This window comes from Falco cherrug, chromosome 1, assembly GCF_023634085.1.
Source record: "Falco cherrug isolate bFalChe1 chromosome 1, bFalChe1.pri, whole genome shotgun sequence".
NCBI lineage: Eukaryota > Metazoa > Chordata > Aves > Falconiformes > Falconidae > Falco > Falco cherrug.
In genome coordinates, this window is record NC_073697.1 from 65,643,567 (window position 1) to 65,787,745 (window position 144,179).

The following is a 144,179-nucleotide window of genomic DNA, read 5'->3' on the forward strand; positions in this document are numbered from 1 at the left end:
GCTGCATGAGTTTTGCTCTACGTTAGCCACAGTTTACAATAGCTTCTGCCAGGCAGGGTGCATGGTGTCCCCAACATCACTGCAAGACCAGTCGGGGTCGGTCAGCATCGCAAGGACAAGAAGTGGCTGAGGTGGGCAGTGGCAGGCATGCTGGGGGGCGCACAGCTCCCTGCAGGGGCAGGCCCAGCGCAGCACCATGCCATATGTAACCACCACAGAGTGTTTGAGGAAGAGGCTCCCGCCCACCCCAAAAGATCCTTTGCAACCACCACCCCCAACAGTGCCTGCTCAGAAGAGCAAGAGTTACACAAGCGAACCCTGGAGCGGTGTAACTGGTGCATTGGAGAGGCAGGACCTATAGGCCATGAGGGGCACCATGCCAGGGAGCCCTGCCCAAGGGGGTGACATCTTTCTTTTCTTCTCTGTCCTCCTTTCCTTCTTCTTCCTAGATTTGTTTCTCAATAAGAACCCACATTGCCAAGGCTTTTTTTATACAACTTCAAGTTGCCTTCATTATAAATAAAACATTTGATTGGTCATTTTATGTCATTTCACCTTAATTTAGCCCGAGGGGATTTTTAGAACTTTTGTTGCTGTCCTCCTGTCTCAGAGGTGGGATGTTGCAGGGCTGTTCGAGAGAAAAAGGTGTACAGGGGATGTGCAGGAATTGCTACCACAGGACACCCATCCCATAGGTGCAGGATACCCACCTTCCCTGGTTTCACTGTTCACTGGACCACTTGTTTGGGTTGTGTTTTGTTTTCCATGCAACTTCAACAAACACCAAGTTATTCCAGTAGTATATAACACTGCTGAAAGGTATTAATGGGATTCACCCACAGGAGTGTTGCTTGTGGTTTTAAGCTTTCTTGCCCATTCAAGTGTGAATTATAGTATAAAGTGCACTGAATGCATTGAAACCAACTATGGAGTACGGCCTTTTATTTCTCAAAAGAATTCTCTATGACTTCTTGGATATCTTAGAACAAAGTTGGAAATACTTGTCACTGGGGTAGAAGGTGGCAGCTTTTAGGTGAGAAAGAGATCCTTACATGGAAAAGAAAAGCAACAGCTGGTGACACTGTTAGGTGGAGTTACAATACACGGTGGATTACTGGGTTGCGTGTTGTTAGATCATCATGCAGAAGATGTGCTTTCCACGGACTCCAAGAGAAATTAGTCACTCTGTTTACTCTTAAGAATTTCATAAGGTGCTATCAAAAGGCACCAACTTATTTCCATCAGCACAACAGCAAGCCTGATGCCCACTTCTGAGAAATCTTCCCTTGCACGGGAGAAAAATTCCAGTGGGCAGAAGTTTTGTGGATGTGGTATTTAGCCGGTGTAACCCAACTGGACACCTTAGCGAGGAGGTAGGATGTCTTAGTAGTGAGGTTTCGTTCGTGCTCCTGGGTAGTGTACGTTCTGTTTAGCTGTAACTATGGAGCTTTCTACAGCATGTTTTATTTCTTAATTGAAGTATGGTTTGGGATAGTGCTATATGCTATGTAGTGTAGCTTACTACTTCTCTTATTCAGTGGAGCATTAACCTGCTTTACCTCAATATGTTTTTTCACTACTGTTAAAAGCAAGTTGTGCCACCAGCTTGAAATCTTACTCTGCTTTATGAAGTGCTAGGTCTGTTCCTAGAAGCGTTAATAATGTATGCATTTTGCAATTTCAATATTCAAATACTGAAGACACCTGGTATGCGAGAACCTATTTAATTTCATAAGGCAAAGCTAGATGAATAGGATTATCTGTTTCATAAGTGTACTAAACACAATGACATATAAATCTTACACCTGCAATGCTCTTCATGGAAAATGTCTGAGAACATGCTTTAGTTCCCACTTGGAAGCACTAGAATTGGCATTAAAAAGCATAGAATTCTTAAATTAAGAAGGATATTAACGGTTAGCTAATTGTCCTGTTCAATATCAAGATTGCCAACACTCATTTGGCAAAGCTGAGCACAGGGCATGGAAAACATCACAGAAAAAAATGTAAAAGATAGAATGAGAAAGCTCCCAATGTTGGATTTTTTCCTAGAAAACCAGAATCCAAATCCTTCCTCCAGCTTGAGAAGTGATATCAGACCTTATGATGACCATTGGGGCTGCAGAGAACCTCAGCCTGCAGGACAGCACATCTTGTGCACTTTGCTTGACCTAAAGAAATGTGCTAATGAATCATCAGCAAAACTTCTTTAGCCCCAGGACATTCATCAGAGACTTCACAGCCACACTCTCATCTGCTTTTGCTGAGGCACAGCAGGAGAGTGCTGGCAAGATCAGAGCTTAGGGAGTAGTGCTGCTGGGCCTGAGCTTAGCGCCTACATTGTTCCAGGCTTCCTTTTATTTAAGAACAGCAACTCTTTCTGAATTTGCTAGTATGAGGTGAGCATGTTACACATCTGCAATCTGAGTTGTTCTGGAGAGTTTCTCCAGTGTTTTTGGACAGCCTTTACCAGTGTGATAAGCGCAGTCATGATTCATGTCAAAAATAATTGTTGTACCCTGTGTAAATCTGGGACCTGTATCGCAGTTGTGGTGAGTGGGCACGTGTGGTTCTCCTTTGAGACAATGTGATGGCTTCCCCTTCCCCTGAGGCAATCGCTGCCTGGAAAAGCCCACCAAAGGAGATAAGGAAAGCGAACCATGCCAGAGAAGGCCCACCAAAGGAGACAAAGACCTTGAGATTTGAAAAAGCGCGCCAAAGGAGAGCCAGTAGGAGGAGAAGGCGTACCCTAACGGCCCAATGGGGAAAGAGCAGGACGAACATCCTGCGAGAAGAGATTGGTCAAGACCCGGGGATAAAAGACCCTGCTTCTAGGACTCAGGTGTGCGTGTGGTGGAACTAATTGAGTTCTCCATGCACCCAGCACTGTTTTTGCTTATTGTTTCTCAACCTAAATTGATTGAACCCAAAATAGAATTGTTTTAATTGTTATCCTTTATAACACCAGAAAGGTGCCTTGCCAGGGAAAACTGGAAGAAAACAATGTATGGGGAACTGAACAGGAGTTGGGGCAGCTGATGTGTAAGAGATTTCCCAGGATTTTTGTATTGCATAGCATGGCAGAATCATCCAAGCTAACTTTTCTCTGGAAGGCATTTTACATCATTCAAAAAAAGAGCCATCCCTTTACAGGGTACATGACCCTCCATCTGGCATACATGGTTTTTCTAGCATGCCTTCCTCTGAGAGTGACTTGCCTTCCTCACCCGATCTTACCATACAGGCTGGACTTTGTGTTTTGAGTCTGTCTGTAATTTAAATGCCACCTGATCAAAATGATCTTTCCCTGAAAACTTTTCAATCACATCTCTATTTAGGGGTCAGCAAGATGCATAAGCATGTGCCTTCCTAGGTTGGAGTAATCCTATTAGTCTCAATGGGCTTGCTCACACTCCAAACTGGAAGGTGCTTTGCTAAATTAAGACCTTTGTAATGAACATGGCATGAGGAAAATGCAGCTTTTGTTCCTTTTGTTTCCTTAGAAAACTCACGCTGATGCTAAAGTTTAATCAGGCAACTTTTCCAGGAAAATTATGAGACATTTTAATTAATAAACATACCTGGCAGTAAGGTGGCATTGCTTAGGAAAAGTAGGTGGTGTCAGCACTCCTTAAAAAGACAAAGTTTTAAGTATTCCAATCCAAATTAAAATGCTATTGGTAATTGCAGTTGATACACAAGAAAAAATAGAGAAGCAGTAAGAAGCTTAAAGGCTCAATTCCTACTGATGTCAATAGGAAAACTCTTGTCTGCTTCAGAGCAGTCTGCTCTTGCCCTCTTTTCTATACCTAGCAAAGGAAGTGAGCACGATGTCCTGAATGCTGCTGTTTGGGAAGTGCAATGTACACAGACTTTTTAAAGTCAAGACCTATGTTTTTTGTGAAAAGCACAGCAGGGTCGATGCTCTTTGGATTGTGCACAACACAGGTTTAGCTTCTTAAGCTCTTACCTGTCTCATACCAAAGTGTGTTTTTCTGGCCAATGTCACCAAACTGGAATCATGACAATGTAATCCTGCTCGGGTCTTCTGGGCTTTAACTATGATTGTTATAACCAGGTTGTTAGGGAACAAAAAGCAGACAAGGAATAACGGAAACATGCTCAGAATTCAGCTGGAGTTATGGGAAAAGCTGTGGAATGAAGTAACAAACACATCCTGCCCCTTCTATATACTTATTATAAAAGCAGATCGCCTCCCACAGAAAATGAGAGCGCTACCTTCTTTCCTGAGGGCAGCTGGTTCCTTCAGGAGTTGAAATAAGCTTGGGGCTTACTTCAGAAAGTGATAAGAGAAAACGCCCATTTGCGTGAAGGAAGAAAGCTGAGATCTTTGCTGAGAAATAGGAGAACTTAAAAAAACACAAATGGCAGCAGGAACAAAATACACTGCCAGGTCACAGGAGAATTATAGCTAAGGCCTTACCCCTGTTCTGCTGCTTGGAGGAACTGCCCCCGTTTTCTGGCTATGCTGGGAGGACTGCTGAGACCATGAGAGAGCTCAGCAAGTGGAGACAAGGATCAAGGGCTATTGTCCTATCAACCCACCACAAACAGATCTGCAACTCCAGGATTTGTGTGTGAGGGCTCTGAAGGGGAGCATGGCTGTGTCCTTGCTGCTGGCTGGCTACATGCCTCTATAACGTGCCAGAAGTTCCTGTTTCAGCCATATGCAGCAGTGATGGTGGTAGCAGTGTTTTTCGCAAAGGGAAGGGACAGAGATGCTGCTGGCTGTTGGATGCTTTGGAACTTGTCTGCAGGTAGCTAACTGGGATTGGAGTTCCTTAAAAACCTTGTCCTGTGTGTGGTTAATGTGTGAAATCTGGATTGCAGCTCCAAGATATCACGATCCAAGGCAGATGCTTTACAGCATTGCCTGTAAACTGCTGTTTACAAAAATACATCATGGAGCACTTTTTTCGGTACTTACGACTGACAAAGCATTGATTTATTATATCCCAAAGGACAGTCAGTCATCATCTCTTTAAAATCTTAGATCTGATTCAACAGACAATTTCTTATCTTGGGCTAAAACTTTCAGTGTTAATTAGAATATTAATTTAGTAAATAAAAGACAGAACTTTTTTAATGCTTTACATAAGGCATACGAAAACTTAATCTCAGAGTTATAAACAGTATTGCTGTTAAACAGACAGGAAACACTTCCAGCTGGAGTCTCTGAAATGTAAATGAGCCCATTTTATCTCTTGATCTTCACAAACCTCTCACCATGTTGCCACTACAGAAGAAGAGAAAAATAATTCTAGTATCGCTTCCAAAGAGACCATGTGTTTATTGAAACCAGCCCAGAGCTAGGTATGGGCACACTGTTTAGTGCAAATTGTAGCATTATTTTTAATACAGATTCACCACAAATGGTAGCTTGCAGGGGTCCAAGCTGCTAATTATATATGGGTGCTTCACAGTGGTGTTGATACTACTGCTAAATGTACACCTACCAAAGGCATCCAGTTTCATTGTATATGTAAGGAGAACACGGCTTTGTAGCGATGTTCTGGCAAATGTGGAGAGCAAACTGAGGAAACAGCTGAGTTTCCTCATGTCATGAGGTCTTGCAGATCCTTAGTAAGTATATACTGTTAGATCTCACAACATCCTTTAATTTACAGCTTACTCCTGTGCAGATCCCTTAGTTACGTCACAAGGTTGAAGAACAAGGTGGAATATGAGCCTTTGTGGGTAGATCAATGATAAGAAACAATCTATGAGATGGACTGTGCTATGCAGAGCTAAGAAACCAAAACTAGAAAGGTTGAATAATCCTGATGGTTTTACAGGGCAAGTGAGGAGTCTAGCCAAGGTGTGGAGCTATTTGTATTTCAAAGAGCTTAGAAGTGCAAGGAGCCAGTGAGGGGCCTGGAGAAGAAGTGATGTCTCAAGGAATGGTGGGAAGCTAGGGTTTTTTAAGAGAAGGAAGCACTAGTGGTTTTGCCCTTTTTCCAATAGACGGTAGAATCTCCTGTGGTTTGCAGGAGTTGCGGGACTCCTGTCTCACAAACCCTCTAGATATCTCCAATTTGGAAGCTAAATCGTCTTCCACCAGTATCACCTGCTGGATTTGAGACTGGGTGTTTGAATGGCAACTGAGTTGCAGCTTCACTGAGGAGGACTGTAGCTGCTCTCTGATAATCAAATTTGGTTTGCTTGACACATAATGGGATTATTGATTAGACACCCGCAGCTTGCCATTTCAAATCACATCTCCTCTTCATTTCCAAGGGATGATTGACATAGCCTAGCATGCTCAGCATCATTAAATGGAAACAGTTATTTATGGTGTTGCATCAGAATTTATCAGTAATTCCCAGATCTGACAGAAAAAAAAATCACTTTGTGTGCCAGGCATTTTTATCTTGCCATTAAAAAGTGTATCAAAAGCTTTAGATAAGAACTGAAGCTGAAATTTTTTCTTGTCTATATCCAGATAATCACATCTCCAAAACTGAAGCAAGGAGTGGCAGGACATGTGTTAAACAGAGTTTCTGATCCTTCAATAAATTCTGAAATGTTGTGGCTGCTCCAGATGTGCATCTCAAGTCAGAGTGTGCTTATACTGAACATCACCTTTCTGGAGTTCTCTTAGGCCTTACTTTCCCCTTACACCACTATATACCAGCAGCGCCAGCCACAGGCAGATTTCAGTGGCCAGATAACGTGTGCTATGTGAGTCTTCATTTAGGAATTTATAAGCCATTCCTTCCATTCACAGGCGGTGATATTTACCAGGAACAAGTTTAACATGCTTTTATTACCTCCTCCTTTTCTTGAGGAGAAAGGTGCACGGCACACAGAATTGTAAAGGAGAGGTTGTGAAGGAGCACTGTGCTCTTGCTACTGACCTAAAGCTGCTGGATTTTTTTACACTGAATCTCAAGCATTTCTCCTTCAAAATCTCCCTCTAATAATTTGAAAAAGCTGAACTGGAATCCTGCCAGACAGAATGATTTTACTTTAAAGTAGCTGTAAATAAAATGATACTGTTCACCCAGTTCTCTTGCAGGTGCTTATACCGTAATACCATAATCTGCCAATAGATCTAAGTAGCTATTCTGGGTAAAAGTGTATTTGATATTTTTTGTGAACAGCCTCCTCGACTCTGTGACAGTACTTCTATGTATGTGAGACACCCCCCCCCCCCCCACACACACACAGATTTGTCTGGAACACTTCTGTAATACAGAGTCCCATTCTAGACTTCATACTTCCAGAAGTGTTGTGAGATTGGAGGATATTTGAAGAAAACACACATGGTTAAATGGGCTGGAAAAATATGCATTATACAGAGAGACTCCAGGAGCTCTCTGTATTTGTCTTATCAAAGCAAAGATAAATGAGCAACTTCCTCATAGGCTATAATTACCTCTAAGGGAACAAAAACATTGATAATTGACAGCTTTGAGCTTGACCCTAGGAAGTAACAAAATCCAGGAGTTGCAAATTGAAACTTGGAGTGGAAATTAGATACAAAAGTTTAACCCTGTGGTTAACTAACCATTGCAGTAATGAAGGTGAAGTTATGTGATCAGTGATTTTAAAATAGATTGCAGGGGGTTGTTTTTTCCTTAAAATACAAGTTCATGTCTTTGGCTTGCATTCTCTCAAAGAAGAGGCCAAGACGTTTTAAGAGCTTAGCTATTCTTTTGGCAAACAGATGTTGTGCAGGTGATAATCCTGTTTGAAAAGCATCCTCCATCTTTAAGCTTCTAAAAGGGGTGAGGACTGCCCTTTCAAAAATCTGGTCTGAACTGTGGGATTTGAGACTCTGAAGGACTGAGGCCATGCAGTTGAAGAACAAATTAATTCCTCTCTCTTTCCATCTATCAGCATGGTAACTGGTCTAGAGCAAGCCAGATCCTAATTTTTTTAATTCCTCTGTCATTTCCCAGCTTGTATTCTGTCATGTCTGGAATTTCCACAGCAGTATTTGCATTATATCTGAGATTTAGGTATATAAAAATCCCACCTGCCCAAGCAGAATGCAACGTGAAGGCTAAATCCAGGCACACAGCACATCTGCAACACAACACCCCCAAAGCAATAGATACGTTTCCTTGTGTACTCCATGAGCTCAGTTGCAATTGCTTCCTACAGGATGATGTACTTCCACATACCTTCTGATGTACAGCAGCTGAAAGGAACTGGCAGGCATGCTTTTCCACTGTTAAGTTTCTTTTGACCTAAGTGTCCCTCCCCACGTTTGTTTGGGTTTTTTTAAATAACTCATTGGATAAAATGGGGTCCTCTCCGCCATTTGTCTGGGTTTATCAACATCTGTATGCCTACAGAAGGCTCAGCTAAATTAATATTTTGTATTTGGTCCCAAACCGTACCTGACTCTTTACACACCTTTTAAAAAAAACAGAGCTTTTCTTTATTTAACAGGCTTCCTACTTTCTGTATAGCTTAAATCTAAAGTGGGACCATGGATATGCAGTTGAATCAAGGCATTCTCCTGGCTAACCAACACAAATGACTTCTTTAGACTGGCCTGTTCTCCAGATGCTGCCTCAGGATCCAGGTCAAATGAGAATCAGAACTGATGTGGCTAGGCTTTCACTCACCATGCTCACTTGTGTTCCCCTCTATGAATCCAGAACCTCCATGTGATAATTACAATATCCTACCAATATTTATGTTAACTGTCAAATTTTAATCCCTTTGCATCCATTTTTAGCAAATACAGAGTGTGAGAAAATCTCCTGTACATACCTCAGGCTCAATTCTAAATCTTCTGTAATAAGAAACATCTGCATAATTTGTGACAAACTCTGAAAATTTTGTGACAAAGATAAAATAATTATTTTTGTTTAAAACAGAAATGCCCACCTCATCTAAAGAGTGATATGATTTAAAGTGGAAGCTCTGAAATCTCTGGAGGTAAATGGACTATGTTACTGAAATCAATTCCTAGTTTTATTTTTAGGGGAACAGGGAAGATTTCAGTCCCCTAAATAATGAATTATAGTTGGAAATAAATAATATATAATATATTATAATATATAATTGGAAATAAATGTTGCTGTCTTATGTAAGTGAGCTTGTCCTGACACAAAAATGATTTGATATCATCATCTGACTCCTTGAAGGAAAAAATAGTATTTTAAAAGCAGGGGAAAAAATATTTTGAAAACAGTTTGTTACAATTGAAATCCCCAATTTTACAGGCTTTTAGTTGTTGAAAATAATGGGAGGAAAATGTCTAGTTTGGAGTAAAGGTAGGTGGTGATGGAAAGAATCAAAGGAGAGATTTGCTACACCCCAACTGAAATGTTCATTCAGGTATCAAGTGGCCTTATCTGTAATTTTGGTAAGAGAGAGGTCTTACCTCTGTCATATTTGACAGAAGGTAGACTTTATTTTCTTCTTGCTAGAGGAATGCACCTGTACTATGAGATCTTTGCTGTGATGACAACACATGCATCTGCAGTTGTCTCCAAGCCCAGACCTTACTAGCCTTTTTAGTGGCCCCCAACCAGTCTAATTATCACAGCTCTACCGAATTTCTAGGCATGAAGTTTACCCAACTATGCCCTGTCCTGACATGTAGCTGGAGCCTTTCTTCGTGCTGCACAACTTGAATGCCAAGTGGAGTCTGCTGAAAAATCAATGTTTGTGTGTTAAATGAAGCATGTTTTCTTCCCCACCTGTGTCACTTTGCAATCTACATTGAATCTTGTCTGCCATTGTATTGGCCAGTCACCAAGTCTTAGATGTTCTTCCTCTGCAGTTCCTCGGGCAGTCCTCACCTCTTATACTGCCCTGAATAACATGGTATCATCATTGCAGATGAGAGGAGTTGTTGCTACATGAGCGAGAACTTGGCCCAGTGTCATTACACTGAGAACAACATAATAGCATAGCAAGCCAGAATCCATCAGAGTTGAACTGGCCATAAGGGCCCAGGCTGGGATCAGTAAATCGGATACCAAGCCTTCCTCTGAAAATGACAGACCTCAGGGGACCTTACGTGACTTCCCAGCCAAATAGAGGAAGTGATCCACAGGAGGGATTCAGAAAGTGCTTTGTGATGCATCACCATCCCTTGGCTTCCAGGAACAGCCTCAGCTCATCCCTTTCTGCTTATCCTGAGAAACAAGGTCACTGTATATTGTACAAAATGAAAGAAGCCCTTCTAAATGACTTCTGAATGGTTTAGGTTAAACCTAAATGCCTTTCCAGCTAGCCTGCTCTTGTAGTATAGCTTTCTCAATTGCTCCCAGCAGGGATCACAAAATATAAGTACAGGGTGTGCTCATCAATTTTTGCACATTTATAGTGAGCGTTTTTCCTTCCAGCATTTTTCATAATTTTTTAGTTAATTTAAATAACATGCAAGCCAAGGATGGGTAACATGTTAGTATTTTAAACTCTGAAACTCGTTTTGTGAGGATATCAAACAGGTTTGTGATGCTGCCTGTCAGAAGTAAAGTTTTCCTTCTGTCTATGGAGAGGTTGGGGGGGGGGGGGTGTTGCCTTTCATTGAGCTTTCTTAAAATGTAGGCTTCTGACCTTGATCTTGTTGGCCTCCTTTCTTTTCAAAGAGCTGTAGAACAGCTGTAACATGCAAAAACTATCTGCAAGAAACCTGACTGCCTTCCCAGCCAACCTTGGCAATGGGAGCCATTGAGTGAGACTAACTGTACCCTCATTGGAAGGGGTTCTGTTCAGTAGTACTTATGTGCAGCTTGGCGGGGCCACAGACGCTTGGTCATTTGGCTCCATCTTCTGGGAGAAGACAGAAGGAACAGAAGCTACTTGAGCTGGCATTTTACAACTCCTGTCACACATCATTTATTGGTCTTTTATTATCTTCATTAATGCTTCCATGCAAACTCACAATGGATACAAAATCAGTGGGAAACCTTTTGCTTTTCTGGAAGCTTTTTAAATGGGAGTAAGAAGTCAGCACACAAAAAAAAGTGCTCAAAATCAATAGCTTTTTTGTTTTCCAAGGCTAAGAAAGGACAGTTAGCGAATGTTTGACTTGCAATTTAACAGAGATAGAAAAAAGCAGAGCTCAGGTAAATGGCTTTTTGATTCCTGTACAGTTTTGCAGAATTAGCTGACTCTGGTTCAGGCAGCACACTATTTTTTCTCTGAGAGAATGAGAAAAAGGGATATGGCATTATTGCTATAGCAACCTTCAAGTGGGAGCTGTAGATGGTCAAAATGCATTCTTTGTTAGGGGTAGAGGTTTTGACTATCACAGTCTTTCCATGCGGCATCCAGAACTGTGGGCCAGCTAGCCAAGCTGCAGTCACGTTTACTTATTTGGGGGTTATTTTTAATCTTCTGTTCAGTCTTTGAGTTTCTCCACTGTTCCAAAACTAACAAAGCCTAAAAATCTCTTCAACCAGATCTTTTAAGACTTTGATCTTTGAAGACTTCTGCTGTGCTCCGGTTGCTTAGATCGCCTGGCATTCGTCCCTTCCTGGGGGCTGCAGCAGGATCCAGCGCAGCTTCCCTGCACTCTGCTCTGGCTTAGGCAGCTACACCACAGCCATTCACTGCATCTGTTGGTCGGCTGCTTGAGCTGCACTTGCTCCTGCTGCTTAAGACATTGCTGAAGGGTGCGTGTGGTGTCTGTTGGCTGGTAGCTGGCAGGCTGTGGCTCTTCTAGTGGGGGTTTGAGTGCTGGGTGACAACCGTGCAGGCCAGGAAATGGTGCCCTAAGGGTGAGCCTGAGGCAGCAGGGAGATGAGGTTTTGCCGAGCTGCTGAATCTCCAATGTGTGTGGCTTTTCTAAATGCATTTGGGAAGGCTCCTGGGGGCATGAGAGGGGACCTCAGGCCAGCATTGTCTCCAGCTTTGCAAAACACAGCCAGGCCTTTTGATGAATTTACCACAGACAGTCCAAGCAGTATTTATAACAGAATCGCCATGCGTGACCTCTGAAACAAGAATGCTCAGAGTAAGGAAAATGAGTTTAATTTCTAAAGCAGCCCAGCTGTGGGGTGGTGGAGCAGGGCAGTGGCCACTCCCCTGCACTTGTGTACATGCCCGGGATAGGTGCCCTTCAGGTGTTTTCAATTAGTGGGAAGCCAGGCAAGGCTCATTAATGAAAGCAACCTGTAGGCCCTGCTAGTGGCCAACACTGGGGGACAAACTTTCTCCCCCCCCTCAGTAGAGGCCTGTGTGGGGAACACAGGCAAAATGCTTCATCCCTGGAAGAGCAGCAGCATCTAGGTAAGGAAGAAATAAATGCACTGGAGGTGATTTTTGCTGTTCCTATTATGCTTTACTTCCTATGTGAAGCTTAATTAATACTTGACTTTTGAGACTGTGTGGATGGTGATTTGTTGCTGGCAATGAGCTTTTGGAGGAGGTATCTGCTGGTACCTGATCAGCTCCAACCTATGATGAAGCTGGTTTATGCTGAGTACAAGTACTATAGCTGCTTTCACCTCATAGTAGTAGCAACAGGAGTCCAGGGGAAGAGAACTGCTTTGTCTCCTCAGTACCAACTGTGCTGGTTATTGGAACGTTAAGGGGAGTTCACTTCAAAGTATACAGAAAAGAAATTAAGTGTTAAATCAGACCTTTGTTCTGATCAAAATTCAGTGATGCTTTACACCTTGCTTTTCTATGTAATTTCTGAGGGGTGACTAAATGGTTAATGTACTCTTAGAAAACTGGCTTGACACAGATTGCCTTAAATCATGGCTTGTATTCATGTATACAGTACCTACTTGTCAAGTAATATGCTTATAATGTTTCCTGTGTGTTTATTGAACCTTTAGGAACACATTTTAACAGGAGTCCAGACATAAAAGGGAATGCCCCTCTTCTTTTTCTTCTTTTGCTTCTGTGGAAAGCAGATTTTGTTTAAAATTTGTGGCTTTGACTTGAAAATTACTTTTTAATGTCTAAGATGAAGCTTGTTCATGAAATAGTGTGTACTTCAGTTATAAAAATCTGTAAATTTGTAACTCAAGCATGTTCTGAGTAACCTTTTAATTTAGAGTAAGTGAATTATCATACGGAGGAAAATGAGCTGCTCATACAGCTGCCTCAAACAGCACAGACATGCAGGTGGGGGCTCCTTAGCTCAGTCCTGTAATTTGAACTTCTGGGAGCTGTTCTGCTGGTTTGATTCTTTCTCCTGCTGCCTCAAAAGAAGACCCCTTTTCTACAGTCTTTGGGAAGGTAGGAATCTGCCATCCTGTGGAAGAGGGTTTTGGCCTCTGGTTTGTGGCAAGCCTAGAGGGTTAGGCTTGGAGAAGGCTTTGCAGGTCAGGTCCTGTGAGAAATAGAGCCGGAGGATGGGATGCTTAGAATAACAGGTACTGAGCTGCTAGGGATATTGGGCCTGTCTGGTGTTAAAGTTTTAGGTACAAGTGAAATTTTGGAGGGAAAACATGTATTTGCAGACTTCATGCTCATTCTACCTTAGTCAGCAGTTGATACAGGACTGTGCAGTTTGGGTTTTGTAGGTATAGTCTGAGGCTTTCAGATGAGATGTAAACATCAGAATGCCTCAGCAGGGCTGGACTTTTACCCTTTGCCCTGAAAGATGATTTGACACTCTGCACACTATAAGCTTTGGTCATCTCCATCAGGCCGTTTTTTAAATGAAACAAAACACAAAACCAAACAACAACAACAAAAAAAAGCCCAGAACTTTTTTCCTGAGCCTAGAATTTCAGCCTAGAATTATAAAATTGATGAGAATAAAGAGTGAAAGACCTCCAATCCCTGTACTTATTGCACCTGCTGCCTTCATGATTGCTTGTGCCACAGAAAGTTGAGGTGACTTGTGCTTATAAATAACAGTATTATCTAGAAAGATATGGGCAACTGGAAGTATATTTGCTATGTTCCCCTTTGAGTTTCCCCACTCTTCTCAAAATTAACTTAGACTTTTCTTCAGTGAGATCTTGAAGATTTCTCTCTGCAATTTATCCTGTCCTGCTGTTCTTAATGCTAATACCTTAGACATGTTGAATATTTGGCTTTACCACTGAGCTGTGACCATTAACCTGTTCAAAGCTGTTGCTCTGCAGGTAGCCACTGATACAGGGTGGTGAGGGAGGCTTGTTAGGGACAAGAAGAGCACATATGGGTCCTGCCTGTAGGCACCTGAGGGAGCTGGCACCTGATGGTGAGGGACAGTCACTTTACCCTGCTAGGGAGAAGCATGGAGGGGTATGCTTGGGGATGCAGAGAGTCTGGCTCTTCCCCAGAGGAACAGCAACCCCTAGGTAAGAGGGAGATATGCTTGAAAAAGGTTTTTGCTGTTCCCTTTTCTATTTTCCTTTAATCCCTGTGTGAAGCCTAAATAACACTCAGCTTTTGAGAATGAGCAGAAAATCACTGTTAGCAGTGAGCTCCCAGAGGAGAGGTCTGCTCATACCCAACTGGCTCCAAACTGTTGATGAAGCGGATTTGTCACAGGCCACTGGCAGGTGCAATAACTGTCTGCTTTCCCAATGCATTCTTTGACTAAGCCTAAACAAATTTCAGCTGGTATTCTGGAAACAAGGATGAAGACTGAAAGAATTCTTCCTAAAAAAAAGCCCCAGAGAACAATCCCTTGTTCTCACATACTGCTTGCTTTAGATAAACAGATCTGCAGAAAGGCAAGCAAGAGTTTTGTTTTCATAAATATCAGTATAAAGCAGAAAGGCATAGGCAACCTTAAATATAGCTGTTACTTCCTGCTATACTTAATTTATATGGACAGACATTAAATATGTAAATGCTCAAAGGAAACTGAACAGTGCTGCTATAGGTATGCAACGTTTGGATGAAACAAGCTGGCATGGGACATGCTTGCCCTGCAGTCCCATCTGGAAAGTGCCAGGATGCACACTACGATTTCTGAAATGTCTTATTGGTCTTTGGCCCACCCAGAGCGTGCCTGGCTGTACCTGTGTCATAAGATGTGTATTTTGCCCCAAGGTGGTTTAACTTCACCAGCACTCTGCACTGGGGACTTAATAAAGCCATTTGTGGTTCCCTGATCCCCGTTGGTTATGTAATGGTTTTCCTTCCAAAAGAAGGAAATGCAGGTGTGCAGGGGCATGGGACACTTGGACTAAAAGTATGCCCTGAAGACAAGGTACCCAGTGGGCTGTATGTGCCCTGTAAGTAGGCACAGCCAGCTGACGCATGTCCTGTAGTTCCTTTTTTTCTGCTGTTGAGTTGTTGTGTTCTCTTCTAATGCTGAAAGGCAGATCAGGAGAGAGTTGCCATAGATGGCTCTTGCCTTTTACTCTCATGTACTCCAAGCCTCTTGACAGCAGCAAAAAAGAGAAGACGAATTGGCAGTGGCAGTCAAATACAGAGCCTTGGTGTGAACTGAAGTGGATGAGACAGTAGCTGAGTTTTCTGCTATTGTTCCCATTGTACTGTGTGGACACATCAAATCAGGCAAAGCTCACCAGCAGTGAGCGCTTGACATACTTGGTCAGCTTCAGACAACCTTACAGTAATAGCTGTTATGTGCACCTATGTGCAGCATTTCAAATTCCTGGTTCAGACTCCTTATCCACATTGCAGTTGTGGTGAGATAAAAAAATTATTTTGCTTCGCTGCAGGTAGTTAAAAATAAAGTGTTAGGAAAATGGATAAAGATTCTGATCAGATATAGTAAGAAATTACTTGTTCTTCCAGATGGCATTTGGAAAGGAACAGAATGTCACAGGTTAGTATCTTAAATTGAATAAGAAAATAAACAGGAGTTATTTTACAGCTGCTTTAATATCTGATTTGTAAAGTATCTGTCAGTTAATAAGAAATAATAGTTGTTGTAATTAGAACTAAGTTATTGGTAATTATGGAACTCCAGAAGACTATTGAAGGAAGTGAGTAGAAATAACTTACCAACTGAACTCGGCATCAATGTTTATTAGCAGATGAATATTAATGAATTACCAATTAACTAGTTACTAGATAGAAATTATTTATAGCTGGAGCTGAAATATGAGTTTGTGAGTAAGAATGTCTTTGTGGCCAGTCCAGAAAGATCTGAGCAACAAGCTGTTATTAGTTCTGTTGGCTTCAGTGGGACTAGTAGCTGAGGTTTCTTGAGTGAGGTCCGTATGCACTCTGTGGTTTTTTGTTAACACGAGATGCAGGACTTTACTGGCTTCATTGAGTAATACAGTTTCCCTGAGAGCATAAAAATGACCTAACCAAATTAAACAGTAGGTCTGGCGGTGAGATGTGCCTGGGGTAGCCACAAGTAGAGGCGGTGTTGTGGCAGTTCCCTGAGATGTGGCTTCTAGCAACCTGGAACTAAGAGCCTGCTTGAAGCCAAAGTGAAATTCTCATCTAATGGTTTTTAGTGCATTGGCCTTCTATAAAAATATTTAATTTCTCTTTGATCATGTGTAGAATTTTGGTATTCACATAATCCTGTAATAATGACCCTTACATTCTTGGCTGTATGTTGCATGGTAAACTGTCACTGTTTCTTTGGTTTGAACCTACTACCTGATTATGTGGCTTGATGCCTTTTAGGCACTCTCTTATAACAAAAATGTCGATTAATCTCATATTCATTTTTACTACCATTTTTTATTTTAAACCTGTATTGTGTCTTCCCTCCTGTCTGATTGTATTCTAGGCTGAAAAGCTGTATGTGATCCAGTTGTTCCTTGTATTGAAGGCATATTGTACCTCTGCTTACCCTTCTTTCTAGTTCTACAGTGTGTTTTTTGGAGATCTGGAGAGAAGTCAAACCTGCAAGCAGTATTCAAAAGTCAGGGTCATTTTGAATTTGTACAGACATTTTCCATTTTGTTCTCTGCTACTTCTTGCCTAGTAATTTCTAGCATTTAGTCTGGCTCTCTGACTGCCACTGATTACTGATTGAGTGTTTTATTAGAACTCTCTCTCCCTTAATTCTGAAATCGCATTCCTGAGAAGTAATAGTTTGTTCAGACCCCACTGTTGTGAACATGAAGTTAGGATTGCTTTTTGTTAGATGCATCACTTAATATTTCTTCAACCTTAACTTCATCTGCCATTTTTATTGCCTGTTTATTCAGTGTCATGAAATCTTTCTGCAAGTCGTTGCCGTTAGCTTTTGGCTTTTTTTTATCCTGAACAGTTCAGACTCTTTCACCTCTGTGTTTGTGTGTTTCTTGAGGCAGTTTAGAAAACACGCAACAACTTATTGCCATGTGATACACCTTGTCTCCTGTCCTAAGACAAAACAGCACTCACTGGCATGAAATGGCTGTATCGCAAGGCAAGAAGGGTGCTGTCTGGTACAGGTCTTGGTTTGTTCTGCTGTGGATCAGGGCTAGTTAGCCTTTATGAAAGTATGGATAAATGGCTCCATGTCTCATAGATGGGATGGTAAAGAAAGTGGAGATGGGTTACTAGCAGACCAGGAACGTCTGCAAATTTTCTGATGAGGATTGTCATACCAGGCCGTGCACCTGGGAGTTTCTCCAGATGCTTATCTGGAAATTTGTGCTGAAATCTGTAATTGTATGTGGCTTCCTCAGCTGCCAGGGGTAGCGAGGCAGCTCTGTCTCCACCTTGGGGTCTCTTCTGCATCACCTCCAGCTCCTAACTGGAAAGAAGATGGTGAGAACCCATCCTTACAGGCTTTCCACCTCTTGGTGAAATGTGTGCTAGCTAGAAATTGCCTGTGTGTGGAGTTCTTGTTTTGGAGAATTTGTTGTGGTCAGTATAATGTCTAAGTACAGTGTAAGTCGGGGTGGGGAGGGAGGGTTGGAAAGGCACAAAAGCTTATGGAATAGTCACGGAGATGGGGATTTCTCCAGGGGATAGCTGGGGTGCCAATGTTTCCCTCAGAGAGTGGATATTGGATGTTTGCTTCTGCTTTGCTCTGTGCCACTGAATGGGTCAGGTTTGCTTCCTAGGCCAGATGTTTGTACCCGTTAAGTATCAAAGTTCATGTGTTAAGCAGCTGTTTAAAAAATGACAACAAAAAAACCCTGTTAGTGGACCTGTGACATAAGATTTTTCCCTTGCAAAAGCCACATAAGGTCTTTCTGAATATGCTTAACTATATGTCTATTTTATCCTCATTATACTTCATGCAGCTGATCCAATTTGGACACTGGGGTGCTGACTTTTAATTCTCTGGATTCACCCAAGAATATCTGTTTGGAATCATGTTTTCCACTGTCCACCTCTGTCAATAAGCAGTTTTAAAGGGCCATACTTTCACTTCAGGCTTCGTCTTATAGGTGAGAACAAACAAGAAGGTTAAGCTAGGAACACAATACTTAAATCGTGGTCCCAAAAGGAGCTGCTTGCTCTGGCTTTTGGTTGTGATCAAGTAATTTTTCTACCATCGGAATGAAGTTAGAGCCCATCTTTTGAGGAGTTTAGGAACAAATGACCTGTGCTCCAGGCAGTGATCACAGATGCAGGAACTCTATGGCTATCCAGCATCAAGAATGAGCTGATGTTTGGACTACAGCTCCTCAAACCTAGCTCAAATCAGGAAGCTGATTTTTCTAGATTAGAAGTGGTGATAAATGTATCTGAAATTGCATTGAGGAAAGACCCAGCCCAGGGAGAGATCATAGGATCCTGTAGGCCTCGTGCTGTCTCTGTTGTCCAGGGAAATAAATACACAGAGACGTCTTGAGCACTGTGACTTGAAAACTGCCCTTTCAGTTTAAGGGCTTCATACCCATGTCTACCAGACGCCAACCCCAACGACAGAGCTGTAAGCTTGACTGGAAGGCATCAGCCAGCTTTTCTGTTAAGAAAGAGTTTTGTAGCTGAGCTCATAGACTGCAACTCCTTCTGGTCACTGTTCCCTGCACTCCTGCACCATTCGCACATTTTACGTTCAAGCCTTTGCCTTGAGGGAGGAAGGGTGGGAAATAGCACAGGGCACAGAAAATCCTGAAAGCAGGTGTTTTACTAAAATGCAGTTGAATTAGTCTTAATTAGTCTTTTAATTCCAGTTTGCAAAAGTAAAACAAAAATTATTTGGCAAGACTCCTTTTCTCCACACATGTCCTCAACACCCACATTTTCTGTGTTTATTGTAAATAACACAAAGCAGGTGTAAAATTCATTGGCAAAAATTTGTATTAGTTCTGTTTCTCTGGGGCTGTATATCTTGAAGATACAGGCAGTTCTAACACTTAAGGAACTGGAGGAGTAAAAGAGATTGTACCTTTAGAGACACAGTCTTTCAAAGAAAGCAACATAATATGTTTTTTTTGAACCCACTGCGGCATTTTTAAAATAGCTGCATTTCATATCTAGGCTGATTTCTCTTGTTATGAATTACTGCAAAATGTTACTAGCATAATGTGGATAGATAGGTATTTGGGGGTCAGGAGAGGGGAATAACTGAAGCTTTAAATATATAATGGTAAATTCTGGACTGGTTGCTACTACTTGGGAAGTGTGTTTGGGACTCTAATACTAATTTATAGTAGTACCAAAAAAGGATGCTAACCGTTAGTAATTAATTATCAGGTGAAAGAATGGAGAATGAACTTATTATCGTGTACTGTTTAAATCCATAGTGTGCTTACATTTTTGACTGTCCCTCTGGTTCCCCAGCTCAAAAGGCATATAGGAGTAAAGTACAGACAGGCTTCTGTGCTGGTGCTCATCAGCCAGGACAGCAGGCAATAAGGGGTGTATGTCACAGATCTGTGAAATCTTGAGTGGGATATAGGAGGTAAATAAGGATTGTGTGTTCAGTTTTGTGTTGGAAAAGAAAGTACAGCTTGGAGGTAACTGGCAAAACTAGAAAGTGTCAGGTTGAAAACAGTGGCAGCTTTTCGTGTTTTTGCAGGTAATAAAAGTTTACATGAATTCTAGGGGCAATTTAATGAAAGATATGCCTCTCAAAGGATTTTAAAATGTACTAAAAAGAATAGTACCATCTCTGAATTGGGAGTATCTGAACAGCAACTTGTTGGTTGTCTGCAAAAATCCATCTGGGAGATAGTATGCCCTTACCTCAGACTTTATATAAAAGTATTTGATTTTGCCTGTTTCAGAGACAGGATGGATCTTTGACCTGGTTTGATGTAGCTGTTCTTACCAAAACACACGGGAAGGCTCCCAGAGCTGTCAAATCTATGCCTATATGATTATCTTAACTTATAAGTATGCTCCAGCAAATGCAACTTTTGTGCATCAGTATGTGAAGATCAAGCACAGAAGGGCTAAAAGAAGAGTAGTACGCTTACTGTTTTCTTGAGTGTGGAAAATCGGGAAGGGGTTTGTGCTCTGAGCAGAAAGCTATCCTGGTGATACGTTGTACACCTGAAAGCTATGTTTTTCACCCTTGTCACTGTGGGTTTTAAGGACTGAGTTTAAGTGTTAGCAAATATTACTCCACATCTGTAGATCTGAAAAAAGTAAACATGTCTTTTAAAAAGCAGCACAGTTCCATGCCAAAGCAAGTGACCTGCTGTGATGGTGCAGTCTGTCACTTTGTTTTTCTTCCTGAGGGTTTGTTGTTTTAAAATGGTTTGAATATGCATACCTATATTTAATACTTTCCACTCTAGAAAGCCATCAAGAAGACTTGCTGTCAAATTGTTGGAGTGATGGAAAGGGGATAGAAAGCATAGCATAAGAATATCACCTACTGTCTGGATGGGCTCAGTGCAGGTGGAGGTAGCAGCTAGAGGAAACTACTGTGCTTGATCCCAGGGCTCAGGCTTAGTTACTCATATGTGCAGGTCCCTGTAGAGCTGGATCCTGCAACATGCGCCTTGACCTGTTCCAGATGCTGAAAGGAACGGGGGAGATGTTATACCTGAACATGTGTAATAACACACAGTGCACTGATGTTGCTGGTGGGGTAAAGTGTGTAGCCTGACCTAAATGAAACCATGCCCTGGCTGAAGTGCTACTCTGCTACTCTAAGTAGTGCTACTTGGTCTATGCAGAGGTCCTCGCCCATGGGTAGCCTGTGTTCAGGACTGGGATTATTCAGGTTGGAGGGAGTTATCTTAATGAGGCATGCCCAAGCTCTTTGGAGTCAAAACCTATGTCCAGTGTTCTTCCAGGTTTGTATTAAAATTTACTGTTGCATATTAGATGAGATTCTTTTTGTGTGGTAGTGATCCTTAAAGCATATCTGAAAAATTTGGCCTTCCCTTTTCTGAGCTTGCAGCTCCATCTTGAGCAGCACTTGCTCAAGGAGGCCAGGTGTGGCTATAAGGATATAGCCATAAGGACTGTATAAATCATAAGGATTTCTTATGCACAATACGCCTCTTCTCCAACAGCTGTATAGCCAAGTGCTGTTATAAGAAAGCTTGTGTGTGCAAGCAATTACTGATTTCTGCCTTCAGTTTTGGAGGTGTGGCAGCATTTGTTATTCGGTATTTTCCTTGGGACTGTATGATGCAATCTAGTGCCCTTGTGTATCACAGTGGTGGGGATGGAATGAGAATTTAAACAGCATTTAAGGCTTTTACTGGTTACTTTATCTTGGCATCAAGCTTCAGTGCACCTCGCTCCAGCTGTGGATTACTTGTTTCCAAACTATTTCTTATGCTCTGGTGCAATGGAGATGCAGTCTTTTAGTTTTTAAAGTTAATTCAGAAGTTTATGAGAAGAAAATTGAGTAAATGAAAAAAGAAGGAAATAGGATGGTGACATTTTGAACCGATGATTAACTCTGCAGAAATACAGTGGACCAGCTGACATTTCTTACGGTGCTGTCTGGGAGACCTGCCAGTGTGGAATTATATTAGTCAATCTGGGAACTGACAAGATACGTAGTCTGGTGTTTGCAAGAGAGAAGAAGATTTACATTGCAGACAAAAACCTTTATCACCTAGTTGCAATGTGAATCAAAAGATGAATGGACATCCTTTCATAAAGACCAACTAGTTTTCTACCAGCTAACACAGGAAATATTACAATAAGCTTTACATAAGAGATGGTGCCGTTTTCTAGGAATCAAGCAGTTAACAGTAGCTGGTTTTAAGAATCTGATCCTGGAAGGATCACAAATGCTGAAGCAACAGAGGTGTTGGGTGTGCATGGAAAGTAAAGAAAATGATCCTCACCTAGTTAGATGGTGCTGTCACAGAAATGCTCATTTCTATAAATATAAAAATCCCAGAACCATAAAGTAAAAATGATGGGATCTGAAAATAATAGAACCTGGAGGGCCATCAAGCTTCTCGGCAATTTTTCAATGCATGCAGTAAGAGCAAAGTGGTCCAAAGACTGACCCACTGCAAGTGCTAAATGAGAGAAATCACTATGGAAAAATTGGTTCTTGGTGGGATCGTGCCCTTTCTAGGACAATAATCACTGTGTAGCTTCAAAACATGAACTGAAATTGCAGTAAGAGTGAAGGGAGGTGCAGATTAGCAGAGAGTGACCAAAATGTCTGAAATCTTGTATTTTCTGCACTTACTGTTCCAAAGCTTGGAACAAGTATGCTATTTCAAGTAATTTTTAATTTACCTTGTGAAAGTCTCATACTTTTTCCCAACGATGAACATATTGCTTTTTCAAATATGTATTTCGAATCTCTCAGCAGCCAGATAGCCTCTATAACAGCTTTTTCCATTTCTGCCTTATAGCGCCTTACCTCTCCCTGCAAAGCAAACTGCTTTGAAAGTACTGTGGAGAATGAGAAAGTTGCAAGTGATATCTGACAGCCTGCCAGCATTCAATACTCTGTAGGCAACAGGGTCCCTTGGGTTTGAGTGCTATGGGTTTCTGTAAAGTGGGTTTTCTGAAGAGATTCTCGCATTTGAAACTGAAAAAAAAAAAAAAAAAAAAAAACAAACCAAAAAACCCCGTAAAATGTAAGTTGGGGAAATGGGCAGGTTAGAATGAGTTGAATGGCAAATAACTATGGATGTGCAGACATGCAAATAGGCTGGAAAGTGGGTTTTGTTACCAGAGATGGTATGAACAGCTCTATTGTTTTCTCTCTTCTTTTGCTGCTTTTCATGGAATAGTCTGACTTTTCTCTTTGTATTCTGAGAATAGAAACATTTCAGGTTTTGGCTTTGAGAAATTAGTTTTTGATACTTCTTTCTGTGGATAAAATGGTGTTTATTTTCCTGTGAGAGTGTCTTTGATTTCATAAAGAAGAGTGATTTTTGTGCCTTGTTTGTTTGTTTCTTAGGAAAGAAAATAATAATAAAAGAAGGTTGAAATAGGTAGTTCATAATTCCTAGTGAGTCACTACTGCAGAACATTCAAGGTTGGGAAGGACTTCTGGGGTTTTGGATATCTCCATGACCTTTCTGGGCAATCTATTCCAGTGTTTGATCACCCTGACAGTAAAAGTGTTTTTCTTATGTTGAAATGGGATTTCCTATGTTTCTATTTGTGTCCATTGCATCTTATATTGTCACTGGCTACTACTGAGAAGAGTCTGGCTCTGTCCTATTTACCAGCCTCCCTGCCGATTCAATCCAGGTACACACATATAAGATCTCCCTTAAACTTTGCTCTCCATGTTAGGCAATCCCAGCTCTCTCAGCATATTTCAGGTGCTCCAATCCCTTAATCGTCTGTGGCCCTTTGCTGGATATGCTCCAGTATATCTATATCTGTCTACCTGTCTTGAAGGACATTAGGGGGAGGGGGGACGGGGGAGCTGGGGCAGGGCCTGGAATATTCGGTCTGTGAGAAGAATGACAAAAAATACAGACTTCTAGAGATAGTCTTTGTAGGTACTAAAACCAAGGTTGTCATACTTGGATGCCGAAACTGGAATTTGAAGGAATGAATCAGCAAATCACTGCCTTCTCTAAATCCCACTGCTCAGGTGGAAATTTGTTATGCCTTTTCAGTAATATTGTTCCTACATGGTACCTGATAAATTTCTCGAGGGAGAGAGAAGGGATGGGAAAAGAAGAAAAAAAAAAAAAAAAAAAAAAAACACCAAAAAAACCAAACTACATTTTGATGAATGTATTACCTTAATTATCAGCTATTGCAGTACTAAAGGAGTGGTACAGAGTCCTCTGATATTTTCAGAATATTAAAAGTTGGACTGCTAGATAATACTACTAGAGCTAAATAGCTGATAATATGTTCACTTGAGGAAAGAGAGATTACTCCCTGGGCACATGAGCTATAGTATTATTGAAACAGTGGAAGTGAAGATTGGATTCTGAAAAGTGTGCAGCTTCCAATGATTGCTGTAAACAACACCATTTTAAAAAAGGCAGCTTTTTGGACGATGGAAATGAGAGCTAAGCTTTATAGAAAATCTATTCCAGATGACTTCATTATTTGAAAAGAAAAAAAAAAGCTGGTAGTGATTTCACATTAAGTAAACAGTATAAGCAAAATATAAATATTTGGATAGCATTTGAACACAAGATTCCTTTGAATTTCTCCAAGAGCTGAAGGGAAGTTGGGACATCCTCTGAAGTAGGAGAGTAAATAGATGCCAGTGAACGCAGCAGTGGCAAGGCTGGCTCTCTGGTAGGAAGGCAGTCTGGGAGCTCCAGCTGAATGGAGAATACCATCGATCTTGGCCTGAGAAGAGCAACATGGCCTGTGGGATTTTCCTAGGTTTGCTTTGAGGCAAAGTGAAGAAAAGAGATGAAGTTGAATTTATGGCCCAAGGGAACCTTATCATTGAGGTGTGTGGTATGAAAGACTACTTGCGCATTTCCAGACTGTGAAAAATATTTACAGATCCCAGGGCTGGAGAAAACCCTGTGCTGTAACTGAGTGTGGGACTGCTGTTGTCATTGATGCTGAGATACTGTCACCTTAACAGCATGTTGAGTTGTGGGGGTTTTTTCCCCTTGAAGTACCCCAATAACCATGAACTTGGACTGTCTTGAAAACCCCTTTGTAAAACGTGCCCCAGATGTGGTGTGAGATTCCCCAAGTTATAAAGCTCCCTCTTTCAAAATGTACCTGCCCTTCCCTCTCCAAAGAGTTTGTTTGGTTTGAATCTTTTTTTTTTTTTTCTTCATAATACGTAGAATCAGCTGCTCACGCCTCTGATCCACAAGGTAAGCCGAGATGGTGTGTGGGTCCTTCCTCTAACACAGAAAAGTATATCCAGACTATTATTTGAGGGGGAAGAAACAGGTGGGGGAGGCTTAATTTCTCTTGAGCTGATTAGTTGGAGAGAAGCCAGCTGAAGTCTAGGAGGAGAAGGCTCTGCTGTAATGTTTGCAGACAGCTTGAAGACAGCATAAAGAGGATGTTTCTAGACCTGAGGAAAAGTACCAATATTTTGAGGATGGGCATGGGATTACTTGAGATGGGTTCAATAGGTCTTCAGCAAAGGGATTTGCTCTAATCTATTGCTTGGGGGAGGGGGGTGGGGGGAACAAACCAAAAAACATTGCACACATGAAAATCCAAGGGTAGAGCTCTCAATCTTTATGGTAAATCCTCCCCTTCTATAGAAGCTGCAGGTGCTTATGTTTCTTGAGTAATTTCAATCACTTGCAGGAAGGAGGGCAAAGAAACTAATGGTGAAAGCAGTTACTTATGTGATTCAGTCTTGTTTCTTTCCAGAAAATAAAGTGTTGTGCCTGAATAGAGGAAGAATCAAACAGCTGGAGAAAGAATCAAATGGTGGGAACGTCAGAGGTCCAAGACTTTTTTTTTTCTTGCCCACACACAGTATTCAACCTAAAAATTTTTAACATTAGGATTTTGTTGAGGCTTTTTGTTGTTGTTTTTTTTATTTAGAGTATTTCTGCGCCTCTCTGGAATTGTTCCTGCTTGTTCCCTTTATCGTACAGGCATGTCTGCCTAAATAAATTATTTTCTGAATGATTTTAGTCCTGTTTGTAAAAGCATTTCTTCTCACGGCTCTGGGCTATCTATAATACAGAGGTTTAGTAGTAATTTCACACTCAAAATTTTCATGTTCTTCATTTTTAGCCAGTCACTGGAAACTATTTTTGCTATCGATGTGGCACGGACAATTTAGTGCACAAAATATTTAAAATGTTTTGGATGTGTATTGCAATACGTTCCCCCCCACCCCCGAATTTTTGTCACAATCTTTAATGAAGTGGATTTTACATGTTTCAGGAAGGTTTTCTTTGAGCAAGGTGTTATGGTACATTGGTCATTGCTTGGGGTTTTTGACACCGAAATTTCTCTGTCCTATTACCTGAATTAGCCAAAGGCAGGCAGTTGTGGGGACAGCTAACAGGATCTCAGGCCAGGCCCGCTGAATGCAGCAGGCTACCTAGGGGGGCTTATGAATAACATAACTTGTTTTGTCGCAAATGTTGTGTACCTACAAGTCCTGCATATGAAGGTCATCACCTTGCTGTTCTCAGTGGACTTTGCTTTTGCCTCCTGTTGTTGGTGTATGCAGATAGTTTCACATCCTCTTACTCCTTCAAAACTAAGAGGTGTGTTTTCAACTCCCTTTGGTGAACTAATCACATTGGAGATTTGGCTTTAATGCTGTGTTTCTTTGACATTCTTCCAAGGAAAGTAACTTTCTGCCTTGTGAACTCATGTATGCGTACCAAATAATTTATTTCCTGGGAGTGTCATTTGCCATCTATGCTGGTCTAGGTATTAGGTAGTCATTTTGCAGCTATATGAAAGCTAAATCAAGGTCACCACAGCTGATTCATAGAGGGAATATTTCCCTTCTCTTTAGATACAGGCAGATGACTTCGGATTAGCTGGCAGGTCTTCATTTTGGTATTTTAGGAAGATATTGTTCAGGTCCAAAGTAGGGCAGCTGCATATTGTTACAGCTGGAATTAAAATGCAAACATTTATTAAAGTTAATGTTCCACTGAGAGCACAGAACATGGTAATTAGATGTCATAAACATGCTTACCTTAAATGAGAGTCAGGGCATAACAAACCCCAGCTTTTCCTTAAGTGTCTCCTGGATTCGGGTAACACTTACTGGATACAATTCTGTTATCCAGCCACCCAGAAGGGAATTCTGCAGAAGAGTGTAGGTATGGAAGGCAGGTGCTCCACAGGACTGTGGAGCATTTCCTGAAAATGTGTGAATGAATTAATTGCAAGTTTACCTAATGTTTTCCTCATGTGAAATTCTTTACAGATGGATGACAAAAAGCAAAATACTAAAGCTTACTAAGGAAGATGAGGGCAGTGGTGATGCTCAGGGTCATATTCATTCGGTGCTGAGAAAACGTATGTTCTGTGCTTAATGTTGTGTTTTGGAGTTGATTATAAGGTGACACATAATGAAGTTTTGAGTAGTGCTCTGCTTCTTCCTCATCTCTGACATTGTTTATGCCATGCTGGTACTAGACAGAGTGAGCTGCGGCGCTTTAAAGGGGACATCTCTTGCTGCTTTTGCACCCTGTTGCCTAGCAGCTCTGCCTTGGGAGAAAGGAAAGCATCCGCTGGAGCAGCACAGCTGACACCAGGGTGTTCTGCTGCGAAGCTGAGAGGGTGTCCAAATCTTGCTTGCTTGGCAGTAGAGGTCAGCAGAATGATTCCGTATGGATGAAATGTGGAGTTCCTAATTTATCTTCCACAAGCAGAATGTCTTCAGCTCCAAAGAGCAGGGCCTCTTTCTGACTTTTACCCCACCCAGTGGTAACAACTGGAGAAGGCAAAAACCCCTTTGTTGTTAGTAGTGCTGCTCCACAGGGTGTTAAACAATACTTTTTCTTAGCATCTGGAAAGCCTTTTGCTCTCAGTGAGTATGTTAAGTAATAGTTTGGGCCTCAATGAGAGGAGACCTCTAGCTGAAAATGGAATAATCTAACTTTCAACTGGGACATGGTGGTGCAATCAAAGTGCTGGACTTAAATGTATTTAAAACATTCAATAGTTTAGACTTTTTGTTGCCTCAGAAGGGCAAACCATGAACAATGTGTTACCACAGCAACAGGAGTCCAATGCTTTTTGGGATTCAGCTGACAATGTTTTGAATACTATTTTCAGCTAAGTGTGTGTAAAATAACTGTAATTTGTAAAAGCTGTAATAACTACTTTAAATGCATTTATACCTGAAAAGAATTTTTTATACATATGTATTCCTTTAAACTGATCCAAGGAGTTAAAGAAATTGTTTTAAAATGCTCATTACCAGCATATCTAGACTTTTAATGCTTAAAATGTATCAAAATAATCTTTTGGCAGTCTTCAGTTTTATTTATTTTTTGCCTAATATCATGCACTTAAAGTAATCTTCATTCATTTTTAACTACTGATAAAAAGCACGAAAGATGAGAACTGTTAAACATCTTTCATGAAAAGTACTTTTTAAACCTCACTTCAATCACATGTAAGAGAATAAGTTGTTCGCCATTTGCACAGTGCAGTTTGACACCCATATCCACTATGGAAGCAAAACTAGGTCAAGAATACATTTCTAATTGAACTATTTATTTAAATGGATTAGTTCACTGCAGAGCTGATAATCTCCCTCATGGTTTTGGCACCTACAGCCTGCTACAAATTATGTGAATGCCTTTTAAGCTGTAAAAAAAAAAATATCTCATGCTTGAGAGGGTAAAAAGCCTAATTTCTGATATTCTAATATTAAATAAACCTGGGTTTCCACAGTGTACTCCAGGCTTGCTTTATTTTAATTTCCATTTGGCTGAGCAAGGATAAAGTTCAATAATGTACTGTGTAGGCTTAAGGTCTGAGCACCTCTGAGTCCATGAAACAGAAGATGTAGGTGTGAATACCCAAAGGAGGTGATGGTGTGAGATAATTTTTCCTTGGCAAACCTTAAGCAGACCAGAATCTCTTGGGTTTGGAGTGTATTGCTGGGGGCATCTTTTCAGCCAGGCACTATACTGTCAAGGGATGGGGCAGAGAGATGCTGACTTTCCATGGGATGCACTGATGACTGGTGGTATAGGAAACTTTAGCACTTGCCTTCGCAGCAACTCTGCAGTTATCTTTATTTGAGAACATTATTAGAAGATAAGACCCTAAATTACTACACGTGGGTGGCTAAAAGCAGCTGCAGTCAGGGTAGGTGTTTCTATATAAGTATCTGGCCATTTCAACTTGGAAAGTTATGGTATTCTAGAGGTAGGTGGGTGCTTAAGTATGATTTTTCTCTTGCTGCTTCCATTAATCCACCTGTGGGCAAAACAACTAGTGTTTGGATACTGCAGGTGCAAAAATATCTCATTTGGCTATTAATGCTAGCCATACTGAAGCCTCACAGAGTCCAACAGATACTGAAGTCTTGTTGTTTGACTAATTTTGTAGCTGTGTTGAGCTGAAAGCAAAGTGCAGTTTGCTACAGGCTATTTTAAGGCTAGGTTGGGCTTACTAGAGTCACGTCATTGTTGCAGAGGACCAAAAGTACAGAAATTGCACAAGAAACTTCTTTAGGATATGGTTTGAAGAAAGTAATTAGTGGAGAGAATAAAAGACCATGTTTCCTTGCAAAGAAACATGTCTTCTAACAGAAGTGTTCCTTGAGAAAACCTGGCAGACAAGAATGTCTGTAGAAAGGGAATTAAAGCAAATTGATTTTATTTCTGTTCTTAGGATGACTGCATGGGATCCCTTTGGGTAAAGTATTGTCAGAACTCCACAGGATCTTATGATGTATGTCACTGCGAGGCACTAATGCACTTCTTCAAGGAGGCTGGTGTTTAAGCTGCAGGAGCAGCTCAGGCCTGAACAACCACATCTCATTCCTGAAATCTGACAAAATTAAGAACAGCATAAGACGTTACGAACACCAAGTGAATAAGAAGGGCAATATTTTCGTCTTAGCAGAAACAGGGCAAAAATTAGTGTTTTTTTCCTTTTGTGTGTCTTCCCGAAATTACTCGTTGCACCTCTGTCAATTAACTTGCTCGTAAGTTCGGAGGTAGAGCCCTTCCTTGGAATGAGTTTTGCTAAGCCTTGTTATGAATAATCAAGGGTGAGGTCTGTCTTGTATTGTTCCAGGTTGATATTGAAATAATTGCATTGATGTCGATAGATATGGAAATGGGATAGGTCAAAAGGCCCTCTTAAGTTCATAAATCCATGTTTACCCCAAAGGTAGCCCTTCTTAATGGTTACCATTTTCTTTCCTAACCCTTGTGCTGTCCTCTGACTTTTAAACAATCATCAAGAATAAAGCCAGAATAAATAGTATATTTTTAAGAAAGTCATCCTTCAAAAGGACAGGAGCTTTTCTTTTTTTTGTTTTTTTGAGGAAGAAAATGCCCAATTGAAACTTCAAAGGGATAACTGCAAAGAACTGATTGAGTTCCTAATGCTTGAAAACACATCAAAGACTCCTGAACTTATAATCCTCATATTTTATTCATGAGCTCTTTAGAAGGAATTGAATTGACATCAGTGAATTTATGAACAAGACACAAAGGAGGAGCTTTTCTAAAAAACCCCTATTTTAATGAGGTATGGGGAAACCTACTATAAGAAACTATCATAATCAATACCGATGCAGGGAGAGGAGCAGAGTGCCTGACTAGGTTAGGAAGTAGTTTAGCCTTTAACTGCTGAGTCTTTGTTTGCAATCCAGGCCTGATGAACAGCAACCCCTTGTCCCTGTCGTGAGTCAGCTGGCAATGCTTCGACGCACTTTTTTTCTACTGCAGGGACATCCACATCATAAAATGTCTGCTTTTTATGGGGCTTGACTCCTGTGCTGATTGAGGTTGGAGGCTGAGCTTTTCTTTCAGCCTAAAGAAGTGTGTCAATATATCCTTGATCCAGCACTGACATGATTTCTGACCCAAAATGTTTTTGGAATGGCAGATTGACCTTGGCTTGAGAGGTACCTCGCTACCAGTTTGTGTGAAGTTATGCAAGTCAGTGTTCAATTTGCAGAACAGAGGTATTCTTGTCAGCCTTGTGTAAGGCACCTTGAGATCTAATGAAGGGAAATGCTGTGCAAGAGATCTGATTTCTTCTTCTGAATGGGGTCTTTTTGTGTTCTGAATTTGTAGCTTGAAAGCTTAGACTATCTATAAGCTGAAGTCTTGCAGAAAGGAGGTTTTTGGACAGCATTATCAAAAGGACACCTAGATGAGCCTTCTGTCTAAGGCAGGATGAGCTATTTCTTTTCTCCATCAAGCATGTCTAATCTGTATAGATACTCTGTGAGAAAGGCTGGTCTTCCCAGTGCTTCTTAGCTCATGTAGGTATGCGGAAAAATCTAACTTAAAATGGACTGCAGTTTCCATAAGAAAACCCTACATACCCTATCCACTGTTCACCCAGATCATTCTTGGCCCTTCTAAAATCTGTTAGCAGAGGTAGATCAAATAACAGGAAAGGATTTGGGATTTTTAATCTTTTTTTCCTCCAGGTTTGGCTAACTAGCACCTTGGGCAATTTCACTGGAGGATCTGACTGCACTGTGTATGGTCTTTGTGTGGCTAATGTAGGGTATGGATCCTCCATGGTGTTCTGAAATATACCAGTTTCTTCTTTGTGTGCTCTGAAGGAACCCTGACCCCTACCTCTGCCCCTAAGCTTTCGGAAAAACAGTAGAGGATGACCCCACAGGCTTTGTCAGCTGAGGTGGTCAGCCAGGTTTGGCTGGTGCAAGCACTCCCCTGGAAGAAGCTGTCAGTGATCCCTGCTGTTTTTTTCCTCAGCAGCTTTTGTCAATGAGGGTGCTCTTAATCTTTGAAATGTCTTTTCCCACATTGTCTTTCTGGCAGAGAACCTTTAGATCCTTTTTTTCTTATTTCATGGACCAGATTTTTGCTTACCTTAAATATTATCCTTTTTCTATCCCCTGCCAGGTCCGTTGTCCTACAGCAACATTCTAAAAACATGGAACAAAGTAATCAATGTCTGCTTATTTCCATGTCCCCAAAGTAGACTGAAAATCAAGATGTAAAAGCAGGTCTTTTAATGGTTTGATCTTCTCTATTTGTTCTGCAGCACTGAGAAATTGAGATGTTAATGGGCAGGGCAGCAGTCCAGACAAGTGCATAGTGCAGAAGGTGCTTGCTGGAAGCACATATGATTTTATGCCTGCGTCTGTCACTTGTAGCTTAATGTCTAAGGAAAGACACTACAGTTTTCTGGGAGCATAGCAGATTTATTGAAAAGAGGTCTGGCATAATATCATTCCATAGATGCTAACCTCCCTTTTTTTTTTTTTATTTTTTTAATTCTTGCTCCTCTTTCATGGTCCAAGCTTAGCCATGGTCTTTACCCTTTGTCTTTAACATTTGGGCAATGCAGTGTTTCCAAAATCAGTATCTTTCAAAACTACTAGAACCTTTTAAGTTGGCTATCCTAGTTGTTTAGGAAATCTAGTATAATCTTAAATTGTTCATTTGTGTAATGAACTACAGTTCTTGCAGATCTTGGGAAGAGGATGAAAAGATAAAAATTGGAGCAGCTGATAATTGCTGAGAGTGCAGCACCTTCCTTCTCTGCACACAGCTCTGAATAGGAAAATGTTCAGTGAAATCTCTGTCACCTGTCTGGTTAAGGGGAGCTGTTACCATTATTCAGGATCACCAAGTAGAGTATTGTCTCATATTTTCTTATGAAAACAAATATGCTTATTCCATATTCATACAATACTTCAAGACAAATTATTTACTATCAAAACTTTTTTCATTGGTAGGGAATCTTGTTTTGCATTACCTTAGGTTATTAATAGGTTCTAACTAAATTTTGTTGGACCTTCTGATTTAAAGTCACAGTTGACTGAATTTGCATGTACATAGTTTTTTCAGAGGTCTTAATATCTGAAGGCTTAGTAAGGCCCCAGATCTCGCTGGAATGTTGTGCACTGTTCATTGGTTGCCTGATACCACCAGTGAAAGCTCTGCCTGTAGCTTTCTGACACTTTTGTAGCACTTCAGCCTCATTCCACGGAGCATGTTCTCACCATCGGGAAATAAACCTAGAAGGGTTTAGACGCTTGGGTTTTGCTGAAGAGCCCATATCCCTTCTTCATTGTCACTTTTTACCTCCACCAGCTGAGTCTGGTAAATGAACATATGGGACAAAAGCAGTGATAGATAGTCCTGTCCCTCCCAGCCTGCCTTGTGTCTCCTTTCTCCAGTACTACCTGTCTGTCTTCTCATCTCCTTTCAAAAGGAATCAATTAGCCGATGTTGGTAAGTACTGCATACTGAAAAATATAAACTTTGATATAAAAAGAGCTATATCTCCATGGTGACCCCTTCCCTGAAGGGGGCATGCCAGCTTGGTTGTCTGAAGTGTCCGTGGCTTGTTCTGGCATAGTTATATACAAACTTTATTGTCTTGGTGTCACCTTTCTTACAAGAAAATCATGCCTAATGAGATGAACTGTGTTCTTGAAGCAGTTTCCCATATCCAGTGTGTCATTCATCCCCCCCCAGTAAGGGTCTCCCTCAAAGCACTGCACATAGTGGGTTGTCTCCAGTAAGATGATAAACACTTTTTAGTGTGTAAAGTCCATGTTAGTTGGGAGCAAACAAAGCAAAAGCCAGGAGAAAAATTAGTTTAACATGTGTTGCATCCCATGTGTTTATTATGAAGCTATGGGGATGTGACTTCTGTGGGCTCCTGCAGACAGGGCTGGGAATATCCTAGAGCACACTGTGTAACTCGACTCGAAAGTGGTGATCTGTCTGGAAGGGTAGGTCCTTCCACATCTGCACTTTTCCCAAGTTACTTCAAGGCTATTCACATGGCATATTCCATTCCCTTGAAACACACCTTTTTGTTTACAATACATAGTTTAATTCATCCACAGCAGAACCCTGTATTGTCTTGCCTTGTGGTTTTAATGATTGCCTGTCTGAATGAATAGTGAAACACCTGAACAAGACTTCTAAAGTTATTTTGCCTTAGGAGCTTCTTCTACCCACTCTGACAGTTTGTAGGGTTTGATGAATGATTTCAGTGATAGCTGTAGAGGAAAAAACTTTTTGCTTCTGTAACAAAGTGGATTTCAAGAAAAGATCTGATCCAAAACACATGCAGCTCTTACCCTGGGGGGTTATGTGTAAAAATGAAACCCATGCAACCAACTATTTTCCCCAACAACTGTAAGCTTTTGATGTGGCAACCCTTTCAGAGCTATTGCCCAGGGTCAGCATAAGACTATTATATGGCTTTTAACGTAATGCTGTCTTTAATTCGAGAAATTGCTATTACATGGAAATGTTTCTAGAACATCTTAATAAATATTTGATAAAATCAATTGGCAGTCTCGCTTTGTGTGAAACTTCAATGGCAAGTTTCACTTTTGACTTCCTAGTAACGCGATTTTCTTTCTGTCACAAAACATTAGTACTTTTTTGCCTTGCTCAGAACAGATCCAGCTGGTGCCAGGTAGTGGAGTAAGTGCAATGTTATTCACTGGAGTCTGGTGCTAGACCTGTTTCATTGTAGGGATTTCATGGGAATGGAGTCTCTGAAATAGTGCTGGCTTGGTTCTTCCCTTTACCCTTAACCTTGCTTTCAATTGGAAGCAGTGATTTTCCATCAGCTGTGAAATCCCTTGTAAAATTTAAAGCTGCAGAACCGTGCAAGTAGTGAATCTACTTTTAGTGTAGCTTTTAAAAGAAGTACTGTTAAAGTAGCTAGCTAAGTGGGTTTAGTATATGACATTGATAGGCTTTTAATGCTGTATTTTAGAGCTTCAAAATGTCTGCTTATCTGTGAAGAAGTCTGTCCATGGCATTAATATTTATAGTCAAGGCCCTCAAAAACCTCTCTACTGCAAGTGATTCAGGATACAACTAGTGTTATTTCCTGTAGGTGCACTGTTGAATCCTTTGAAGCAGAAGGAAGTCAGTACTTCTACATGGCTAGATATCTAGAACTGGCAAATCAACTATAAAATTAAATCCACAATGATATCTACATTCAAAATAATAGTCACAATTGCACAAATTACTTTGACAGCCATGATACATCTGGCTGTAGCCGTTCCCTTTATTCCATACCAGATGCCTGCTTCCAAGAGGAAAGCACTGCAGAAGAACTTCAGGGGAGCAGAGAAATAGAAATTAATCCATTTGATAAGGTGGATGAAGGGAAGGAACATGAGGGTTACTTGGTACTCCGTAATTAAGTATTTGCAGTCACAGATAATAAGCGTTCTAGGTTTCTTTTGGTTTGAAACTGAATTTCCTCTGTGTGCTTTAGGAGGTACTGGCAGCTTAACACATCTGGTACTTGATACCAAGAAAGTGATGTATAGAGCATTGAATTAATGAAGTGCCTTAACAAATGGAAGCACATGGATTTTTTAAGTATTTTGCACAATGATTTTAAACTATTGGAGCAATCTGTGCTTTAACATCTCTCATGTTTCTATGGGATTAGGCGTTTGGCATGTCTAAAGCAATTTTGCAGTCAAATGTTGCAGGTGTTAATGTGAGAATGACCAAGTTTTGCTTGTGTGCTCAGCAGAAGCCTGAGCTCTGATCAAGATAAATTAGAGCGAGCTTGGTCAAGACTAGTACAACAAACTTTACAGCAGACTACCAATGTGCAGCTCAGGCCTGAGGCAGCCGGACTGTATTACAAAAAAAACCCCAAAGCAGCAAAAAGTAGCCATCAGCACAAACATTGGTTTTGATGCATTCATTTTGCTGTCAAATGTACTCATGTTGCAATGCAAGTGGCTTGTGCAGCTTTCTGTCATTTTGTTTCTTGCTGCCAGTTTATTGAGAGAGGAGGGACTAAGATATTTCCTTTTTGCCCAGGTGGTCCCAGGCCAATAACCTGAATTTCTGCTATTTCTGACTCTCATTTCTCTGGTTAGAGTGCTGTCTAGAAACATTTCTCTTTACTCCATGATAAAGGGTGGGAGGGAGAAAGAAAGACACCCCTCTTAAGGGAAGTCTTGGGTAGGAAGCCTCTTGAGAATTCCTGACACAGATCTTATCTAAGCAGCATCTGAAGTCTCTACCCATAAGCAGAACTTTTGTTGCTTTGTGACACTGATCCCTCCTCTTTTAAGCAAGGATTGACAAGAAAAGGTAATTGATAGCTGGGTGAGTTATTCTGCTTATGTGAAATAATTGCTTGTATGGAAAAGAGAAAGAAGGATGGGTTCAGTATATGAAGGGAGAGAGCAATAACCTTCAGAAAGATGCTAGTGGTAGATGAAATCCTAGCTGCTTTCTGCTGGGCTGTGAGTTTTGGAGGAGCCGAAGGATGAAGGTGGTCCCCTGAAGTCTTAAACCAGGGGAGTGTTAGTCCTGAGGACTGTGAAGAGGACTACGGATGCTCTGCATGGTAGACTGATGGCATTCAATAGAATAACTACAGCAAATCTAGGCTGCTGGCTTGCTTCTAGAAGGGCTTAAAGAGAGGTTTCTAGCACAGCAATTTGTCCTGTGACCCGACCGTGACACTGATACCAGTGTAAACTGTGAGTAACCATATATCAAAAGCGACTTCTATTATCCCCTTGTTCTGGAAATTCAGGAGAAAATATGATTTTATCTCAAGTTACATAAGAAAAATTGCAGAAGAGGAGACCTGGGAGTTTAGCCTGGGAAATTTTTCAGAGTCTGAGCGATGGATGTGGGGCCACCTGTGCTGATCAGAAGGCACGCTGTCTGGTGGGAAGCTGCATGGGACTGAGACAACAATACCTTCTTCTTAGCTGACACAGTGGCTTACTTTCTGCCAGCTTAATGCAGTGAAATGTTTCAGTGCAGGAGTGGAGGAAGGCCAGTGCAGGGCCGCAGTCTGTGATGGAAAAAATAGCAGGACTGTGGCAAAAAGTGATTAGATCAGCCCAGGTTAATTCTGTAAGCAGAGGCCTAACTTATTTTTATTTTATTGATTTATTTTTTTTTTAGATACTTTGGTTTTATGCTTGTACCCTCCCCAAACATTTCTCTCCTGCTCCTTGAGTCCTAGTGACTCACTGTCGTCTGTGCAGCACCACATGGCTCTGGCTGTGCTTCGCTTCTGGCGCTTTCCACTTCCTCAAAGTATGTATGCCTGGCAAAATATATGAGCTGAAGGTGCAAACTGTTTAGACATTGACAAGTAGGGTTAGCCAAAAAGAAGCATCCTTGAAACCATGATTTTCCTAAGTAGACAGCTTTGAACCTCCAAGGCTGAAGAGGTGGCATGTACAGGGGAGAGAAGTAGTATGAGAAAGAACAGAAGACTGAGATGATCTGCTGGTGGTGCCACATCAAAATAGGCAGACGGGAAATTACTGGCTGGATTGGAAGCCTCTTCAGCCAAGTGCACAGGACACTCTTTGAAGAGATGGTGCAGCACATGAACAGCTGTTCCTGCTTATGGCCCTGGGACGCATAGTTGAAGTTCCCATCTTTGTTCCTCCTTCATGTTCTCTGCCAAGCTTCAGTAATACAAATCCCTGTTCAAATGGGAAACTTGGTGGCTTATACTGTCCTGACTCAAATGAAGAAGAATCACATCTGTGGTGGTTTATAGCTCCAGGCAATTTGGATAGCAGTCCAAAGTAGATAAATCCTGGGCTTGGGGGAAAAAATAGGTGCATGGCTGCATTTCAGAGGTTACTTGTGTTGCCGTTAGAGCAGTTGTTAACTGATGGTAGTTTCTGGCTGTTTCTTTGCAGTTGTACATAACTCTGTGGAAAGTCACTGTAGTGGTGCAATCAGTCTTCATTGCGTGGTTTCCCCATGACTGACTAACAAAGGATGGAAGTTTGGCACACTTCTGTGAACAGTTATACTGCAGACTCATGTCTTTTGCTTGTACCTCTGGATACTTGTATGTGGCCTTAGTCAGGTTGATACTCTATTCCTCCTTCGATACTTAAAAGGATAAGTTGATAAGCTACCTGTGCTGGGAGATGATAGATGACTTGGATTGCCCATATTCTACAGCTATGAGCTGGGATGGCTGTTTGCCAAGTTGGGGCTGTAGGTCTTTGCTGACCAGCATGCAGAGACTTGGGTAATGACAGTCTGATCTGGGAGATGGTGAGCCCTTCCAGCTCCCTTTGACCGGAGTTTGTATTTGTAATGGATGATCATTCCTATCTACCTACTGCGGTTGTGGAAGTTACCATAGGGTTATAGGTAGCATGGCTACCTGAGCAGGAAGCTCAACCCCCATGATAGTCATCAATTCATTTGTCTTTGTGTTATCACTGAAATGATGCAGATCCTCTCAAGGTTTGGAAAGCTTTGCCTAGGTCCCTTCAACACAACATGTGTTAACAGCTTGTGCCAATGCATGTGTGTCTAATCTCAGTCTGTTGTTTTTTTTTTTTTAATTCTGCAACCTTTTTCAATGAACATTTGACTGTTGGTTTTGAGTTTACATGTTATGTACGTAACTTACACAAATTTCTTGCACTGTGCTTTTTCCTAAAGGATGATCAAGAATGGCTGTAGGAATGATAAAATATAATACATATACAAAATATGTACATAAGGGTACAAATTTAAACTATAGTCATCTGAACTAAGAGGCTGCATACTTGGCAAAAAAAACCACAAACCCACAATCGAAACACATGTACCTAGTTAAATATTGAAAAATCCATATTATTCTAATGTGAACTCTGCAATGGAGTTCATGGTCTTCAACTTCACTGAAGAAACATACACAGAAAATTAACTCTACCTTTTATTGTACTGTAATATTTCTTTGTTAAATTCCATTGGTGTAAGGCTTATTTCTGTACAAGTAAAGTAATAAAGGCATAAATGTTCTCACGAACCACTATCTCAGGTAAACATCATTTATTCCCTCAAAAGAGATGCTGTGGTTTACTTTAATGGAGCAACATCTGTTCTTTCAGAATTAAATGAGTTCCCTGAACAATAATTAATAAAAATATTGCCACTAAATGCAGCTGGCATATTGTTCATAATAATAATATAAACCCACACAACTGATGGAAACAAGAACACAGTAAATGCCCTTGTCTACTTCTCCCCCGCCTCCCCCAATGGGTCTCTTATGAAAGAGCATCACTAGATAGTGGAGTTGTTGGTCTGAATGCTTAAACACTGATAGTTCATTTTGCTGGAAAGAGTTGATGTGTTCCTGATAGCAATAACTGTAGATAAACTTCTGGTTGTTCTGAATGTGTGGTGCTATGGAGTTAATCGGAAAGCACCATACTAAGATGCTGCAGAGTCTAAGTACACAAAAAAGTCCTAACAAAAGCTTTCGATGTTGATCCCCAGCAGATTTCACTAGTCATGAAAGCATATTGCTAGCCTTCCGTGTATCAGCATGCATCAGTTCCTCATTCTTTAGAGTGATTTTGGAGAGTTGCAAATGAAAATGAAATTTCTGAAAGTATGACAGGAAGAGAATGGTGAGTGTATTCACTTGATTTATTATTTTTTCACTTGACTTATTATTTTTATTCCCTGAAAATATTAAGCCATATTGTACTCACGTGGGACATCAGCTAATAGGGTGTTCCTTAGTCTGGCGACCATTTCTGCTGTCACTTTGCTCCTGGTTATTCATTGCAAAGAGGTAGGTTTACCATCCCATGTGACAGCTAAACAGGGCAATGCTGGTGGTAGAATTAACAACGTTGTAGAAAAGGTGTGTTTTCTGTAATCAATTGAATAGTCTATCCATGTTATATAATGATGTTGGAATATGTTTTCCTTTGGCAAGTAGGGATAATTAAAAGTTGATCTTTATCCTTTCCATCATGTTTTGTTTTGGTTTTGGTTGTTGGTGGTGTGGTTTTGTTTTTTGGGTTTGGTTTTCTTTTTTTTTGGGGGGGGGGGGGGGCGGGGAGGAGCAGGCAGGGTTAGGGGTTTTTGTTTCTTTTCCCCTCTATGGGCTTATGCTACTAAAGAGAAAGGGAAGACTGGGTAGGTGACTTAATGTCCTTTTATTTCTAATTTGTCTGGCTGTAATTACTACTTTCTGTAACACCTTTGACCATTATGTTTACATGTCACGATCTAAGACTGAACTGCATCTGTATGCAGGTCAGTTTTGGAAAGAGCATGCCGTGATTTAGCTTTCCTAGAAGCATGCACCTTCATTGAAAGGGAAGCAAATGGTTAAATTCGGTGGTGATAGGAAGCTTTTATATTCCCTTATGGAGAAAAAACACTTTCAAACAGTTCAAGCTCCACAACTGCTAACAATGCAGACTACTAAAGGGATAGCAATCAGCCTACACACCAGACGCACAGATTGAATTCTTGCTGCTTGTCATGTAACCAGAGATAAAAGTATTTTCCAGTGACTCTGATAAAGTAAATGCTGTCATAATGATTCTGAGCAAGTCTTATCCAGATGTTGCAGACTTCTTGGTATGGTGTTTATTCATAAATCTTGTTAAAATATAATCATCAAAAACATGTCTCAATTATAACCATCAAAACTCTGTGACAATGTTCATGCAAATGCAATAATAATCCTAATGTGTTGATATCAAATTTGTGCAATGGCTTACAAGTGTATCTGAGCCTGCTGATTAGACCTCACCAATTAACACACAACTAACTTCTTCCAAGTGAAAGGGGAAATTAAGTTCCCATGTGCATGAAGGTTTGGATTATGCCCCTTTTGTATGCATGCATATGACTGCTGTGAATTCTACAGTACTTATTTTAATTTTTATATGTATTAACTTCTACATACACTCATAACTTACCTCTCTTAGACATCCTATACAATTTTTGTTACCTGATCATAGTGCATAGTACAGTTTCATTCAAGAGTCTGATTGTGTAGCTTATATAGAGAAGAATGTGAGGATGAAATGGAGTATGTATGAACAACTTGTAGGGCAAAACAGCTCGCATGAACTAGGATATCACCATGCTTTCAAACGCCTGTGCAGCCACAGCAGTCTGCTTTTTGTTTTCCTCTGGTAAGATGTATTTAAAGAAGCAAAATATACTTTAATACTGTTTTTTCCTCTAAATAATCTGCTGCCCTGCTATGGGAACACTACTCTTGTTACCACCGGAGGAGGGTGTTTCTAAGGTAATGATTGTGTTAGGATGTGATTATGCCATGACAGATGCAACTGTGAAGTTTTAAGACTATTTGTGAATGCCAAAAAGAAACAACTTTGCTTGAAAATTGTAACATCATGTGTCAAGTATAATTCATAAGAATTATCCCTGGGTTCTTTCTGCTTGAAATTTAGGTTCAACATTGTAGTTGGATGAGCTTTTTGGGGACTGAAGTGCTACAAGAAATTGTTGAGAGTATTGGCAAGTTAAGGCATGGCTGGCCAAATGCATCTTGGCAAGTTCAAGAGCATTCAAAGTAGGATGGAGGAAGGCTAAGTACACTTAGTTGTTGGACATGAAGCAGCTTGTTGCTCCCTAGTAACTTATTTCTGAGTCTGAGCCCATGGTGAGAGAAGTGAAGACACCTGCTAAAAACTTGTAGCAGACAGTAGAAACAAATTCTCACGCTGCAGGACAGAAACCACAGAGCTGTGGCTTCTAGGTTGCAAATTGATTTTCTAAGCAACAGCTGTGTAAACTCAATGGCTTTTATTTTCAATAACATTGTGGGCTGTTGCAAATAGTTCTCTGGGATGCAGGTATGCTCTGTTTGTTTTACCCATACTAGAGGGCTTTCCTGGCTATCTCTGACCACTGGCAGGCACTTCTTCCTTTTCCATTGCTACCAAATTGGCCAACACATCTTCTGGGTTGGCACAGACAGCTACAGTTTTCATACTGTGGAGCAATGTGGAGAAGAGCTGTGTGGCTGTTGCACTAATAATTGGATTTCAGGATTTTTACATCCTGTTTTGATGCTAGCCTGGTATCAGAAAATTCTCTTCAGATTAGGTGAAGGTGCAACGAAATAAAATATTAAGGAATCCCAAATGAAAGCCAGCTTGCAAACTAGATCCAAGTTACAATTTGCAAATGCCTGAAGAAATTATAGGTGAAGAAATGGAAGAAAACCACGCTTGATATAAATTCACTGATCTACAAAGTATCTCTCCTTGTAATAATAGGAAGAGTTCCTTTAGACTCTTTCCTCATGAGAGTTTGTGTCCTCTGGCATGCCCTGTATCTCAGACTTCCTTCAGTCTTCTTGCTGAGAGCTCTTGGAAGAGGGTCCTAGCTCTTATACCTGAGGACCCATAGTCCTCCAGGGGTTCCTTTCAGTTTTCTTATTTTCCCGTCCAAAACTCATTTACTTTTGAGTTATTCATGGAATATACTTCCAGCTTCTGCTGATAAAAGGACTCTCACTTTTTTGAAAATGCAGGTGCTGCTTTTGAAGACTGGATGACATTTCCTGTCCTGGAGTGGCTTAGGGGTCATTCCTTAACTCAGAGTTGTTTTCATCCCACTCACTCACACGGTGAGCTAATTTGTACTTTTCACTGTGAAGTATCTCCATTCACTAGGCCTTTCTGTCTTCATGCACAAGGCGATGTAATATGTATGCAGCTTTTTTTTTTTTTTCTTCTTTTGAGAGTGGCTGCTTTGGGAGAAAAATAGGTTTGGAGTGATTGACTCTTCAAATCAGTCTTTGGCACTGTAACACAAAGAATTGAGCTGCATAACTTTCTTTGCCCTTGCAAACCCTACTGTGAGGCAGGAAGGTGTTATTCTCCATGTTATACTTAACAAACGGGAGCAAGAAGAGGATTAAGAGGAGATTCCTCCAAGGGTTTCAGCAGTCGGTATTCTTTAAGTATCGCTCTGTGGCTAAATCGGTATGAAGGCCACAAGCTTCCTACTGAATGCTGTTAAGTGCCCTAACTGCCCTTCCATCTTAAGTCCTGGGTGTTCCTTGAACTGTCCTCATCCCACTTGAACACAGCTACTCATTTTCTGTGCCCAGGTTGATGCCACTGCTTAGGCATTTCTCTGCCTGCATTTTGAGGTCCTAGGAAGAGATTGAAGGAGGTGGAGAAGCTTATGTTCAAAAGCTGTCATACAGTGGCCAGCTGCCTAGGCAGTGCATTTGGGATGTAGGGAGAGAGAGGTTTGATGCCCAGTTTTGCTTAAAAGGTTCAAAACATTTAAGCATGTCAAGTCTCCCAGCAGAATAAGCAATAGCCTGGCAACTAAGACATTTTATGGTGGGAATAACTTCTCCTCTCTCACAAAACATCCAAGCAGAAAATAACGACGGTTACTGGGCCCAAGCGGAGTGGACTAGGTGGTTGGTGAAGTCAGCTTGTCAGAGAGGGGTCCCTGCTCCACAAGCAACATGTGCTTTCTGTTAGACTGTCACAGTCAAAAAGGTACTTCCACCCGCTCATGGTGCTGGCTTCTGCTCTCCTTGTCCCTACAGCTCCAGTATCACTTTGTCGATCACAATAATTCCCAGCTCTCCCAAGTAACTTGCCTTCTACCCCACAAACAAGAAAGCTTATGGTTGAGCTAACTGTCAAGCTAGTGCCCTGCAGGCTTAAATAAACATTTATTCCAGTAATTAACTTGATATTTGTTACCCTTTATTTCTTTAGGCTTGTACTTGTTAGTCAGGATGCTAGAGGTGTCTTGGTGAAAGACAAAATAGCAAGAAGAATTGGGGAATGGAGGTCTACAGCAAATGTGAAGGTTGTTTTGGCACTCTTACTGGAGTACACGTGTTCAGTATGTGCTGAGGGACTTCACAGTGATGTGGCTGGCTTGCTTGCCAGTTTAAAAGCACTCTGAGATCCAAAACAAAAGTGGGGATGACCTCTGAAAGCAAGCTAGAACTCTCAACTGAAGTGTCACATTCTTCAGCTCCTCTTGATGTTGCTCTGTTGCTGGTGTTGGACCATGGGTGAACACTTATGGAGACGGTGGAAGATGGGCCATATGAACTGCTATGTCTGCCATCTTAGGCTCCCAAGCCTTTGATAGTCTGGCATCTGGATAAACAGTAGTGACACATGTGCTAATGTTTTAGTCACCTAATCCATTTGGTTGACTTATGCATCTATCTTGCTTTTAAAATCTTGGGGTGTGGTACTGCTTCTCACTTTCATGCTGCAAAAAGTGTTATTTCCAAGGCTATGAATCATCTGCCAGTTAAAAGCTATAAACTGTATTTCCATAACCCTTTCTTGTCTCAAAGTGTGTATCTAAGGAAATGAGCAGATGGAAGTAGTATTGACTCATTGTCTAATGGACATGCAACAAACACTACTACTCTAAGGAGGGTAATCTGAGGGTTATGGCCCAAACCTGCCAAGTAATAGCTGAAATTTAATCAACACCAGCAAGGGAATGAATCTATGCCAGGAATTACTGCAGGAAAAAAAATGTTTTGGACAGAACAAATACTTTCTGAAGGATGGCTTGCATGGGTTTCTGCTTATGATTGGGAAAGTTCAGGTTAAGTTTGCTGAGGGGGATATTTCTGCAAAATCTCTCTTGATGAAAGTCAGGTCCTTAATTTAAAAAGGCTGTCATACTGTCTGCAATCTATTTATCAAAGTAGGATGGAAGACACTTCTCTTCAAATTTATAGCCTCGTCAGCTTGTAAATGTAGAAATAAACTGAAGTAGAAAGTGTTGTGTTATTTTAAAAACTGATTACTTTCAGAAGACCTCTGTCTCTCTTTGCTTGTCTCATTATTGTGACAGCAGTTCTCTGATAGCAGGATGCTGCTAGTCCTTGTTAGACAGGGAAACAGATAGGTGCATTTGTGGGGGCTGCTGTGATGCCCTCTGGATGGGCTTTGCCTTCTGTCCTCTACAATTCCCAAATTGCCCTTTGTGAGCTCTGTAACCCACCACTGGGAAACTCCTGATTTCAAAGGTGAGAGTCTTGAACTTCGGGCTTAAATTTTCAGCTGTTGGAGCAGTCCCATAATTTTCATCTATCCCAAAAATGTGAGATGGAATCCCTGTGCACTAACTTTTCAGTGTCTAAATAATTCAAACTACTGACCAAAGCCCCCTTTGAAATCAGTGAACCACCATTGCAGACTCATCTGTCTGATTCTCACAGTGGTTATAAAGTGACAGGCTCAGATGTTTAAACTTAAGTGAAAGCAATGTCAGTAATTTTTTTTATTAACCCATCCTGGAAAGGGTTAGGGCCAGGCATAGGGAACCAGAAGTTCAGAGGAGCTTAGCTCTCAGGTTAGGCACTTAAATGAGGTCAGTTTTTCACCTTTGTTTCTCTCAACATAAAGTAGAAGGTGCTTAGTAGGGCTGCAAAGTGCTGTTTTGAAATCGCAGCTCAATGTCAAAAATAAAGCTCGATCAACAAAAGGAGCTTGATCTAATGTCTCGGGAAATTGCAGCATTTTAGCACCATTGATCACAAGTGGGCAAAAGAGCTGAAATGTTTCCAAAGAAATCTCACAGAGCACAGTGGTCTTTTACTTCATTACTCTGTAGTGATAACAGAATATTTCAGCATTTATAAATTCTACTTTTGATGTTGCTAATTTCTTATGGGCTGCAGGGCCTATACAGGGATGTAAATTTCCCCATACAGGGAATATGTTCTGCTGCTCTATCCTCCATTTCTTGGAGCCCCTTCTGCTCATATTGGCTGTATCGCAAGCAATGCACTCCTTTTTGTCTGTGGTGCTTCTCTCTCTTCTCTGTCCCAAAGCAAATGTAGAACTGGATGTTCAGAGGCAGACAACAGCCACTGTAACAGAGATGATAAGAGAAAATGCTTGATTTAAGCATATGCTTGACCAACAGATGAACCACTTGCTGGAAAACAACTTAAGTGGGATGAACTGTAGTTATAAGTAAATCATTGCTGGTGCTCGTATGGCAAGTTTGGAAGCTTGTCGTAACACCTGCTTTTTTTGCTGCTCTTTGTGAATGTTTGGTATATGCCCTGACTTGCACAACCACAACATTGTGTGCTCTTTTTCTTCAGACTGTTACCAAAAATCATAACCAGGAAAACTCTCCAAACCAAGTGATAGTTTAGAAAACAAACATTGTTTTATTGCAGCGCTGGGTGCATGGGGGATCTTTCCTCCTAACATGCGCACCAAGCTACCCAAAGGTACACATTACATACAGTAGAGTACTTGTGTATTCATAGAACATTACATATTTGTTTCCATTCACGAACAGCATTGGTTACAAGTTTCTCACTTCTAATGCAAATCAGTGCATATCCTCAGGTAGCACTGCTGAAGTTCTTTACCACCTACCCATCATGCTCCCCAAGCAGGGGTTTGGGCTTTTTTTTTTTTTTTTTTTGTGGTGGTGGGGAATATTTGAGTTGGAGGTCATGATCTCCCATTACCACAATTACCTTTCTCCTACTTTCAACTAATCTTCTGTGAATTGCAACACCTTATCAGCTTGTCTCCTCTTGCAGCCAGAACTTTCTCATTTGGAGACTTCTTTCTGCATAATTTAGATAACGGTATTCTTATCATTATCTGGTCTTTGTTTCCCAAGACTGAGTCCCTTGGTTAGAAGTCCTTTCATTCATCAGTTTTGACACCTTGAGAGGGTGGGTCAGCTTGACCTATACTTTATGCACATACTTCTTTAACATATAGTTAAACATTAAATCGGAGTTTGGTAATTCAGGAGTTTAGGCAACAAAATGAGCAAGACTGCTTGGTTCTGCTCAGGAAACAAAATCTGCAACCATGCATTAAAAACTTGAGGAAGGCAAAGTGCAGTCAGCCTTCAGCCTCTGGTAGCCATCTTTCAAAAAGGACTGCATTCTTAAATGCAAAGGAGTTTGGAGGAACTCAGTTCTAAGTAGGTTTGTCAGGCCTGTGAATCCCATCAAGTCTCACTAGAGACAGCCCACGTTTATAGCAGCCTCCTCTTTTGGACATTCAGATATCTGTAGCAAACAGCTGCTCTATGAAGGTAATAGGGTATGGGGTTTGTGGCAGTTAAGAAGGGGGTGTCCTCCTGTCCTGCTGCTGAGGTGCAGCAGCCACTGAGAAGGGAAAGGGCTTGAAAGCTGGAGCAAACAGCATCCATACTCTGCACAGGAAGGGTTGGCAAAATCTGCTAACCTGAACCAGGAGTTCTTCCATAAGCTCTGTGGCTCCACAGGAGGATAGCATTTGGGAGAAGCTGAAGCAGAAAAGTGCTCTGGCCAGAAGAGTGAGCTGCTATTGCTTTCTCCCTGACATGCCACCAGCAGTTAGATATGCTGAATTTGCAGTGTACAAGGCCATAGTGCAACAAAGATTGCTTTCCTACTTGCATGAAAAGCTGAAACCTTTAAAAAAGGTGGGTGGATAGTTGGATGCTGGATATAGCTCAAGGTCTTGGCTCTAGCCTTCTTGTTTAAAGGAAAGTAAACATTTCTCCAAATAAGGCAACGTTCTGTTTAAAATTTCTGTACGCTAAACATAACTTATTTGCATCAGTGGATAGCTAAACTGTATCAAATGTATGTATATCCAGTTGTGGATTTTGCCTATTAAGGTGATTTAGCTAATAATTTTAAATTACTATTCACATTAGTAGTTTACTTTTTTCCACAAGGCATTATATTTGATTTTGTGTGTTCTTTTTTCCTTGAGCATTATTGCCTAAATCAATATTTATTAAACTGTGTGGTGGCAATCCAATAAATAAAGGAGACCCTGTAAAGCAGTATCGAAATAGGAGACTTGCTATGCATTGCTTGGGCAACAGCTTTCCCCTTCAGGTGCCAAACTGTCAACAAGAAGCACTGACTTATGTCCATGGCCATGCTGCTGTAAGGTAAGAACAGACTGGTTCTTTTCCCCTACAAATCCAATAAGATCTTGTTCCTTCTAAGAAAATATTATTTTAAGGTGGTATGGAGGCAAGCACAATATGGTAGTAGAGATCTAGTTGGGGGCATTGCAACTAACTCTGTGCTGTAGGTATAGCACAAAGTACTTTAGCACAAATGTCATTCAGCCTGCTTGTTAGCTGTTCCTGAATTGGTGTTTGAGAAGTGAGTTTTGGGAAAGCGAGGTTCCATGCTTTTTTTTTTCCTCTCCTTTTCTCTGTTAGAGAAAGTGATGAGAAGGGAACAAGTGTACCGTGACAGGGTACAGACAAAAGAGCTGCAGTACAAAAAAAAATACGCGTTGCAATGGTAAAGTACTGCCCACTTCCGTTAACCTAGTGCTCCTGAATTCCTCAAAAACAGACCTAAAAAGGAGAAAAAAATTAAACACAACTAAACAATTAGTGGCACTTAAACCTTGAATGCTTCCATCAGGAAGCCTATTTCATGGAATGTTGCACTAACATGTTGGCTTAGTCCAAATGAGCAGGTTTTGTGCAACGTGCTATGAAGGTCAAAGCAAAAGGATTAGCCACTTTGCAAGGGGTCCAGACTTGAGTAAAAGACTGGGTTTGAGAGGTACATATGGGTCCAAGCATGAGAGAGTTTTTGGATGATATGGTAAGGAATGGCCCATCCTTTGCCTATCTTCCCATTCCCAGATGTTGTATCTAGTCAAGAATTCTGCTGAGGATTTCCAACGAGGTTATCAGTGAGGCTCTGCAAATAGTTACAGCTGCTTTTGAAGAGAAGAAAGGACAAAGAAGCAATTTCTTAGAAAGTGAGGGATTGAAGACAGTTTTTACTCCAAACACTAAATCTTGCCAAGTTGTTCATGCCAAATGGGTGGAGTTTCCTGTTGTACATTTTCTTGCTCTGTAATTTCTTCTCCCATGGAAAATTACTATTTCTTCATAGGAATGAGTCAAACGAAGGTTTTTCCTGTTGAAACTGACATTAGGAATAATGCCTAGATTCCTGCTGACCTTGGCTGTGATGAAGGTGAAAGTTAATGTTGCTGTTTGAGGGAGCTGGTTTATTGCAACAAAACCCCTGCAGGGTCCTTCAAAAATCCCTGCCAGAATTTCTTCCAAAAGTATTTACATGGCGTGTGTGTAAACAGTGATTTGCAGCCATGAATGAGATCACTGGTTCAGTCACTAGTTAAAGCATTACAAACAGCTCTGTGTTAGTGGGACAGTTATGTTTTCATATTCAAAAACTGTTTAGAACTTTTAAAATTTGAGGAATGCCTCAAGGTATGTCATCGTGCACTATACCTTACAATTCAATGCTTTAAAATTCTGAAGACCGCTCTCCTAGTTCTCTGTGACACACCAGCAAAGGTGAAGTGCTGCCTACCCTGTAGTGGGGCCAGTCCTGTTCAGGGTGACTTACTAGATCTCAGGTTTCTGTGGTGTGTAGTAGAAAATGTGAAATTTTGAGGAAAGTATTTTCAAAATCTTAGCTCATCAGTTAAAGGCATGAATTAAAAACCTGTAATTTGAACTGTCTGCAGTGACAACTGTAAAAATCATTGCTCTAAAAGGGAAGTCTGCTTGAAGTAACAAAAATTTAATGAATATAGAAATGTTGGAATGAGACTGGGGAGTAAGGTAAGGGGCAAGCAGGAACCTTATCAATCAATGTATGGTATTGTTTATCAGTAGTTTTGGTTTTACCAAACTAGCTGAAAAGCTTATAGGAATATTTGGAGTGCCCAGGACTCAGCAGTGCTTGCTGTGAATGGTGTAACACCGCACGGTGCTTTGGCTGGCCCTGATTTTCAGTAAGAGCCTTTCAAAAAGGACGTACCTTTGCACCCCTCACAATTACAAACCCTTATGCTGCATTAATTTAACAAGCCTGATTTTACATAGTAGAAAGGCCATGGCCTGTGGTGCTGGATTCAGAGAACACTTAAAGCCATAAATATTTTATTTGAGTCAGAAGAATTCACAGTGGAGTAGCCCAGACAAGGGAGCATTTCTAAAATTGAAAAAAGAAAAGGTCGGATAAAGATACAAAGAAAAAAAAAATATTTAAAAAAATGAGGTAAAGGGAATGAGTTGATCTGTGCAATGATGTAAGCACAAAGGACTTTAGAGCTGTGTAGGCTTGGTTTGAGAGGCAAAGGAACAGCAGGATTTAAAGATGTAGTAGCCTAGCTAAGACTTCACATCCACTTGGTGGAGACAATTCTGGGTTCTGGCATGAATATGAGATGTCAGCAAGTTACTACATAAGTTTAGAGATGTTGGCTTGGTGGGAATGGTAACGGCTTGTGGGGACAGGCAGCAGGGGAAGAGACAGGGACTGCAGCTCCACAATTGTGAGCACCCTGTATGCAAAGATTCTTGTCTAATAGTGACTCTGCCCTATTTTCAGCTGTGCTGATAAATGCAGTGCAATAAAACAGAGTTAAAACGTGAAAAATCTAGTAAGAAAGAGCTTTGTCTTCCTTGTCTTGAACCTGGAAGTGGCTCCCAGCTTTTGGGAAATGGTTAGGGAAGAAACACTCTACTCAAAAGACTTGTCAATGTCCTCCAGTATCTCCCTAGTTCCTTGAGCTGCTCTAGCAGCTGACTTCTGTTAGTTTCTCAATGTATTGCCAAGTATCTAGAAAGTGGTATGTGGCTTACAGTAAAACAATTATTTTGGGGAAAAAAAAGACCTTCTGTAGTTTTAAATCTCTTTCAGGCTGCTTTCTTGTGGTGGTTGATCATAAAGGAGAAACAGATTTTTAGAGTCTGAAAGGGATCTTCTGCACGTTGTTTTTAACAAGAAAACCTCTTGTGAGTTTCTGATAGTCAGGGGCGCACAAGCACGTGTGCTCTGGACACACAGTGAAAAGCAGTAACCAGCTGTCTGAAGGGTGGCAGTGGTAGTGTGGGGCAGCCAGGGGTCTGCTCTGGATTTCCAGAGTTTTTGCCTTTAGAGAGAGGCTGATGGCTGAATAGTGTTGCAGAACTTCATATCTGAGTACAGAATATGTAATTAAACCTTGTGTGGCAACCTGTTCTGTCCAGCCCTGGACCTGCATGTGCAGAACAATGCTTACCTTTATAGGAAGAAAACATTTTTTTTTTTTTCTTATTGAATAAAAGCATGAAACTTGTAGAGTCTGTGAAGAAACATGGTTAATGCCTTGCCATTAGGTAAATTGGAAGGGCAGATTTCTGCCTGTCTGCTTCTGGATGATCCCCAGGTATCGGTCACTTTTTTCTGTGTTCCCATAACCACAGGGACTTGGCTTTCAGCTTGGCCATCTCTTCAACAGGCCATGGCTTTTGCAGCTCCACTTTATAGTCATTGCATTGGTGAACATCCTACCGGCACCAGTGTTTATGTTCAGGGTGGGAGGGAGAATTGTTTTCCTAGTCAGCGATATCACTAGGTGAATGAGATTCTGAGGATGTCAGTTTATCCAAAATATTTTCTAGGAGGTAAATGGGAGTGGATTTATTTCATACAGTTCAGAGAGCTCCTCCTGGCCATTTCAAAAAGAACATTTTGAGCTTACCGAACCTCTTTATAATTGTTTTCCTTCACTCCTTAGAGAGTGTTTCTAGATTATTTTGGGACTCTCAGGTGAAAGTCTGACTTATTGTTTTGTCAAAACAGAACAGTTTGGTCACTGGGCTATTCCTCAGAATTCTGTTTGGAAAGGAGTTTTGAAGGATTTATTTTTTTCAGGGGGACAGTGAAGTGTCAGCATTCCTTGCTGAACTCACACTCCCTGACAAGTCTCTGCAAAAAGGCTGTCTCACAGTAATTGTACCTTCTTGTCAAGACTAGATGCCTCTGCTACAGGAAAAAAAAGAAAAACAAACAAACAAAAAGAAGTCCTCTACTCCTTAAATACAATACTGTTTCCAAAATACTAGCTGTTTGCTTTCTTCAAAACAAATGCAACTTGCTAAGTGGTTTTTGGGGTAAATATTGACACGATTAAGTTCCTGCAGTTTTTGTTCCACAGTGCGTCTAAAACAATACTGCCCTATAATGACTAATTTTCTTTGGTCTAGCTTAAAAATAAGAACCACCTCGATGTTTATGTTTACCTTTGACAACCCAGCCATAAACTTCAATTTAAAAGGTATTGAATGAGCTCAGGGTATCTTTTCCAGGATTTGATATAATAACATGACTTTCATATAGGAATACTTTACTACTTCTTTTTCCTTGGAAATCCCTGAGCAGATTTCAAGGCATCCAGTTTCACTGTGTTTAAAAAAAACAAAGCAAAACAAAAACAAACAAACAAACCCACAAACCCAAACACCAAACAAAAAAGCAAACACCCACAAGCCAGCCCTGGGACTGCCCTCATCCTTTCTGAGCCCCTGTCTCTTTACAGTTTCAGGCACGGATTTCTGTTCTGCAAAGCAGATGCTTGCTGTTATATAATTAAAGGTGTGGTGTTTTGGGGTTTGTGTTTGTTTTTTTTTCCTTAAACTGGTAGCAAGCATTGCAATTTGGACTCCTTTTCTAGCCAGTTTTTCTCCTCTCTATTCTGGCCTCTCCAGAGACATTTCAATGGTTCTGCACACTTTCAGACCTTTGGAATTTATTACTCCTATATTAATACAGTTCTTTGCAATTGGAGAATTAGCAAATATTCTCTTAGCACTGAGGAATACTACAAATGGCACACCCCGCACAGTTGCACTAAGCCTTCGGGCTCTAGGAGATGGTCTGTGTGATGGCAAATACTTCCTTTTCGTGACTGTCGCATCTCATAGCAAGTACCTCTGTGTGGCACGATTGTGTTCAGGAGGGGATGGGCAAATATTTGGGCCACTTAGCAGAAGGAATCATATCTTTCCTGTGAAGCTGAGTGGTTTGGGAGGTTTGAATGCCATGTTCAGGTAGATAAATGGAAGGTTAGCAGCTTCTTTCTTTCTCCCTCCCCACCAGTATTTGGCTCAGCTTAAAGGTGAGAGCTGAACCAAAGCTGTGACTTCTTCAGAGTGCACAGAAGTGTTCGTTGGCTGTATTTGGATCAAAGCTATGTGGAGAGGTTGGCAGAACAAGAAATGTATGAAATTATTCCTATGCTATAGTGTTTGCGTGATTAGGATTTCTATCATATTCTATCATATTACAAAATGTATACTAAAAAAGAAAAGACATACATTTAAAACCCCCAAAACTTCAAACAACAAAAAAAAAAATCAAATGCTTCTGATAAAAAGTCATAAAGTTCCTTTCCTAAAGAGGAAAATCTGTGTTAAATTTGTTTGACGTTTGGCAGCCTTCAAGCAAGTGAAGCACACATTAAAATATTTTTCTGTCGTTTTACTCCTGGGTTATGATGCACTGATGGTTAATCTAGAATGACAAGTAGTTTTGCTGGGGATGTTCTTTTTCTTTATTTGCGCTCCTTAATCACAAAATGGATGCTTGAAATGGGAAGTTCACTCTAGAAAAACATTTGCTATTTAAAAACAAATGCCAGCTATATCCTGGCTTAACTATGGTTTGCAGTCAGCTTGGTTTCCATTTGACTCGCGTATTTGGGACACTAAACAATGGTGTTTCAGGTCACTTCTGCAACTAACCTGCGTTCTTGGCTCTTGCTGTTGGTTAAACTGTGAAAACAGTCTGAAAGCTTTTGTAGTTGAGATTAATTCTGAGCTGAAAATTTAATTGGGAGTTTGGAGCTTTGCTTCTAACTTTGCCACTGGTTGACTTCTATGGCCAGGAGTTATGTACTATTTTTTTGGTCTTGTTTCCTTTTCCAGGGTTTAGCTAACAGCACTACAGTGACTTTTGAGTTCTCTATACGTATGTAGAGTGCTTAGTGTGTAGTACAGTGTGGTCCATTTCCAGCAACTCCTCTAGATTATACAGTAATATAATAGTCCTGATGAACGCAATGGGTTGGAATAGCTACATTGCTGGCTTGAGGGCATGCTTCCTTTTGGCAAGATAAATCCTCCAACACTTAGCGTATTGTGCTTTTTTTCAAGCATCTCTTTCGATACAATTTTAGAAATGGCTGCATGCCCAACAGTCTTGTTCCTCTGAGTGTGTGTGGATAGAGGAGACATGCTGCTGTAAGATAACACTTATTTGGAGCAAGAACCATTGGTTGACTTAAGTTCTTTTCACTTGTCTCTAAAACCGAAAGATGACTGAAGGCTTACCTGAAGTATATGGGGTGTTTGTTCTGAGTTATTTTGTTGTGGTTTCCAGGAAAACAAAAATAAATTGTTTGCTAATCTCTTAATCTGTGTTTTTTCTTCCTCTGTAAGAGCTGAGTAATCAAATGAGCTTGGTGTCTGAGTTTCTAAGACTACCACTGGAAACAGAATAAAAAAAGGAGGAAGGAAGAAATAGAAGGTATGGAAGGAAGCAGTATTTGCTGCTATTTGCATTTTGCATGTATACAAGGAGGTTTTTGGCATAGTTATCTAATGATCAAGATCTTCAGGGCAGGTTTTTTTTTTCCCCCCTCCATTAAGAAGTACGTGTGGAAAGCATATTGACTGTGCTTGTCATACAGCTGAGCAGCCATGTTGTGACAGGTATTAGAGCATGTTTGAATATACTTAAGTAAGCATACAAACTTCAATCTTGGTACGTTGTTTTTTTTCTTTAAGGAAGTTACTATGTTATAATGGTCATCCACGATTTCAAATGAGACTGTTGTCCAAAAATTCAGGGCTGGGGATAGAAGAAGAAGAGATGTTGAAGACAAAAGTCATATCAGTACCATAAATGAGAAACTTGAGCAGTGTAAAGAGAATCTGTAACAATGCTGAAATCTAGTAAAATTAAAAAAAAACAAAACCCAACGTTGTCTCTAAGTTAGAATAACTGAAAAGTTGTCAAACTCTTTTGTGAATCTCCCAGTAAAAAATAATGAAAACAGATGGATTTATTAATTGTCTTGCTGTGAAATCTTGGGAGACTGAAGAAATCAAATGTCAGAAAAAGATACTCCCATACTAATCTGCAGTGTTTCGGTAGCTTCTGCCCTGAAAATACCAAGTAGATAAAAGACAACTTTTCTTGGTTTCCACATGTAAGGAAGCAAGGCTTTTTGCTGTTCTACCTTGTAAATCAGAACACTTCCCCATTTGTAAGTGTATAAATACCCTTTATGCTATAGCAAACTTAGGGCTGTTCCCCGCCACCCCTGCACCCCACCCCTTGTGTTTAAATGATGCTTGTCATAAGTATCTAGTACTGCCTTCAGGAAGCTTCTTAATTTCTTTGCTCTGAAATAGAGTCCACACTTGGAATCCCTTGCTTCCATCCCAGCTCAACACCTATGGCATACCCTTACCTTTTTTTTTTTTTTCTCCCATCATACTGGTCGAGATTGTGCTGCCCAAACTTGTACAGTATTTTAGCAAACACACAGTTCTACTTGCTAGGTAAGACTTGATCTGCTTTTGGTGGCACTTGGACTTGGAGATCTATGTTGTATTTCTTTTCCACACTGGCAACACCTAGCTTGCCTGTTTTTACAAGGGAGGCAAAGAAAACTGATATAGTAGCACTGCAGGTTCCTCCACATATGTGGGAAGTAAAATGGGCATCGCTTCCTCAGGAGCCTCTTTTCTTTGATTTTTCTGCCTTCCCTACTCTCCATTCTCTCAGTAGCCTGTTTTGTTTCTCTCAATAGGCTTTTTGCTTTTGGCTCTCTCTTCACTCCTGTGACTTCTATATTGTTTAAGAACTGACTTCCAAGTCCCAGAACTTTGTAAGAGCTTTGTTAATCATAATGCAAATTATATACTTAAAAACATGGTAGATGGCAACCGGAAACAGAAGTTTCATTTCTTTGTTATGTTTTCAGGCAATTCCTTTATTTCTCTCTTCTTGAGACTGACTTAGTGTTTTTTGAACTGGCAGATTGCAGTAATGCTTTTTTTGAAAATACGTAAAGCACTTGGACAAGGTAGCAATGTGGGGTAGTCCATAGTGGGTTGAGAGAGGTCTGGAGGCTGTGGCTGTGCAGGGCAGACTAGAAATGAAAGGAGATGCTGGATGAAAAGGGAACTTGGGTGTGGGATGGGGATACACACAACTCTAAAGCCAGAAGCTCAGGGGTTTATTTCTGGTTTTTTACTGGTAAAGATGCCCATCGTGTTATAAGTGCTTCAGGAGGAGAAAACAGGGCTAGAAAGATTCCTGCTCCCACAAGCAGCAATGTATTGGACCACAAGAGCCCTCATAGTGTCTATTCTCTGCTTTCCTACAGGCCACAGCACATTGGTACAGAGCGCTTTACAGGTGCTGTTTCAGCTGCATGTGTGTGAGGCAGCTGATGTCAGCTTGCCTCAGGTGACGTGGGAGTTTATCTAGTGAGCTGGGGCATGTGGTGTCAAGGCAGCAGCTCAGATGGAATTGGACTTGCTTGTTTTTCTCAAGAGTAATAACCTACTGCCATTTCCTGACCAAATGACTCTTGGGCTGTAGTCTTCAGGCTCCGAATTAGAAAGGTGTGATCCCTGGCATGTGTGGAGCTCTGGTACAGGGTGGACAATTTTTCTGTTCTATATCCATATAGACAACGTCTGCCAAGCTCTCTGCATTCATTGACTTTCTGTGAGTTGGCCAGATTTCAGATGCCAGCCTTTGCTCCAGATGGAGCAGGTAGGAAATGAAGTTATGTTCCTCGGTCAGTGTAAGGGCTCCAGGAGCTGGAGTCTGTTTTCAGTCTCCTTTTAAAAGAAGCACCTGTACCGCTCAAAGCGGTGGCCATCTGAGGATCTGAGACGGGATAGAAAGCAAAACGGGGAAAAAGATGGGAGCAGGCTGAAAGTAAGAAACTAACTTGATGGTGCATATTTGGTAGGTTGCATCAGCATCTCCTCTCCTCCCTCCCCCTGTACGCAGCAACATAAGGAGCTGCTTACAGCCAAAAAGAACCATAATCCCTAATTCGCTTTATGAATCTGGCCCCTCAGTATTCATAAATAAAACCCAAGCAAGGCTTTATAAAGAATGTTTTCCATAATTTTTTAATAAAATTTGAGACCATAAATGTGCAACCCATAGCAAAATTTTGTGCCAGTTATTGCTGCTATAGCCAACTCAGAAGGTAGAAACATAGCTCAACGGTTCCATCCCTGATCAGCTCTCTAGCTGGAAGAATTTTGCTCGTTTATAAAGGGATGGACAAATCCCAAATTCCCTTAGCAAGAATGAAATCTAACAGCAGGAAAGCTTTCTTGCTCATAGCCTAAGGCACATCAGTCAGTGATTTTTCCTATGTACTTGGGTCTGAAGGTCCTTCCTTTTTGCCCTCACTCTAATAATATCCAGGGAAGCCCTCCATCCCCCTCTCTGAAATTTGTCACTTAACTCACTTGAGCCTTTGACATCCTTCCTCTTGGTTGTTCCAAAGCTGTGCTGTGGTTGTTACCTTTGCCAACTGCAGTAAGGCTTGCTGGAAGCTGAACAATATTTATATGATTTCTACTTAACTGTGTACTTCTCAGATATGCTCAACTGAATTAGAAGCCAGTTATATTAAAAAATAAAAGTCACTTATGAAACTGGGAATTAGAGCCTTTTAAATTGTTAAACCAAACCCCTGTTCAGAAAGGGCTGGAGTAAATATAACTTCATAACCAAATCCCAAAGGCTGGAATTTTTCCTACTGCTTTTTGTTTGTTTGTTTTGTTGTTGTTTGTGTGTGGGGGTTTTTTGTTTTGTGTTTGGTTTATTTTTTTGCTTAGGCTGTTTGTTCTCTTGCTTCCTTACAAGATATTTCTCTTCCACAAGAGAGGGCGTTTGTCTACAGCAACATTCAAGGATTTTAATGCTCTAAACGTTAGACAACATGGTATGTGAGGGGGCCTGTTATTTCTCTTGGGTCCTCATAGAATTTTTACTTCATTCTTTGCACATTTAATCTCCTGCTCATTTTGGCTGAAAATATCTCAGGCGGCCATGTTTAAGTCAATATTTGAACCTCCTCCAGAAAGCTCAGGAAAATACCAGAATATACTTTGTAAACTTGAGTTGTCATTGCTAGGGGATGGTTTTGATGACTTTTGGACTTTGTTACAGATGAAACTTCTGGATGCTGGTGGCTGGTTGTTCCAGAGATGTTGGTGCAGTGTTTCAAAGGAGGCAGAGTGGAGGGTCAACTAAAGGATGGCATTTCCCTCTAAGAGGGTTTGAGTTAGTGCAGTATTGTGTGATGCCACAGAGAAGTTGTTATATCTGAATGGCAGAGGAGTATCACTGCCATGTCATCCACAGGTGAATTGGCTGAATTTTGCAGTACTTTACTTTTCTCAGAGATTCCAGAAACTGGAATTTTATGTGAGACTGACAGCTTTTATTTGAAATTGTCATGGCACGTTTCTAACTGTTGCCCTCTTCTTATCTACTGATGGAAGAAACAAGTGGCGAGTGAAGCATGGAAAAAAAAAAAACAAAAACAAAAAAAAACAAACAAACAACCAGGAAGCAACCAAACGAAACAAGCATCCCATCACTTTTTTTTATGGTTAAAATCCTTGCTTTTTAAGCTTGCTCTGTGTGTTCTTGGAACTAGATTCGAGATTTGTGAGCTGGGTGTCGGCAGCACTGCAGCTGACATCCTGATCTGTGCATCATCCCGCATTCTGTCTTTTCATCTGACACAGTTTTAAGGCCAAAGGGACCATTATCATCACCTGCAGATCACCAGTGAAAGAACCCGAGTCAGTAATTCCTGCGATTCCTATTAACTGTGTAATGGAAGGGCAATTAAGATACAGGTGAAATACAGACTGTGACTGTTTGGAATTAGAGTAAGAAAAGAGAACAAACCCTTTGGCCAGTTTCCTGTATGTATTTGTGTAGCCTAATATATGTATTAAAATGTGTTTTGACTGGAAAGTGTTTTTCCTAGAGCTGTAAAATGCCATATAAAATAGGATTGTATTGCATAAATGGAGACATTAGGAGGCTTAGAAAGCCATTTGGCAAGCAGATGTGTGGAGTTCTATTTTATAGTTCTCTCCAATGTTATTAGGAAGCTGACATCTAATAAAACTGAATTCCATAACATTAAAATACTTACACATTTGCCATGGCAAAAGCCTCACTTGTGGGAGAAAAGGGTGGAGAGGAATGCTTCTGGTCACTAGGCAACATGTTGCCACATTTCTACATTAGTGCAAATGAGATGTTACAGGGTAAGAGTGGATGAAATACTGTGATTACAGGAGTAGCTTTCAGCTTGCAGTTATCATATGCAGATAAAACAAGAAAAGAACGACGAGGGCATTATTAATGTAATGGGGAAAGGAAATCTGAGACATACAAAACTATAAAAAGCTGCAAAGCTCTCTTAAGGGTTATAGCCAGACAGCTACTCCTGCCTGCATTGCAGAGAGCATCGTTAGTGCTGGTTTTGTGGGGAGCAGGCTACATAGCAAACGGTGACCACACAATGACTGAAGATTTTGCTGGTGGAAAAGGTGGAGGATTGACATGCTTCAGTAACGGAAAAGTCTAGCACAGAAGGTCTGGTTTGAAACTAAACTAAATTAAGCTGAAGAAGTGCTGCAAGGCAGTTGACCCAATGTTTCCAGCCTTGGGCATCTGTCCAGGACTCCAGGCATTTGGGAACTACAACAGTCTGCCCTCCTCTGCTCTTGCTTCTCCAGAGAAGCCCTGTGACTGATGGTGGCTTGGAGACAGATGGAGGACTGGCCTGTTCCATCTGCATGCATCCTTCTCAACAGCCAGAGAGACAACTCCAAGTGTTGTGGCGTGGGTATGTGGGAAGAGTCGTCAGTGACTCAAGTCCACTGGAGGCACGTTTCAAGTCACAGGTCTCATCCGTTGTTGGTTTGGGATGTGTTTTCCCAGTATAATTTTTATTCTTTAAGCCACATATGAACTACTTGAATATAAATATTTTTGAATTCTTTTCCTTGTGGAAGCACTGTTTTTGTTTAACCAAGGCTTGCCCATTCTTCCAAGGGCTGCTATGAGAGCCCACTGCTTTGCTGCCAGAAAGGTCCAAACCTCTACGTTTTTAATTAAAAACATAATCTTCCACAATGTGTGGTCTATCAAGAATATGCAAATGTACAGTACAGTAGAAAGGTTTGTTGCAGTCATGTAAATTATGTCTGTAACTTCTGATTTTTGTGATTCACTCCCAAATTACATTACTAAAGATAACACTCCACACTATCATGCACTTGATGCATACTACAGTGTATTATTTTGATGATTACATGGTGACAGGTTCTCTGTAATAGCAAAATGTCAATAACTTTTTGTATTTATACTTTAGAAATATATTCTGGCCCATGAAGAAAAATACCAGTGAATTATCATCTTTGTCTAGTTACAGATGCTACAGTAGTTGGTAATTTTAAAACAGTATCTCCTAAATTAAATTCCTGTTGAGCGAAAACATTATTTAGTTGTGTTTAAATTTCATCATGCTGTTTTCATATAGTCTTTACTTAGTTTACATTTATTTGCATTGGTGCCAAAAATACTGCTTTGGAGATCCACGGTGCTTAACAGCTTTAGCTGACTGGCATAACTTTACTTTACAAATATATTTTTTTTTTCCCTCTCCAAACTACAAGTCTAACTCCTGTGCTGCAGATCCAGTGTTAACCAAATAGCACGCAAGCTCAGTGATGCATTTGTTTAATCATGTGCAAATGATGCAGAGCTGTGGCTTCCAGCTCTGAGCATTTAAAAATGTTTACTGGAAACATCCATCCAGTATCTGGTTGTGGCTTTTGCATTTTCAGGTGTCCTTTACCTGGGTTTTTTTGGTTAGTTTGGGGTTTTTGTTTGTTTTTTTGTTTTTTAAGAAAGGTTAAACTATCCTTTACTATTCCTGGGGAAAGCGTATGCATGCATACACTCCTGGCTAAAAGGGTTAGAAGTGCAGATCTTCCATTGCTGGGGCTAGGCAGCAAGTCAGGGTTGTGGCAAGCTGGGAGCCTGGCTGAGTGGCCACCTGGGTCCCACAGAGTCCTTGCACAAGAGGGCAGAATGGAGGTACAGCAAGTGTGCAAGCCTTGCAGACTTGCAGGTAGGTGACTACTGCCAGCAAGGCTCAGTCTGGAATAATGTGTATCTTGACGTTGCTTTGCATTAGTTTTTAATTCTAGCTTTGCGCATGTATGTGGTTTTAGGTAACAAAAACCCAATTAATCTAGCATTATGTAAAATATAGTGGTAATAACAACCGTAAAAGCTTACCACTGTTTCAAATTTGATCAGTTCTTTTTTTTTTCTTGTAGATGTGGGGTTTTTTTGTGGAAGAAGCTAATGTACTAGAGAACCCAGTAGATACCTAGGCAAGCTGTTCTCATAGTTGTGTCCCCACACCATTGGCTTGCACCGCGTTCTAGTGTAAACTGTCAAATTTCAACCATATGTGTCAGAGTATAAGACTGATGGAATTATAGGAGAGGGTAAAAGGGTTTTATTCCTTCTCCTTATGTTCCACATCACTGCCTTTATTTGCTGTGATGCTGACAACCCAGGTGCAGAGATGCACCTTCTCCCTATCTCTTCTGGAGGCAGAGAGGCACTACCAGATGTGACATGTGGCCCACCTTGTGAGCCTGTATGTTCAACCTTCTTGCCACAAGATCTGGCCTGATATGCCAGGGGAGGGAGGGTGACACTGCCTGAGGTGCCTGCTTCTCCCATCACCTGTGGGGCTGTGCCTGTCTTCTCCTCCAGTATCTCAAGGGCTTTTTCTGCCAGCTGTCATCACCCCAAACTGGCAAGGAGACCATTAGCACTGAAGCAGGCCTACTCTTTCCAGGTATTCTTCTGTTTGCCTCCAGCAGAGAGATGGCTCTGAAGGAAGTTCAGTGAACTTTTCCAGAGAATGACTGAGTAATAGTAACAGAAACAAGACCTGATATCAAGTTATAAACATAAAAGTAATTTGGGAGCCCAGGTAGAAACCTTCTACCTTAATTTAGCATGAGAAAGTACATTTTATAAGGATATCTGGGTAGCATCAAGCTCTTAAGATGGTGTAAAGCATTGGCAAAGCTGAAGAATGGGAAGAAAGCTTCATAGTTGATACGCTTAGCTGAAGAGATGCCAGCTGATTGGTTTGCGGTGCCGATGCCTAATTAGCTTTACAGATAAAATGGACTTGAATTTTTATTTTGTCAGACAAAAATCACAAGTTTAGGAAGAAAACAGATCAGAAGATCGAGATCTTTGAAATTGGGCAGGTATTATGGAAATGGGGAGTGTGCATTTGTAGGGGGATTGCTAATGTGCTCGGCACTGCGGGCAGTAAAGCCTGTGTAGCTTTACAGATAATGAGAAAATAACAGTTTAGAGGGGAGAAGCTTTGGGAGGTAGGCTAGCTGAAAGTGCTGTGGAGATGCATCCCCTATAAATGGATTATTCTATGCTGCCAATCTATGTTGGTTTTGTGCTTTACCTATGTTGTAGTTGACCCCAGCCAGCAAGAAAGTACAACACAGCTGCTTACTCATTCCTCCTGCCCCTACCCCCCACTGGGATGGAGAGGAGAATCAGAAAGAGGTAAAATCATGGGGTTGAGATAAGAATTACAGCTTAAGCATTGAAATAAAGTTATAATAATAGTAACAATAACAATAATAATAATGAAGATGAGAGGGAGATAGAGGAATAAAACCCAAGGGGGTGTGAGGGGTGGGTAAACAACAACTGATGCACAACACAATCACTCACCAACTCACCACCCACTGACGGATGCCCAGCCAGTCCCTGAGCAGCTGTTGGTGCCCCCTGGCCAACTTCTCCCAGTTTATATACTGAACACAGTATGGAATATCCCTTTGGCTAGTTCAGGTCAGCTGTCCTGGTTGTGTCCCCTCCCAGCTTCTTGTGCACCTGCTCATTGGCAGAGCATGGGAAACTGAACAGTCCTGAGCTCAGTGTAAGCACTACTTAGCAACGACTAAAACATTAGTGTGTCATCAACATTATTCTCATACTAAATCCAAAACATAGCACTGTATCCGCTACTAGGAAGAAAATTAACTTTATCCCAGCTGAAAACAGGACAACCTATAAAGCAGCATGTGCTGCTGTGGCCAGGTTCAGGACACCTGATGAGTGTAGAACAGGCTTAATGTATTTTGGCAGTTCCTGTGTTGAAAAGAGTGCGAGCCATATAGAAAATTAAGCCATGTCAAGTAATAATGGACATTATTGTGATGGTTTCAACAAAACACAGGTGGCTCATTCAATATGCACTTTAAATGGAGGATAAATCTTTCTTTCAAAAGTGGATTTCAATACTTGATAAACCAGTATCTAATCCAGTTCCTTATTAATTTAAAACTATTTTAAAGTTTAAGCATTCAGGAAATTGATTTATGTAGTATTTAGTGGCAGAGATTGCTGGTGAAATTCTGACACTCCTATTTCTCATCTCTAGGCCCTGCAGATAATGATAAAACTTTCTCAGAACTCTCTGGGTCTCAGACTTTACCCACTAAAGCTCTGGCCCTTCCATGAACCATGCATCAATGGAAAGATCTGTTCTCTTGTTGAGTTTATTGGAGGATCAAGATTTAATTTCAGGAAATGTGTGTTTTTCATTTACTTTATGATATGGAAAGGGGCTACGTATGTTCTGAGTGCCTTTGAAAATCCTATTCAAATGATCTCCTGCTTGGACAGCCCTAAAAGCTCAGCATGTACAAACACAGATTCAGAACTTTTTAGCGGTTGAAAGCTGATGCCCTGCTCTGCTGATCCTTTAATCGCTGAGCAGAGGACATCTGAGCACTGTTTCCCAGCCATTGATTAGAACTACAAAGCAAAACTCTCAGATCCCCCTGAGACTTGTATCCATGGATGTGAAACCATCGCCAACCTGGGGCAAATATATTCTGAATTATTAGATTCATTTCTCCTTGTACGTGACCTGAGAAGTGATATATTTCAACATCTTCACTTTAATTAATCAAGATCTCTCCAGTTACTCAGCACTAAGGTTCCAATATTGATCAGTCCCTCTTAGCAGCTTCTCCCTTTTCCTTCCTATTACAGATGTTTTGGAAGCGATTCCTTTCCTGATTTTATTGTATTAAAGTGTTTGTCATCATCCTCTGCATGGTGAACTGGAAACTGCTGTATGTTCAGTGTACTGCATTGTGTCTAGGTAACATCATTAGTGAGTACTTTGATGTTGCTGTTTATATCAAACTGAGTGGGGAAAAAACATTTGATCTAACCCTTTTTGATGAAATGATATTGCCTCTAAATGCAAGAAGCAAGAATTGTCTATCCTACAGATAACATGACTGTGGTCAGGAAAAAAAAATCCATTTCCAGCTATTGCTAAATTCTTGCTTTCCTCTCATTTGTAGAACCATTGGAAGATAAAAAGCTGCTGTCAACGTACAGCTCCTTTATATACTTCAGCAGGAGGCTTCTGCTTCCTGCACCTGAGAATGGGCTGTAGGACTGGGAACCAGACTGTAGGATGATGCAGTTCCTCATCTTCTTGTTAATCCCTTTATTTTGCTGTACATTGGGAAAACAAAATTAAAAAAAACCAACAACAATAAAAAAAGAAAGAAAGGTCCAGTATCTTTTGCTCAGACATTAAGTTCTACTTCCCAACACTTTGTTTTTCAGTGGACTAGAGGAAGGAGGGGGCATGGCTCTGTACTTCATAATTGTTTGCACTGCAAGAAAACTGTCTGTGGTTCTAGTCTGTGCTGACTTTGGAAGTCTATGTTTCCATGAGAGTGGTATGATTCTTGCAGCTTCATGTTCCCAAACTGGATTCAGCTCCACATGACTCATTCTCTTGCATGGTCCCTTAAGGGAACAGAAACTTTCTACTAGAATATAGATAATGGAGGGGTTGCTTCTACTCCACCTGTAGATTTCTGTAGTTTGCTACTTGGAGGTGATATCCCCAGGGATGAGTTGACACTCATTGCTCTGGAAAACTTTACAACTGCTCAAACATGAATTTAGGTGTTTAAATGGGGTTAGGGAGTCCATACCCCTTAAAGTGGCTGTAAAATGCCGACTTTTGCAAGCAGTGCATTTTTTCAGGAAGGACTTCGCTTCTGAATTGCTACGTTGCTCAAGGGTCATTTTAGTACCAGTAACAAGTGTACAAACCCTTTCTTCTGGGGAAAGGGTACCATGGTATACAGTTAAAGAGAAGTTCCCAGAGTACCTTGAAAAAATAAAATCTCATCTGCAGGTGCTGTCTGCACCTGATCACAATCTTCAGCCTGCAAATATCTTGGACAGCAACTGCTTTTATTTTTCTAGGGAATGCTTAATAATTTGTGATGGATAAGATACCCTGAAGGAAAGTACTCTTACTTTTTTGGACTACTCTCTTATGACTGCCTTTTTTTTTTTTTTTTTTTGGAAGGCTCTATGAAACCATGACTTGACAAGCCTCCCCATATCTGAGAACCGTTATCCAGTAGTAGTAAAGGTCGTTTATTCAGCTTGTGGTATATCGCCTTTGAGTCAACGGTCTTAATCCTAATGATGAGCAGTGTAAGCATGGTTTGTACAGTGGGCTGTTGGTTTTCTGCTTTGACAACTCAAGATTGTATATCGTAGGTGATTGGAAAGAGAAGTCTTAATGATGAAGTGTTTAGGCAACTCGCCTACATATCCTGAAGTATTGTGTCAGTTGTATAACATGTGCACTATATTCATTCAGGTCTTTCCTATTGCTACACATCACCTGGAACTTTACTGTGGGTATGTGATAATGCACCTTAGTCCTGGCACATGGCTTACGTGTTCAGTGCCTCTTGTGTAACATTGTGAGCATTTTTTGTTCCTCTGTGTTAGCACATCTCTGAAGCAGGGGGGTTAAATATTTATGGTTCATTTTGAGCTGCTTTGGTAAAGGTATCTTAAGGGGAACTGAGAAAAACCAAGAAATTCAAAGTAGAGACTATACTATGCCAAGAAGCTGCAAATTACATTCCGTTTTCTGGCTAGGTGGTAGGCAATACAGATGCATTCCTGTGGGTACCGCATTTTTCTCAACACATACTGAAACAACGGCAGCAGCATTGCCTACGTGCTCCACTGGTGCTGTGAGCCCATCAAACTTTTGTTCAGTTTGGCAGGCAATAAGCATCCTGTCAGTTTGGGCTTTGATGGAAGTTATTCACCGCTTGTAGCCATCGTATTCTGCAAGTTGTGTTGACGCTCCCTGTTACAGGATAGTTGGCCTTTGTTTCTCTGTGTGCTAGAGGCTGGGCACAGGGAAAGGCACTATTTAATTTTGCAAGAAATGTGTGTTATTCCCTATGACATGTTGGAAGGGAAAGCACAAGAAGCTAATGAGAGTTTATGCTGTCAGATATGTACAGAATTTAATAGGAATTATGGACTGCAAAGCCAGAAGAGTGCAGAGCTGTGTGGAATCCCTGTGTGAGAAACAGATGTGGTTGTGGTTTTATACCCTGCGTGTGATATGGACAGCCTGTGTAAGCTTGACCCAAAATTGAATAAAAGCAATTGTACGGCTAGGCTCTTACACAGGGGAAGAACAGTTGTGTGGCCAAACATCCATTTCCCTGATCAGCAGTATTTTAAAACGTGTAGATCAGTACACAGCCAGCATACGCCCTTGCTCCTGCTGCCTGAGAAAGTTATCACTGCTCGCTTTTTGCGAGGAAACTGGTAGAACAGATTGGCCCAGCCCTTGTCCACCTCTTCCAGGAAAGGAAACAGCTGGCCCTGGAGACATACTGCAGAGCTCAACCCAAGTCCCAGCTGCTTCTCCTCCTGTGGGTACTGATGATGCCCAAAACAGTAAAGAAACTCCACAGTTTTGAGAGGGGATTAAGGCCACTGGTCCATGGCAGCAGCCTGTCTTCACCGGTTTCATGGAGCTTCTTTGGCCATAACAAGTATCTGCTCCTCTTTTCTTTCCCAGCTGTAAGCCTTGTTGCACTGCTGTTTCTGACCGTGGTATTTGTTTGGCAGTGTGTACCGCCAGGAGCCCTGTTAGCAGAACTAGCGAGAAGACTTAAAACAAAAAAACCAACCCCAAAGTCCCACCTCAACAAATTTTGAAAAGGTATATATTTTGCAGTGTTATTCCTTCTCTGAAGGACTTGTAAGCATAGAATGCCCTCTTTCCTTCAGTCTCTTTAGAAAGCAGCTATTCCCTGAGTCAGAGGAGTGCCTTGGGAATAGGGTATAGAGGCAGATCTGAAATTTCTGTTTAAAGGGATTGCTGGTATGTTACATACTACTGTCTTTGTGTCTGGCTTAGTAAATAAAATATGCAGTAAGTTGTAGTAAGAATTATTCACAGAATTGTTGTTCACTTCTCTGAAGGCAGAATGACCCTAAAAGCTCCTACTGTGGTGTGCTCAAATTCATGTTTTGAGTGAAAAGTTAATGCATGGGCTTTGCTAGCTGTTGACTGTTTTATTCAGCACTGTCATTGCTGCACTGGTGCTCTTTTTTTTTTTAAAATATATATATATATTTAATATGCTGTAAATAACATGAAATGAGATGAAATGCTGGGCTCTCATTTTCCAGGTGGTACAAAGAGTAAAAGAGAGCTATTAATACCATCATGAGACACCATCTCCCTCCTGAACAGCAGTCAGAAGGAACAGCTGTGTGTTATTTCTGCCTCGGGTTGGAGCTCATCTCAATAAGCTGAGATTGGCTGCATTTTCCAAGACTCTGCTAGCTGGCTCGTTTCTAACAGCCATTCTTTGGAGCTCTTGCATCTGTCAAACCTCATACAAATCCTCCCCTAGAGGAAGCAGATGTTAGAAACTTATAATTTAGATGTTTGTTTTGCCTCTTAGAAGAATTCTGGACAGCAATGACTGGTCTGTTAAACATCATTAGCAAATGCAAATTGTTGATGAACCTGTATTAGTATGTAAGTGATTTTTGTAGCAACTCTTCACCTCAAGGATTAGAGCTAGGGGAATAAAAAGGTAATCTACTGTTACAAACATCTAGAATTGGATAATCTATAAATTCATGTAGAGAGTTTAAGGAAGCTAACTGAGTTATAATGCTTTAAGTCATTATATTGCTGGAGTCATTAGTAGCGTGGACTACATGGAGACGTTCAGGCAGTTCTGCTACCAGTGAGCATTTTCCAGAGAAGACCTTTCCTTCCCATCTCTCAGGCTGGCATTTTGGCAACCTGGTACCTCAGTGGCTCTCCTTTCCTGGGGAAGTTAAAGCAGATAAGAGCACCTGCCTGGCAGTCTGAGAGGCTTATTGTTATTCAAGTAGTCTGCAAAGCTCCAGAGGGAGATCTGATCCTTGTATGTTGGCACCTGGAGTGTGGTGGGTTTAGCTTGTGTGTTTTCAGTTTGCTCTATGTGTGTACTGTGTCATGTTGGTTTGCTTTTAAAGGTCATATGAAAAAGTCCTAGTAATGGGGAGCAGGGAGTGCCTCTTTGACTTGGCTGCTGCCCTTTGGGGATTAAGCAGATGAACAAAGAGGACAAAGAATTATTTATTTCAGCTAGCTGGAGTTCAGCCCTGCAGTGAGCAGGATGGAACTCTGCTGAGGTGGGTTGAGAGGGATGAGGCCATTTTCATGCAACTGTCAGATTTCATAGATGATCAAACCCTTAACAGACATGAAATGCAAGAGAGGTTGCACCTACTTTGTTCTCCGGCAAATGTAACACCTTGTTATGGACTTTTGTAGATATATAGAAGATGTAAAAAACCCAAAATGGCAAAATGCTTTGAAGTAGCACACCCTTGTCTGGCTGCAGTGAAATATGTGCATCATAGAGTCATTAAGAAGTATGTGCTGCACACACAACCCAATTATTACACTACCTCTACACTTCATGCCTTGGTGTACTGAGATGGGGTCACAGGGCAGATTTTAATGAATTAACAAAAAAAGTCCTTTTACTCATCTCCTAAAATACTGTAAAGTTGTTGAATCTGATCTTCTCTAATTTTGCTTTTAAAATCTTAGAAGATATAAAGTTTTCTCCAAGAACATTGGCTGTATTTTTTTTCTTCAAAGGATCATAAAATGTTGTCTGTCACATGCTCAATTATCACAGACATTTTTCCAAAATAATTATGGTTTGTGGAACACTTTTAATTAACAAAAAAAAAAAAGAGTTGCTGCTATTAACTGTCAACACATTTCGATGTGGGAAAAATTGATTACCCATGCTAGAGGAGATGAACAGGTCAGATTGTCAGCTAAAGTGTCAGAACTCCAGCTGTTTCTTTTGCCCCTGGTTTAGTCTTTATACTAAAATAATTTTAAAAGATCCCTTTACCAAGAAAGGTTTCTCTGATCGGGTAGATGAGAAGTGAAGCTAAGTGAATTGGGCAGAATCAGTCCTGCTTTGTTCTGTTGAATAAACCTGAGCAAGCTACTTTAACCTCTTTCTGCCTGGGATTTCCTCCCAGCACCTAATCCTCTCATCTAATTAGGCAGAACTCTCAGGCAGAGATTATGGTGCATTTTGTGGGGTGCTCCATCACACCTTGTCACACACTGCAGGTATCCAGTCATCAGCAGTCCCTCAGGCTGGGATTGATCGTGGTAATTCTAGAAGTGGGTAGTTGTCTCCCCAGGGAGATGAAGGTAAATGAGGGATAACTAGGAAAAGCAGAAGGTAAATAGGCAGTCATCTGAATAAAGACAGTTTACAGTTTTGGGCGATACATGACTTTGTGAGGTATTCAATCTCACCATAACTGAGACTGGTTATCGCAAATTGCAACTGAAATTGCTTTGCACATGCAGAGGCTGTTCTAGTCAGTCATATGCTTGGTCTCCCACACAAGCATCCTGCAAGGAGTAGCTGTCATTGTCCTACTGTAGCTGTCTGAAGCTTTTCCAGTTGCTGCCTTGTTCATGGAGCAACAGTATTTAGGACCATGCAAAACTATAACCCCACCCAAACTGTTTCTCCATGCTGATTCTAAGGATGAATTGTCCTATCTGCTAAATATATGCACCTAAAATTTACTTTATTTTACTTTCTGTTCTTCTCACTTCAGTTCCAGTTATGGATGATATGACTTTCCTAAGGGATTAAAAAACTCTTCTACTTCAGGATATTTGTCCTGTATTGGCACTCAGATATCACGATCAATTCATTTTACATACTATCTGGTATTTTACCTTTTATTATTCCTGAAATGTGCTTGATGAAGAGAACTGCCAATATAGAATGTCTATTTGCAGAACAGATTGACAAACCTTTTAATGGTTCCTAGAATCTGTCTCTGTTGCCCGATGGGAGAAGATATTTCCTTAACTTTCAAATATCCCTTGTAGTTGTATATTGCATTCTGCAGCATCCCAGAGCTTTAGATTCATGTGGAATTGAATTCTAGAAGATAATCTCCTTTTTTTTTTTTTTAATGGAGAGAATTAAATCGTAGTATTTTTAAAAAACTGGGTGTCTTGGCATCATTTTTTTTTAACTGGGATTTATTATTAAAGATTATTAAAGATATGCGTCCCAGAGACTCCTTTGGTTCATCACACAGGAGTGAATACACCTTTGTTCTATAGACTGTCAACTGAAAGGTATAATATCTTCCACAGCTGGTGAGGATGAAGGCAGGCAGGAGAAACTGGTCAAAAGTGTAAATGAAGTAATGTTTTCTAAAGGAACAAAGTAAGAAAGACTTAAAGAGGTGTAAAGATATGGGCAGGATAAATGTGATTAGATCAAGCTCTGGCACACATCTCAAGGTAAGTCAGAGCCTTTCTGAGGCAGAGGTTTTGCAGAGCCTCAAAGGGTGTGCTCGGTCAATGCAGAATCTACAGCACCTAGTAAGTAACTTAAGGAAGGTATTTCCTCTCAAACAAGGGTGAAGAGGACAAATCTGAGTAACGGTTGGCCTCTGATGCAACTGTCAGGTAGGTGTTTATAAGCTGTGGGCATGTAGCAGGAAAAAGGAGTGTTCCTAAGAATACAGCCATGTTAAGGAAGAAAAGGATGTGTGACCATAATGCTGTGATGAGTTTTCACAAAATCTTTCTTCTTCAGCTGTTTGCAATATTTTGTAATGAGTTTGCCTGCTCTGTTGTTTGTGCTGATGTGTACCTCTGCAGAACCAGAGTCTTGGTGCTAGTGACATTGGGAAACAATCCTCTAAATGCCGTAACTATTTGTGTTTTTTTTCTGAGGGACATGGTGTGTTTTTCTGGAGCATCTGCCATCAGCCCACTAAGCTACTTGGCATCTCAGTATACCGGTTCTGCCTTGTTTTCTGTATAGACATGTCCAGATTTCTTTTAAACTGTTTGGGAAGAGATGGCATTTCACCTTGGGAATTTCAGCTTAGCCTTCAGTGTGGATACACCATCCTTACCAACCCTGTGCATAAGGGGACTCTGGCATCTGCATTAACACCATGCTGATGAGGCTTGTGTGTTCCTACATCTGCACAACAGCTTGTTTGGCTTCACAGATTCCCCCGATGCTCTTTTTTCAAAATGGGATTTAATCTGCTCTAGAAAACTTATTTCTAGTGTTTGGGTAGCTAGCCGGTACTGAGCTCTGGTGTGGATATCAAGTCTCAAGTTCTTGTACTAGCTGTTCAAGGGCTGAAATACATGTCCTGGGGGCACATGGGTCTGCAGCATAACTAATACATCCTTAGGAACAGCATATCATGGCTAAGAACATTGAGGCAAGGCCTTAGTGCGAATACAGGTTAATATTTATCCTTGGTCATGCTTCTGTATGCATTGACCAAAAGATTGAATCACAAGTCTTGAGAAAACTTGCCTGTGCAAAATGGGAATTGTTTAGCTAGAATTAGAAGGAAATAGCCTGTCTGTAACATTAAGATTGTCTTGGTTATTTAAGAGTGTGGGTTTAGGAAGTGATTTTTCAGCTTGATTCAATGCGCCAGTCAAAGAAAAAATTGTGGGTGATAAGTGTTGATATTGTCAAGCTTAAGTGTAGGCTGAATTGGGGTCCGGGTCTCTATTTTATTACTTAGTTCTCCGTTAAGTGTCTGTTCCTCCATATAGGTTATTGGTTTGTTGTTTATACATTTTAAGTAATAGGTACATCAGCTTTCCCTCCCTGGCAAAATGTTTGCAGGAAAAAAATGCAATATTTAGTTAAGCTAAATGCATCATAGGATCTCTAAAAGTCTGGCCCCTTTAACGTGTCCTTAAGCAAAGGTGCCTGCCTTTCTTTTCCCCCGAAAAACGTCTGTGTCTGGCTGCACCAGTGGGAAAACTGCCAAGTGATGTAAGTAAGGTTCAGCAAGGACACGCAATTGAGCTGACCGCATTATGAGCATTTGCAGTTTCGTTGTGAAACAGCAGCAATTTTCCTCTGGGAGTCAGAACAGTCGCATTATTTGTTGGTTGTTTGGTCTTCCCAGTAGCATGCTCTAACAGCCACAATACCATTAGATTGTGATTACAGTAAAAAGAGCAACTGCATCAAGTGGGATCTGCTTAATGAATGTGTTCCTTCTGTGCCTCTGAGTACTGTTGGTTGCTACACTGATACTGACATACTGCACAGTATAAGGAATGCCTTCCCTGCGTCGGAAACCTCATGTAGCATTTCTTATTTGTTCTGATTATTACTGTTAAGATGTACTTAAGCGTAGCAGTTGGTAGCTCCAATCAATATCCAGGCCTTACTATGCTATTGATTGTGTAAGTGCATTGTAAGGGACAGGTCCTCAACCAGCAAGCTCACGATGGGGAAACCAAAGCGGTGACTTGACCAACACAATGCAATAAGCAACTGGCAAAGCCAGCACTAGTGTACAATTGTAGAGCAATGAAGGCAGTGGGTTGATTAGCATCGATAACATGCAGCTGTGGCCTTGCCTCGAGGACAGTGGGTTGATTGACATGGATGATGTGCAGCTGTAGCTCGCTCCTGCTAAGTGGTTAAATAGCCCTGAGGATGGTGGGAGTGGGGGTTGGATGGAGGAGGAGTAGTGTGGTCTGAACTCTGGAGGAAGGAGAAACAGCGTGGACAGTAGAATCTGACCAATGGTAAAAGTCTTGTTGCAGCCTGATAGCTTGCTTGTGCTGCAACATACAATGTCTTGGAAAGCAATTAGCTTTTGGCTTCCCGTTCTGTCTTCTGCTTTTGAAGACTGGTATGTTGTGGATGTTGTATGTGGTACGTTTACCCAGTAAAATGAACAGACAAGAGCAGGGAGATGAGAGAACATGCATTTTCATCCAGGAATGAGTCTGGAGCAACCTGAAGGTTGAAAACTGTTTTTGCAGGAAAACTCAGCCAAATCATTGTAAATATAAGCAAATGAGTTAAAATCATGTCATCGTGTAATTCTGTGAGAGGGCGCTGTATGCCAAGGTAATAAAACTTGTTAGGACTTTGCCCAGATCTCAATAGAAAAAACACGTTTGATTTGTTATGTAGTTTTCCAGATATGGCTGCTACCAGAAGATAGAGATCCAATAATTACAAACCTGGTCTTCAAATGTTTTCTGATATTCAATTCTTCGCTTGGTAAATAAAATAAATAAATCAATCACCATGTCACTGAATTTAAGTAGAAATACTGTTTTTCCTGTGTTTGCTGTCAACTGGGATTTTTTCAACAAGAGATTTAAATGTCGTTTATGTGGGAGTTCATTTTGAAACAAGTCTTGATAATTTTTTTCCTCAAAAAAAATCAGAATTGTCATAATACATTAATATTCTCTGAGCAACACAATTACCAATTTTGGAATTCATCCAACTATGACTTTAAAAATCACCACACACACACAAAAAAAAAAAATTTAAGTAATATTTTTGTCTCTCGTGGTTGAAACTCTTTGGAATAGGAAACTTCCCTTGAAGTTCAGTTCTACTCTGACATTTACTCTGACTTAAATGGCTTGTTAGATGAACCATTTTGTCTCTGTTGATCTACAAATTATATCTCTAATGTATAAATGCAGAGGTAGACATGGTGCTATGGAGTCATTGGGAATTCTGTCTTATTCTGTGCCTCACTGAACTCAGTCCGGACAGTGGGAGTTACTGTTGGGAAGTACAGGCAGATCTTGAGCTTTATTTTTGTCAATGGTGATGAGTTACAGGTGGAGACAATTGCCTGTTTCCCAGCCTACCTTGCATGGATGCTTAGGTGAAGTAGCAACTTAAGTTTTATTGGTGTATTTTTCGTTAAGTTTTTCTAGTGGAAAGAAAGAAAGAGCAAGGAATGGAATCTCTTTGTTTGAATTTATAGCTTAATTTTGAAATGAGCACTTGTATTTCCTGCTCTTAAAGAATTGATTCTAAGGGACATCACTTGTGGTCTTGTTACTTTCATCTTGTGAATGGCCAGAGGGATCACATCAAGGAAATGCCAGATATACTGTCACCTTAATGGAGGGGTGTAGCGAACACCCCTATGCCTGGTCACTGTCCAGGGGAATTCCCTGCAACTGCATTGCTCCAGTGCCTACGTATTGCCATGGTGAATTAGACCAGAAGGTCTCAGAAAATATAACGGGTTCAGGTCTCCCAAAAGTGAAAGTCCTGTATCATGTTTCTGACAAGAAAGGCAGGACTGTCTGTGAAGCTAGAGAATTTATCAATTGTTATTAATTACATTATTACATGCATACCTGGGACCAATCCTTGCTAGCTTGTACTGATGTCAGCAGGCTTTTTTTAAGCAAGTAGACCTACTTAGGTCCTTGTGACTCCTCCCGAGAACAAGACTTTGCAAAATCTGATGTCAGCACTTTGATAACTCCCACAAACAAAAATATGCTTCCTGTTTGCAGGTACTGAACCTATGTACCAGATCCATGTCAGTGGGGAAATATGCCTGTCATTGAGCAAATGTTCTAGTCAGCAAAACACAAGGATTAATGATGAAAAATTTTAGATGAATGAGTATTACAAAAGCTGCCAAAGCTCGGGCTCCCATATCAGTTACATTTTACCTTACATATCCCCTTGATGTAGCAGTAAATTATTAATGCTGAAAACTGTTATTTCATTCATGAATAATTTAATATGGCACTGGATGGGTGATGGGGAGATAATATACAGTGTAGGAACAAAGGTAGCAACTCCTGCCGATCCAAGGTGCTATATGTGCTGAGCAAGACAAATCTCTGATTGTGAGTTGCACATCTAGTAGATAAATAAGAGAAGGGATGGATCCTGGAGTCCTTCACAGTGCATCTAGGTCATGCCTATTGAGTGATTCCAGGAACAGTATCTGCAGAGAAAGCTGCAAGGTGTGACATTTACATGTGAAACTCCACAGGGAGGGTGTATTTGTTTGTTCAGTATTGCATGGCACCTTCTTTGCAAGGTGCGAGGAGGGAGACTGTATTTGCATCAGAGTTGGGAGCCTGAAGGAAAAGCTGCAGGAGCTGTGTGCTAGAGCGTGCCTCGTCAGAGTGGCTTAGATGGGAATTCAGAGTACCCCAGCACTTTGCTTGAGTGCTGGGAACTGCTCTCTGGAGAGCAGTAGTTGTCTGGGGATAACAAACATGCCTTTAGTTAGCTCCTCAGAGTTCTGCCTGGTTCTTGCTTTTGTTGGCCATAAGCCTTTTATTTGCTGGAGCTGCTCAGGGACTGGTTTCTTTAAGCCCACCAAAATACTAACTATAACATTAGTATTATAAATACAACGTTCTTGTCCCAAACTCTAGTTGGGCCTTTTAACCTCATGTGTACAAAAGTGTTTTAGGGCTATTTTAAGAGTTGTAGTTGGAAGAAGTTTTCAGTGGAGGCAAAATGTTAAGTAGGCAACACTATCCTGTGCTCCCTGAAGTCTTCTAAATGTTATTTAGCACTGAAAATTAGTTGATCTCTGAGGGTGCAAAGCTCTGCTTAAAAGGCACTCATTTGGAGCGCGTACTTGTGCATCAGTCTTGGCACAAGAGCAGCATTATGTGTGTTGCAGGGCTATGGCTAGGTGTCACCTTCCAGTCTAGTCACCAGGGTGGGGTGTTGGTTTAAGTTTTCAGGCTTCACTGTCTTTTTAGATGTATCATGAAACACAGGATAAATTACCAGGTTGCTGGGGTGAGGTCTCTTTGTAGAAGTTTCACAGCTTAGTTATTCCTATCTAGCAGGGTTGGAAATGTCAAAGTGTTGGGGATGAAGGAACATTTCTTGCTGTGGTATGTCAATTAATTGGCTCAAGGCTGAGTTAGAAATGTGTTTAATGTATAGGAAGAAAATGGGGAAAAGGTTGTATTAACCACCTTTTTTTATTTTATTCTCTTTTCTTTTTGGACTTACTAATAGCTCTGTAGAATCTGCATTTGGAGAACCAGGAGCCTGACTTTCATGTGCAGTTTATTTCAAGGTGATTTCAGGGGAAATAGGGGGCCTGTCACACCTTCTCCTTACAGAAAAGTAGACACTATCATACATATGTGCAAAAAGAGAAAGCAGTACTGGGAAAAGCTGCTTTCCTGAGTGAGAAAAAATGAGTCAAAGTGTTGATTTACAGTGTCTTCTTCCATCCTGCTATTCTCCGAGTTTCTACCTCTCTACCATTGTTCTGTCTGCGTGTTTCTTTACCTTGTGTTTATTAATATTAAGTAGATGTTTTGAGTAATGTCCAAATCTATTTTCCGTCACCTTCAACAGGGAAAGGGCTTTTCACCTTAATTATGCTATCAAGGCAGCAATCCCTTCACTCTAGTATCGGAAAATATTATTTTGATGCTCTTAGTTTCGTTTAGCAGCATTTATATCTGGCTCAAGTTAGACCATTCTGGGAGTTAATTCTTGACTTTGGGAATATTACTTATCCTAATGAAGGGGATACATTTTGCTTAACTGGTACTGCTCATAGCACATGATGCCATTGCCTGTGACTCTAAGCCACAGAGGTAGGCTCATAAACAAGATATGGATGAGAAGACTAGCTGATGCCTTTTTTTAATATGCAGAGATATGGTGAAGCTAAGTAAATTAAATGATTCATTTATGCTAATTTCACATGCACACCAAATAATGCATGTCACTTTTGTACTTGATTGTATCTCTAATTTACGGAGACTATAAAGTAAAATCAGCTATACTGTGGCTTGAGTAATTGGTGGAAACTACCACAGCTCTCAAAGGGAAAGGAATCTGCCTCATAGTGGGGCTATTTTTAAAAATTAAAGGGGGGGCGTGCATCTATGGTATAGTTAAAAAATCTGTTTGTCAGGCAAACAATCCATGACCAGCTCACTTGGAAGACAACAGGGTAAAATAACCTATCTGATTTTATAAGGGAAAACTAATCTGAAAAAGTATAGACGTAGCTGGACCTAATTCAGGCTGCACAAAGATCTGTCCTGCTGCAACAGTAAAAACAAGAATTTTTTTTTAATTATTATTATTATTTTTGCAGTTCTTGCCTTATATCAGCATGCTAGGGGTAGAAAGTCAGAGTCTGCTCTTGCTTGGTATAAATCTATTTGTTTCAATGCAATTATTGCACCATTACTGAAATGTATCTAATCCAAATAGCCTGCTTACCTGAACCTGATCTCCATCTGCATGACAATTAAAAGCCTCATCGAACCAAAAAGATGCAATTGAACGAGGTTGTAAGCATGGTAGATGTGAGGAATGACTCCTCTTGCTAACATGGCTTGTGGACAACGTAAATATCCAGATTTCAGCTTTGGAATTGCTTACCATATTGGTAAAGGTTAGTTAAGTTCACTACCATCAATTTTTTGAAATGTTTGAATGGAATGGTAATTTATGCTTGTTAATTAGAAATCACATTGAGGCATGTTGTGACCTAGATATCAGGATAATTTGCATGCAGTGGCCTCAGCATTCAGTAGTGCCATAAACTTAATGATTTTAGACACAGCAATAATAAAATTATAGTTCTTTCTGTATATTTTCCCTTTTCTCGTGTTTTTTCCTCTTCAGAAGTATAATTATTACTGATGCAGAACAAATCTGAAAATTACCAGCACAACTCTGTGACAATTATATTGCTAGACTATTGCTAGCTTAATCCACATACGAAAACTGCATAGACTTGTGTTTATTAATAAAAATGACACATCCTGACGACAGGAAACTCCTCCCATCCACAACTTTTCTTTTGTTGTTAATATCCTAGATCAAAGAATATTCACTCTGATGCAGCTAGAAGTGGTACCTTTTTGAATCATTGGCAAACATCTAGTGTAGAGACAAGGAAAATTCTGTTTTGGTAAAATAAAGTTTCCTGTAATGGGACAATTACAAATCGGTTTTTCTGTCTGTAAAATGTTCAGATGCTTCAAATTTCTCATCATGACGCAGGCGAAATGGAATTGATGTTAGCATGCAAATTCTGCTCTGAGCTACTCGCACACATCTCAAGGAGTTGCTTCTCTTTATCTGAGCAGAGCACTTGGAAGGGGTTCTCACTTGCTTCATGCTTCTGGACTGAAGATTAGCAAGCGGTTGATTCTGAGAGAAGATGGACATATCATTGTGTAGCCCAGGTCTCTGACTGACAGATTTGGGCAAAATCCCATCACAGAAAGGTCCTGCAGGAAAGCAAAAACTCTGGTAACGGTGTCTGGCTGGCTACAGACCAGTGCTAGGCTTTGTAAATCAGTGTGGCCAGGTCACTGTTACAGAAGGAATTTTCAGGAATGCTGTATCCCTTTAAAAAAAATGCGTTCCTTTTGGGAAGACCTGAGGAACAAAATTGAGGAGTTCTCCTACTGATGCTGCATTTTGAAAGGTGGGTGAGGAAGTTTGAGCACAGAGAAAGAAGAAGGGGATGTCCATCATTTCAAGAAGCAAAGACTTTTTTTCCCAGCATCTGGTTTGCTTTGTTTCCCTTCTGACATGGGAAGAAGAAGCTGAGCTGATTTCAGTTTGAGCTGTGGCTGTAGTGGTGAAGAGCAGAGGGGGTGTTATACTGGATCACTAACGTTGCTTTTCCAAGTAGACGCTGGTTTCTTTGGTGTTACAAGAAGACACACTCCTCCTGGCAGTCAGGCTCCATGCAGTGCAGCTCTGGGAAGACTGGGAAAGATGATTTGATATGGTGTGGGATTCTTCACTAAGAAGGAAATTAACTCTATCCCAGCAGAAAGCAGGACACAGATGTAACTGCCACAGATGTGGAGGCTCTGGCTGTATGGAGTTGCAGTTACTAAAATTCTTCTGAGATTTGCAGGGAAAGTTTTTGAATGAAGAACCAAGTTTTCATATTCTTTATTTGAATCTTTAGGTTTCAGTATGCATGTTATCATGTCTTCCACCCCTCCATCTCTTCCCAGTTAAAAAGTCTTTATTTCATATCCTGAAATAGACCTAAGAGTGTTTAGAAAAGGGCAACCACCATCTGGTAGGTGGGATTCAAAGGAAGTCTCTCTTATTAATTTTTCTGGAGTGGAAATAAAATTGAAAGTGCCCAAGGGCTTGATCCAACTGTTCAGTTACCTTTTGATGATGCCCTGAAGTCTTAAAATGAGCCCTTCTCACTGTCTTCAGCACCTGGTTTTAAGCATTAAGCAGGCAAATTGCTACAGATTCTTTTATTTCAGCAATCAGTAAAGTCATGCTGGTATACAACTGGGATGTTTGGAAAACAAGGCCTGTCTTGGAAGATTCTCATCTTGCAAATGTTTTTAAAACCCAGCTTCAGGTTTATTAAGGAATGTTTCCAGATTTACAGCAGTGTGTCTGAGACCATTATCTGCCTGATTCAGGACCAAGGTGGTAACTAGATGCAGGTCACATTTTAGCTAAGGTAAGTGGACACAGCTTGAAGGACTTTGCTGATTAATGCCATGTAGGTACCTTAGGTCTCAAGGTAGGGCTTTCACAGCCTTCTGGCAGTCACTACACTTCTCCTGAAGCCTGAATGATGTCAGTTCAGTTCTGCCACAATTTAATTTACATTTTACTGGTAAGACCCAAAGGGGCCCTTTTTCTTTGACTGCACAAGACTCCAACTTTTTAGTTTGTCCTTTTATTAAGAACTAAATAAAGCTGAGTGGAACTGCCAATTTATAAAAAGAACAGTTGTTTTTGGAAAGTGTTAATATGTTGTGATAAAGCAGCCATTGCCATTTTATGATACCTGACAGAAATTACCCAGTTTCTTTGCACACAATTAAATGGAATTATCAGCCCATTAGGTTAGATACATTTCACAGTAGGAAAATAAAATCTAATGTTTACTTATTGATGTTTAAATAAATTGTAATTATCATTCCATGACAGTCTTGTACTACTGTAATTAAGCTTTAAAATAAAGGGTAATTGGAATTAAGAGAGCTTATCTACATTTCATTTAGAAGTTATTGTTGAATTCAGCTGTAGTAATGAGCAATAACTTCCAGAAAAAAGCACTCACCTGTTTCTGCCATGGATTTTGTGCAGATGTTGGTGCTCTAGGAGAGAAATTTGTGGACACCTCATTGAGAGAGAAGAATTAAAGCCATGAGGAACTGTATATTTACAGGGTCATAGAATGGTCAGGGTTTGAATGAACCTCTGGAAATCATCTAGTCCACTCTCCTTGCTAAAGCACGTTCATGTAGTACCTAGGGCAGGATGCACAGGATTGCATACTGGTGGGTTTTGAAAATCTCCAGGGAAAGAGACTCCACAACCTCTCTGGGCAGCCTGTCCCAGTGCTCTGTCACCCTCAAAGTACAGATATTCTTCCTTATGCTCAGGTGGAACTTCCTGTGTTGCGGTTTGTGCCCATTGCCCCTTGTCCTGTTGCTGGACACTACTGAAAGAGCCTGGACCTATCCCCTTGAGACTCGCCCTTAAAACACTTGCATGCATTGGTAACATCCCCTCTGTCATCATTTCTCGAGGCTAAACAGGCCCAGCTCTCTCAGTCTTTCCTCAACTAATACATGCAGTGTATCTGTCCCTTCATCCAGGTCATTGATGGATAAGTTGAACAGGACTGGACCCAGGACTGGACCCAGCACTGACCCCTGGGAACACCACGAGCTACAGGCCTCCAGCCAGACTCTGTGCTGTTTATCACAACCCTCTGAGCTCTGCCATTTAGCCCGTTCTCAATCCACCTCACTGTCTACCCATCTAACCCACACTTCCTGAGCTTACCTATGAGGATGTTGTGGGAAACAGTGTCCAAAGCCTTGCTAAGCTCAAGGTAGACAACATCTACTGCTCTCCGCTTGCCTATCCAGCCAGTCATTCCATCACAGAAGGCCATTAGGTTGGTCAGGCATGATTTCCCCTCGGTGAATCTGTGTTGATTACTCCTGATAACCTTCTCTTCCTCCACATACTTCGAGATGACCTCCAGGATGAGCTGTTCCATCACCTTTCCAGGGATGGAGGTGAGGCTGACCAGCCTGTAGTTTCCTGGGCCCTCCTCCTTGCCCTCGTTGAGGACTGGAGTGACACTGGCTTCCTCCAGTCCTCAGGCTCCTCTCCTGTCCTCCATGACCTTTCAAAGATGTGGAGAGTGACTTAGCAGTAACATCTGCCAGCTCCCTCAGCACTCGGGGGTGCATCCCCTTTGGGCCCACGGATCTGTGGGTGTCAAGTTTGCTTAAGTGATCCCTAACATGGTCCTCCTCGGCCAAGGGAAAGTCTTCCTTTCCCCAGACTTCCTCTCTTGCCTCCAGGGTCTGGTGTTCTTGAGGGCTGGCCCTGGCAGTGAAGACTGAAGCAGAGGCAGCACTCGTAACCCCACCTTCTCTGTGTCCTTTGTCACCAGGGCACCCATCTCATTCAGCAGCAGGCCCACACTTTCCCTAGTCATCCTTTTCCTGCTAATGTACTTGAAGAAGCCCTTCTTGTTGTCCTTGAGATTCCTCACCAGATTTAATCCCAAATGGACTTAGCCTTCCTCATCACCTCCCTGCATGTTCTCACAACACCCCTATATTCCTCCCAAGTGGCCTGTCCCTTTTTCCACATTCCATAAATGTCATTCTACTGTTTGAGGTTTGCCAGAAGTCCTTGCTCATCCATGCAGGCCTCCTGCCCCCTTTGCTTGATTTCTTGCTCATGGGGATGCACTGATCTTGAGCTTGGAGGAAGTGATGCTTGAATATTAGCCAGCTGTCTTGGACCTCCCTACCTTCTAGAGCTGTAACTCATGGGATTCCTTCAAGTAGGTTTTTGAAGAGGCTAAAGTTAGCTCTCCTGAAGTCCAGGGCTGCAATCCTGCTTGTTGCTCTGCTTCCTCCATGCAGGATCCTGAACTCCAGCATGTCACGTGCACTGCAGCCAAGGCTTCCCCGAGTCTTCACATCCCCAAGCAGTCCTTCTTTGTTTGTGAATATACAAAATGAGGGAACTTCCTCACAAAACAATGATTTTATTTTTTTTATATATATTTCTTTTCTTCTCCCTTTCCCCTTGGGAGTAAGTGCCTTTTGAGACTAAATGCCTTTGGAGACTGAGCTGAGCTGCTTTTCCTCCTTTTTGATTTCTGTTTCTTGCAAAAGTCGGTTTTTCAGGATGTTGTTTGTGGTTTTTTTTTGTTTTTTGGTTTGTTTTTTTTTCACTGGCATGGCAAATTGAGTGATATGGATTGCTGGTTGTTTGATTCAGCAGGCTTTGCATACAATTTTTTTTTAATTTGCCAAGGAAACTCAGGGTCAGGAGTCTAAAAAAAGACCCAAGCCTACTGCCTGGGGGCTACTCAGTTCTTAAATTTTGATGCAAACAGCACTGGGACCTTCAGTTGGGTGAATGTATGTATTAAATAAATATGGGGGGAGTGTGGGGTACTCTACAGGGAGAGAAATCTCTCTGCTCAGCAGGAGCAATAGTGTAACTGTACGTGTCAGCTAAGAGAGCTCTTGGCACTTCCCCCTGAAGAGAGGTATGTCTGAGAGTCAAAGGTTCCTTAAAGACTAGCAAAAAGATGTTAAAGGGGCTTGAACTCTTCTGAAAATAGATGATTCAGAAAACACTTGGAACAAACAGCCTTCTGCCAGAGGTGTCAATAAATGGTGCATTCAGGTGCCCACCCCCAAAGGAATGCTCAAGCACAAGGAAAAGTTGTGGTCTCTGGCTGCTTAGGTGAAAATCCTTCTTTAGAGACTGTGCCAGATACTGGGACGAGCGTGACCAAATCTACTGTGCAGCAGCAGGCTGATTTAATGTGTGATTTAGGTGGGTTTTGAATGGTTAGAGACACATACTGTTTAGTTTTCTTTAATTTTTTTTTTTTAGCTATTGGGAATATTTTGCATAAGTAACAGAAAGCAGTCATTAAAGTATACCAGTCAGTTATTTGAAGCTGCTGGTGGATTTGAAGTAGTCCTTGTTTCCTTCATGGAATTATATCGAGTCTAAATTGCCTAATTAAAGACAATATTTGTTTGAGTTCCTTCCCAAGCCCTTCAGTGCACAAAGGGAGTGGGTAGATCCATAGCTTCACAGGCAAAATACATTTCCCATCTGATAAACTCCTTTGGTTTAGTTTCTCATTGCACATGAATGCTCATGATGTTTGAATATTGTCACATGTAGTCTTTACTCCTTGGTCTCTTTTCATTTCAAGTAGGATGATTTTTCCTTTTCCTCATGCCTGTCTGTTCCTCCCTGAGTGTGTAGGGTTCCTGCCACACTGTCAGGGCACAATAGGGAGCATCCAAGTACCAAGAGGTACATCTTGGACATCACCATGTTCAGTTGTTAAAATCTCAGAAGCCTGACAGAGGCAATGTGATGTACACACTTTCTCAGCATTTTCTCACACCCTGAGCATCTCATGGTCTTGTCCCATCTTCTGAGAATAACCAGGAGTCTCTCTACTCTCTAACTACCTGTAGAAATATCTTAATTTGATGGGGACAGCCTGTGTTAGGACATAAGGTCAGAACTGAGAAAGCACTGCATGCTGGATAGGTGTTAAAATTTATTTTAATTGCCCAGATTGGGCTTTTCGTTATTAGGTACTAGTATTTCTCACAAACCCATATAATTTTAAGGAGACACCTGAAAGTATAGATTTAAGACCTTTTTTTTTTTTAATTTGGTAGTGGTCTTTGGAACTTTTTAGGAAGCTGAGTCTATAAACATCCAAAGTTCTCTGATCTGAAACTCGGAAAGGAGCCTGTTTTAAAATAATGTTTTGAAGATTGGGGGTTTTCTAATATTAAGGGGAAGCTTTGTAAAAAAAAAAAAAAAAAAAAATACAAAGCTGAATCAGATTTATTTTTTTTCTTGAAGTAGAATGTTCAACTTGAAGGATTTGGATTAAAAAACTTCAGCATAAATGTAATTCAAGAATGCAGAGTGAAGACACACAATCAGGACTAGCAACTATGTAAGTTTAAAAACTAATTAGGGAACAAATCAACCTAGAAGATCCTATTAGTTATGCAGTACTACTATGTTATAACTTTTTTTCATAAGGAAAATAAACACATGAAATTAATTAGTTAGCTAGGGCAAATCAGATTTGTTCCTGCTACTATGGATTTATATTAACTGTGACTTTAGCTACTCTTACTATTGGGTGACACGATTCAAAATCATCCCTTTCTGCTTACCTTGAGTTTTTTTCAAATTTTGCATGATATTTTAGAGGATCCTGTAATGTATAAATAGCAGGAGGTCAAACTTGCAGCTTTGCCTTTGGAGTGAAGGCACGTGACATGACTTGGAAGGGAATTGTTGTGTGTTTTGAATTTATGTTCTGAGGCTGCAATGGTGGGAATTAACATACTGCTGAGTTTAATGTGGTGTGATCCTTAGGGACTGGATTTTGATACTGAATTACTCAAGATTCTTTGTAATATCAGGTAAATCTAGAATTCAGTTGGCAACAATATCAACCTAATCCCAGTTTATACAAGGGCAGGAATCTGCCCATAAAGCGGTGACCAGAATTCAAAATATTTGGAGGTGTATTTTTAATGATTTTCCTTCATTACTAGTTAGCATATTCCTGGGTTAGTTTCTTTTTTTTCTTTTTTCCTCTTATGCAAGGTGAAAAACAGTGCCTAGATGAACCAAATAAAAAGAGAAGGTATTATCCTCCAGTAAAGTTGTATTAAATTTTAGCATTTAAACTAGAAATTCTGCAGACAGACAGCTCTGGAAATTTTAGTTTGATGTGCTAAGTTAACATAATTGAGTGTGGTCACAGATCTGCTGAAGTTAAAAGTAAAGTTTCCATTGTTAGTGAGCTTTGATCAAGTATTTGAAGAGGGGGATTGTCAGACACATTGATCTCGGTGTTAACTCTGTTCGCAGTTAAATTAGTGGGTTGCACACAGTTTCCAAGGTTGGCTCTGCAGTTTTGTGAATGCTAAGTTAATGCCTTCTGCTGTGTCCTTTCAAAGACAAGCATCAGAAAGAAACATGGATCATCTGGAAAACTTGCTAAAAAAAGAAAAACAGTTCTTTTTGGAGTTGGTTGGGAGAAGGTCAGCTGAGGGTAGAAGATTTGTTAGCTCCCAGGAGCTGTCTGTTTAGTGAGGACATTCTTGTAGGTGTTGTGGAGCTGTTGCTCTGCCTTCCCTTGAGACTGGGCAGTGGTGGTGTGCCTGCTTTTTTTGGGCAGGACACCTTTAGTTATTTGAAGCTGAGCAACTTGTGGAGTAAGGTCCTTCTTGCTATGAGTTGAGTGCACAACAGGGCACCTTTGAGATGCTAAACTTTGTTATTTGCTTTGATTTCCTGACAGGTAACAAGCAGACATCTACAACCTTAAATGCATTTAACAGGCTAGGTTTTGTGAGGGAGCGTATTGTAATATATACATATGCTAGATAAAACTAATTGAAACAGTAAAAGTAGTTTTAAAACCCCAATGCTTGTTTATTCTCAGTTTGTGATCTTTACCTTGGAGAGCAGGTGACATAACACCTCTGTTTTAGCCTGAAGCAGGAGAGTGCAATCATGCTTTCCTATTCCACTATAAAATTTTACATTTGATACAGTTGACATTTTGGTGCAATAGACCATAAATTAATGCAGGTATGAGCTATAAAAGGAAGGACATTAGAATAATCAAGTGGCCACAGAGGCAGTTGAGTGTCTACGGCACAGAATTTTTCGATTAGCTTACTTTTATGAGCCTTATCTGTTCACTTTGTCCATATCCAACATACCTTAATTTCATTTTCTCTTGAAACTAACTCAAGGGATTGCTGAACCTCTTGAGAGATGAGATTTTTGTGTCAACAGAAACTTAATTACTTCAGAGAAATGAATCACTGTAACTCATCTATAATAAATCTCCACAATATAATATTCCAGAGAATGCATTTTCTGTCAAGCCATGGGATATAATCTCTGTCAGTGTTCGTCTCTCCATTATCATGATCATGTCAGAGACATACTTGCTCATTTTTTTGTTTTGTTTTCTTCTGTGTGTGCTTTCACTTCCATTACATATATCTCTGTTACGGAGGTAAGGACCTGTAAGTAGCACATCTCTCACACTGAGGTTTGTATTTCACAGAGATGCTGTTAGCACTACTGGAGCATCTTGCCCATGTTGTGTTAGCCATTATGAAGCAACTACTTTACACCAGAGCTGCAAGGTTTTTACCTGCCAATTATTTAATCAATGTTAATGGCATATTGTATTACTTTTAAGTTGCTCCTATTGTTTTAGAGATTAAGACCTTATTTTGTGTGCACAGTTTCCCATGGCATGGGCACTGGCAGGTGTTGGAGGGTAAGGAGTATAAAATGAGAGGAGGGGAGGGCTTTGCTCTGTTCTGCAGCTGGGAGGGAATGGCATGCTCTGCTCTGGGTGTATTTGACCTGTATCCATTTAAAACCTGTAATCCAAACTGAGTTCTATGTAGTAATGACAAGATTTTGCTTTCTCTCTACTGAGTGAAATGATTGATTTTTCAGCGATTAAAATTTCTCAGTCACAGAAACAACCTCAGCAAGACAAGTGTGGTGGTTGTGGGATTTTTGGTAGTTCAGGGTTTTTTTTCCTTGGAGTTGAAAATTGCAAATAACTAATAACTTCATACAGGGAGCTGGGATTTCTTTCTCATCAGTAACTTGGTAAAAACTGAGCAGATTTCCTTCCAATTTAGAAAAAGGAAAAATTACTTCTAGGTAGACAGGAGATGTAAAAGCTTCAGTGCTCACATTAATTCCTAGGGAAGATTGTAACTGAAAAAAAAAAATTAAAAAAAATTCTTTTCTTTTTTTCCCATGGGGAAGATCATGCTCTTTGAAATTTCCGTCTCTTTCAGAGATTTTAAGTTTTATCTTTGCTTATTGCCAGGACTTTAAGTGTTAAATTTTATAATGGAAGCATATTTCTGGGGGTGGGCTGGTGGATGGTGCTGACTGTACTCCATTTAAACACATTTTCAGTCTCTCCTGGTTTAGCAAAAAAAATTTCCTTTGGAAATAGCATTAAAATTAAGGATAGTTAAATGCAGAAGCACCATAAATAAACAAGGCACTCACAACGCTTTTGGAATAGATGACTTGGTGTTTAGGGGACATAGTTACAACACTGGAGCATGTATGTGAATTCCAGTAAATACAGATTCAAGTCATGAGAAGTTTCTTAACATTTAGGTGTTGTGTCCCAAAATTAAGTTGAAAGACTCAACGAAAAGAGCATGGTTTACTGGTGAACTTGGCAGTGTTAGTTTAACAGTTGGACTCTATAAACTCAAATGTCTTTTCCAACATAAACAATTCTATGAATCTATGCTTATTTTCTTATAAGCAATCCTATAAAACTCTGGGGAACTTCTCAAGTCAAAGGAGCAAAACTGGTAGTCTTGTGGGCGTTTTGTTCAAATATGTGCCTTGGCAATACGACATTGATGTATCTCAAAGAGATTTTATGTCATTGGAATATACTGTAATGTGTTCTGAACCAAATTTGTTGTTACTGCATTATTTCAGTGGCAATGCAACCTTTGAGTTTCTAATGGTCTTTTACAAGATGATGTCTTGTCTTGCATATGTCATCTAAGTAATGATCATTTTTGATTCTGTGAAGTTGCATTTTATTCCAAAACAAAGTAAACTGGTCCTATATAAATTGCTTTCACATAGGAATTCACTCTCTGGCACATGCTTGGCAGCAAAGATCCTCCTCTTTATACTTGGTGATGAACAGCCCCATCAATATTATTGGAACGGCTGTCACATCTTTCCATGCTGCCGGAGAGGTTTCCGTGGTTTGTTAGGCTGCTTGCTGTGAGGCCAGTGGGATCAGTCATGGTTCAAAGAGCTGCAAGGTGTGGGGCAAGAGAAATCACCTGGCCCTGAAGAGCTCTGGGATCTACTTTTTGCTGTTTGTGACAGAGGATATTTATCTGTCCTTCTGTTCAGGACCTCCAGTGGTGAGGATTATTTACCTTTCCCAAGCAGCTTTTTGGAGAGCATGGTGTAGGTACTTTTTTCCTACGTCTATCCTGAAAGTACTGCTGCAGCTTACTCCCATGATTTGTCTGCATATTTAAGGACATGGAGGACAGATCATTCCAATCCCCTTGGCAAGTTTTACATCTGGATCTTTTACATTAAACACTGTTCTATTTCCCCTCAAGGTCTTTCCTTCTAAGTTATACCCTGAACTCATTCTGCCTTGTTCGTAGGTGCTGTTTCCTAGACTTTAATTATTCATATTGTTCCCTTCTGGATTTTGTCTAGCTGCATGTTTTTTTCCGTCTAGTATGCCAATTTTTTCAAGATCATTTTGGATTCAAATACTGTTTTACAAAGGGGACTATGTCCCTGCTAGCTCAGTATGATCCTTAGTTGTAAGTTTTTCTCGCTGTTGCACCATTCAGATTGTTTAATAAAACTACTGTCCTAGAACAAACCTTGTGTGTGAATAAGCATAAAAAAAATCTATGAATGTAGTTACCTGCTTCCGTTTATCTCTAGATGAATGTTATGCCTGTTTGAAATTGTGCAACTCAGTTACAATTGAGTTGTGAGAGTTTTGATGATTTTTTTTTTTTTTTAATTTCCCTCTTCTTCCTATGTTTGTCAGTGCTTATGCTTCCATAGGTATGGTTCCTAATAATTGCCAAGCAATTCATTTTCAACCTACCAAAATAAAAATGGTACTGAAGCAGCTGAAACTTGCTCTTAACTCTTAAAATAGGACTGGCAGTGCTGTTCATTATTGCTATTCCTAATGATACCAAAGCCACAGAATATTTAGCATACCTACATGTACACAGAAAAAAAAAAATATTCCTTTTGATTCAAGAATAAAACAAAAGAAATAAGCAGACAGGCAGGTGAATACAAAGGACCATAACAAACCATAAAGATGTGTCACCCTGAGAGGAGGCTCTCCAAGACCTTTTGATAAATCCATGCTGGGGGGCTGCAGTGGAATGAGTCATCTGAGGCTATCAGCAAGTTAGCGCTTGGGGTTTGTCAGTTAAGAATGCCTTTGGTATATATGCATATATATATACACATGCACATACCCACACAGTTGCTGCAGCTAACACACACGCTAAACAGGTGTGAATAAAAATTCCAGGTTTCTGTCCCCACGGTTTAGTGGTTGATAAGACTCGCTGTGAGCTGTCACAGAAATACAGCTTTTTCTCTCAAGCAGCTATAGCTTGGCTTGCTGTGGCCCTGCTTGATCCCTCTAGCTGGCTTTAGGCAGTATTTTGAAATCTGCTTTGTAAAGCGTGTAGCACAGTAGCCATTTGTAGGCATATATTGGAATGGTTCTTTGCTAAAGCTCATCTTCTGCTCTGCTTGCCAAGAATGACATTGAAACAAAGCTTATTAATATAAAGTAATTTACTGCACACCCACCATTCTCAATCTTTCAAAAATGCATGCTCTGCCATTGTGCAATACCTTTTCAGTTTAAACGTGTCCATGAGATACTGACAAAGATTGCTGCTGTTACAAGCCAGGTCCTCGCTTGTTGTAAATCACTGAAGTTAATAGAGCAATACCAATTTCTCCAAGCTGCACAGAAATGATGAAAATACGATTTTCCAACAGAAACTGCTTATTCAACAAGATCAAAACATCCTGTGAAACATACAGACTTCAATCAAACTCCATTTACAAAAGAAATCAAAGTGAAGTAGCTTTTTACCTCATTAAAAGATAGCTTTTTGATTTTTTGCTTTGAAATTTAGATGAGAAATAATAATATGATATTTTAAAAAATGTTCTGTTATAATTGATGAAATGAAATCCTTGCCCAAATACATACTTTGAGAGATGTTTTGAATGTTGGCAGTTCATTCTAATTCTGAACTAAGTGCAGGAATAGTACTAATTCCTGCATGGGTGAGGTTTTCTGCTGGGTGTTCAGGTATCCAGATCACTGATGGTTTCTTGGTATTTTCAAACACAGCCAAGGAACGATTAAGAATAGAGAAGTCATTTATCTCTAAGGTAGGGATGGTCCACATGGGGTCTTATCATGAGGGAAGTGTAGGGAAGTTTGCATTTCATACAATGTATTCCAAATGTGCATACCCATGTATAAATGGTTAAGCATTTATGGATGAAAATGATGCAAGATTCTTCCCAGATTTATTTCTGTATAATATAAACACACAACGTGATAATCACGTCTTTAAGTATAGCTAATGAAACTTTAATAGCCTGTGATAGCTATGTCAATAAAAATGTGAAGGATGTACAGCTGTTCTGAAATAAGCTTTGAATTGTGTGTGGCGATGGCATCTTTGCTGCATGGCAACACCATGTAGAAACAACAGAACTTTGAGGAAATGAGCAGGGAGTTGAAACTCTGGCTCAGGACTTGCTGCTTTGCTTTGATAGTGTGCACGCCGTTTTGGGAGTGAAGCAGAAACACTGGCTGTGAGACTGGTTTAGCCAAGAGGATGACAGGAAAGGTAACAGGCAGGCAAATGGAAAATCTCTTAGGAGGGTATTTGCTGGAGACTGCTTGCATCAAGGCTGTGGTTGTGTCTGGCTTCCATGCTTTCCTGGGACTGAAACAGATGATGAGGTAGGCAAGTGGGGTGGGCACCCTGTCTGTGTTCCTTTGTAAGATCAGCCAATGCTGAGGACATCTGGCCAAACTGGGGCTTGCTGGCACAGGCAGCCTATATACATTTGTACTATAGCCAGGGTGGCACAGGCAGCCTATATACATTTGTACTATAGCCAGGGATGGTCAGGTTGTAGAAAGACTTGGAGACACTAATGAGGTATGTAGTAGCGGCTTCTACAATCCTTGGAGAAATATAATCTTGGTCATCGATGAATTAAGGAAAACAAGGAACACTGACTCTTCAGCTCTAGTTGATATGATTGCAGTCCATTGTGTGTACATATAAATCTGTCAGCCAAAGAGTAAACAGTGAATTTGACCTATAAAATCAGGGAGTGAACGTTCTAGTGCTGATCAATGCTTGGATGTCATATACTGTAGATGATTTGTCCATTACAAACAACGAATAATCACATATCCAGGTACTTGAAAATGTTACCTAATGTAATGGAATATATATGTAACAATTTGATAATGTTTATAACTTTGGACAGTGCTGTTTACCCATGATTCAGGTCCATTTCAGTGTGTAGAGCTGTGACTACATGGGATTCCAGGCTCTACTTTTATTGTCACATATTGATTTGTATTATGTCACTAGTGTGCTATGGGCATTTCAGAGAGAACCAGTGCTACTTCTGCCACTTAAATTATTCCACCTACTGCTGTTTACCTGCCTCTGCATTCCTTGTTGCTGTAGCTGCACACAGTTATCTTTTACTTCCACCCATAACTTTAGGCAGCACTGACGATCCAACCCAAAATATAAACACCACCATAGTGTAATCAGAGGTATGACAAGTTTCTTCAGAGCCACTTTGGAAGAATTTCAAATGGCCTAATGCAGAGTCATACCCACACGTAAGCCTGGCTGAAACCAGGTACCCTGAGAACTGAGATGCAAGACAAGTTGATGATCCTCATTTCAGTGCTGAGTTTCCATTAATCTTGGAGATCTGCAATTTCTGTACTTTTTTTCAGGAAGGAAGGAAAACACTGTCAGAGTATATTTGGACGTATATTTGCAGTTGCGTTCTTTTACTTTTATAGTTACTATGGAATTCAAGGTTCACAGTACCAACCTGTGCTGCAAAACATAAAAAGAGTGGTAGCAAAACAAATTACTCAAGGGCCCCTTCTCTGTAGGGAATTCTTCCTGATGAGAACAAATCTGTTTTCTTTCCAGGTACAAATTAAAGGACAGGGGTCACATTACTGTTAGCAGATGAAAAGATGGCTTTTTCCTTGCTGTGCACTGGTCAAGGTTTAGAATGTGAAACTGAAATTACGTGGGTTGTTTCAATGCAATTCCTAGGCAAGGCAGACTTTTCCACTATGTTACAGCTGCTTCATGATAGAGTGTGTAGTATCTGCTTTATGATTTAACTTTCTTTGATGTTTAGGTAGTAGAAAGATAAGTGACTTTCTAGAAACTTTCCTAGACTTAGTAAGCAGCACACAAAAACAGTACCTCATCCTTCATTTACAGCCAGGTATAGCCTCTTGGTACTATCCACAGTTGTCAAGCAATTCAGAATATTTTAGCGCATCTTTGCCTTTCCTTCTATCCCTTCAGGTTACAATATTCATTAAAAAACGGTTCATTAATTTGTAACTGTTGGCGCATCCGTTCTAAGTGGCAGCACTAATATTAAAAGTTATCAGTTATTGTTTTCTTCCAAATTGTTTTGTTGTCTCAGCTTTGTACAAGCCAAGCACTTTAATTGCAGCTTTTAGTCTTTCAAAGTGCTTCACAAAGATGAATTAATTAATCATCATAACACTCTTGTTGAGCGGGTACAATTGTATTTGGCATAAATTGCAGGACTCTGCACTTGCACCCAAATGCCCATGTGGATGCTGTATCAGGAATATGTTGGAGGATTTCAGGCAATGACGTTCTCCGATTTCCAGTAATTTACTTGGGGGAATATAGAGGCTCTGGCTGCAGAGTTGAGGTAGCCTTAGGGAGACGTGCCCCGGAAGAACAGGGTCACTGTGGACAGTGGATGGAGACACTGATCTCTGTCTTAGAATGCTTAAGGTTTAGGTAATGTAGTGGTACCCTTTTCTGTGACATCAAATATTTCAAATATTCTTAATTTAGTGGAAATCATGGCCCTGCAGGTCTTTTGTTTGCTTGTAGTGAGAGTGAACTCCTTCCCCTGATCTTCCTTGCCCATAATTTAGCTAGGGGGTTGGACACCCTGCTCCTGCGCTGGCCAGCCCCAGGGACTGAGAGGTTCACCTAGGTATAAAACCCAGTCTATATCAGAAAAAGCCATTTCCCTTCTCTTTCAACAGTAATACTTGCACCCAAAGTCTGCTGTGGGAGCCTTTTACATGAAATGCTGTTTCTGGTTGAAACAGCAAATTGGAAGCAGTCATGTGTCCTATAAATCTCTGACTAAAAAGATAGGTTGTCAATTTTATCAAAGTTGCACTGCAGAATAGCCCTAAGCAGGAGTCTCTAAAACCCTACTTCACATTCTACAGATGAGGATAAATTATAAGTCTCCTTGTTATATATTTCTAAAATATAACGTACCTATGTCGGTAACACAGGCTATAAAATGGAAATGAGATAGCCGGCATTCCGGTGTTTTTCTGATGTACAGAGGTTATCCTGGTAATATATCTCAAAAACCTCCAGCAATATTTTAAAAGACCAGCAGTGTCGATTTGCATAATTTGATATACATTTTTTTCCTAATGGCTAAGGAATGGTGAATAAAATTTCACACTACTCTAAATAAGAACGAATAATTTAATGTGTGAAAATGCAGCTGTTATCAGTTACACAAGAACCAAAGTGAATATACCATACGTGTGGCTGACATACAGAAACCCACCGAATTATTTGGGCTTATTCATTGTACCTATAGTTCAGTTACAACTGGAAATTATTAAATTCTCTCTTCTGTCAAACAGTAATTGTGGAAATTTCGTGGTTGATCTTTGATATTTTAACTAGGCTGTAATTAATTAAATTCAGCATTTAATGCTGTACTTAGCTTGGATTACTGTGGTGGTGGATATATACAACTTCTTTGTAACAGATGCTGGTTATTCAGCATTGGGGTGCAAAATTCAGTGGGACTGACTACTGTGAGATTATTTGGGTTTTTTAACTAGGTCTTCACAGGATGAAATCTGTTGAGCTTTATGGTCCGCAAAGACTTGGGGTTTTCATTGTTTCCAACAGACATATTTGGAAAAATAAATTGTAATTGTCATTCTTTGAAAAAAGCTTTGTGAAAGATTTTTCTTCTTGGTTTTGTGGGGGGAGAATTGAGTATTTGCAAAGCAATACAAATTTCAAAAAGGATTAGTACCAGCTTCACATTAATATTTTGGTTTTTTTCAGCAAGTGGGAAAAAATTTCTTTCATTCTGAATGAAATTCTGTCTGATTTGGGGGCAAAGAAATATAGGAAGTGTCATTTTGAAGTGAAAAGTCAATAGCTGCATTTTAAACCACAAACTTCTGACTTGAGGTAAACTTTTGACCTAAATTCAGACAGATTGACCCCATGTTTTTCTGTTAATATGCTAGCTGTCAGAAAACTCTAATCAACTTACAACCAAGTGAAACTTTTCTGTTGAGTATAGCTGCATTTGACCTATTGATATGACAGACTGTCTAATCCACAGGTATTTGTTCTATGTCTACCTCTCTGGAAATATTTGTTCAGCAAGTTAAACTTATTAACAGATTTCTTTTTCCAGCTCTTGAAAGCAGATCAATTCCTTTGACTCAAAGTATATAAATTCTCTCTCATACATCATCTTTTCATTTCATTGATCCCAATATTATAACTTCCTTCTATGTGTATTTCATTTGGGGCCGTGGTGAAAAAGAACAGACCCATTTCAACTGGAGGTTTGTATCTAGTGTTTGCTTACTCGTGTTTTGTGAGAGTCTTCATAGCTGCTGTTGCCTTCAAGTTCCTGCTGTGCTACAGGACAGATGTGCCCAGGTAGGAACACTCCAGCTCTGCCCAGATGAGACTTCTAACAACTGACTGTGCAAATATATTTTCTACAGGACTGTGTTCGTTCTGGCATACAGTCACAGATTTGGAAACAATGCCAGTCTCCTTTTTTATAGAGGGTCCTATAATTCATGATATGTAAGGATATTGAAATGTTCTTTTCCCAAAAGATCATTTTCACAAGCTGAGTCATGCCTGGGAATATAATATAGCAGGTATCTCCAGAACAAACTAATACAGAATGTGATTTATTTCTGTTGTTAACTATTTTGACAAAACCCTATCTGCTCCATAATGAAAAGTTTTGGTGACACAATTTATCCTTAAAAAACAAACAAACAAAAAAAATCCAAAACACCACAATAATTTGCCTCACTATTTTAACACATTTCTTATTTTGTCTAGCCCAGGGTTGATATGAATGTTAAATTGCGAAGGATGTGCTCACATTCAATCCTTGTTGAGAAGTGCACTAGAATGGGATTCACACAGTTAAAGCTTATTTTCTTTCTACTTCATCTTAAAGTCAGACATCTGGCAAGTCTGGGCTGTAAGACGCAATAAAGGAGTGGACTGAGACTGAAGGATCTTGCTGCACCAGCAAAATATCACCTACATATTTAATGTTCCTCTGGTTTAGCTTTACTGCCATTTCAAACAGCTTTTTCAGATAGCTTCTCCCAAAGGCTCAGGTGCAAGCACTAATCATTATGAAACGGGGGCTGCCCTGGCTTCTCATCCTCATCCCAGAATGATGCAGTCACGCACCTGTTAGCAGCTTTTTGGAAGACTGGCCATCAGTTTTTCGTGTATCTGAGATGTCATGGTTGGTCCTAAGCCAATCCTTTCAGCTATGTGGAGCACCCTCACATTACATCTAGCGTGAATAGTAGAAGTGCTCTGCATGTGCCGTGTTGCCTTTGTCCCCAAGAGGCCAGATTTGTATGTGCATGTCTCATCATGCACAAAGTCCCCAGCTGTCAGCATTTACACCAAACTGATGTCTGCTGCATCCAATATCATCTTGCATCTTCTCTGTGGGTATCTGTTGCACAATCACTAGTTACCCCTTCAGCACCATATGCAGCCATTCCTGTGTCAGTGGTGTTTGCTTCTTGCTTCTGACCTCAGATGATGGATGTGGAAAACAGACTCCACTTCACCAAGACCTGTGGCTAGCAAGCCTGACTGACCTTGGTGGTGGCACTGCAGCTGATTAAAGTGGGTTCAGGAGTTGATCCTCATGCTTTTATGGCATGCTTCTGGCAATCCTTAGTCCTGTGGCCATACCCTTCTTGATACCGGCCATATACAGGAAAGTCTTTAACTGGCATGAAACATTAAAAATGGTGTTTTTAATAGATTATGTGATTTAATTTATGGGTTATTTTTGTTAGTGCCATGCTTCATTTCATCAGGCAGAGCATTTTAGTGTGTGCAGCGTAATCAGAGGACTCTTTCCAGGGGCCATCACAACTGCTGACTACGTCAAATTTGGCCTGAGCTGAGAACCTAGTTTCCTGGTACAGAATTAGGAAGGGTTAGGGCACTAGGAGACACTAATGAGATGAGCAGAGAGCTGCACAGGCTAAGTGCTGGGGAATGGCGCAGGGAGGTGAGAGTCTTGAGCATCCAGATTTTGAATGAAGTTGGTGAAGTTGGTAGTTATCTACTTGTCGTGGTTTAACGCCAGCCAGCAACCAAGCACCACGCAGCCACGTGCTCGCTCACCCCCACCCAGAGGGGTGGGGAGGAGAATCAGAAAGGAATGTAAAACTGGAGCGTTGAGATAAGAACAATTTAGTAATTCAAACAGAATAAAGAGGTAAGATCAACAATAATAATAATTAAAATGGAAAGGTGGGGAAAAAGGGTAAAATCCAAAGGAAAAGGGGAAAAAAAAAGTGACGCACAGTACAACTGCTCACCACCCGCTGACTGATGCTCAGCCAGTCCCTGAGCAATGATCCCCCCAGCTAACCCTCCATGTTTATATACCAAGCATGACATCCCATGGTTTGGAATATCTCTTCAGCTCGTTCAAGTCAGCTGACTGTGCTGTGTCCCTTGCCAGTCTCTTGTGCCCCTCCAGTATTCTGGCTGGAAGGGCCCAAGAAACCGAAAAGTCTTTGACTTAGTATAAACATTACCCAGCAACAACTGAAAACATCAGTGCAGTTATCAATATTGTTCTCATATCAGAGCCAAAACACAGCACTGTACTAGCTACTAAGAAGAAAGTTAACTCCATCCCAGCTGAAACCAGGACACTACTTCTCTGCATTTGCAGAGTTAGTCCATATATTGTCACAAGGTGACTTGCAATGAACTGTATCTTTTGATTAGAAACTCTCCCAGGAGCTTTTTGGGGCTGGTGGTTGTCTGTCTTCTGAATTCACTTATGTGATGCAGGGCAAGGCACTTATGAGCTGTGCGCTGAAGCAATTCTTTCTTGGAGTCTTTGGCTGTCGGTTATTTCTGCATAGCGTGTGATAGCAGCGGTGGAAGCAATGCATGGAAACACAGTGTGCTTAGGAAACCTTACCAGAATGAAAATTCGTTGGAAGTCCATAGGCTAAGAGAACAGTTCAGCTACACTTTACCCTCTATCTGCAGAGAGCAAATGCAAGTAAAGAGAAAGAGCCTTTGAAGGTTTGAAAAGGTCTCTGTTAACTTGGCCAAAGAGGTTGTCTCTGTAGATGCAGCATGAATCTGAGCAGTTAGGACTGGCTTTGTTGGAGATTTCAGAAAGGAAGGGAAATGCAGAAATTGAATCCTGGCAAATTACCTAAGCCAAGTCAACAAAGCACAGAATAAATGTAGTATTGGAGGTGTTTGGGAAGGCTCAAGCCCTGCACAGATGGCTTTGCTCTGTGTGACTTTGCAAGCATTACTGCAATGCATAGATCCAGGGAGAAGATAGCATTGAAGGGTTTTTTCAGAGAACAGGATGGTGTCCCAGGACAAGACAAATGAGCTGTCAGCCTGAAAATAAAGGGACACTTATTAGTTTCAAGTTGGACACAAGTTCAGAAGCCAACAAACAGTAGTGTTAGCATTGCAGAAGAAACCACAGATGGTTGAGAGAAAACAGTTAAAACTCAAAGCTGACAGTTGGGATCTGGCCTCTGCTTTGGAAACACATGAACCAAATATGCAGCTGACACTGAAATAGATACTGTTTGTAATAGCATCTGGGGATGGATCGTCCCTGGGTTAAAAACATAGCAAGTCCTTGGTTACATATGGAAAATGCTGCTTTTGACAGAGTAGAGTAGAGATTTACTTATCTGCTCCCCTGAAGATGTGCTCAGGCATTTTTCCTCAACCTTTCTGCACTCTGTCAAAGTCTGAGCATATCTGCCTGGGGATCAAGATGCATTTGAATTGTTAGCCTTTGGCTCAGAGTGATTATGGGATCCCTTGCCACAACATGCAGAAGGTATCTGATTTTTTTCTCGTTAATCAAAGCCTGCTGCCATATCACCAGGATGCAGTATTTCCAGACTAGGAAATATTTCCAGAGGTAGCTAACCACTCAGGAATGCACAGTAGAGTATTTTCACACTTCCTCGCTTTACCATAGGAGTTAAAGAGTAATGCTGTGGAAAGATGAAAGGCACCAGACAAACTCCAGTCTGTTCACCCATGACTTGTATGACTATCAGTAAGTGTCTAATTTAACTTTGCCTTCTATTAACGTGCTTTTTGGGTTGCTTAATTGTTCCAAGCAAATGTTTTGAGCAGCTAAGTAGTCATTGAAAAGAAAGCCGTAGACTGATGTAAAAATCAGTTTTATTTCAGTACATCAAGGTTCAGTTTGGATGCTTGCGAAAACAACAGGAATCAGACTGTTTCTTGGCATTTGGTGAAAACAGCATTTAATTGAAGACCCAAGCAGTAGTTACAGATGAATACTATTCCTCATTTTGCTTTTGGACACTTTAATCAACCTGCCTGCATGTTGGGATCAATCAGTTTCAGCAGTTGTGTTCATTCATCTTCGTCCTGCCATTCACCTCATGGCAGCAAGGAGAACACTGTGTAATTGAATTTAGTTGAGATCTAATACAAGGACAAACCATGACAAGCCACCTATAATCAGCTTGATTCTGAATTTTCAGAACAAGCGTTAGCTTTGTATTTCCAGGAGGAGCATATGCCAGGGTCCTGAAGAGCTTCAGCGAGAAAGCTGGCAAAGAATGTGGAAAACCGGAGATGTTGAGCCTGTTTTGTGTGTGTTGTGGGGTGGGTTGTTGTTTTTTTCTAGTTAGTTAGTTAAGGAAAAAATTATACCTTCTTTGCTTTCACTGAGCTTCTACAGTTTTTCCTTTATTTAGAAAGGAAATCTACAACTTGCTCCTTTATATAAAATATATTGTGCAAGTTTTGTGCTCTGTGTGTGCATGTTTTGTTTTATTAAGGCAAATGTAACAAACCATAGACATGGAATCTCAAAATGTTATCACTGAAGCAGATGCAGAACTAGATTTTCAATTTTTCTAAAGTGCTCAATATTTGATCCACATTTCCACATGCACTCCCTTATAAACCACTGCAAGTAGTTTCATGTTCATGGAGTTAATGCTTTTCTGAAAGCAGGATATCATCTTCTTGGGTTTAACACAATGTAAGTTATGTATCTTGTCTTTAGAGTTTCAGCTGATCTGAACTTGGCTAACTATTCTCATGGAGATGTTATTCTCTACTTCCCATCAGCAGGCGATGTCCAGCCACCTCCCAGGAAGCAGGGCTTCAGTATGCATAGTAGTTGTTCTGGAAAACAAATGTAAATAAGGAATGTTCCTCCTTTCCCTTAGCTTTTATATCTGAGCAGGCATCATACGGTATGGAATATCCCTTTGGTCAGTTTGGGTCAGCTAGTGATGTCCCCTCCCAAGGTTTTGTCCAACCCCAGCCTACTGGTGGTTGTGGGGAATGTTGGAGAGCCAGCCCTGATGCTGCCAGCACTGCTCAGCAGTGGCCAGAGCACTGGTGTGTTATCACCATCTTTCCAGCTACCAACACCAGCACAGTGCTGGGAGGGCTGCTGTGGGGCTCAGCCAGGCCCAATACATATGAATCTTAAACTGTATTCATAATCTAAAATAGAGGAGCTAAAATTTGGGAAGGGAAGGTTTCTGCATGCATACGTAAGTGAAGAAATTGTAAAATGGCTCATCAAGGACTTATTAGATTGGCTTATAATGTTTTCCTCAAATATGATATTAAATAAGACATCTCTTTTCTTGGAGTGTTATTGCAACGTATTGCCAAGCTCTTACAGCAGAGTTAAACTCATGGGAAGTGCATGGGTGACCGCCTTTTTCAAACCACATGCAGTGAGAGGACTGTGTGTCGGGAAATAATCCCAATTTTGGCAGCTATAACCTCTAGACCCTACCAAGCTCACTCTCCTTTCGATGCACAGACAGCAATATTTACAGTCCTGAGGTTCTTGGAATATGTCACGTGTCCTGATTACATATATATAGTTAAAGCAAAGTGCTTCAAAACTACTATTGCTTGGGGACAGAGGGGTAATAAGCCTATTCTTCATCTATTTTTTAAAGAAACCTAGGAAAGTCTCTGCTTTTGCTGAATTTTGACTGCTGTAGCTGTGTCACTGAATAAGAAATGTATATGCTCACAGTCAGCATTTAGATTTTTGGTGATTTCAGGTTATGACATTAATGAGTGCTTTAATGTTTTACAATTCAGAATGTCTGTATAACCACACACCATGTAGCGTTTAACCCTTCAGCAATACACAATTTTTCATTTGAAACTTCCTTTATTTCATGCACCATGTTGGACTGGCAAGCAGCTGTTTTCAAAATATTTCAGTGCAAATGAGTATGGAAAAGTGTAGAAGATTAGTTATGTCAAAATATCATTTATGCATGTTAAAGCACTGTTTTAACAGTAAGTGGCAAACTGCCCAGTTGTGGCTGGCTATAGGAAAGAAGCAGTCATGTGCAGCCATTTTTTCATAGGGAAATGAGGAAAACACATTGACATGGACATGTGCTGGCAGACTTAATTCATTGCCTTTTTTCCAAGCTGGCTGGAGACAAACAAATTTTGGACTAAGACTGTGCCCAAGTTAATAACTTTCATTCAGCCTCTCTAATTCAATTACTTGAATTTCCCACATTGCCCAGCTCTCCCAAGCCCCCCTGTCTACTGGGCGCCTTTCATCGCAGTCAGTCACTTCAAGTCATGGGGAAGAAGAGCACAGAAAGACATAGGCAACTCTTTTTCTGTACCAAGAAATGAGATTCCAGTTTTTTAATCACCTGCTTCAAACACAACATAAAACAAACATAACCCCCTTTTTAAATAGCACTACAGGCACAGTATTAGATTTTCTCTTATTTTAACCAAAGGTAAAATTAATCTTAATTGGTTGGTGTTTGTACTTGTTATTTCTCTGCTCTGGGGTTAGGTCTTGTGTAACCAGCCCAAATAAATAGGATGCCAGGCCCAAACCCTGTAACTTTAGTGTATGATAAGCAACAGTGGGAGCGTACTACAGGGTGGGCAGGGAGCAGTGCACAGGGTGCTAATGAGGTCTGCGTGTTTAGCGCAATAAACCCTGGCCAAATCATAGCAGTTGCTTCCTCTGTGCCAAGAAGTTTAATGCATATTTTTTTTTCCTAACAAACTAAAGTGAAAAGCTGTCCAAATGCCTAAGCAGAAACCTGGCTTTCTTTTGATTTTTATCTGAAATTGTTTGCTTTTCTTCACCCTTAGTAAATAATCTTTAATTACAATGCACTTGTGTGTACTCTCCTTGCTGCTTTCTTTTAGTGTGGTTTTAAAAGCAGTGGGATGCTAGGAAATTAATTGAACAGAACATCCAGGATGTTCTCGTAGACATAAACATTATGAGGGAATGAGGCTGCTAAATCTTTATCCACAAAATTGGAAATGCAAATAGATTATATTCTGAGACAGAACATAGTTTAAGGGGGATGTAACACCTCCCATTACATTCCCATTAACCAACAGCATAAACCACTTCCTGCCCGTGGAAGATTTCACAAGAATAGGCTCTGGCATTGTATATGCAAGATGCTATTCATGGTAGTGATTAATTCCTGTAGTTTCTGAGGTATTCAGAGTAAGTACCTGACCTGTGCTGTCTCCAGTATTATAAGTACCTGCTTTTCTTTCCTGGTCACTCACTATAACAAATTCACGTTTTCAGTCTTTATTTGGATGACAGAATTGTCCTCCAGCACCTACAGGTATAATTGTCTCTTGGTGAGGGTAGGCCACTCCAAAACGGAATATGTTGATGGGAGAGAGAAGGGAGAATGGAAAGGGGAGGAATTGGAGTACCTTTTTTAAAAAGCTTTTGAATGTGTTTAGCTGAGTTAATCAGGCTACTTCAGCCCAGTTGAAAAGGATTTTTTTAAAAATAAATCCTTCCAGCTTCATTCTGCCACTGTTTCATACCTGTTAAAATATCTCAAATTTTGTCAGGGCTTTATAGTGTTTCTAAATACTGCTGCTGACATCAGTGGAGTACGCCCTCCACTTATTGTGTGCTTTTTGCCAAATTTTACTAATATTGAGATATGGTTTAGGCCCTGAAAGGATTATTTCATTATCTGAATGCATCTGCTGGTGAAATACCTAGACATCCCCTCTGTAATGCAACCCAACAGCAGAGCAGTTTCCGAGGCCTGGGGAGGGGCTGGAAGAGGGTGGTCTTTGATCCTGATGCTTTTGGGTTCTGTTTATCCATTTTATGCCAAACAGTTATTGTTTTCTTAAATCCACACAGCAAAAGGGAATAGGGACAGAAACATGGGGTTTCTCCCCTTCTCAGAAGATGCATTTCATACCAGTACCCCCCCATAGTACACTGTGTGGAGAAGAAATTTGGGTCCAGAAAGTTAGTGGGGGTTTAGCCAGTTGCTCTAAAAAGGCCAGGATCATCTGTCTCTTATGATTTAATTCACTGTAAACAGCAAAGGCATTCCTCGCCTATGTGTGTGGGAATGTCTGTATCATTGTAAGTCTATGCAAACAGAGAAAAACTTTATATGCAGCCTGTCAACAGTAAATGTCAATGGAAGAGCATTAGTAATAAATGTCATGGTGTGCTCTAATTACCTCCTACAGCTCTGCTCCTTTAGGGTAGATGTTCTATCTATTGAGGTCATGCTGTGGTACATATTAATTAAATCTCTTCAATGTTATCTGCTGTTTCTGGAAGGCAGCAAACTCAACGTGCAAAATAGTGGTTTATCTGGAAAGAAAAGAACACATCCCAAGAGCAAGGAAATATCTTTATCTTTTGAAATAGATGCCATCTATTATTAAAGCAAAAAAAAATGAATGCCTGCTAGATTTTCTGATCTTGTTAATGCCATGATTTAGAATGAAATATTGACTAGAAAAAGGAAAGGGAAATATGCCTAGACATGAAAATACAAGTGCTATAAGTGGGTAAATGTTTCTATTAAAGTTATGACCCTGTAGAATCAGTGGCTAGTAAAGAGAGGCTTCAACAAACATCGGAAAGAAATGCAGCTACAAACAGCTTTTTGTCCTTTGCATGGAGAGATTCCATTGTGTCTGATGGAGAAACAAGTTGTTCCGATTTAAAGTCCGCTAAATCAGCCAGTGAAAAACTGTGAGGCTTTTCCTTGATGCATGTGTCTGGCTCAGGTTTCTGATGGCTGTTCTCATGTATATTAACACTTACACAGTCATTTTTGACAGAGCTATTTTAAATAACTACTTTTGCATCTTCATTTCAGCTGCAAAAATATGTATCTGCACAGGCAAAACCACCTATTTGTCAGTCAAGAAATAGGATCACTGCTTGATGACACAGCAGAAAATGGAAATTTTTGCAAAGTGTCTGAGGAAAAAAATGAGACTGCACTTTGGGTTTGAGGCAGCTTGCACTCCTAAGTCGTTTAGATCTTTGCAAAATTGTTACTTTAATTTTTGAGGGCCTTCAGATTCGTAATAGGGCAGTTTATTCTAGGAGTAGGGAGCTGATCTGAAGTGGGCAAGAAACCCACTATGCTTAACCAATTTAGAATAGTCCAAGAAAAATTAGAAGCACTGCAGTCCAGTTCCTTTGGTTGTCTACTATCTAGGCTTTTGTGCCTTGCTCAAGAATTGGGATAAATGATCTGTGACAAGACACACAAAAAAAAAAATGGAGTTTTCATTACACTCAGTTATAACGCCCATCTACATCATTAAACATAGACGTCTTTTACTAAAGTATGCTTGCTTAGTTTTTGGGGGGCTATGTTTGCAACACAAACAGTGAAGGACAAATATTTAGAAGAGCTCCAGAGTGTTCAAGAACATAATTCCCAGGAAAGCTCAGGAGTAAGTGGTTCCTGTTGTTCTTAGACGTGCGCAGCTGTTTTGGAATCTAGGTACTACTTTAAGCTTTCGAAGGATTAATCATTTCCTCTCTTAATTATCTGATCCACAACATTTTGGATGCAGCATCTGATGAGATACAGAAGTCCAGCTCTGTTGATAGCATGTTACATGTTTTACAAAAAGCCTGGCTCCAGCGTGGGCTCCGTTTAACTGTGCCCTGGATGTAGCCCCCCAGTACATAGTGATATGGTGTGTGAAAGAGCTGGACTGCTGGTCATCACGAATGCTGATCATCTCGGGCTTGAGGGACACATATGTTCACCCACATGCATGTGTTGGCTGAGCACAAACAACGTGAATGTACGTTGATTCTGGCAAACCCAGGGTTATAGGGTATGTGCTTGCACTGGAAGAGCAATGCTGAGACTGTTCCCTTCAGCTTGGCAGCCCTAGATGTTAGCTGGTGACTATTCACAGTAAAGCAAGCAGTGCTTGAAAACGGTCTCTGCAAGGCTGCTGAGACTGTGGTAAGCTGCTTTTGAATCATCTCGCATACCTGAAGTGGTGTTTTGATATTGAATGGCAGCAGCTAGCATAGTAGTGTTAGCATAAATTATGACCTTAACAGAAATACTTTGGTCTATTGCCAAGCAGTTACAATAAGTCGTGTTTAACTAGGTGTTAACATGAAGAATTTCTTTGTTATATAATTCAAGAGTTAGCAGGTAAAGTTTGGAAGATGAAATGGAGAAAAAGAACAGAGTAGAAGACAATCCCATTGCTCTGTTACTGCTCAGGTCTCTTGCTCAATCTTAAAAGCACAAGGGTCAAGTCCCTAGATGGATTCCTGCATTTAATCCAAGCTTCTGTACAGAACTTCCCTGCTTTAGGTCAAATCCAAATTTTGGAGAAGTGTGGACCTGGATGTAGAGATTAATACCTGGCTGCTTTTGAGCCAAGGTATTTAGTCTAGATGTGGTGTTCTGATGCAAAGTTTTGCTTCAGGCCTGTTTCTAGTTTGAAAGGCTTTCGGATTGGACTGTTGCTTTCTAAGGTAGAGAGAGAAAGCAGGGCTGCCCTGGAGGTGGAGGGTCTTGTTTTCACTGTATTTCATTTCTTTACGTTCTCCATTGTCTTGACTAATAAATATTTAGCTATGAATATGCTTGACAGCTTGCCTTCACCCTGTGCCTAGACAGAAGACTCCTGCAGATAAACACCATCACTTGTGTACCTTAGCCTTTCTGCCCGGAATGTCCCCCAGTGCAGAGATGTGCTCTAAAGGAACTGCTTCGGCCTCTGCACACACCTCAGGCTCTCCAGCTCTGGGTCACTAACAGGTGATCAGAGGGCATGGGCACCTTAGCCTCCCACTACTGGCTGCATTTCTTGATCAGGCAATAAGGAATTCTTGTTATTTACATGGAAATGGAGATCTTGTTGTGGGTAGAGCACAATATCTGGATATCTGTACTAGCTCTTGGCTATAGCTCAACACTCATCTGTTGCACCAGGGGCTGGGGACTGTCATTGTCCTACCTCAGCAGATGGGAGGTGAAAAAGTCGCATTAGAGGAGCTAAACAAAAAAAAAATTGGTTTATAGTTTCAAGTGTAGTACATAAATTCTCTCTCCACAGCACCAGGGCATAAGTATGTTAGAAGTAATTAGAGCTTTGCATCTGTTATTTGATATGTGACCTTCTTAAATAGTGGGTTTCTGCTGATTTCACATGCTCATAAAGAAATTATTTTAATTACCTAAAATAAATAGATGTTCTATTATATCAATACCCGAATGTAGCTGTATGAGTGTTAGTTTCCTTTTTTGTTAACCTGAGATAGTAGCAATATGCAAGAGCATTGCACAAAAGAAATTTATGCCACTAATGATGTTGCAGCTGTCCAAAGACATCTGCTCTTTGTACTACTGTGCATCTTTTAGTGATGTGACAAATTATATGGTTAAAATCATGGCACAGAAAGATAACCTGGATGTCAGCTTGCACAAAAGTTGAGAGCTACTTTATGCCAATAGTTTGTTTGAAAGTCAGTGAGCATATGCAGTTGCACACACATTTACAAACATTGCTCTTTATTACACCAAATTGTGGTTTTGATATCACCTAGGCCACTCCAATTGACGCCCAGTTGGTGATTGTACTTACTGGGATACTGCAATATTTTGAGTGAACAGCATCAAATATTGCAAGAGCTTCATGGTCAGACTACTAGGCTGTTTATTTTGCTTTTGTATCTGACCTTAAATATCCATTTAACAGGAGATCTGAAAACTTCACGTGCATGACTGAAGTTTTGGTCTCCCTTCCCCCATCATCTGCAAAGTAACATGGTCCAGCTCTGTGTTTGTGTTTGAGCTGGTATTCCCTTACTCTGCTGATCATTTCCGCAGCAACCATTCCTTTCTCAGACACATATGGCAAAATGCGATGCAATCTTAAGTGCTTGTGTGTATTTCAATAAAGTGAGCCTCAGGGAAGGGTTGTCCTTTGTTTTAGCTTAGCAACACACAATATTCCTTCAGTGCTGGTTTACCTTGACTGAATAGGAGGTCTACATACAATGGCTCATTTCTTATTCTGTGGCTGGACATGTGAATCACAGCTAGGTATGTGATTTCAACCTATACACACACACCCGCCATGAGATCACATGCCACAGTTGCACAAGCTGACAGCATGTGGCTGGTGTGAGGCTGAGCATGTGGTGGAGGTAGGAGCACCTAGTCAGCTCCCAGCTGGGTCTCCACCTGCACTGACACCTTCCTTTGGGAAGATGATGGCAACGAGTGAACTTCAGATCCAGTGGATTATTCTAACGGTGTGAAACAATATGAACTGGGTACTAAAACCTGCTTTGGGTTGCAGCAGTGTTTTCAATAGCTTGTAGTAATACTGTTTGCTTGGGATTGCTGGTTATGAAGCCACCTTGTACTCACTTAGGGGGGACAGTCACCTGTAGAGAAACACTGGGAAGTATACAGAGCAAAGTGCTGCCGAAGTGACCTGAGTTTTAACTCCAGCTCTGATGTGACCTTGCAGAGAACCTTGAGGAGGTAATTTTGCCTCAGTTATATGCGATTCTGGAGCTGTGCTTTTCGTATCATGCCTCAATTAGATTTTACTCTCTGGCATTAGCTTGGGAAGTTCTTTTCAGTCATGCAAGCAGGTAAACTGTTAAATCACTTTAAAAGCAAGCAGAAGTGCGATGCTGATGTGAAATAAAGTTGCATCTATGGATGGTAAATGCCTAAGAGATAGATAGACCACTAGGCAGGAACTCCAGTTGCTTGGATTCTCTTCCTAAATCTATTGTTTGCTGTCCTGTGTCCTTGGCACTCACCTGTCAGGTATCCAAAATGCCTGCAGTCCTTGCCTTGGGACAGGCTATATCAGTATCATGGCTGTGAAGGGCTGGAGTCTTGAGAAAGAAGCACTGGAGTAGCTTTACCATAACCACCCCAGCTCTCTGCTCAGTTCCTGCTGTCTAGCCCCAAACCAATTACCTGCATGACACGGTTCTTTTTCTCACACTTTGTCTTTTGCCCAAACAGACGTTGTCCCTCACTATGTGTTTATAGACTGCCTGAGAGCAGTGGAAGGCTCTGTGCTTGGTGCTAGAGTAGTTAACATCATCTTACAAAGATCTAACATCTTAGTGCTTGCAAGGTTTTATCTAGATTTTTTTGGTGTATATAGTAATTTTACATGCTGCTTATAGGGTTTGCCATTAAGAAGACAATGTTTATGAACAACATTATACTCTGAGATAACACGGCTTGTTTACAGTCATCCAGTTTACCTTGGCGTGCTTGGGAGACACTTTAAGGCATGCTAGGTAAAGTAGTTCTTGAGTTGCTCACATTTGCAGCACTGAATCAGTCTTGCAGGATGAGTGCCCACACTGAAGTTACTGAGTAAATCTACAGGCAACTAACTGATTTGCCTCAGTCTTCAAAAATCCTGATTCCTGAAAGCTCCTGCTAATTTCAGGAGCAGGGATTTCCAGAAATGCCATAGAAAATTGAATGCAGAAGTCTTTCTGAATATTAGGCTGACTTTAGGTATCATATTTTGAAAACAAACAAACAAACAAAAAGGCTTCAACTTTGCTCCACCAAACCATTCAGAGTTTCATAGTTATATTGCAGTGAATATTTTCATGCCATTAAGTTTCTGACAATCTCCCTGCCGTTCTGTTTTGCTAATATTGATTTTTTTTTTTATTTTTTTTTTTTTGGTGGAGGAAGGTATTTAAAAATATGGAGGTATATTCAACACTGTTGAAAAAACTGTCACTTAAAAATAAACATTCTTGGTATTTGCATTTATTATGATGTAGCAGAGTATTAACAATAGCATAAGAGAAAACAGGTTCATAAAAGACACAATTTGATGGAGAACAAACTAGGTCTTATAAAAAGGAGGATCATTTGTATTGGGCCACTGTGGTTCTGACAGATTAGTAATAAAGCTCCAGAATTTTTCCTCTGAAATCTGTGGTTCCAGAAGATTTATGGTGGGACAGAGAACTCCATTTGATTCTGCTCAAAATTTTGGATGTGGAAAGCTGAAGCCTAAAATTGTTTTGAAGAGAGTCCAAAGTAATTGAAAAGATAATTTTGAAGGGGCTATGGCTTAAAAAACTATTTGTTTCAGAGTTGCAGAGTTCTGCAATGAATTTTGTGCTTTTCACAAGAGCTGTAATGTAGTTCTGCAGTGGCTTAAGGCCAGATGCTTGCAACTACTTTCAGGTAAGTGATTTACAACATGGTTGTACCTTTAAATAAGACAGCTTGACTTCTCTCTGAGATTTTTCCTGTCAAAACTAGTCATTGCCGGTCTTCAAGTGACCCACAATATATTTCTTTAATCAGCTACCTTTTGGATTAGATTTTGCTACAACTGGTTTTGTTATCTCCCTGTCAACCTTCATAGTGTATAGCAGTGTTTAAAAAACAGCGACATTTTAAAATAGAGGCCATTAAATCTGGCTGGTTGGTTGTGTTATGTCTTATTGCTTGTTTTATGACTGTTGAGGAACAACGATGCAGATAAATATATTTTTAAGCTATCCTTTAAAGGCAGTAGCTCCTGCCAAACCATTTTCTTTAATGCCATTTATTGACAATGACTGAGTGTGCCATCTGTGCATGCGTGTTTGGAAACACTGTATTATATTCAGATGATGAAAAAACGCAGTTCACCTCTGTGAGATAAGGATTGTAGCACATGTGAAGGAGTAAGAGTTGTTATGTAGTTCTAGAGCTGGTTTATTTGGGACAGGGAGTATCACAGGTGGGATCTTTATATGTTACTGCCTGACTAGTCCTCATGCTCTTTAGGAGAGGAGTCTTGCTGAAGTTGGGCAGGTTCAGTTCTCACCTCAGTTTTGGTAGCCCTAAATACTTTTTGGACCACTGAACTCATTTTTTTAAAACTGATCTTCTACCCAAATTCAGTGCTGACAAGTCTTCATCCTCTAGGATGGAGAGGGCAACATCTAGCCTGGTCTTTAAGAAGTCATTTTCAGGACCTGCATTTAGGGGTCAGAAAGGTGGAGTTACACAGGATTTTGCAATACAGAAACTATATCCTTGAGAAAGCTCAGTGTTAAATACAGAAGATACCAGGTGGAACTGTCAGAAAACTTAACGAAAGTAGTAAGATTTAAATAACAATACTTTTACTTTCTTTATTAGTGCTTTATTAAGAAGCAGGGGCATAATTTTTACATCCAAAATTTTCTGCAGCTGTTCTTTGAAAGGAGACAGGATGGTGTGGATCTTGCCTTCTCTGTAAACTAAATTTCCAACAAGTGAAAAACTCCATGGTACTTCCTTCAAACACAACTAACACCTGCCTTTCAATTCTTCTCTTGTCCTTGCTTTAACCCATCTGCTGTCCCTTCAGTCTGTGCAGCAGCAGCAGCGGCCTTCCAGAGTACAAAAGGCTTGACAGACACGTTTTTCAGTTTCACACTGAGAGTCTGGTCTGTAAGTGCTTAGAAGAACAACAGCACTTGGTGTCAACAATGAAGCAAAGTATTGCCCTTTTCCCTCCTGCCTTGACACCACAGGCACAGCTTTACCTTGGTTTTCTTCCTGAATAGACATGTCTCTCCAAGTTTGTTCAGTCTACTTACTTTACATCTGTTTCTACAGTGACTAATTTGTGTCTTCTCCAGGGCTTTGTTCTTGGACCCGGGTTTGTTTATTTATTTATGTTTTTATTTAACGTACATGATGCTGTAACTTGGCATCAGGGAGTAGATTTCCAGTTGTGTCCTGATTTCATGCAAATTTATTTTCACATGGCTGCCAGAAAGCCAGATGATATCTATTGATTGTGATGATTTTGATGGACATCAGCATTTGGATGTCAAGCTTTTGGTTATCTTGTCTTGTAAGGATGAATAAACCACTTTTTAAAAGCATTTGGCATCACCTTTCCCATCTTTTTTTCTCCCGTTGTGATTTCCTTTTTTCGGTGCCCCAGGCTGTAATATTTAGGCACTCTACCATGCTGAGTTGCTTGGTGTAGCTCATCATACAGCGCTGTTTCTAAGAATGGCTTATTATTATTCCTGAGCTGAGTGTCAGGATGCATAGAGAAAGGAGTTTATTTTTAGAAGGTAAGATCCAAATATGCTTACAGGCATTCCCAATTCCTCTCAAGTGCTAGAGAGGCACCACTTCAAACAACCATAAAAGTTGAGAACTAAATATTTCTTCTTTGAGGCAAATATGCGTCTGTGGAGCCAAACTCTGTCCTCAGATGCTTATGTGCTGTTCCCACTAGAGTCTGGGGCTTTTCTGCTGGGAATGCAAAGCAGATTTTGGCATGGCACAGTAGCTTGAGAATTAAGACTTCATACATTGGCACTTTTGTTCCTACTGTTTTTCTTTAATACAAGGATGGGAGAAAATTAAATAACTGCTGTGAGGCTTAACAGTCACTTTGCTTTTCATGAGGCAGAGATTGTCTGTTGAGGAGGTTTTTAAAACCTGTGTTTACATTTTGAAATAAGTGGCCTGAATTTTATATATATATTGCAGTATACATTGTTTTTTTACAGTCTTACCCTACTCTTTCCTGCCACAGCCTTTGCTGTTCTTCACTGTCCACATGGTATTAGCTTACCACCAGTAAACATAACTGATCCCATGCCAGTTATTGTTAGACTGCAGGCTAAACCAGCATGCAGCCAAATCAATGGCCATCACATGAAGCATTCTCAGTTTTTAGGAGCTCATCCTATGTTTTGCTGCTCCTCCCATTCTCACAGAATCCTTTTATTAAAGAAAGCTCATCTTGGTCATCAGGTGACTAGTTTTGCAGTTCCAGGCTTCAACACAAAAATGGGCTGAGTGCCTCTGCCATACTATTTCACATCTCCTGACTTAGTTTCACCCACCTGCAAGGGGCTGGTAGTGTGATATTTGGACTTCAGACACTCTAAAAACAAGCTGGGCATCAGAACTTCTTGCAGCCTGCAGGGCTGGTCAAATGACCTCAGCTGAATGGACTCGTATTAAGTTAATACATTGCACCTTCCTGATGGAGATATGTCTTTTCCTTCCTCTGTAAACTATTAGTGGTGGTGGTTTGGGCAGCGTTTTGTCCCAAATGAGAGCACTGCCAGCTTAGTATTTTGGCTTGTTGAACAACACGTTCCTATAGTGGTAGGCTTTTACAATATTTTATGGGATATTTGTATGGATGGAGTAAGACTAAATAGAATTGCATAGAGCATTTTCCACAAAATTTGCTATAAACCTCTAACAGGGCAAAGCTCATTGCAGAGTAATTAAAGGGATCATGCTGAAAAGAAATATGTCTCTATTGCTTTCACTTGAATGGCTTGGAATATAACAGTGTAAGCAGACCATAAGGTATTTAATCTTAAGACATAGTAGAAGTATTTAATAATATTTCCCGTTGTTTAACTAAAAAGACAACATTGTACAAGGTCAAATCATCGAAGGTAATCTTTTAAAGCTGATGCAATATTTGGAATCAAACCTCCCAGGCAGTTCCCCACACTTTACATCACCTCCATATGGTGGGCGCTTTCTCTGCAGGTGTCAGCACCCTGCAACTCTGCTGAGCACCCTGTGTTGTGTGCACTGGGTTTTGCTGTCAGTCCAGTGGTTGCTGTCTTTATGTTAGGGTTTGAACACCTTCTATGTGAAGTCTGAAGCTGTAGCAATATCCTTGTGCTAAGAGATAAGTAAGAGATGGTACCTGACTTTAAGCAAAGTAGGTGCAGCGCTTTTCCACCTTCTCCCTGCCCTCCAGACTTCCCCAAATGCCTATGCTCTGTCAGGAGTGAAGACAAGAGATGCCATAATCTTGATCTGAAAGCCAGAGGGCATATCTTCATGTCTTCTGGGGTTTTATTTTTCATCTTGCCACCTGAAACTTTGAAGAAATAAGCAATACGTGTAGTAGAGGAGAGAGAATTTTTTTAGCATGTGTGATAATTGCAATGCCTGCCCTGGTGTGTACTTCACTAGCTGCTGATAGTTCATTCATTAAGAGCTTTAATGAGAACACAGACATCTGACACTTCAGTTGAAAGAAATGGAAAAGTTTGAGAATCGTTTTGTGCTTAATTCTGATGTGAAAATTACAAACAATTTCTCTTCCTGATACATAATTATGTTTTTTCATGCTCTACCTGTGAAAATTCATCCAAGAGTGCATTTTAATAGCTTATTTCTTAACCCTTCCAAATAAAAGCATATAATGGAAATAATGATAGAGTGAAAATCCAACTTTAATTTGAGCTGTGTTAGAAAATCTGGGTATAACATTATTACTTTTTCTTTTTTTGAAAATGAGTATGTACTTCTGTCACTTGGCTTTACACATACTCATACACTGTTTAGCACCCTTTACTCAGATGGATGAGGCATTACCTAAGTAATCCAGCTCATTTGTCTTCACAGTGCACCTAGTGCATGGCATTATTCACCAGTGGGACCTGTTACACTGGAAAAAATGATTTTATTTTTTTTAGCGATAATGTGTGTGGCTTTGTCAGCTGTAATAAATGCTGAAAACTGTATATTTAGACACAAGTGTATTTCCACATGACAAAGCTCAGCTCAGTTCAGGAAATACCATCTGTAGTGCTTTCCAGATCCCATTCTCCACTGTGTTGTCCCCTTGTATGCTAGTGTGAGCGTGGTTGACTTTGGTGTAGTAGTGACAGGGAAGTGTTGTGATAGAACAGACCACCAAATGCTGAATGCCCAAGTGCTTTCTCATCTGTTATGAATGAAAGCTCATTACTGGCAGACAGCAGTGCATATGAGCTCTAGCTCAGGTGACTCAGTTGCACAGAAACTTGAAGAGAAAATTTGGGAGACCTTAAACAGGTTAAGGTGAAGGAATTGCTCAATTAAACTGACCACAGGCTCCCTGCCTCAGCCCTTTTGAGCAGAGTCTTTAGGATGTAGCATCTAATAAGGGTTTCTCTGATACATGTGCCTTTTCCTAAATTCTTGTTTACCAATATGCTTATGCAAGCAACTTGGAGTTCAGTTGTAAAGTCCTGCATGTCACAAGCAGTTTTAGAACTGTTGCGGCTACGCTGATGCAAAGTCCTTGTGAACCCCTCTTTATACTTTTGTCTCAAATTCCTTGCTGGAAGACTGAGCGGCCTCCTAGTTTTGGACTCACCTTCAGTGCTACATCCCAGTTTCCAGCTCCAGCATTTTCCTGCTGCTGTCTCATGATGCCAGGGAGACTCGGGGCTGTGTAAGGCCACAGCATGGCTTTCTCAGTGGCCTCTATCTCACCCCAAATGTCAGCGTCAAACAAAGAGTTGTGATGGCCCAGCTCTGAGCCAATGAAAAGCCCCTAACCAGTGTGTGCTCTGCAGTGAGAATAGTGTAGTCTTGTCTGATGGTCAAGTGGTAAACAAGGAAAAAACAAGGCCCAAGTGTCTGTCTTCAAGTAAAAGCAGCACATAGACTGGGGACTTGTTTAGAAGTGTGAAAAGAGTTTAATTCTGCTTACTTCGAGCTTCTCTGTGTCAGGTTCTTGCTTGGACTGTGAAACAATTTATATGTTCTTTTATCCCACCAGTAAAGTGGCAATGGAAGGGGGAAAAGCAAGTTTCAAGTCCTCCTCCTTATTAAAGTTCAGGTGGGAAATCGAGACTTTTTGGGTTTTTTTAATGAGTCTCCAAAATTTTAGATTAACAGATCTCACAGACTACTGAGGAATATTGTTACTCTTTAGCCTTACACTTCAGGACATTCAGTGGTTTATGCCACACAATTTAGGAGTGCTTGGTTTAGGTGGGATATACCCTCTCACTCCCTAACAGAAAGAGGTTGTTAGAAACTAGATCTGTCCCTGCATAGGGAAAATATCCTTCTGATGTGTCTCATCAACGTAGGTCTGTCAACCTACATTTCAGAAAAAATGGATGCTTTCTTCCTCCTCTTCTCTAGGCCATGGTGAATCATTAAAAGAGCCTTTTACTTTTTTACAGGGGGGTTGACCCCATGGGAGCATGGATGTCACACATGATAGATTTATTGACAGATAATCCTTTGTTTGGGGCTCTGCCATGAAAAATGGTTTGACTTGATAAGTATCACCTTCAGAAATTATTTAGTGCCTTTTCCTCTTTAAATTATGAATCTTTTGCAGCAGGGAGAATTCTTGACAGAAGTTGTCTGTAGGAACAGGAAACCTTTTCATATACCAGTAGCATCAACTCAGCAAGTAACCTCCCCTAGGGCACATTTACATGGCCCAGTGCTGTAAAGCAAAGACACTCATGCTGGCTTAGAACTAGCTGCAGTAATGTAAAATTGTGACCTGGCTTCTCTTCTCTTTTAAGTATATGTATATCCTGTGCAGCTCAGGTAAATACAGTATGAAAGTGTCACAAGCCAGATGCCTCCAGTATTTGGTCTGCAAGGCTCAGACTTGGCTTGCATGTTACAGCTGAGCAGTGACTTTAATTAGGTAGAGAGAAAGGGTTCTGTGTGTGTCTGTGTGAAAAAAAAAAACAAAAACAAAACAAAAAAAAAAGTACTGCATATATAGATATCTTTATATGTATCTGTGTGCCTTAGTCTTCTAGGAAACTTCAAAAATGTAAACTTAATAAAGAAAGAAATGAATGCTAATACTGAAATGTGAAGAACTGGTCCTATAGGTCTGTTCCAGTCTCTGTATAGTTAGTAGTACATGTACAATTCAGAGTAGTTTAGCTTGTCATGGTTACAAGACTCTGAAGAAGTGCTTTACATTGATGCTTCATGAGTCACTAAAACCTGCTGCTAATTGCTTTAGTCTGGAGGCCTCATAGGGAAACCAAAACAAAGATGTTGCAGGTGTTTTAATCAGTGTTCGCAGGGCAGCCCTGTTGTGCTTCATGGATTTCGTTCAAGCTGTTATGAGTGCTGAGATGTGAGGTGGCAGTGCTGTTGCTATCTACACCCCGTGGGTGCTGCAGCTTCCCAAGGAGCCCCGGCAGGCGCTAGGGTTTCAAAGTAGCCAGTGCCATGCAGCCAAGTGGGGCAAAGGCATTCTCCTTCTGCAACGCCCCGTGCTCTAGGATCCTGGCAGTGTGCGGAGGGTGAACAAGCAAGTGATGCAACCTGGGCAAAAGTGTGGAACAGCAGGTAATGTAGCATAGACAGTTGCAAACACGGTGGAGTAGTTAAATCTGCATCAGTTAGCACTATAACTGGTACCTGATGGCAGTGCTTTCTAGGCACTGTCGCAGTCAGTGTAGGTTATTTAAGAAGATAAGGAAGTTACCTCTCCCAAAACGGTATTTGATTTTATAGGACATAAAACAACGCCCAAATTTAGTTGATCCATTACAAACAGCTCAAAGTTTAGTACACACTATACAGCAAATGCAGTGCCTAAGAACACTGTATGGATGTTGGATACATGCTCATGATAATAGTGACAAATAAAGGTAAGTCTTGAATAGCTGCCATTAGATATTACAGTATTTTTGTTACAGTACATTATCTCAATATATTTGTGTTAGAGAGCATTTTTTTTATCTGTCAGGCATGAATTGTCATTACGAGAGAGAGGGAAGCTAGTCTGCTAGAATTAGCTAGAAATTAGGTAATATTAATCATTGGGAAAACTGATGTTTAACTTCTCCCTTTTGTTTTTTATAGTACAGAGTGTTCTTGTGTCCAACTGATTATAGATTGATTCAGTTGTGCATGAATAGTGTTAAGTGCTGTTAAAATAAAACAATGTTATTTGGTATTTACACACCATTGTGCATAATCAAAGCCTTTAAAAAACACAAAAGTTCAGATTATGATCTGCTGCAGCTAATATCAGCCCCACATCAGCCATGAGTCATCGGTCAGCAAAGAAGGCAATGCAGCACAAACATTTCCCTCCCTGTGTTAAAATTATTGTTTGCCACATAAGTGGGAAAATTATCATCAAATGACTTTTATAGTTCTCTAGAGTTGTTATGTGCTTGGAATATCACAAGGCTGACTTGTGTGAATGGGCTTGACTCTTGATACAAAATGTGAAGTACTGTTCTTATTTAAAGTAAAATCAAAGCAGAAATAGGTCAAACTCCTCCTGTTGAAAGTTGATTGGAAATATATGCCTGAATGTCTTCTGCCCTTTGAAAATCCAACATAGATATTTCATTTTAGGAATTATAATTAGTTGAGCTTGCAGGGTTTAAGGCGTGTAGTTTTGGCCATGCCATTTTCTTCAGAACTGTTTTGTAGGCTGGTATAACCCCACACAATTCTACAGCAACCTGGCTTTATGGTGATAAGCTACTTCACTGAAGTGCTCTGTAGGTTAATATTACCTTAATTTCCCTTTCCTGTAGCAGGAGTGCATATCTCATGCTTGCTAATATTATTTATTTTTTTTCAAATGGCAATTTTAGACCTCCCAATTTAGGCTAGTGGGCACAGCACTGAAACGTAGGCTCTGCCTTAACTGTTAGACTGCCGCGAGTGACTCATTTTGCTGTATTTTGACTTCTGTACCTGTACCCGGCTGTGTTTCAAAAAGAGTGCAATGATTTTGACCTTCTCCATAAAGTGCTTTGGGAGTGGTCTGTTGGTTAATCTTTTTATTTTTGCTTGTTGCTTCAAAATCTGTTTTCTGTAACAAAAGCCACTCAACTTTGGTGCTTTTGGAGCTAGAAGAGAAACTATTGGAGTAATGATTTTTTTCTTGAAAGGTGAGGTTCTATAAGAAGAAAACAATTAATTAAAAAGCTACCCCAAAACTCTGAGCTCAGCTCCTCGAGTTTCTGGCTAGCTTTACATCTGCTAATGTTGGATAACTTCCCCTCACAGAAACACCCCTGTCCCATGCAACTGTTCCAGGTTTGCTTTTGTGCTGGCATGTTTAGGGCAGGGCAGTTTTTAATGTGTGGAGAGGCTCATACCAGTGGAATATATACAAAGAAAATGGTGAAGACTGCCAAAGCCAAATTTATGAACTGCATTATCAATGCCTTATGGAAAGCGCCATGAATCACATTACAAGATGAAGAATGAATTTTTCCCCTCTGCTGTTGCAAGAAAAAGCAATATATGGTCTGAAGTCTGGCTTTGATATTTCTCTCTACTGTTCTCCCTTTCAAAGCTTTCTTATAACCAATAAAATTCACAGGTTTGCCATATCTCATTCAGCAAGAAGGCAACTTAAAAACTAATATGCTGCGTTGGCACCAAGTGAAATAAATGGATTTAGAAGATGACAGCGAAGAGGCCATGCTGAAATGTGTATAGCCAGACAGCGTCACACTTCCTTGGAAAGCATTCAAATTGATTTTTCATGGAAATACATTCCAGAGAAGCTGTATCAGACAAAAAAAAGATTCCTTCAGGAAGCACTGATCCATCCCATGCGCTCCCACCAGTGTGCTACCATGGTGCCGCCCCAGAAGGATTTGCTGGGTTAACTGTACTTTGACGTTGCCCTGGTGTGTTAGTGCAGGCTGCCTGAGGTGGCAGGTTGGGCTGGAGGCCAGGACACCCGGTTGCTGATCTCAGCTTAGCTCCTGGTTTGTCACTTGGGCAGGGGCAAGATGCATCCCTTCTAATGCACTCCAGTCTCTCTGCCTGCTGAATGGGGTAACTGAATCCTTTGGCTCAAAAAGTAGTGCCCAAGGAAGGAAGGATAAAACAGCTAGCTGTTTGCTTGTGCTACTATTGTTACACTTTGGTTCAAAACACTAATTTAGATATCAGTACTGAAGATCCAAATAGACTAGATAACTTTTCTGCTCCTGCTCTCTATCACTGGCCATTCTGAGCTTCAGGCTTTTGCAAGAAGGACCATATTTCTGAGAGAATTTGGGACATTTGTGGATTGCAGTATGCAGCAGATCACCGGCATTTACTTGTCACCCACCACCAGAAGTTCCTCTTAACATATTAGGGATCCCTGGGTTTGGACTTCCACAGTGGCCTGTTGTCCAGGGAGTCAGCAGGTTCTCATGGGAAGCAGAAAGTCTTGGTAAAATCAGAACTTTGTGACAAGGCCTGTTGGTTTAAGGAGTACAGTTGAAGTTTCAGGCAGGTAGGCAATACCTAGAGAAATGGAGATTATATCCATGAAAAAGGGCAGTGAGATTAGGCTGTTTAGAAACTTGCCTTATAAGAAATAGTGGCTGCAGGTTTCACATTCCCAGGGAATGAGATTGCATGCACGCTGCATTACAAAGAAGGAATAATAATGTAAATGGAAATACAGCAGATAAGTGTGAAGGTTTTCTGGTTGCTGTTCTTCCCTTTCTCCCCTGAATCATAGAGTCTGTCGACAGAAGAAAATGTTAGAAGCAGTTGCTGTTATTTTCCCTGGCAGACAGAGTTTAGTAAGCTGCTAACTTAGAGGCTGTAAGTCTTTTGCAGTTTCTTAAGAAAGATCATAATCATTCTTCATACGGATGAAATCCTGTGTATCAAATCACTGCTGCTGAACTCACTCTTGCTTTGGAGTTCATTATTTGGGGGATTAATTTTATGTTCAACTTAATAGTTTTGTCTGTGTAGGGTTTTTGGGAGTGGTGGTTTGTTAGTTGTTTTTTGGTTGTGGGTTGTTGTTTTTTTTTACTACAGCAAAATACACTTGAAAGCATTTGCTGTATCTTCAAAATAAACTGCTCAACTCAGGTGCCTGTGTATCCATCCACTTGGATACATAGTTCCCTTCCTTCTTCTCCTTTGTTCTTAAGGAGATAACCCTTTGCTGTTCCACTAATCAAATTATAACCTTTCTCTTTCCCGTAAAAGTGTCCTACATTTATTCTATAGACCGAGAGCTGGGCTGGTGAAGTTGGTTATTAGAAGTTGTTTATTAGAAGCTGTGTTTTTCTTGCCAGCCTTCCTCTAGCCTGGCTGGTGGGGAATGGCAACAAACTAAGGTAAGGAACAGATGCAGTTTTCTTCATGCCTGGACTTGGGAATCTTGGTTTCTAAACAGCCCAGCCTTGCTGGATGCTGTTAAGAGCTACTTGCACCCTTTCAGATTGATCTCCCGTGCCCAGCAACCAGTTGCCTGCAGTGGCCAGTTTTTCTTAGATAGTGGCAATTCATAAACATCTCATGTGAATCGCGATATAAAGCTTCACAGGGAATTGTACAGACTCTGCTGCTATGATGGGAGTCAGGAGGGTGAGAACATAAACCTGACCATAGTAGTCTGACCAAAAATGCATGTGGTCACTCCTGTCCTGCCACAGTAACCCCAGCCAATTCTGCAAATGCTTTAGCCTGTTCAGGACAGGTCCGTCTTTGAGTTACCAGATTCCCTAGGAACACACTCTGAGGTGGATGCCACTCCTGAGCAATTACTGTGTGTCTGAGGGTCGGTTGGTATTGAATCAGAATAGTTGCTCTACGACCAGCATCAAGCATTCATTTCTTAGGAATTTTTTCTATGTCCTCTATAAGGACATTTTGTAGGTGCCTCACATGCAAGTGCATTTGGAGCAGCTGAAGAAACTAACTACATTAGTTTATTCAGTTACTAAAAGAAAAATTACACTTTTAATACGCTCTCCTGAAAAAAGTGGGTTGAGCTGTTATGGAAAAAAATATAAGTACTATGGAAAAAGTTTCAGATTTTTTCATGCTTTTTCCTTGTTTCTTTGATGGACTGAATTGAAAACTGTTGTTTTAGAATTAAATAGAAATGCAACATTTTTGTTTAGCTGCTTTTTGAAGGGGGCTGAAATGTTTTGGTTTTTTCCCCTGAGGCTCTTGTTTCTTGTGTCTAATTTTTATCTTTTATCTCAATCCACTTTTGTAATGATAAAAAGGAGATGGCAGGGAAAGAAAAAAAAATACAAAACCTGAAAACCTAAGCTATCATCTCTGATTTGTATCAGCATAGAATTTCTTTTTATTTGAAACATTTTTCTAAAATTAAACAAATCCCTGAACCACAAGAAAACACTTTTTTAATGAAAATATTGCCACTGAAAAACTTATTTTGGGTTTTAGAAGGTTTTATCTGCAAATCACTCTAGCCAACTCCACCTATGGGTGAAGCAAATGAGGCAGAAATGTGTCAGCTGGATATATTTAAAATAAGGGAACATTGCTTACACTGTAATGTATTTTATAACAAAACATTCTGATGCTTTGTAGCAAATTGAATAGCGTGTGAAGAGTATGGATAATTATTGCCAGTTTTCAGTCTGATAATCACTGGAGTGTAATGTCAGTGTGTCGGTTTTTCCCTGAAGAGTAAGTAGGGATTATTTCATTTGGTAGCATTTTGTTTCCCAAGTGTTAATAAGGGAAAGGTCTGTGTATTTTCAGATACCGGGAAGTCAAATATCGAGGATTTAATATCCCCATATGTGTGCTCCCAGCAGGTCAGGACTAGCTGTCTGGAGGAGGATTTTGTTCTGGGTTTGCACAGTACCTGCATTGCTGGGTTCTGGCTGGGCTCTCCTGTGCAGCACATGCTGTTGTTGCTTCCGGACACAAAAAGCAGTGACAGTTCTAAGCCCTGACGGAGACAGTCCACTGTCAGGACTAGGATGTTAATTCATTTTAATGAACCTAGGAACATGCAGAATACTTGAAAATGCTGTTTGCAAAAGAGGTATTTTGCAAAGTAAAAAAAAAAAAAAACAACCAAGAGGCAAGTATTTCAGAAAGCCAGCTCTATTAATAAGATAAGTTTTCCGGTATGTCTTTATTTTTGAAAAAGAAAATAAACCCTCCAAACCAGACTTTATTTTGTTGATTTCTACTCAGCAATTGTGCTTGCACCCTGCAGAATCATCACTTAAAACAAAAATTGTATTTTGGAAATATAATTCACCATTTGCCAGTATGGCTTGATGCACTCACTAGACAGTGGTCTCTTCTCCACATAGGTTTTGCAGAAGCTAACTGTGCTTAAGCTAAGTGCTTGAGCATGAAAAGACTGAACCAAAAGTTATCTATATATCTGAAGTGTCAAATACAGTCGTTCACTGACACATCTGGTGCTAGCAGGCGGCTGAGGTAGAAAAGGCAGACCTGGTAAAACATGGGGTAGGATCCACCGGCTGACTTCTACCACTTTTCTCTAAATTATCTTGGGCCGTTTGAACATACCCCGCTACCTGCAAAGATCTGGCTGGTTAGGGATGTCTGCTTATTTCTCTTGACTAATAGGCATGACAGTGGCTGTTTTAGACTCTGCACTGCTCATGAAACTCAGGTTTTATGAGTATCAGGCTGAAAGCTGAGTGGTGGCTCCTGCCTTCCGGTGCAGAATACCAATGTGTCCTCAATGTCCCCTTGTAATTGTGCTGCAGCAGAGCTGAGCTCTGGGCTATAGATACCATTTGGGGTGCTCAGATCAGCTTCCCATTTGCTCTAGTGCTGTATGATATATGATGCTAGAGATGAATGAAATGTATATTTTATTTAACAAAGACTAAAATAAATTAGTTAGCAATGTACTGTCTGGCCGGAACACCCGGTAAGTACTACTAGTTTTCATTATCCCTCAAGAAATCATTGACTATTTTATGTGATGCAGTAATGTATTATTCATAGACAATTTCATTGGTAACATTACTGCAGATTCTCGGTGTAACAAGAATGTACATAAAGCCATGAAATCCTTGGGAAGAGAAAGACGAGTGATCTTCCATAAAAATGAGAATATACATGCATATGCATATACACAGAGGACTACAGGTCTTCGTGGAGTCAGGCAAATGCCTTTTAATCATGGCAGTGAGCCTTATTCTTAAAGCATGTCTGCTACTACTCCTTATAATCCACTAATCCCTCTCAGTTTCTTAATGATAAACTTTAAATGTTGGGCTGAAATGTTGTTCTCTGCCTGAAGCTGAATATTTTTCAGTCTCAATGTTAGTAATTTGCCTGTATTTTATTACATGGATGAGTATCCGCACTTCCAGCCTATTTATTCACCAGGCTTGGTATGTAAGAGTACGCACCTGGAGAAACCATCCACACAGCACAAAGCCCCATCTTCTGCAGCGACAGGACACAGTGCACAAAATGGTATACCCCACACCATTGTCATTGAAGGCAAAGGACTCAGTTTCATAGTGTCTCTTTGACAACGTAAAGTAATAGTGGTAACAAGACACTTGTTCAGCCTCTCACTGGTGTAAAAGGTGTAACTCTTCTGGCACTAGGGAGGTTCACTTCTCATTTCAGGCTGTGTCATCAGCCGTATCTCTGCTTTTTCTGCTCCTTCAGTCTCAGGTTTCCCAGCCCAAATGCTACATCCAAGGCAACTTCGTGTGTTGCCACAGCAGGTTTTTGTCAGCAGCATGCTTCTTTCTAACCCGCAGTTCCCCAGGCTTTGTGAAATCGAGGAATGAGCCTTTACTCCAATGGTAGCAGATGGCACTGCTACTTTATGCTTCCACTCTGAAGCACTGCCCAGCTGGCTTGGGCCCTGCTACAAGGAATGAACTGAGCTCTGCCTCATCCGCTGCTGCTGCGCAGGCTCCACCTCAAAGCTTAGCACACAGCCTCACCTGCCTTTGGGGACCTTGGTGCTGTGGCTGCAAAACCACTCTAGAGCTACTACCATGCCCAGTATCAGACCAGTATCTGTATAAAGGTAGTGGAGCTTGGATTTCACAACAGCAGCAGAGGTCAAAAACTGGCCTTGTACCCTCCCCAGTGTGTCCAGACTGGGTGCTGTGTCATGGACTCGCAAACAGAAACCTTGTCATGCTTGCCCTGGGTGCAGTGTAAAAGCAAAATGTGTTATTCCTTTTCTGGGTCTTTTCCACTATATCTTATGGTTGTCCTTGAAACTTTGCAGGCAGTGCTGTTACATAAGTGAGATATATTGCAGTTAAAGCTTGCTCCGCTGGGTTGGGCACTTCAGAAGGCTTTTACCGCTTCATAATTTAAATGTATGTTTGTCCTTTTTTAATTGAAAAGTTTTAAGGAGTGAAAGGTTTGTGTGTTTGCACTGTTTGAAGGCTGCTTTGACTTTTGGTTACTGAGGAAATTGTTTTAATGTAGATTTGGATTCCAGTCACCTCAGACTTTTTGTTTTGTTAGGGTTTATGCATCCTTTGGGATGGGAACTGTTTTAAGGGGAAACTGTCTCAAAGCATTTTAGTCCCATCTGGTGTTTGGCATATCTAAAGAGTGCTGATGGGTCTTGAAAAGTTCAGCCAGCACTGAAATTCAAGCCCATTTCTATGTTTTTATGGATCCAGGGCTGGAGTTGACACCAACATTGCTGACTCGTGACTTCTGAAGACATGCAGAGTCCTGACTCTTCAGTTTCTGATCTGCTCCTTTGCCTGTTCATGCAAGTAGAATATGCACCAGTGATGCCATGGTTTATTGAGTGGTAGTTAGGTGTGGTATAATAGAGACTCTGTATTAAAGAAGCTATAAAGCTGGAAAAACTGCCTGCTTTGTACAGTTGATGATAAAATCTCATATGAAGAAGGCAAAGGAAGTGATGGGTCTACAGGTTTGTCATTCTCATCTGTCTCATGCTCAAGGAGTGGGGAGTGGAGGAAAAAAATAAAGCAATCTCTTAGAAACCTGTGTTGAGACTAGGATGCCTCTTAACTCTCCTTTCAGACAGCTGTGTTGTTCCCAAAGACCCACGGCGTTAGTGCGTAGGGTCTTCCATCATTTATTTAGAGCTGAGCCATGAGAGTGTAGAATGTGGATTTGCTGAAGCCTTTAGAAATATTAGGTTGATTCTGGTGTTTCACAGGCAAGTCGTGGGGCATCTGGGAATGCTGCCTCTGCCTCAGCTACTCATCCTGTGGTTCCTGAGGCTGGGACTGAATGCCACCTAACTCAGCTGAACTCCACTGGCAGCAGGGCCTCTCCTCCCAAGCTGTCCAAACTGCAGAGCAAATAGATGCTGTGGCGTAACCTCTGGGGCAGGAGGACACCACTGAACCCAGTTCTTTAGTTGGAGGCATTTCCTTTTCATAGCAAGTATCAGAAGGTTGCATGGTAGACATCTCTTGCCCCCATTGCAGATTTAACAGGCCGCATGGGATTCTGTAGGAAAGCACTTTGTACTCCATGGTAATCAAGGCATCGGGCTGAGGAAATAGAGTAGGGGGAAAAGACTTTTCTATCTCAGTAGCTCAGACCTCTGCCAGCCAGAAGCAGCTTTAGATCATGCAAGCTGCAAAAGTGCCCTTCAACAGCAGTTCTCTTCCAAGACAAAGAAAAGACAAAGCTTATCTACAGTGGCAGTTATGAGGAAAATAGCTTTAAACAAAAAAAAAAAAAAGCATATTTCATCCTGGAGGCACATCCTTATATACCTTTCATGTGGAGCATGAATACGCTAGTACAGAGGAAGATCTGGCTTCAATAGCAGGTTCTGCTGCGCAGCAAAAGGCCACGGCTGCACGGGTGTGAGCCTCCAGCCCAGAAGGGGAATTGCACATCAGCTTTGGAGGCTAATAAGAGCATGACCTTCTCACCTAATGAAAGAAAGATTTCCTGGGGGATACTGTTCCCTGCTGGCTGTTTTACGTTTTTCCAGTTACAGGCCGCAGTTCTGTCCCTCCTTTGCCATCAGCAGCACTTGTGTTGTTACTCCACTGCCAGCTGTGGGGGAGCGCAGGTCTGGCTGGATGTGGAACTCTGGGTGAATGATCAGGAAAGATCTTGCAGGCAAAGAGATCAAGAAAAAAATCAGCTACTGCAAAGGAAGCATTGGATAAGAGGAAAATTAGCCAAGAGAATTCTTTACGGTGGCTGGGAGGAGGGACATGGGTGATGAACGCTACGTGGCTAAAAGCTTTGCATCTCCCAGAGTTCATTTGGAGCAATGGAAGAAGGCTTCAGGATATCTGGGAAATCTTTTCAGTCCTGGTAAAATACAATTATTATTGCATTAAATGAGTTTTGAAGGTTCAAGCATGAGGTGAGCTGGAGAAACTTTAGTGAAACTGATGTATTCATTATAGTGTCATCACGATCCAAATACCTCCTGAAAGTCCATTGATTTCTGTGCTGCTATTTTGGAAGGAAAGAGGAAGGAAAAGCTTGAACAATGTCAAAACATCCTATTTTGGCTCTGAGGAGACTTTTTTTTTAATTACTTCATCTTTAAATTATAATGCAATGTATAAATGCAATCTAAAGAATTTCATAGCTCAACGTTAGATCAATCCAAAGTGATTCTTTTTCTCCAAGAATGTCATGTTTAATTTTGCTGCTTAATGAATTCAGAGTTGGAAATCTCAAAGCTGTTGATGAAATAAAATGTTCATCATTTTTGAACAGTTCTCTTCAGGAGCTCAGCTTCTGGCTGTGGTAGAGTTGCTCCATAACACAGACTGCAGTGTGTTCCTCCTACCCTGAATCTTTCCTAGTTGGGGTAAAATCCTTTCAGAAAAGAGCTGCCTTTTCCTATATAAACTGTGAAGCCAAAAGGAAAAGTAATTGTCATCAAGTTTTCCAGGGTCTACTATAGTACTAATTGAGGCCATATATCTTGTAGCAGACATTAACAACAACTGTATACATACTAAGCTTGACACATTTGAGTTCTAACAACCCTGAACTCCAGGGATTCAAGCCAACTTCATTAAAACAGAGGGAGAAAATGTTAGCAAGTCATTTTAAATGGAATTGGCATATATGCACCTTTTGACTTGAATCACTTACTGTTGTCCCAGTAATTTAGCCTGGGTCTTCTGGCACACTGTGTGAACGTAAGGAGAAAGTGTTATTGTTTCCTAAGACTCACACTGATGCCTTAGCTGTGTCTCTGCAGTACTTGCTCCCTGTATATGTGTGTGTATATATATGGGGAAAAGTTTGTATTATCCCATATGCAAAGTGTCATGAAGATAAGCCCAGCTGTCGGTGCTTGAGTCTCTTGGTTGCTAAGGCAGGTAGTGGGACTTAAATAATTCTGCTATCTGGATGTGTCTATTCACCTGTTCAGTCTAACAGTTTTTGAAGCTGCTGGACAATTTCAATTATATTTGGAATAGAAGCAGAGGTGTCAAAAGGACTGCATTGCTACAAGTTTTTACTTATTAGTAGCTCATAGAGGAGTTACAGTCAAGAAAAGCTAACCCTTTATTAGATACCAGGAAAGCATGCAGAAGAGACTTGTGAACCTGATTTACTAATTCCTATGGCTCATTCAGATTTTTTTGTTGAAACCTTAAATACGCCTAATTTATACAGTGCAGTGTGTCTACGTACGTTTGTTTGTTATACACATGCATGTTGTTCACTGAAATTCTACCAGAAATTAATTGTGCTCACCCTTGTTAAAAGCATAACCTCAGCTCCATCTGGTGGCTGTGTGGATTAGTAAAACAAAACTGCTGAAATGCATCTCGTCTGTGATTTTGCCTTTTGTCTAGTGAAAAAGAAGTAAGTATAGCACCAGACATACAAACGTGTGTCAGCTCCCTTGGGATAGATAGGGTGGATATAAAAAGAAGACCCTTTCCTTTTGTCTCCTGTTTTTCTGCGTGTCGTATTTTCTGGACTTCATGCCTGTAGAGATCAAGAGGTTTTCTCTCAATCATGAGAACTAGAAAACTATTTTAAAAAAATAATAATTTTATATATATATAAAATTTCCTTCCACCTCACCCCTTTATCTCTTGAGAGCAGGAGGTAAAGATGAATGAGGAAGGTCAAATATTGTATCTGAGTTGCACTGCCTTCCTGATTTATAACTCTACAAGTGTGACCACCCAGAACAGAGCTTCAAGCCAGCTCTAAAACCAGAAATACTCGTTGACCATCCCACACAGCTAATTCTTCACAAATAATGTATTTTTCTAAAAGTCAAATAGTAAGAGTTGGTATATTCTTACTTCATTGCTTTTTCTCTGCTTATACTGGGAAGGTATTTGACATAAATTTTCTGTTATGTAAGCTGTTTTGTAGTCAAAAATTATTTTTATTTCAAGCAGGATAACAAAAAGAATTTCAAAATGAATTTTTCTTCAAAAATCAGTGTTAGATCTGGCAGAGTTTTTGTTTTGATTTTGATGACATGTTTTAAAAAAAAATAGGGCAATACTCAAAAATGGAACAGTTCTGTTCAGACAGTGCAGGCCTGTCTTCACGTTTTCAGCGAAATAAGTGATGCAAATGGATGAAACAGCTTTTTGATGAAAAATAAAACGACTTGCAGCAGTGGGTTGTGGCAGTGAGCCATGCTGCCTCTTTTGGTTTTGCACAGACACGAGGGCCTGGAAGGAGGGCAGTGAGAATTAATATGACCATGTGTAAGGTCAGCTGAAAATTAGGTTCTTTGCTGTTTTCCCATTGTGAAATGATACAACAACACTACTAAAACCTCGGGCTAGTTCATATCACTTAAATGCACTCTGAATAGAGAGATTTTGTTTTAAAAATGTTAAACAACAGGATTTCCCTCTGCCTGCTCCTGCCTTCTGAACTTGACTTAAGCTTTATGACAGTTTGGATAGCCTCAAAAATGTGTGAATTTTAATAATGTGGCTGACTTACATGATTAATCACTCCCATTTGGCAATTAGCAGAATTGGTGGCTCTTCATTCAGCTTGCAGGTCTGTTTTTGTGTATTGCCCTTGGCCATGAATTTGGAAAACCATTACATATAAGGTGCTGGCTGGAGTACAAAACTGAACTAGGCTGATGAGGGGAAAGCCAAACCCAGTTTCTTCAGCAGATACCTGCTGATAGAAGCAAAGCCCAAGGTTGTGGCATGAAAGTGGTAATCCAAGACTGGAATTCATTTATTCATTGTACTTTCTTAGTCCTTTGGGACACACTGTCTCTGCTTCATAGCAACATCACCAGTGCTACTTGTGCTACAAGCAGTGATCAAACCTGAACCTATACCGAGGAAGGATGGCAAAGAGTACCTCAAGGCATTGCAAAGTGCAGCAAATACACCCAGGCAGAACAAACTTCTGAGTCAAGCGTCCATGCAAAACAAGGAAATCTTGCAGGCAATTTTAGTTCTTAGTATGTTCAAGTTTGCTATAGACGTCTCTTCACAGAAGTTTACAGTCTCCATGGCATTCCATCTCCATAAGCATTCCTGGCTTTTGTCACACCCATCGCTAGGCAATTGAGAGTGGAGCAGTTGCATATTCTCTCCTTTTCATACTTTGCACGTTCCTGTTTCTAATATGGTGAAGAGTTTTATACAGCCACAAAGAGTTTTATATGTCTTAGTGACATTTAGCCTACATACTCTCCTCTACTTCTCCAGTTCCTAATGAACAAGCTGTAGGCTGCATATTTGCATACATTAATGCTTTGTCACTTTGAACTTGAGGCAGAAATACCATCTTGTTCCTGTCAGAAGGGGCTTAAGAATATTAAAAAAAAAAAAAAAAAAAAAAAATCCCATAGCATTTGGAAACTTTTTACCAGACTTTCCTCAGGGTGTTTTCCTGCCTAAACTGTTTATAATAATGCTTAAGATCTCAAATGAGAGCAGTTTCTCGGTGAGTGAAGCACAGAGTTCACTAATGATTAAAGGCAGCCTTGCTCACTGAGCTGTATACACTCATGACAGACAGAGGCCAGGAAAGGACTGTCCCTTTTTGCAGGATCTGGTGCAAAAATCACCAGACTTGCCCAAGGTTCCACACTGTGGTTCTGTCAGAAGGGACATTTAATCTCTGTTGCTAAAAATAAAAGCACACACAAAATGTAATAAATTGCTTAAGACTGAGGCTAACTAAAACAAATGTGTAGTCTACTGCTAAGCAACTTCAGAAAAGAAGGAAGTGGCACCAAAAAGTTTTCAGAGCCTTTCCTCTTGCCTGGCAGTTGTAAATGGTGTGCTCCAGAGAAAGATGTGCAAAAGGGTTAAGCAAAGCCCATGTGACAAAACTGTTCCCCTACTTCTGCCACTTGCGCCCTTAAATTGGATGCTGAATGCATGCTTGAATGATGGCATATGCAAGACAATATTTTTTCCCAAGAACAAACCAGCAAAATCATATTGGGTAGTACAGCTGTTCAGTGTTTTCTATTCCATGAAATTTCCTGTTTCATGAAATGCAGGTGAACTTTCTGTAGTACTATAGAAAAAAAATAAATACACAAGAGAGCAATCATACTTGTGTGTCTGTGTTCGCATCCAGGTGTGGTGGGGGATTATGCTGTTACAAGGCCAGGTATCGATCTGGGAAGCAGGCACTTCTTGGGAAAGGCTGGAAGGATCCAGAAAGAAGTATCAAAGACCCTGGCTTTCCCTCACCTCTTTTTAAATGAGCAACCTCGCTTCTGCTTCATTGTATAGGGGTGCAACCCCTATGTGTGCCTGTGTACACCTCTTAAACGTGCCATTAAGGAGCCAAAGCTCTCTATGTACAGAGGGAGGATTTGCTAAGGAGGCATCCCATGCTGCCTCAAAAAGGGCACTGACTGACAAGCTCACCATCACATGTCCCCACAGAGGCCCTGAAATGTCAAAGCATTAAGGACACAGTAACTGTAAGATATTTATTTTAGAAGGAAAGTGGTCTTTCCCTGCTGATCTGTAGGGAGTGTGGAAAGGAGGATGGCTTGACAGGTAGATAAACATATAGCGTACACCTCTCACATCCCCTTATAGCTAATCAGACACTTTTCAATTGTAGGGAAGACTCCATATTGGGTTTTTTGTTGCTGTTGTTTTGCTTGTGCAAGCAGAGAAATGGGCATAAAAAGCCAGAACTGCATGTTCCTAGCGAGACTGCATGTCCATAGCATTACCGAGGTTTTTTGTGGAGACTGAAGTATTTTGTAACACTCCTTTACCGCAACACTCAGAGGATTATTAGCTGCAGATTGTGAGAGTTGTGTGGCAGTGGAGGAAGTATTCACTTTTTTGTGTAATAGTTACCTATAACCTGGCCATTTTATCTTATTTTAACCAAAAAGGGCAAAATCAATCATAAAATTAATATAATTCCCAAATCAAAGTGTGTTTCTTAACTGGAAATATTTACTGTAGAAACAGCTTGCAATGCTTGATGTGATTTTGACATGTTGCAATTTGATCTGTGGAGTTTTCATGATTGTCTGCAAGGCAACATTGATTTCAGACTTATTTTGTTCCTTTGCTGTTTTTCTTAGTCACTTGTGTTTGAATCTACAGGTGTAAGATGAGGTGTTGTTCAATCTTGCCACAGTTGTGGCATTGTCATTCCATCTGAGCTTCTTTCCTTTGATGTTAAGGGAGCCTGCAGACACCAGACTCCTGGATTAAGCATCTGAAGATAACTGCTTAACACAGGCTGTGTGAATACCCCTTTGCTGCCCCTTGTCATGCTTTGTAAGGCTTACTTAAAGTCAAGCACTTAATTATGGCGTTTTTAGAGGAATCTTTAACATGGACTCAGTGGATTTCAGACTTGAGTGTCTCTGAGTACCTTAACAGAAATATATTTTAGTTTTACACAATTATAGAGGGAGAACGGTTGTATTGGTAGTTTGGATATGTCTGTCTCGCTGGTTGTCCACTCTATGAGGCTGCTTGAACTGCACCAGAGCTGAGCAAGAAGGATGACAGTGGGTCTAATGCAAGCTTTCATTAGGGCTGGCTAACCTTTCCATCCAAGCTGTGCATCTTCAGCAGGTCCTGCTAAAAGCAAACATCCTGATTGAAATAAGTGGTCACGTTACAGCAACAGTGTACATCTGCTTTGTAGGGACCTTCACACATGCACTCTGCAATCCTGTCACAGAAACACTAATTTGGGGACTGGCAGAAGGCAGAACATTTTTCACAATAGTGAAAAATTCATGGTGCTTTGCCTAACATTTATTTAATCAAAATACCAGACACCAAGCATGTGATTTGACCTTGGCTTCTGAAAATTTTGGGATGACCCTAAAGAAGGCTTTGGCCAGAGAAGATAGACCAGACAGTCAAATTCCTCTGAACAGAGCTTTTGAATAACTCTTATTTGTGCTGTGCTGGTTGAAAAGCTGAATTTTTGCCATTCTTCATTAGAACAGGTTGTTGTTATTGGCATCGATATTCATGTTATTGTCAGTGATTGATCGCTTTGCATGTGGTAGCCCCAGTTCTCCTGGTCTATACTCAGAGATGCTTGGGAGGGGAGGACTTGGTGCCCAGTTGCAACAGCATAGATTCCTCCTCAAGGTGCTCCTGATTAAGCTCATGAGGCAAAGTGCTGCTTTAATTTAAGGAAAGAGATCCTGCCCAGAGTTGATACATTCAGTCAGAGCTTAATTGGAATCAAATAGCACACAAAAAGGAGAGAGACAGCAAAGAAAAGGTTAAGCAGAGCACCCTGTATCAACTGTTCAGCTGAGGGTTAACTATTGATTGTGAAGCATAAGCCAAAAATCAAATTTTATTGGGTGCCCTACAGTGGTTTCTGTGTTCAAAATGAAATCTGAAAAGCAAGCACTTGTTTATCTCTGTACATTACTGCAGTATGTGTGACAAGAAAATAAAGAAGTCATGAAATATCATTAGTGTTTTCTTTGTGTTGATTACTGAGTTTCTTTAGCTGCAGGAAATATTGAAGAAAATTTATGACTCCAACCTTTAGTTTAAAATTAATGTAATTGTTAAGCTTTGGGATTATGAACAGCTGCTTTTTGAACAGTAACAAGAAGACGAGTTTTACAAAAAACACCTAATAAATCTGCCTGCATCAGGGAACTTTAGCACAGTAAGAAGAGTTGATCAGTAAGAGTAATAATCTGCTTTAAAAGGGGGATGTAGATGACAGTAAATAAGAACAATTGTTGAAACTGGCAGTGCAAGGCCCATCATGAAGCTGGTTCAAGGATGTTTGCAGTAAATACAGCTTTTTTTAATAACAGGATGTTCGCAAGTTCCTCTCACATTTTAGTCCCAAGTCCAGCACAGTAATTTCACTGGCTTAGGTGGTACAGTAATATAGCCAAACCTGATGAGAGCTAGATGTCTGTTCTGTAACTAAATCATACCCACTTCACCCCTCTAAGCCACTTCTGCTCAAAAATATTTCCTGTTGAATTCTGACCTTTTCTTTCAGAAGAGTTATATGATGGGGACAGTGGCTTTACAAATAGGATGTTGGCTTGTCAGCTTTTGGGTTGCCACGTCTCCTGTTCATAACTTTTTTAGGTTGCCATTACAGTGCCGTTGTCTCTTCAATGGAGTGGTGTCTTGCCCCTGCATGAGTTCTGTCTACAGGGACTCGAGAGAAATCCTTTTTTAAAAACCAAACAATTTTAAAAGGTTGTTTCTGATTTTTTTGTATGATATTTATGGTCCTAAGGTCTCTTCCATCTGATTATTAGCATCAAAGCACTTTGTAAACCTTGATCATTTATCTTTCTCAGCAGTCTCAGAGTATTTTGAGTAAAAGGTTTTGCGTAGCTCATGGTTGAAAGTTGCTACTTAACAGTACAAAGCAAGGTGGCATAACAGCTTGGGCCAGAACTGAAAAAATGAGTGATGTTTGGCTAAAACTGTGGGAGGAAGCTGATCTGCAAAAAGTACTATAAGAGTTGAGTGTTTCACAGGCAATAAAGACCTCCATCTCTTTCACCTCTGTCTTGTTTTTTTCTGTAAAGCTTTGAAGGAAATAAAGCATTGGGCAGCGAGCAGAGATTGCAGAAAACGTTATTGAGCTAGAGAATTGAGGAGTCATTGGAGAGCATCAGTGTTGGGCCTGGGGCCACGGCTAGCTTGTGAGAAACCAAGGGGTTTGGGACTCTACCTTTCTCATGGGCAGCAGATGGATTGGATGAGCAACACCACAGGTCTGTGGTCCTTGAAAGTCTTCCATGTACTGGTAGCGGAGAACTGGGAAATCCAGTAGGTCACAGGAGGGCTGCTGTGGATCTGGTAAGGTAAGCCAGCCAGGCAGAGAAAAAGCAAGTGATCATCCTTCATCAAAAGGGACGTGGTTCATGAAGCCTTTCAGTTCTGGCCGTTAGCTGTTTCTAATGGAAACAGTTCTGCTGAAAAATAGCTAGCCAGTGTTAGCTATAAGCCCTCAGAGATGTTTGCACATGCTTTTTATTTCACACTACGGAATAGTCAAGAATATCATTGAAGTCATTCATGGTAGGAAAATGAATGAGTGCCCAGTCTTTGCAAGAACGAATGAGCAGATATGACCATGCAATTAACAAACACCCATCCACTTAATCACCTTGTATGCCTGGCTTTCAGACATCTATAGCACCCACACCAGAAATGGTTGTTTAAAGAGCTTTGCACTCAAAGGAACCAGATTTTTGGCACCTTGGGGGAACTATCTAGTCCCCTAGCATCACAAAGAGATATGCATAGGGTGAGCTGGCAGAGCATGCTCTGACCCACTACGACACAGGCATGTGTCTCAGCCTTCAGTAACTAGCTCTAAGTCCTTAAAGATGGTGATGGATTGGAAAAGGCTATGCAGCCTGGGAAAATAATGGCCAAATTTGTTAACATACTTTACAACAATGGTTATGTCACATAATTTTAAGTGAATCTTGTTCATTAGAGGCTGGGTCTCTGCATTCAGTGTTGTAGAAGTCTGAAGGAATCATGAAGAATTTGTGTAATTGGCATCATGCACGAAGCTGCTGAAGCATTGGGAAAGGCTAGATCTTCCGCACCAGTACTGATCTTATTGCCATAGTTACAGTTGTCTGATTCTCCTTCTCCCTGCAAGTTGGCAAATCACATTAAGAATATTTTCAAAATGCTGAGTGTCTCACCTAGGATACAAGTAGCAGAACAGCTGCTTTAAAAGCCAGCTCTGCCTATAGTCATGCCTAATCCTGCTTCATCTGTGGGTGAAGCCTTCATTGTTTGTGAAACCACAACATCCACCCACTCCTTAATCCCAGGCACTGCCACCCCAGGGACTCCTGGAGTAAATACTCTGTGGAGACTGGGGCATGATGAGCCCTACAGAGGGCTATGGGGTAAAGCAGCAGTTTATTATTTGTCTTCCTTCCTAGAGAAGGGAGTAAGTATAATACTTGGGAGCCAGTTTAGAGCAGAAGCCCAGGTTATGTCTGTAAGTTTGGGCAGATACTGTTTGGGATCAAGGTGAGTTGCGTTGACTTGTCTTGGCAAGGCTGAAATGTTGCTTCTTTCCATGAGATAAGAGTAGTGATGCCAGCTGCCTCTGAAATATGGGCAAATGGAGCTATCTTTCACTCCCTGTCGGGAAGCTGTGCTCTACCTGAACCATGCATGTGTATAATAGCACAGGCTGTGAGTAAGAGCCAGAGCAAGGGCATTTATCACTTTTGACTGAAGAGCCCCGACTCTTGTTCTGTAAATGAAAGAAAAAAAGCTCAAAGGAATATGGCACTTTTAACGCCAAGTCCTATTTCAGCCCTCCTCATTTGTATCCTTTTTCCCCATCCTGCATCTTCCTGTTAGCAAGCAATAATAGGGTTTTTTCCACTTTTTCCATTTCCAGCCTCTCTTGTTTCAAATCAGGTGGCAAACGTAGGGTCCTGACCTAGCCAGGAGCCTAACAGGTGCCAAGAGGAATTTTCCCTTCCACAGCACCTTGCTCAATTTCTTGGCCTGTAAGGATCTGTCTGACGGTTTCAGCATACTCTGCGATCCACTGGCTGATTTCTCCATGGAAAGCATGAGGACGTCATTGTGTGCTGTGGTCAGGAGCTAGACTGCCGGGCTTTCTTGCATGTATTTTCTTCTTATTTTGCAATCTGACTTGATAAATTAAGAGTGCTTTCCATGCAAACAAGTAGACTAGCAGACTTCAGAGGGGGAACTTCCCAGTGTCTCAATTAGTACAATTAATGGGATGGGCAAAGGCTGTTGCTGTCGGGCACACTGTCTTTGTGTTCATCTGCCATCTCCTTTTGCAGTTTCATTTAAGGCAAGTCTGAAATGTGTTCAAAGTTTCAGGAGAAGCATCCATTTGAATCTTTTAATTGAGCTCAGGAAAGCAGAAGCAGCAGCAAAGCTGAAAACCTGGAGAGGGGAAAAACTGCCTGTTTGGGTCTGAGGGCGAGTCTTGTTGCAAAGGGACAGAGGTTTGGTGAGAGGCAGGGCATGTTTTTTTCTGATAGTTTGTTGTAAGTCTTGCAGAGGGTGGCAGTGAAGCCTCACACTCCCTCCTGGGGACAGAGCTCCCCCCCTGGACCATGTCTTATGCAGGGCTCTGAGGCCACAGCAGCTCAGGGAGGGGAAACTTTTCAGCACCTCATGAGAAATGTGGTCCACTCTGGAACCCTTGACCCGGAGGGAGAGAGGCTCTGGCACAGAAATACCCATGAGGAGCCACAGCAGCATTTCCAATTAGTCAGTAGCGCTTGAAAATTGTCAGTGTTCAACTTCCCATAAAAAAGAAACTGTTTTCAGTGAAAAATGCTTTTCTAAAGTTTTGGTGTGGTGGGTTTTGGGTTTTTTTATTTTTTTTCTTTTTCAAGCCTTTGCTTACATTTTTTGCACAATTAAACCTCATTATTCAACAGCGTGGAAGGGATAAACTCTGCATCTGCCCAACATGCTCCACAGTAACTACATTAGCTTCTCCTCCTTGACCTTATGGCTTAAGGTTTTGAACTGTCACCTGCAGCAGATTTCATAATGGCAGTTAATAATACCTAAAAATATATGTGCCTTGAGAAGGGAGGGAAGCAAGCACTCTCTTTTACTTCATTGAACAGCTGCATTATATCTGTATTATCTGGGCAAAGTGACTATTTTCGCCCTAAACCATGACTTTTTTTTTTTCCCCGCTTATTGAGTGAATTGACTAAGATTGCGTCAGGCATGACTTAAAAGGCATTAGACCAACAAAATACAATGACTTATACTGTATTGTTCCATTCACAAGTTGTTTACACAATGGGTCAATAGTTATTAATAGTTTGCAAAGAGAGTTCAGGCTGTGGTCTTTGATACAGTTTTTAAGTTGAACCCTACTGATTTAACAGTGCATGCAGAGTACATGTCTGCAATTGCATCTTCAATCTTAAGTTATAACAAAGCTGTAGGAAATAAAAACTCCATACCGAGTAAATTGTAGAATGCTTTATTTTATTTAATTTTGCCCAGCAAGCTAAAATAAACATGTATCCTTAGATGTATCAGTAATTCATGTAACATGTTAATTACTCAGTGTGCAGTCATTACATTTCCAGTAACACTCATTATTCCAACAGCTCTCAAGTGTTTCTGCAGTAACACTTGGCTTGTAGCTATGATAGCATTGCACAAGTTTCTGAAAGCATTTTTTTACTCTGACTTGCATTGATTACGTTTCATTTACCTTTTTACCACTGCTATTGTTGATTACCAAGAGCTTATTAATTAGCCCAGTCAAGATCCCAACAAAAACTACTGTTCCACTCACTAAAAATCAATGAAGGAACTCAATAACTCCTTTCAAAACCCAATAAAGAAGCAGAATTAAAGTGTTCACAGCAGATATGTGTACAGTTGATTTGGTTGAATAGTTTACCTGATGAAAAAAATGCTGCTTTTTGTTAACTGTAACTACCTACTGAATGCAGCCTGAGTCTGCAAATAATTTGCTCCTGCCTTGTTCTTTTGCTTTTGCTTAAAAATGCTGAAATAAAGGTGGCATTTTCAAAAAGAAAATATTTTGATCGTTTGGAAATCATATCTTGATATAAAGTTTATGGAAATGTGAAAAAGTACCATTTTTGAAGGTTAAAACTATGCTAAGACCAAACTGCAATGATGTGTGCAAGGGTGGGAGGAGATTCTTTAATGCAAAGACGCAATGTTATGCTGATCAGCTCAGACCAAAGCAACCAGTCTTTGCTTCCACTTCCTGCGTGACTTTGTAGTTGTCATTTTGACCTCAGTGGACATTTATTTCTCATGTTTAAAATGGGAGTCCATCTGGAGTACGTATTTTGGGACATGGACTGAAGCTCATTTGTCCTGTTTATGCTGAAACTAATGCAGCAGCCTTTATAGCAGAAAGCAATAAGAAATTACTATGCATTGTAGTTTGGGATGAAAAATTCAAGAGGAATATATCTGATGATGAGCTGATTAATTCTAATGCAGAAGCAGTAGGGGTTTTCAGCAGAGTTACAGCAGGATCAGTTTTCAAATGCCATTTAGATATGGCCAATAATTCTTACTGTTTATGCTGCTGTAGCAGCTAGAGGCTACCAGCTGAGCCAGGATCTGGTATATTGAGTGATGCTGCATTGTTTATGCACGCGGTGAAAGACGTTCCTGTCCCAGAAGATGTGCTAAGACAAGTAGATAAGGCAAAAATACTGAGAGAAAGAAACTATTTTTTTTTATTTTTGCTTGGTCAACCTATGGAAATAGTGGAGAATTTAAGATGCTCTCTGATTACCTATGGAGCTGCAAGCACTGTCCTGAGGCAGACACTAGTACCTTGGTTTCCAGTAGGATACTTTAATCTTGTGGTTATCCTTCATGTGCACAGGAATTGGAACACAGCAATGGGGGAACATTGTATTTTGCACATTATGAAATGGTCCAAAGCAAGCAGCCATTTTTGCTTAACAAAATTGTTTAAGCCTTGTCAACAATTAACAGTATGCGCAGAAGGCAAAACATATATCTTTTAAAATCTGCTCCACTCTGATCAGATTAGGAAATACTGTCAAGGCAGTTAAAGGAAAATAAAGAAGGATGAAACTGCTCTAAGAGTGATAGAAAATTAATTATCAGTGTTGTCCCTGCTGGATGTCAGAGGAGAAACATCTATTTTCAAAATGCTTTTGGGGTCTCATCCTACATCATGCTCAGCTTGCTCAGTTCCCATGCAATGTCGATGGAAACTAGAGGCACCTAGCACATCAGCAGCTGCCCTGAGCATCTTCCAGGATCAGCCCACCTGTCATTGACAAGAGCAGCTCATGCACTGGCAATTAGAACAACCCAAAGGAGTTGAAAACACAACATACCAAAATAAAACATGCTGGGAAAAACATGGTAACTAAAGATGATGGCATTTAATTATGATTTATTCACACAGTTGCTTCCATGTTTACAATGATTATATCGGGTCTTGGAAAGTGTCTCCTTGGTTGTGGTTACATGTTTGCTTCTGTTTATTGTGAGAGATTTCCACAATACAGCTCAGCAGCTGGGAGAGTGCTGGTACACTGGAAGGTGTGTGCATCTCCTGGGGAAAAGTCCTCTTGACTTAAGTGAGGAGCGAATGGAGGTTATAGTGGAGAGATCTGGAAATCTTGTCCTCCTGCTCACAATAAGCTACTCCAAGAAAGGGGCAGAGAAAATAAAACAGAAATATGGGGGTAGTGGACTTCGAAGGTCCCTACAAAAAGGCTAAATATGTTTAGTCACTGCTGATAGGAACAGAGTAGACCTCAGGGGTTCATTGTGCTAGCTGTTGTACAAGCATGGTTAAGAGATGGTCCCTTCCTGTGCTGCACAGTTATATCATAGGCACTGGTGCTGCACAGGCAACGTTAAACAGCAGTGAAACGACTTGCTGAGGGCCTCAGTGTCAGAGGCAGGAACGTATTTGGAGGAGAATTCTGGGCCTTACTGAGTTTAGTGGACCTTAGATCTTGATCTGCATCTCAACCCAGTATCCAATAGTCTTACGCTGCCTTACACCAACACAGATGCTTAGTTAATGGTCCTGACTTTAATTCTAATGACAGCTTTGGAGAGGCTGATGTTTGCTTTCATGGCCTTTGGTTTACAGACTCCTGCAGTAGCAAAGGGAGAGGCCAGAAGTACTACTGGGAAAGGGAGCTAGCCCAGCTGCTGCTTCTTATGTCAGGAAAAAAATGTAGTGGAATTCATGAAGTTGTTATTTTTCTACTATCTTGCTGCTATTTAGCAAAGGTAAATGCATTTTGAAGATCAGGGGCACAGCAGTCACATGCACTGGTCCATGACCCAAACATATTGAACCATCCTGAAGTCTTGCCCTTCTTGTCCGAAAAAGATGATGGCAGCAGTACTTACCCCTTACCCTCCTGTTCTTAACGTTCTTAGGCCCTTATAAGCCACAGCCAAGGGGAGGACTTTCTTAATCAATCTCATTGGTGATGTGACTGGGAAGGTCTTTAGCAACGTTTATTTTCTTCATCTATGGCCTGAGCTGGTGAGATGGGTAATTAATTATAGTTTATCCATTTGTCAGGATGATTAAAGCAGGTCAGCTGTGTAGCTCGACCTTCAGGTAACCGGAATACTCCTTTTATTTAATGCTACCTACCTTTGCATGAGATTTGTGCAGTCTTTTCCATGTAATATTTTCCTCTATATTTTTCTGAAGGTTTGTATTCTTCTAGTAGGATTATTTTTATTTTTTACTGAAAAATACATAGAATCATCCCCATTAGGTTGAAAGAATTTCTAGGACACACAAGAAAATTCATATTGGATATTGTGGGCAGTTCTTGAAGGTTTATCAGCTTCTCTACAGACCTACAACCCTTTTATTGAAACTAGTATATAATACCATTGTGCCTTTTAGTAATTCATGTTCTCTCTCATTTCCAAAGCTAAAGATCTTTTTATCTTTTGCAATCCTAGTCATGGAAATCTGCACTTTTGCTTATAGCGTACCCTGAGAGAACCAGTTTAAAACCCTACCAGAGTGGTGGAGGGTAGTGAGGTTTTTGTGACTGTGACTTCCAACTGATGCTGGGAAGGACATTCCTGCAGTCCTCCATGTTGTCCTTTTGCTTGTGCTGAAACACTAAACCAAACTAAGCATGACTTACAGATTTTGGTTTTGATACTCCTTGACTTGAAAAGCCTCTCAGTTTCTTTCTCCTTTCCGATTATCTCTTTTGACTTGTCTAAGTAGACAACTCCAGCAGATGCTCCTGTTTCTGTCTTGGGAAGGACTTTTGATCTAGGATCCTAAGCTGCAACAAAACAAAATTGGCAGCATGACTGAGGACATTAAGCCTGAAGCTTGGCCATCTTCCCTCTGGTACGCTCTTGAGAAGCACCTGCTTTTGATTCCCTGACGACTTTTCTTACAGTACCATTGTATGTTAGTTCTTTGTATTTCAAGAGAAAATAATCTAATTTAAAATACAACAGTGTCTGGTGTTGATACTGTAAAGCTGTACTCATATTCATAGATTACTTCAGAACAGTTGCCTACTTTCCAAAATAGAGAAATTCTGAAAAAAAATCCATAAATCATGAGATTGCCTTAAAATCCTGAGATTCCAGGATATGTGTGTGTGTATTTCTCTTGCGTATTTCTTTAGGGTTTACATTTTTAAGCTTTCCTCTGCCAGCTGAAAGGCAAGTCACATATGAATAAAAGAAAAGATGAGATATTTTTTTTTATGGTAGAGGGCTTCAGAAGCCACAGCTTGATCATGAAATGTCACTGGATTTATAATTAAATCATTGGAGCTGGCAGGACTGCCAACTTACTGTCTTTTGGTACTCCTTAAAACCAAAACCCTTTAAAATTGAACTAGTGTTCCTGGAAAACTAAATATTACTGTCCTTTACTACATCCCTCCTGTTCTGTGGACTCATGTTTAATTATTTTGCATTGAATGTATGATTAGCAGCAGAGCAGAGATGTTCAATAATGATAAATGGCTGAGTATTCAATGTATATCTGTCCCACTGACATGAGTCCATCTCTTTTTGTTGTTGTTTTTTAACTGCTGTTATGCATCTGCAATAAAACTGTAGTAAACACTTTAAGGAAACTTCTACATTATTCCTTCCAAAAAGATTTTTCTTCACATTCCAAACTTTTGTAATTTAAAACCAAACACATGCATTGTCCGCACATTTCAAGAGGCAGCTGGATTAAAGGCTTTTGGATGAGGTTTTAATGAATGACTGTGTTCTCTCACTGAATCAGTGCAGGGAGTAAATTTTTAATGACTCGTTAACAAAGTTAATAGTTTTGAAAATCATTACAGTGCAATTCCATTATTTTGTTTCTTTTTGCAGTGCAACTAATGCTCCATGCATCATAGTAATGTTTTTCTTTTCGTGCTTCCAGCAGAAGTTGTTTTGACTCAAGAGTTTCCTCTAGGAAATGCGCTATGAGAATGGCAATTTAGAAATACTCTGAGATGTTCAGGAGTCCTTAATGGATTTAGAAGCACTATAGACCTACTTGAGGGCCAGACACCACAGCCTTTAGGGGTCCCTTGAGAAGCAGATATATACCTAGTATGATTTTCAAAACTATTTTAGTAGCATAACATCTTGATTTCAGTGTGAATGAGAGGCCAAATCTCCATAGACCCTCTATATAACCCTATAAGCTGCCTAGCTTAGTTTTTCCTTCTTCGCTGTTTGAAATGTTTCAGATGGTCTAGGTCTGCGTTCATCCGGCTGCTGACCATCAGCCATTTGCCTGGCACAACAAGAACTTTATACAATGCTACGTATTCCCTTCTGTCTACAGGCAGCACTTCCTATTAACTATTTTTTATGTTCAAACATATCTTTTATAGGAGCCTTTTTGCTACAGCTGTCACCATGAAAATCATTCTGTTGCATTCAACTCAGATTGACTACTTCCAGTGAATAAAAAAATACCTAAAATTATTTGCTGCAATTTATCTCTTAGTCAAATGCCTGTATAGTCCATTGCCCGCTGAGTGAAAAGTATTTATAATAAATGTTAGCTAACAAGCTTCTTGCTTGCTAACTAGAGCATTAAATTCATTGACAAATGTTGTCATGAGTTGGTTTGTGAGTAAATAAATGGACTTCAGAGGTAAGGAGAAGAAATATGAGGCCACAGAAAGGGGCCTGGAGAAATTTGAAAGCTTAGCACTTGTAAGCTAGTTAGAGAAGACTTTTATCCTGATAAAAACATACAGGACAAAGTTTTTTAAGTGGTCAACAGAGGGGGTAGTATGGTCCCCCAACCCATACTGAAAGGTATATAGGTGTTCAAAGACACGAAAACAGGTGAGTTTAAAAGTAGAACAATGATTCCAATTTATTTGAGAGCATTTTATGGTATTAAATTAGGTAAATACAGCTGGTCCTACTTTTTTATGAAGATTGTCTTCCATATGGGCTCATGGCCGGACTACTCAAGAGGTCTGTAGGTACCAGGAGCAAATTGACTATTTTGCAGACAACACTAGTACGTAAGCCTGCACTCCGGGCACCTTGCAGCTTGGGCCTAAATATAAAATAACTATAAGCAGTTGGCTTACCCTCTTGCCTATCTACCCCCTGCCAGGCCCTATCTAATTCTGTCTCTTTAGATTACAAGATCTGTGGGGTCTAGGAACCTCCTAGCCTGCAGCACATACCTCTGCTGGAGCTTTGAGGTGCTGCTATGGTGGCATTATATTTCTGCAAGATGCTAAATGGTAATTTCTTGGCAAAGCACCTTGTCTTACACATTTCCTGCAGTCTTACTGTAGTGTTCCTCCTTGACCTGTGTCATGATCTTCATATGTATCTGTGTCATGATGGGGACTTTCATCCAGGAAATCTTCATGGATGAGATTTTCTTTGTCTGCTGGTGAAAGACCCTGCAATAGTCTTAATCTTGCAGTTTTTCAGGGACTAAAGCCTGCTTTTGTAACAGTGAATTGGGCTGCTAGCAGAAATGAATTTGAAGTGCTTTCGTGGACAGGACTACAGGGAATCAAGGTTTTATGAAATGCTTAAATAGGAATTTGTAAGAAACACTACATCCACTTGCTTTTACCTACTGATAATAAAAATGTGTTTCTTTGGCTGCAGGCGTATTATCTTGCTTGTCAGTTATACATGATACTCTATTAACCACTGTATTTAGGGTTGCCATTCATTCAGTACTTTTGTTCTCCTTTCAGTAGAGGTGTGGAGGCAGAGTATTTTCTCAGTGTGTATATGTGTGTAAAGCTCTTTTGTGGTAATGGAAGATACATGTGGCTGCATTCATGCAAAAACAAGCTAGCAACTGATGCTCTTTTATCTCTCTCGCCTGCAAGAACAGGAGACCTTGTTTATTTGACAAGGCTACTGTACTTTAGAATATTTACTTATGAACTGCGGGGGAGGGACTCTAGCAGGTTATTCCTGAGCAGGGCTCAGGGAGCCTGGTACCCAGCCTGAGCTGGGCTGCAGACTTGCCTGGTCTCTGGGTGTTACTTGTGTTTGCCCTGTCCTGTCTCAGCCCCACGAGCCTCAGCGCAGCAGGTAGCTGCATAGGCAGTGCTGCACCACAGCCTTGCCTTTGGCAGCACCTTCTGCTGTTCTTCATGCTTTTGGTTAGGCTTCAGGGAGGTGGGGGATGTACAAAAACACAGAGCAATTGTTTGGAAGGCAGCTTTCCATGCATCAGGCTTGCAGCAGAGAAGTTAGGTGTGGACTGTGTAAAGTTTTCTCCAGACCTTTCTGAGCAGGGTATGGAAAGAACCCACCATGGCTGCTACCTACCCAAGAAGCACTTGCAGATCCTGCAGTTTCAGTCCTAACTGAGAAGGTACCTATGTGTCACTTATCCAGACTCTTACTCCTGCTGCTTCCCAGGTGTGATTATTTTTTGACAGGGACACCAGTTTCCTCATCACTCTGTTGGTGGCAACACCTAAAACTCAAAGCTGGCCCTGCCTGTGCCAGGAGCTGGGTGGTAAGTAGCACAACTGAGTAGGTCTTCAGGCAGTTTGGCTTCAAAGGAACAAATTTATTTTTTTGTGCTGGAAGTGTCCCTTGATGTTAAGGACTATAAAGTGATCCATGGAAAAAAGGTAACCATCTTGAGGGGTTGGACATTGCTAGAGAACATGGACAGCAAGTCATAGAATAGTTTGGGTTGGAAGAGGCCTTTAAAGATCATCTACAGAAGGAAGGCAACCCATGCTTTTGGGCACCAGCTTGCAACCATCAGACCTGGCTGCTTTAGCAGGTGCGCTGTAGTTTCTTAACAAATTATTGCTGTATTATTGTAGTAGTTTCTTAACAAATTATTGCTGTATTACTGTAGTAGTTTCTTAACAAATTATTGCT